At 61.4% G+C, this 135,994-nt stretch overlaps 6 protein-coding genes and 1 long non-coding RNA gene across 16 annotated transcripts in view; 4 read left to right on the top strand and 3 right to left on the bottom strand.

The window, feature by feature from the left end:
• Positions 1-807: 807 nt before the first annotated feature.
• CCDC27 (coiled-coil domain containing 27) lies at positions 808-15,591 on the bottom strand. 4 transcript variants are annotated; one of them, XM_072975549.1, is made up of 12 exons: positions 15,058-15,591; positions 14,435-14,567; positions 13,159-13,269; positions 12,437-12,594; positions 9,768-9,947; positions 8,721-8,813; positions 7,995-8,421; positions 7,676-7,806; positions 5,386-5,463; positions 5,051-5,137; positions 2,591-2,695; positions 808-1,066 (listed from the first exon to the last, which is right to left on the bottom strand). In XM_072975549.1, exons 1-12 carry the CDS (start codon positions 15,538-15,540, stop codon positions 941-943), a joined length of 2,112 nt encoding a protein of 703 aa, XP_072831650.1. In that variant the 5' UTR covers positions 15,541-15,591; the 3' UTR covers positions 808-940. The 4 variants fall into 4 exon arrangements, with proteins under 4 accessions (XP_072831650.1, XP_072831649.1, XP_072831651.1 ...); XM_072975548.1 differs by having other exon boundaries at positions 4,925-5,137; XM_072975550.1 differs by having other exon boundaries at positions 4,925-5,137; positions 15,021-15,313.
• On the top strand, positions 15,432-17,310 carry LOC140700822 (uncharacterized). Of its 2 annotated transcripts, none has more exons than XR_012079552.1 (2): positions 15,432-15,498; positions 16,974-17,310. It is a non-coding gene; the product is annotated as an uncharacterized lncRNA (long non-coding RNA). The 2 variants fall into 2 exon arrangements; XR_012079553.1 differs by lacking the exon at positions 15,432-15,498 and adding an exon at positions 16,430-16,511.
• Positions 17,311-20,099: 2,789 nt separating this feature from the next.
• LOC102525579 (putative TP73 antisense gene protein 1) lies at positions 20,100-32,068 on the top strand. Its single transcript, XM_072975890.1, is given in 6 exon segments — positions 20,100-20,181; positions 23,567-23,787; positions 24,237-24,386; positions 24,653-24,910; positions 24,912-24,983; positions 24,985-32,068. Coding segments are annotated over 6 exon segments (1,056 nt in total). The 3' UTR covers positions 25,258-32,068.
• A 1,720-nt stretch (positions 32,069-33,788) lies between these two features.
• TP73 (tumor protein p73) lies at positions 33,789-77,425 on the bottom strand. Of its 6 annotated transcripts, XM_072975552.1 has the most exons (13): positions 77,356-77,425; positions 76,859-76,979; positions 53,421-53,663; positions 41,224-41,410; positions 40,805-40,920; positions 39,064-39,173; positions 38,602-38,744; positions 38,225-38,313; positions 37,442-37,560; positions 36,825-36,973; positions 36,479-36,617; positions 36,032-36,125; positions 33,789-34,812 (listed from the first exon to the last, which is right to left on the bottom strand). In XM_072975552.1, the coding sequence occupies exons 1-13, from the start codon at positions 77,421-77,423 to the stop codon at positions 34,474-34,476; spliced, it is 1,917 nt and encodes a 638-aa protein (XP_072831653.1). In that variant the 5' UTR covers positions 77,424-77,425; the 3' UTR covers positions 33,789-34,473. The 6 variants fall into 6 exon arrangements, with proteins under 6 accessions (XP_072831653.1, XP_072831655.1, XP_072831656.1 ...); XM_072975554.1 differs by lacking the exons at positions 76,859-76,979; positions 77,356-77,425 and adding an exon at positions 65,341-65,480; XM_072975555.1 differs by lacking the exons at positions 76,859-76,979; positions 77,356-77,425 and adding an exon at positions 62,637-62,770.
• A 22,226-nt stretch (positions 77,426-99,651) lies between these two features.
• WRAP73 (WD repeat containing, antisense to TP73) lies at positions 99,652-114,087 on the top strand. The gene is made up of 12 exons (XM_072975559.1): positions 99,652-99,788; positions 101,966-102,118; positions 102,576-102,692; positions 108,065-108,137; positions 109,617-109,720; positions 110,390-110,476; positions 110,658-110,792; positions 110,867-110,944; positions 112,099-112,204; positions 112,817-112,942; positions 113,335-113,526; positions 113,764-114,087. Exons 1-12 carry the CDS (start codon positions 99,720-99,722, stop codon positions 113,904-113,906), a joined length of 1,383 nt encoding a protein of 460 aa, XP_072831660.1. The 5' UTR covers positions 99,652-99,719; the 3' UTR covers positions 113,907-114,087.
• Positions 114,088-114,670: 583 nt separating this feature from the next.
• Positions 114,671-118,386, bottom strand: TPRG1L (tumor protein p63 regulated 1 like). Its single transcript, XM_072975560.1, has 5 exons — positions 118,051-118,386; positions 117,866-117,957; positions 117,616-117,792; positions 116,607-116,760; positions 114,671-115,966 (listed from the first exon to the last, which is right to left on the bottom strand). The coding sequence occupies exons 1-5, from the start codon at positions 118,264-118,266 to the stop codon at positions 115,772-115,774; spliced, it is 834 nt and encodes a 277-aa protein (XP_072831661.1). The 5' UTR covers positions 118,267-118,386; the 3' UTR covers positions 114,671-115,771.
• Positions 118,387-127,853: 9,467 nt separating this feature from the next.
• The window catches only part of LOC116282866 (multiple epidermal growth factor-like domains protein 6), a 22,564-nt gene continuing 14,423 nt past the window's right edge, over positions 127,854-135,994 (top strand). Inside the window, exons 1-2 of the mRNA XM_072975891.1 lie at positions 127,854-128,231; positions 133,155-133,289. Of these exons, the coding sequence (XP_072831992.1) occupies positions 128,107-128,231; positions 133,155-133,289 (260 nt within the window). The 5' untranslated portion in view covers positions 127,854-128,106. The remainder of the gene's footprint in view (positions 128,232-133,154; positions 133,290-135,994) is intronic.

Genomic DNA, 135,994 nt, shown 5'->3' on the forward strand with positions numbered 1-135,994 from the left:
GCGCCCCGGTGAGGGGCAGTAAGGGCCGCAGGGGCAGCAGAGCGCTCACGTCCCCTGGGCCCGGACACAGCTAGGATCTCCGAGCCCCCTCCCCACTCATCCTCCCCCACCAGACCCCGACGAGAACAGGGGTCGAGCGTAGAAGCGGGTTCAGGCGTCCCGGCGTGCCTGGTTAGAACCGAGACACCAGGCGGCTCGCGGGGGCGCCCGGGGTTGCGTGGAGCTCGGCCCAGGTCATCGCTCTAAGCGGCCAGAAGCCGGGGCTGGACCGCCACGCACCGGGCATTACTCCGCGAGCCCGCGCTGCGCGAATGAAAGATGCGTGGACAGGTCGGGTGGCCAGCAAAGGGAAGAGGCGGAGGATGGACTCCGTTCAGCACGTGTCTGTGTGCCGGAAAGCGCACAGACAAGCGTAGCTGTCCTCGTGGAGTTCTCATCCTAGGAGCGATAGATGGGAACGGAAGTGCTGCACCCCGACCCACCTTCTTTCCTAGGGTCGCCCCAGCAAGGCAGTATCCCAGTCAGGGGAAGCCCAGCCACGGAAGCCCCCCTGCAGGGGAGCTGCCGCAGGTGTGCGCAGCTGGCGGGAGAGAAAGGCCACTGCGGGCCTGAACTGAATGCATAGGAGCCCAGACCAAGTCTCCTATACCTGGGACCCCCAGAGGGCACCCTGCTCGGTGTGGGGTCTCCCCAGGAAGAAGCGGGGTTCAGGCTGCTATGCAGACCCCCAACGAGTGAGTTTTGGAATTGGGGGGTGTTGATGTAGCCGAAGCCCAGCCGTGAGTCCTGGTGAAGGGCAAGGTGAGAGCATGGCCAACAGCAGGTGTAATTCTGAATCCCAGCTCGAGGGTGGGGCGGGGAGGGGGGTGTTGACACAGCGTGCCCCCAGGCTGGGTCCTGGCCTCCACTGGGCTGGCCGTGCCGGGGGTCCCGGCTGGGGCTACTTGGAGGTTATCTTCTTGGACTTGCTGGGCGAGGCTCTGATCTCCAGCTGCTGCAGGGGGGGCATTTTGACACCCTTCTGTTTCAGCTGGTTGTAGTAGTCATTTCTCTCTGAGATGATCCTCTGGAAAGGAAACACAGAAGCGACTGCCAGGTCCAGGCTGGACCCCACCCTTTCCTCCCCCGAAGGGCTCACTGCCCCAGTGCTGTGCTGTGACATTTACAGCTGCTTGCCAGGGGGCTGCGGGGGGGGGGAGCTCTGATTTGTAGTATTTGCCAGTTTCTTTGCTGAAAGCACTCCCACCACAGCTGACCCAGCCACGGGGGTGAGGCCTCAGAGCTGGGAGCTGGGGGGAGACGCCCACTGTCAGCGCCAGGGCAGCTCACCCCAGGAGCCCCACCAAGTCCACCTCTTCGGTCCCCTGGGAACTGCCAGGGGCCCAGACTGCTGGAGACCTCAGAGGCTGTCAGGTCTGACTCCCAAGTCCCTTGTGTCCTGCGCACAGGGAAGTCTGCCCCCCCCCCCCCCCCCCCCCGTCTCTCTGGCCCGCGGCTGTTTTGGCTGTTTTGTGTAGGGCGTTGGCAACGGAAAGGCGTTCTTCCCTGGCTGCTGGGTGATGACTCTCCTGTGCCCTCCCTCCCATCCTCCCGCCCCTCATCCTCCCTCCCTTTTCCCTCCCTCCCACCCTGTCTGTCTTCTGTCCCTGCCTCCCCTTCCCTCCCTCCCTCTCATAACCTCTCCTCCTCCCTCCTCTCGTCTCTCCCCTTCCCTTCTCCCCCTCCTCCCTCTTCCTCTCCCACAAACAACAGTAGCCAGGCCACAGAGACTTCTCCCCAGATGCCCATGCAGGGGTCCCCCTCTGCCCTGAGGGCTGTGGCCACCTTCAGGAGCACCACTAACCAGGTGGGGCAGGCCCCACCTAACAGGACAGGAACCAAGCCCCAGGGAAATGTGGGCCCGTGGCAGGTCATGGGCAGCTGCTGGGGTCAAGAGCTGTTGGAGGAGGCTTGGGGCTTGGGGACAAAGGCAGCCCTAGTGAGAAGCATGTGAGCCCCCCCCCCCAGAGCGTCTGTTATCTGGGTGCCTTCCTCCCAGAGCTCTCGGCCCCACGATGCCTGGAAGACAGGCACGCTCGCCCGTGTACAGAGCAGGGCTCTGCAGCTCAGCAAAGTCAAGTGATAGGCCCACAGCTTTGCAGCCAAAGTCCAGGGGGTGGTGACTCACTCCTGCCGGCCCCTCTGAGGCCTCTGCTTGTCAGTGAGGAGCTGCCGTGACCTGAGGCCAGGGAGGGGGCCATGCCAGTCTCCCGGCCACACCGAGGGGCAAAGAAGCATCCTCGGAGGAGGCTGAGCCGGGCAGAGCATGGGGACGGGCTCCTGCTGCGTGAGAACGTCCAGGACGCAGCAGCTTGGCCCGCTCCTTGCTGCACCTGTGGGCTTGCAGCAGCTGCTGCTGGCGGCTGAGTGCTGGGAGCAGCTCTGTGACGTTGCCACCCCTTAGGGAGCTCTAGTCCCCTCTGTCTGAGCAGAGAGGTAGGGCCGTTCTGGGATTACAGTGAAAGGGAAACGCTCTAGGACGAGAATGGGGGGCTTCTCCGTCCGCCCCCAGCTGCAGATCCAGGAGCTCTGGCCTCCGAGCCGGATGTACCTGCAGGGCCTCCAGGATGTCACTGTCAGAGATCTCTGTGGCCAAGGACTTGACCCCGACGGCGTTAAAGGCAGCCTGGATGATCTTGTTTCTCAGTCTTTCGAGCTGTGAGCACAGGGGAAGCAGCTGAGTCTCGCCTTCCACAGCGGGAGGCCGGCGTCAGCCTCGCCCACCGCCCTGTGCAGAGACAGGATCTGTCCTCGCTGTCCCCGGCTTTGAGGACAGGCAGCTGAGGGCAGGGGAGCTCAGCATGGTCTCCTGCAGAGCTGGAAGGTGCCAGTCAGAACCCAGACCCAGGTGGCCTGACACGAGAGCCCAAAGGCTTCCTCTTGAGCCCACTTCTTTTTAACTGAAGAGGTAAGACCTGCACGTGGTCCAAACGAAGCAAAACAAAACAACAAAAGCTCTGAACGAAGACAGAACACAGAGCTCTCGTCACTTTGGATATAAAAAAGGAGGTTTTCCAGCTTAAAAAAAAAAGCTCCAAACGACCCCCAGGCTGCCCTCCTTTCCCCAGAGGACCTTCGCCCACATCTGCTGACTCCCAGGAGATGCTCCCCCACGGACGTCCTGCAGACCCCGGCAGCCCCGCTCCTGGCACTGTACTCACGGCCCCGCCTCCTTTCCTATGTGACGGTGACCGAGAGGCCTGCCATGCTGTGGGCATCTGCACTAACCAGGCGTTAACCAGGCGTTAACCAGGCGTTACCCACACGTGAAGCGGGACGGACCACTGAGGCTGTCTAGTCTTCTGCTGCCATCAGCATCCTTGTGGGGGGGGGGCAGGGCCCCAGCCCACCTCCCCAGAGAGGGGTGGGCCATGCCTCCCAGTAACTTCAGAATAAACTCCTCCAATCTGTACCCCAGGGGCCTTCAGACAGGGACCCCGTGCTGTGTTGACAAGCTCCGTGCTCGCCCTCAGTGTGCAGAAGACCTGCCCAGTGCAGAAATGCCAAGAGAGCCACGCTAGACACACGCGGCGCTGCCTCACGCACTGCAAGTGTGTCCACTTTGGCTCTGGGACAGGGTTGAAGGGACAGCGGGGGTGGACCCTGAGGGGGCAGGGGACTTCCTTTCCTCCTTCCCAGTATATACTGATGCCAGCTCTGTGCCAGGCACTGTGCTAGGTGCAGGGGTCATGGGGGAAATGGGGGCTTGGCCTCCGTACCAGAGGTGGCCCTGCTGGGTAAGGGGTGCTGGTCACCCAGGGCGTCCAGCCGCAGTGCCCCACGCTGGGCCTGTCTCAGGCATCGCTTATTGGTCAGGGCACTGCTTCCTGCCGACCCTAGACTCAGCCTCAGAAGCTTTCTCGACACAGCTTTCTGGGCTCCACCAAACCCACACGAAATGGAATCGTATCTACACCACCACCCGTCCGACAGTTTAGCTGGAGCTGCTGCTGGAGGGAAACACAGGTTCATCAGAGATAACAGGCGGAGGGAGGGGCGGGTAAAACTCAGCCGCGGAGCGCGTGCTCAGCTTGCACAAGGTCCTGGGTTCAACCCCCAGGACCCCCACTAAGGAAAAAAAAAACTAACAGGCCTGGAGGCAGGGAGCCTGAGTGAGGCTGTGTGAGCCGGCCGGCAGGAGGCCGGCCCCAGCGGAGGGAGAGCACAGCTGGACTGCAGCGGCACCTGGCAGACAGCCGGGTGGGGAGAAGGTGATTTCAAAAGCCTACGTGCACAGGGCTTTGGGGCCTTTACCGCCACTGGTTTTGGGATTCTAAATCAGGTCACCTCTTCTCTGAGTGTCCTTCTCGGCCTGGGGGGAGCAGGGGGCACCGGCCCCACTCTGTGCCTGTGCTCGTGTCTGACGCCGTCGGGGTTGGGTGGGCGGTGGGGCTCAGCCCGAGGCCCTGCAGGGCGCATCCCGGCGCCGCCTCCGCGCAGCTCTGGGACCCGGCTGCGCCGTTTGCCCTCTCTGCTGCGGGTTCCCAGCTACAGGGTGAGGACGCTAGTGAAACCCACGTCGTCGCTTTGTTAATGGGGCCGAGTGACGCACAGCTGCTGAGAACAGCCCCGGCCCACAGCAAGCCCTCTACGAGCGTTAGGAGATGGCATTATTATTACTACCTCCCTCCCACCTAAGGGCCCTCCTCCTTCCCGGCTGGCCATCCAGAGCGCCTCGTCCCTCCACAGCAGACCCCAAGAAGGGCTCCTCTAGGAACCAAGCCCCCCCACCACCACCCCCCCGGCTCCCTCCTGCCCCCATGGTGGTCTCAGGCGGCCACACCCGCCGCACCCTTGCCCCCTCCTCCACCGATGTCTCTGGATGCGAGGGGGCGGGGGTGAGCCCCTGCCCAGGGCCGGACCCTCCGGAGCGCAGCCGGCGTACCCGGGCCTGGGCGCTCTCCAGGGCCACGCGGGCCTGCTGCTCCGCCTGCTGGATCTGCTCCTTCTTGTCCTGCGCCTCCTCCTGCAGCTGCTTCCGCCTCTGCAGGTGGTCGTGCTGCTGGCTCACCTGGGCCTGCAGCTGGCTGATCCTGGCCTCCGAGCCCGAGATGGCCTGCTCCCGCTTGGCGAGTTCTCGCTCCAGGTCCCACACTTGCTGGGGGGGCAGGGAGACAGAGGAGTAGGCCTCCCACCCAGACCGATCGCACCCACGTGTCCCCACCTCCTCCCCGCACCAAGGTCCGCCTGGCCCGGCAGGGGCAGGGAACCCCTGTGTGCGTTTGATTTTTTGAGATTTGCTGAATGGGGCACTGCCTGAAGTAGGGGGGCCCGTCTCAGCTGGGAGGGATTTCAGCCTCTGTCCCCTGTCACCGCGGCTGCTGGCTAAACACCCCCGGCGGGCACCTGTCGGAGAAGGAGGTTGTCTTTCTCGATGAGCCCCATCATCTCCTGGTGCTTCTTGTCCTCCCGGAGGCTGGAGAACTGCAAGGCAGACGGGGCGGGGGAGGGGCTAACAGACCGCGCCCGGGTCTGACTTGTTCCCTCCCTGACCTCAGTGAGGTGACAGTGGTGGGATTTCTGACGAGGCGGGTGGGGGAGGGCACCACACACACTCGGGAAGGCAGGAAGCAGAGCCAGGCCAGCGGCGGGAGCAGCTGGAAACAAGCCCATGTCGCACGGCAGGGCCCCTGAACGCCTCAGAAGTCGGCGGTGCTGGGGTGCTCTGGGCGGGGAGGCTAAAATGAGAAGCATCACCTCAGAAGCCAAGAGCCACAGATTTGTCCCCCACCTTGAGCTGCCAGGGCCCTGCCCCTTTTCCACCTGGCAGGAGACTGGATGTAGGGGCACAACAGAGGGTCTCTGGCCGGGGAGATGCCCGGCTCTGTTGGTGGAGACCTCCAGCTCCAGGTGTGGGATGTGGGGCTGAACGTGGAGGCTTCAGCCTCTGACCCGCTTGGTCCCGGAAGCCCGGCAGCTGGGTCTTTACATTCTGGGCAAGGAATTCTTCCAGTTTCCCAGCTTCCGGGACATCTGACCAAACCGAGAGGAGAGATCTGTTGAACTGTGCACTCTCTGTCCTGAAGCCCAAAACTGCTCCCCGTGGACCCCCAGGTCCCAGGCAGCCCTGACCTTGGAGCGCAGATCTTGCAGGAATCACAGAAACTGGAAACAGACTTACAAAAGGAGTTTCTAGGAAATAGAAATGACACAAGGAGTTTGAAGCCACTACTACCACTTACGCATTCAACGAGGCCAGAGACACCACAAGTGACAGACAAAACGAGTGTGGGCTTCGAGAAAATCTTGGGAACTGTGAATGGAGCAAAGTTAAAACCCGGTGGGAGGGCTGCTGGTGAAGTTAGGGGTATCTCCTAACGAAATGAAAAGCAGGAGGGAACCGACAGGAAGGGAGAAGGAAAGCAGAACAAGACCGTTTGGTCCGCTGGCCAGACAGTGGGAGGCCAGAAGGAGGGAGCGGGGAACCCAGAGGAGGAAATAAAAGCTGTATAAACAAAGGGAAATCCCGTAGCTGAAGGGTGCCAGTCTCCAGGTGGCCACTGAGTGCCCAGGACAATGAAAATAGACCCTTAATAAGGCCCAACTGTGGGAGCTTCAGAACACTCGGGACAAAGGTGGGATCTTGCAACTTTCCAGAGAGGAACCAACCACGACCAAGAACGGTGTTGTCAGAAAGGACAAGGGTCAGGATGAGTTTGGGCTCCCCACCAGCAACCCCAGAGGCTAGGGGACGTGCGGCAGCGCCTTCACGCTGCAGAGGAAACATGCGTGCCTAACTGGAATTCTACACCTGACTAAGCTCCATCACCGTGTGGAATAAGGATGTGTGCAGAATACGGTGACCACCCCCCATTTACCTCCACTCATCTTTCTCAGAAAGCTACTGTGCTCCAGTGTAAATACAGGAGTAGATCAAGGAAGAGAAAGTTGAGGGTGGCAGCAGTTTAAAATGCGGCTGAAGAATCTTAATACTCCTTCACAAAACTTAAGTTTCGGTCACATGCGTGCGCTCCAGCTAACTGTCCTCGTGATGTAAATATGGCGTCAACTCAAGGACATTGCAATAGAATAGTATGGGGGGGGTTCCCTGGGTGAGGGGAGGCAGAGGAGGAAAGAGGGAAGCATTGGATAGTGCCAAGATGGAGAAAAATCTGGAAGAGGCATTTTATAAATAATAAGCGTGCTATCTAGAGATACGGAGAGCCAGCCCTGAGGAATCAGCTAGAGGAGCGCAAAGCGGTTGTTCTGGGGGACGGGCGAAGGGGGAAGAGAAGGTTGGACTCCTGTTGTGCGCAACAAGCCTGCGGGACTGTGAAGTTCCTTAAGCTACATAGCTTCGTGCGTGAAAACTTTTGATAAAAGTAAAGATTAGAACTGCCCCACAAGGAGCCGGGTCTGGGCAGTGGCGTGCTCTCTCAGCTCAGTGGGGCTCTCACCCCTGGTGCTCAGAGGCTGGGAAATGCTTGAAAAGTTGCCAGGAGCCTAGAGGCCCAGGAGACAGGGACGCCCACTGGGGCCAGAGGGCAGCGTGGGCGGTGGGGTCACGGTGTGAACCCCAGCTCTGCTCCTATCAGTGACGTGATCCTGGGAATGTGGCTTCAGCCCCTGGGTCCAGCGCCTGCACCAGTGGGACGGCACAAGTGGGCCCCAGAGCGCCCTGCGGGAGGGCGGCCACCTTGTCGGACATGGCCTGCAGCTGGTGCTTCCGCGCCCGCAGCTCCTTCTGCAGCAGCTCGTTCTCCGTGCTGACCGCCTGCAGCTGGGACTCCTGGCGCTCCACTTGTTGTTGCAGGGACTTGATGGCACCTGAGTGAGCAGCAGGGCATGGACAGAGGCGAGAGCAAGAGGGGGCCGGGGCGCCTTCAGGCTGAGGGCTGCGGGTCCCACCCCAGGCGCGCAGCACCGCGCCCCATGGTCCCAGCTCCCCGGGCAGAGCCCGCGGCGCCTGGGCATCCTTACTGCTGGTCCCGCCTCGGCCTCCTCTGACATCCTACCTGTGGCCAGGGAGTATCTGGTCCGGGTGATCTCCAGCTGGAACTGGAACTCCTGTATCAACTGCTCATACTCCTCCAGCTGGGCCATCAGCTCCTCCTCAAAGGTGTCGTCCAGGGAGCCAGCTCTCTTCCTGCCGACAATCTTGTCCTCCTGGACTTCCTTCTCCTCCTCCAGTTCCACCCCCGACTCCTCTTCCTCCATCATCTTCTCCTCCTCCTCCTCCTCCTCCTCCACCTCCTCCTCCTCCACCTCCTCCTCCTCCTCGCCTCCCTTCTCCTGCAGAGTCCCCTTCTTGCTCCCACTGCCCCTCCCTCCCTTGTCCACAGCCCTCTCAGCCTCCCCTTCCAGGCCCTCTTCCTCCTCGAGGCCGCCTCCTTCTGGGACCTGGCCTCTGTCGGTCATGGTCACAGAGAACTCTTTCTGCATCTGGGAGCGGAAAGGGGATGCTAAGCAGGGCTGTGGGCATCCCAGTGGAGGGGAGTCTGAACACCCACGGGTCTGGGGGAGCCTGCTGCAGGAGAGCACTGCCAAGGGGCACCTCTGGGCACTGGGCCGCTGACCGGCCTCCCTAGGGGAGGAGCTGGGGTCGCTTCTCCAGGAGCCACCCTGCCACCTCACCCGTTCCCCTCAGGTGCAGCCAGGCTGAGGGGTTAGGGCTGCAGGAGGGACACCATGGCCTGGGCGTCGCCGGGGCAGCCTGGGAGGGAGGCCCCGGCCAGCCGCACCTGCCTCCTGGGTTCCAGCTCCCCCTCGTCCCCCGTGGTTTTCACGGTGCTCTGCCTCTTCTGCGGCTTTGACACGCACTCCGAGGGCCGCTTCTGCAAGGTGCCCGCGTGAGCCTCGGGGTCTCAACCTGCACCCTCAGGTCCCCGGGGGATGTGCCGCCCAGACCCCTCCTCCTGGCCTCTCCATCTGGGATCCACCGTCCTGCCAAGGTTGCCGTGTTGTGTCGGTGGACTGGGGAGTGGGGTGCGGGGTAGGAAGGGACCTGCAGCGGCAGCCCTGGGGAGCAGTGTGATTTTTGGCGCCCCGAGAGCAGCCTGGCGGTGCTGAGCCCTGCGGTCCCGCTCACACCTGTCTGACAGCCCTCGGGGGGCCAGGGAGCGGGGGACTTCAGTTGATGCTTTCAGGGTCCTTCAGACTCCTGCCACCCCTGCCCACCAGTGCCCCCCACCATCGGCATCTGGGTAGATTTTTCTGGAGGCATCCAGAGAATTTGGTGATGGTCTGAAGCCACCCCCCCCGCCCCATTTTGTGTGTGCACCCAGCATAAACTAAGGCCACATCCTCGGGTATGAAAGGAATCGGGTCTTAGACCAGATGCCTGCTGACTAGGGCCACGTGGAGCAGAGCCACTCCTGGGCCCCACCCCTCCTGCCTCCTCCAGCCCCTCCCCCCATCCTCACTTAAAGGCAAGGACACTGACCATCCTGCAGACGGAACAGGTCAGGTCAGTCCAAGCCCATGGAGCCCATGGCTGGGCCAGGTCTCGGGACCCCACCTTCTGGGGCCTTTCCGAGGAGCTGGCCCTCATCTTTCAGGTGAGGGAACGCCTGCCCCTGGGACACAAGCCGGCAGCCAGGAGCAGCGGCTGGGGTCCGGCTCACTTCTGTCTCCGAACCGTTCTCCCTTCTACTGTCCTCTGGAGTCTGGCCCATTGCTCAGGGCCCAGAGACCCAGACTGAGCTCCGGCAAGGACCCGACCACCTTCCGGGACGATAGGGGTTGACAGGGGCCTGAGGGCGTACCCCGGAGGCCAGCTGTCTGCTCACCCTGGTGCCCTGGCTGAGCAAGGCCTCCTGGCCCGTGCCCTTCAGGAGGGATCTCAGCTGCCTCTTCAAGGCCTCCCTCTCCTCCTGGAGAGCCAGGATCTCCTGGTCTTTCTTCTGAACCTGCATCTCCAGCTCGGAGAGGCGCCGGACTTCCTCCCCGAGCGTGAGCAGGCAGTGATCCTGGACAGGAACAGGGCTCCGTCAAGCCACACAGACCCCTCCCGCCCAGCCACCTGCAGGGCCCAAGGAGAGCAGGCCAGCTGCCTGGACCAAGTCCCCAGCCCGAGATGGGTGCTTCTTAACTCAGGACACCTCCCGCTGAAGGGCAGCCCAGGGGCTCCCGGCAGCCTCCCCTCCAGGCCTGGCTCCTTGTCAGCCCCTCCCCCGGCATGAGGGAGGATACCTACACGGGACCGCCCTCCGAGGAGCCCCTCCCCGGGGTGGGCCCCCTGCCCCTCAACCTCCCACTGTCAAACTCTCCACGCCCTTAAGTACTCGAAATTGAAGACAAAATCAAGGTGTTTTTGGACAAACGGAAGCTGAAGGAGTTTGTCACCAGCAGGTCTAAACGGACGTAGAGGAGCGCGAAAGGTGGCAGGCAGGAGGGAGAAGGTCCCAGACTGAGTTCTGGGCGGAGAAAATAGCTAGCAAGTCGTCCAGGTGTCTGGAAATTGAAGCGGGAGCTTCCCACAGAGCCCATGCGTCAAAGAAGAAGCCACAAAGGAAGTTAGAAGATGTTTCACACTGAATGGTGACAGGCCCCGGGCGTGTCAAGCCGTGGGGCAAAGCGGCAGCTGGGGTTAAGGCCTTTCACAGCCTTCAGATGCGCTGATTAGGGGAAACAGCGGAGAATCAGTGATCTAAGTACCCATCTTGAGAATTCAGAAAAAGAACTGGAAATTTGACTTGAAGAACGTAGCGGGGTGGGAGGGGAGGGGGCAGCTCAGTGGGAGAGTGTGTGCCTGGCGTGCACGAGGTCCTGGGTTCCATCCCCAGTACCTCTATTTAAAAAATTTAAATAAAGAAAGAAATAAAACCTTATTACCTCCCCCCAAAAAACAAAAATTAAAAAAAAAAGAAACAAAGAATATAGCAGGAAGGAAATATGAAGAAAATCAGGGCAAGAATGAGTGACACAGGGAGACGAGGCAGGGTGGGGACAGAAGGACAGCAAACTACCAACATTTGAACATTTGGGGCATCCGAAGGGTAGCTGGGAAATATTTGTACGATTAAGTTAAAACAGCACGGAGAAACCCCATTTCCTTGCCCTGGCCGGGGTGCTGCAGACGTGTGCACGTGCGTGTCCCAGCCAGACGTGGTTCCTGGAAGGCGGCGCCCATCTCTGCGGGGGCTGCTGACTTTGCACCATGCAAGCTTGTGGCCGCAGGCGGCTCTCTGGTCTCCAGAGGACAAGTGCTTCCCACGACAGATCAGATGAAGGCGGAGGGGAGAGAAAGAGCCCCGGAGGCAGCCAGCCTGCAGCCCGTCCCGGGCCGGGTAATTGCCTTTCCGAACAGCCCTGCCGAGACCACCCTTTTCCATGGATCTGCGTGACTCTGTCTACTTATAACCCCAGTCTGTTTCCCCAAAGTGGAATTGCCTGGTCCAAGGGCATCCACGCCTCTTAAACTGAACTCTCTCACAAGAGTTAGAGGTACCGTTTCGTGCATGAAGATAAAATGAAGACTCGTGGGCCCATACACACTCCCAGGGCTTCCGAGTCCCCGCGGTCTGTCTGGCAGCCACCCAGCATCGTGCAGGACTCACTTCCATAACTGTCCTCAAAGCTTCACCAGCTTAAAGCAGAAACCTAAAGAGACCAGACGCTGCTTCTAAAGAAAGACTTCTGACATTGATACACCTCTCGCAAGGCTGGTGGAGAGAAGAAGAGAGGAGGCAGAAGTGAGCAAGGACAGGAGCGAGAACGAGGCAGTGCTCTTCCTACAGCATCGCCTGCTGACGCTGGAAGGATGCCAGCAGACTCTTCTGCGCAGGGCTAGGCTGGCCGATTTGAAAAATCGCTTGCAATGGACACATTCCTAGAAAAACATGGTTTACCAAAGCAGAAACAAGATGGAAAAGGAAATCTGTGCATCTTAAAAGGAACTGAATTTGTTATGTTTTAAAAACCAGCCCTGTAAGAAATCCCCAGGCACAGAAGAGCTCAGTGATGGCTTCTTCAGACCTGGACCAAGAAGTAACACCAACCTCAGGCCAGCTCTTTGAGAGAAGAAGAGGAAACTTTCGTTGTGGTGGTCGTGCGGCCAGAGTGACGCTGGCACCGAAAGCAGACAGGGAGCGCCAAGGCAGGTAGGTCACCGGCCCGTGTCTGCCAGCAAGGATGACACCACAGTGAGCTGATGCGTAGGTGCGTCTTTGCCTATCAGGCGGGTTGTCACTGTCTTGAAGAACACATTCTCCCAAGCGGAGTGACTGAGTCAAAAGGGATGGATGGATGACGGTCTTGATACGTGTGGGCAGCTGTGTAAGAGTCAGGGAGCTCGAGGCCAGCTTGCACTGCCACCCCAGGGGGGAAGAGGAACATAGAAGCCACAGGAGGGCGATTGGGGGTCAGGTCACAGCCCGCCAGGCGCTAGAACCGGAGCCCCTGGGTCGGGCATCCTCTCAGGCAGGATCTGTTTCCCGGGCTCCGCGCTCGGCCGTACCTTCTCGTGGATGACAGCGACGTACCAGGGCACCCCCCTCCTCAGGTCGCTCTGCGCCAGGGCTGGGCGGCTGGAGGCCGGGCTCGGCACCCGGGGCGCACTCCTCTTCTGCAGGGAACTGAACTCGCAGGCGCTCTTACTGAAGGGATGGAGGAGGCCTGTCCAGAAGCAGGGGGATCAGACTCCGCACACTGAGCGGCCCTGGCGTCTGCCGTGATGTCTCCGTTTCCAGGCCCGCCCCCCTCCCCCGCCCAGCTGGGTCCTCTGCGTCTCCTGGTTCTTACACCGTTTCCTGTTCCCCACGCCCAGCCCAGGGTGTACAGTGAGGCAAAGCGGGGAGGCGTCAAAGCACCCTTCCAGATCCCAGAGCCTGGGGGTCAGGACAAGCAGGGCTGTCCTAACGCTGCCCCGTATGCAGGGCCCTGGCGCTTTCAAGGGGTTTCCCAAATTCAAGCAAAGTAGACATCCGGGTGAGGGTCTCACCTCTGGATTAACAAAGGAGTTCGTCTGTAGGAGCAGGTGTGGCTCCCTCTACTCAAGGGGGGAGGCACCCAGGGGCGTGGGTAAAGCACACGGCACCAGGCAGGCAGTCCTGGGAAGGGAGTTCCGTGAAGCACGATTTGGGTAGCTCTGGGGAGAGCAGGGGCCCTGGGGGCTAGGGAGCCAACGAGAAGACCCCATGGGTCATGCTCACCACAGGGCCGGGCAGGCCCTGCCCTCACCGTCCACCTGCACGTCCAAGCCCTGCTGGCCAGGGAGCAGGTCCTCGGTCATCGTCCGGGGCTCAGAGTCGAAGCACAGCTCCTCCGGCGGAGCGAGTGTGGTGGCTGGGCCTGCAGGACGGGAAGATGCCAGCTGCTGGTGGCGAACGTCAGGCCTTCCCAGTGCCTGCGGGCACGGACTAGTGTTTCGGTTTTTTGGAAACACTGGGTAGGGTTAAAAGTGACTTCCTCAGCGGACGCACAAGACGGGGCTGCGGGACGGAATCGAAACCTGATTCTGTCCTCCTATCGCCGCTGGAGCGTCCGCCCAACACTGACCGGGCCAGCGTGGTCTCTGCGTCCCCTCCTGGCGGGACGGACCCCGCCTTCCCTCCTCGCAGTCCTGCAGGCGGCCCTCCACCCAAGGGCTGGCCCCGGGGCCGCTAAGCTGGCAGGACGCAGACGTGGCAGGTGCCCAGTGACGGTGGGTAGGCTCCCTGCACGCGGGATGCTGCGTGGTCCCTCAGTCCTTCCCAGCCACCTGCCGCTCTCCTGGTCCTGGAGTGCTGGCTGCTCTCCGAGGCCCCAGCACTGAGGAAGGGGAGCTTAGACCCTGGAAAGGCGGCTGGGGCGCCCGCTTGAGCCCGACTGCGGCTTGGGACCCAGGAACAGGCCCCCAGCTGCTGTCTACAGCCCCTCGGCCGCAATTCCACCGCCGCTGAGGGTGACGCCGTGTGGGGGCAACGGGCACTGCCCAGGGCCCGGCACCGGGGGCTGGGTGACACCTGGCCTGACTGACGCTCCCCTGGGGACCGCTGCGCGCCTCGGCCGCCCTCCCAGAGCCACTCCTTCAGGGTCAGAGCGACGCGGGCGGCGCTCAGGGGCTGCTGAGGCCCCTCACAGGGCCCGGTCCCCAGCAAGCTGCCTTTGGTCCCGGGGGCCTCTTTCCTGAAGCTTCCAGGGTCTTCAAACTTCTCCCTCCCCCACCCCAACTCTTGGAATCTTTGGTGATTGAAACAACAGAAAAACAAGAAGGCCAAGAGGGAAATAACACTAATCTGCCCAGTGGAAGGAAGAGGGCTGTCCAGCCCCCCCGCCCCCCACCCTGGTCGCAGCTGCCGGTTCCGGCCCCGCTTCCGCAGAGCGAGGCTCAGAAGCAGCAGCCGCAGCCACCGCGCACGTCCCGTCCGGCCACCACCCTTGGGCTGCCCTGCACCAGGGCCCAGCGCGGGCCCCCGACTCCGACGGGGTGGGGTGGGAGGCGGTCTCCACGCGGGGCCCCGTTGGCGGCTCTTACCGTAGTGGGTCATGGACGTGGACCTGGTGCTGAACTGGGGGCAGCTGGGACGCATGAGAAACTTTCTCCAAAGCTCCTCCACTTCAGATGCAAAGCCACTGTCCTCCAGGCTGGCATCGTGGTTGTAATCGCCCTGGGGAGGTGGGAAGATGAGGCCGCCAGGGGACAAAAGACCCTGGAGGAGGCTCTCCCGTCAGCGGGCGGAGCGCCGAGGCCTGGCAGCGTGTGCTGGCCATATCGGGCTGCCCCCCCCACAAACGCGACGAGGGCCATGGGGATGCCGCCTTGGAAGACGCAGTCGGCTGAGCCCAGGCGCGTGTTCACTTGGGAAGCCCCTGGGGGGGGGGGGCTGGCCCTCCAGCCTCCCTCAGTGCGCGGTACCCGCGTGAACCTAAGGAAGGCTCCGCTCCCGGGCTCACCCTCTCCTGTCTTTGCCCTCCCGGATCTGCCGGTCGTCATCATCACTCGGACATTTTTGGACCACTCTCTTGGCCCACCTCCCTCGAGGCCTTTCATCCACAGGGGAAGCAGGTCCTGTCCACGCGAGCTGTGTGCCCGGGCCGCCCCTCCTCCCGAGACCCCGTACCGTCCTCCTGCAGCAGCAGCCGACAGCCTGGGCCGACCTGCTGATGGCGTGCTGCTTGCGGTGAAGTTTCCGTTCCGGGGTCTGGTCTTCCCGGCTGGCCACTCTCTGGAGGACCATCAGGCTCTTCTCCATCAAGTTGGGCACCATACTTTTCTTCTTTGGCATGCTGGCTCTGACAGGTAACATTGGGAGCGTGGGACCAAATGGCCAAGGTTTGCCACCTGAATGATGACTTGGACTGATCCTCTGGGCCTCCGGACCTGGGTGTCGTGGGGAACTCGGCCCCAAGCATGAACCTGCAGGCCCAAGCACGGGCCGAGAGAAGAGCAGTTCCCAAAGCTCCCTGTCCTAAGGGATCCTGGGAGCAGCGTACAGCATCACAGATGTCTCCATAGAAACGGGGCATGTCATCTGCCTTAATTTTCTGCTGGGAAGGGAGACCAGAAGCCAGTTCCACGTGAGAGATCTGCCCTGACACGTTAGCAGCCTGCCCTCCTATCTCCTTTTTCACCCCCATCATCAGTATTTCACCCTATTTCAAGTCTGACCCCGTGTCGGTGGCTCTGATGTGAAAATTTAACGTTTTTGGTTAAAAATCCACACTTTAGATGTATTTCTTAACACCTGAAAATGTGATTTAAAAAAAAATAGAATTGGATTGGAGGAGAGAGGCTGTGATCTTGCAAAAACCTCACCATCCCAGATTCTTGGACGCACAGGCCTCAGGCTTGCAAAGGACACTAGGAAAGGGTGTCTGTGCTTCTCTGCATCCAGGCTGCTACCTGCGAAAGTTTCTTTTTGGCCGCTTCACGCTTCTCAAACTGCAGTCTGACATTCTGTTCAGTGAGAGAAGCCAGACACGAAAGACCACGTGGGGTGTGATTCCGTTTATCTGAAATGTCCTGGATGGGCAAATCAGGACACAGAGACACAAGCTGGTGGCCTCCCGGGGCAGGAGGGAGCGAGGAATGGGGAGCGACGGCTCATGGGTCCGGGGGATGAAGAATGTTCTGTAACTAAATGGTGATGATGGTTGCACAAGGCTGTGGGTGGACAAAATTCCGCTGGATTGTGCACTTTGTTTATTTTAATTGAAGTATAGTTGATTTACAATGTTGTGTAAATTCCTGGTGTACAGCACAGTGACTCAGTGACTCAGAAAATATTCCTTTTATATACGCATATATATTTTTCCCTTTTCATATTCTTTTTCATTAGAGGCCGTTACAAGGTACTGGATACAGATCCCTGTGTTGTACAGCAGGACCTTGTTGTTTATTTTATATATAATAGTGTGTATATGTTAATCCCAAACTTCTAATTTCCCCATTAATTTGTTTAATCATAGAGTCTGTGAGTTTGTTTCTGTTTTGTAAATAAGTTCATTGGTGTCTTTTTTTAGTTTTTTTTTTTTTTGAAAAAAGAAAAGAATAGAAATCTTCTGGTTGTGCTGTGGAGAAAGAAATCACATACAGACTTTGGTTAAGACATGTAAGTGATGTCACATGGTATTTTTCTTTCTCTTTCCAACTTGCTTCACTTAGCGTGACGATCTCCAGGTCCATCCACGTCACAGCAGATGGTACTATTTTGTTCTTTTTTATGGCTGAGTGGTTGGATTGGTACACTTTTAATGGTGATTTTCATCTCTATTTTTTTTAAAACTGTAGTTTGAGTCCACCGTCTTTCAGCCCATCCTTCGGGGGGATGGAAAGTGCCAGGCCCCGCAGGCAGCGTGTAGAGCTGGGCTTCTAAGCAGCCTCCCTTCTTTGAAGGGAAACAAGGTGCCAGCGTCCAGCCCCGCGGGATCGCCTGTGGGTCCTCGACAGCTCAGCGCAGCCTCCTCCTGCTGCCTGCTGGTCCCTCCCACAGCCGTTAGCTGGCCTGGGCCAGCTCAGAGTTTTAAGGGAAATTGGAGTATTGTTTCAAATTGAGCTGTCTTGTCTATTTCAGTGTCATGTGCCGCAACTTGCCCTCCAGTCCACTCCAGGGACGTTTCCTGGCATGAAGCTCTCAGTTCTGCGTTTCACAGAAGGTGGAACCTGCCATCTTGGCTTCCATTCCTGACTGTGACCTTGAGTCTAAAAGGAGAGGCTCCCTCTTGGAATCAGAGGCTATGAGAGCTGGCAGGGGCCAGAGTGCCGTCCTGGAGGGACCTGCATGAACAAAAGTGTGACTGAGAGAGAGAGAGCCGGAGCACTGCAAAGATGCTGGTGCCTACCCCGTGTCACTAGAGAGAAAGTCAGTACAAGGTAATCCTGAATCGTGGAATAAATGTAAGAAAATCAGACTCCGATCGTTCCCAGATGGCTGTACTAATGCTTTCTGTGGGATCTAGCCAATTTGTTCCTGATTTCTCCTTCGTCCGTGTCAGTGTCTCTGCAGTAGTAGTGCCCTAAGTCTGTCCACTGAGTGATTCAGCCCTGGCTTAGGGGCAGCCTCCCATCCCACCCTGCTTCGTTTGTTGATGTTGGGTGTAGTGGTTTATACACAGCAGTTAGGTAGAGATGATGGATGGCCTTGTTTAGATCTTCTTTGGCTCACTGAATTTTCCCCCTGTCATTTGCCTAGAGAAGGGTATGAAAATCTTCCAGCTGCGGTGTGGAACTGTGTCCCCTTTTAGTTCTATAGATTTTGCTTTACGTATTTAGGGGCTCTGTTATTGGGTGCATACACATTTAAGATTGTAGTCTTTCCCTCATGAGTGTTCTTTTATCTTCATGAAAGTTCTCTGTTGTATTTTTGTCCTTTAAGTCTATTTTATCTGATATTAATATAGTCACTCTTACCTTCTTTTTCAAAAATTTTTTGAAGGGGGAGGTAAACTAGATATATTCATTTATTTACTCATTTTCTTTTAAAGGAGGCACTGGGGATTCAACCCAGGACCTTGTGCATGCTAGGCACGTGCTCTACCACTGAGCTATGCCCTCCTCCCGACTCTTACCTTCTTATGCTCCATTTTATGGTATTTTCCCCATGCATTCATTTTCAACCTATTTGTGTCTTATGTTTAAAGTGCATCTCTTATAAACAGCATATGGTTGGGTCTTATTATCCACTCTGATAACCTCTTTTAATTGGAGTGTTCAGTCCATTAGTATTTACTGTAATTATTGTTGTGACAACCTGACTTTGGGGTCCGTGTTTTGAACAGCTCTGCCTACATTGCCGTCATGGCATTGGTTGGCTTTTAGAAAGGGTGTCCAGTAGTTACCTGTGTGATGCACCATGTTCTGTCATTACTGGGTCCAAGGCAGTGCCACAGGGTGGTTAGAATGCGGCTTTCGAGCCAGACTGCTTGAGTTCACGTCCAAGCTCCAACATCTCAGTAGCTGTGTGCCCCTGGGCAAATTACTTCACCTTCCTGGGCCAGATTGCTTATCTCTAAAATGAGGATGAAAATGATACCTGTCTCATAATTACAAAAGTGCACTCTAATTACGAAATCTCTGTAAAGAGCTCAGACTAGCGCACGGCCCGCAGTCAGAAAAGATCAGCTACTGTTACCTGTGATCATTACTAGAGTCATACTCACCACCAACATCACCCTCGTCATCCTTTTGTCTGTCCAGGAGGCACCTGGATGGCCTGGGTAATTAAGAATGCGAACAAAAGGGGTGATTAATAAAAATAAATCATGCTGACCCACGTGACAATAGTTATTACTGCCCCAGTCACCAGTATCCATTGTTAGCAACTTGGATACCAAGGAGGCCGTAAAGCAAATTAGTTTTACCTTTGCCTCTTTCTGTATCTTTTTGACAGCTTTGGGGTTTTTCATTTATTCTCACTTATTGAGCGGCTGCCAGGTGCCAAGCACTGTCCTAGACCCCAAGGACACCGTGGAATCACTGAGATAGACCAAGTCATGCTGTGACAGTCAGCAAGCTCCCATCTCAGGGGCTGAACACACACAATTTCTTTTCTTGATTGTGCCAGCTGGCCGACATCGGTCCTTGCAGGGACACCACTGGTTGTGTTCAAGAAAAACTATTCCTACACTTGTTAAAATGATAAAGAAGACGTTATTCAAGACTATTGCCATAGGAGAGAGAGTGAGCTCACCGCCAAACACAGCAAAGGCAGCAGGGGATTCGTAGCCGATGGCTGGGTGAGGGGGTCGGCAGCTGGAAAGCCACTAGGTGGAGACACCAAGAACGGGGGAGTCTTACTGAGCTGGCCTAACAGGGTTCTTGCTCAAGGCAGGCTGGGCATTTGGACACAAGGACTTAGGTATCTAAGCTGGGGAAGGAGGAATTTGATCACATACCAGGGGTCGGGGATTCTGGCAAAACTGACTTAGCAGGATTCTTGCTAGAACCAGGTTGGACAGGGATGGACACAGGAGGCCAAGGTGAGAAAAGGGCCTGGAGGAGTCTGTCCAGGAGAGAGTCTCTGTCCATGGCAGCTGGTCAGGGACCCAGGATGCTGGAGGCTCCACCTCTGTCACCTGCATCTGGATCATGGAGGCGGGAAGAAGGAACTCAGAGGGTCTCATCTTAGCAAGCAACAATTTGGCCAGGAAGTGACACCCCCCCCCCACTTAGGCTCACATCTTAGAGGTCAAGGCCGATCACCTGGCCGTGTTGTATTGCAAAGGGGTTGGAGATGTTCAGACCTACCATTATGGGCTGAGTTGTGTCCCCTCAAAAAGCTACATTGACGTCAACCCTCAGGACCTCAGAACGGGACCTGGCTTGGAAATGGGGTCTTGACAGAGGTGACTGTGTTAAAATGAGGTCGTCAGGGTGGGCCCTCACCCCATACGATCGGTGTCCTTATAAGAAAGGGAAATTAAGACCCAGATGCATACAGAGGGAAGATGCCACATGAAGATGAAGATTTGGAATAATGTGACTACGAGCCAAGGAACGCCAAGGGTCGCTGGCAGAGGCTGGGAGGCAAGGGAAGAACCTTCCCTGCAGGCTGTGGAGGGGGCAGGGCCCTGCAGTCAGCTTGATGTTGGACTTCGGCCTCCAGAACTGAGGGAGAATGAACTCCTGCGGGTTAGGCCCCGGGCTGAGCTTGTTTATTCTGCAGCCCAGGGAACGAGCCCGCCTAGCACGTGAGGGGCGGATGGTCGGCTGTCTCCTGAGCTGCCGGCATGAGCAGCACAAACAGGCCCGGGTCCTGGAGCTGATCCCGGGGACCCAGCAGGGTGTGAACAGAGCTGTGATGGGGATGGGCCTGAGAGGCCACGCTCACCCCTGGGGACCCTCCCGCTGCAGGGCAGAGCAGCCCCGCCCTGGCTCTCCACAGCTCAGCGCACATGGGGGAGGTGTCGGGGGAGCGGCTTGTTAAAACGCTGATTCTGATTCACCAGGTCTGGGTGGTTCTCGCTTCCCAGCCCTGCTGGACTCCAGCTCCTTGCTGGGTGTCTTGTGGCTTTCCCTCCACCCAGGCCTCTACATGGAGGTGGCGTGGGCTGGGGCAGCCACGCGAGCCACGCGAGCCACGCCTTTGCACAAAGCCTTGCTTTCACCACTGGCAGCACTTCACGTCCCTGGTAACCATTCAGCCTCTCTTGAGAGGGGTGCCCCACCTCTCCAGGGGCCCCCAGAAATGTAATCCATCCTACTGCGTGGCCTGTATGTTAAGTTGATATATCCTGGACATGACCATCACATTTACTGAGATTCTATGAAGACATTTCCACATGATGCGGTAATAAACTATTTCACTTTCACAGATTCATACCCCAAATCCACTGATAAAACGTGCAAGACCAACTCTAAGTGAAGTAAGCCAGAAAGAGAAAGAAAAATACCATATGATATCACTCATTTGTGGAATCTAAAAAAAAAAGCACCAAATGCACTTATATATAAAACAGAAACAGACTCACAGACATAGAAAACAAACTTATGGTTACGAGAGGGAAAGGGGGTGGGAAGGGATAAGTTGGGAGCTCAAGATTTGCAGACACTGACTGGTGTATATAAAATAGATAAACATGTTTATTCTGTATAGCACAGGGAACTGTATTCAATGTCTCATGGTAGCTTACAGTGAGTGGGAATGTGAAAACGAATATATGTATATTCGTGTATGACTGAGGCATTGTACTGTAGACCAGAAATTGACACATTGTAAACTGACTATACCTGAATTAAAAAAGTAAAAACAAACAAACAAAAAAGTACAAGACCAGCAACATGCTGAACACACTGTATCTTCCCTGATATAAGCCCTCAACAAGCCCTCAACAAGTTTCCTGTCATCCTTCCTTCCCCAAGACAAAAAAAAAAAAAAAAAAAAAAATGAAGTATCTCCCATGTGCCCAGCTCAGCGCTCCCAGTGGCAACACAGTGAAAAATCAGATCCATGGGGTCCTTTCTCTCTGCAATCCAGAAAAGATGGACAATGGATTGGCTCTTTGATAATGCAGTTTCCACTATAATCATGATCACTTTGGGAGGGGATGAAAATGGTAGACAAGACACCTGCATACCCACGTCACAGCAGCATCACCTACTACAGTCACCAAAAGTAGAAGCAACACTCGTGTCCAGTGATGAATGAATGAATCAGCAACATGCGGTCCATCTGTACAATGCAATATTACTCAGCCTTAAAAAGGAAGGAAATTCTCAGGGGTTGGGGAAAGGGATAAATCAGGAGTTTGGGGTTAACATATATACACTACCATATATAAAATAAACAAGGTCCTACTGTAGAGCACCGGGAGCTATAGTCAGTATTTGCAATAACCTATAATGGATAAGAATCTGAAAAAGAATGTATATGTGTACGTATAACTGGGTCACCTTGCTGTACATGAGAAACTAACACGTCATAGATCAACTATCCTTCAATTTAAAAAAGGAAGGAAAGTCTGACGCCTGCTGCAATGTGGATGAACTATGAAGACATCATGCTGAGTGACATAAGCCAGTCACAAAGGGACAAACACGGCACGGTCACACTTCGGTGAAGTCCCAAGAGGAGTCAGACTCACGGGGGCAGGATGTAGAACCCTGGAGAGGAGCACTCCCGGTAGAGGGAGTGGTTAGTGTGCTGGGGGTGGAAGGGAGCTTGGCTGATTTGGGAGCAACAGAGGTCAGCTCCCTGAGGCCTGTGCTCCTGGTGATGGGGAACGGCCGTTAGGAAGGCATATGAGCTCTGGGATGCAGCCGGAATCCCCAACAGCGAACATCACTGTGTGCTTCCCTGGGGCTTCTGCAACAGAGAGCTAGTCTCCCCCAGTCCTGGAGGCCAGAAGCCCAGGTGGGCGGCTCCTTCTGAGGCTGTGAGGGAGGCTCTCCCCCAGCCTCTGGTGGTTTGCTGGCCATGCTTGGCATTCCTTGGCTTGTTAGAAGTGTCACCCGACCTCTGCTTCATCTTCACATGACATTCTCTCCGTGTGCATGTCAGTGTCCAAATTTCTCTTTTGATAAGGACTCTGGTCCTATTGGATTAGGTGCCCACCCTACTCAACCAATTTCACCAGCAGCAAACTCATTTCCTAATAAGGTCATATTCACAGGTACGTGCGGATTTTGGGGCGACAGGACACCACCCGTGACCACTGGCCTCTATTAGCAATACCAAGTGCATGTGCTCTGCAGACCTGATCCCCCAGCCTCTGGGCACTTAAGACATGCCTGGCACATAGCAGGTGCTCAGCAAGTATTTGGTAGAATGAATGAATGATCATTTCCTGGCCTATAAGACTTTCTAATGGAAAACGCAGGAAAAAGCGGAGAACATTCCAGCTTATTTTCAAACTTTATTTCGGGAAACACTGTGACCCATGAGCGCATCCCACATTCAAAATCTAGAAACAGGGCTGGATCACCAGTGGGGCAGCCGCTAACACCATATCCCTTTCTCTCTTAGAACAGAACCCCGGTTTTACGCCTGGCAGAGATTGATCCAGCTAAGAAGACATTTCCCAAATGTCTTTTTTTTTTTTTAACACATACGTCTCCAAAAGACTTATTATCTTTTCTTTAAAGAAATGGATTTTGAAGAGCAAAGACATGAGGCAGAGAGGTAAGAAACAGAAAATAAACAATCGGTTTATAACCACAACAAATTCGTATGGAGAATGCCCCGTGTGAAACAACACAACAAAGGTTCAAAGCGCGAGGTGTTCCCTGGGGCAAGGTGAAGACTTCAGCCTCCGGGATACGGAATTTAGGCCGCAGTCCTTGTCTTTGGATGGATCGCTGGGTGTCACAGGAGTCAGTGGCTCTCCGGAAAGCTCTTTAAATAGAGGGGCTGCTTCCGTTCAGGATGCGATCTTTTCACCTTGCACCTTCCCATCTTCAGGGCGCGGTCCAGAGTCCTGGCCGCGAGGTGATGAGGGTGAACGTCTGGCCGAGACAGACTGAGAAGGGAGAGGAGCCTGGCTCTCAGCCGATGCGCTGCCTATCTCGGGACTTCTTTAAGGACACAGAAACAAACCCCTAAGGATACAAGCCTTTGTGGCGGTGGCAGCGGAGGTGGGAAGTCTTTTCTCGCTGGCCGAGGGAAATTCATGGGCGGCGCCCGGGCGGCACCTGGAGGTGGGCGTGGACTTCACGCCTCGCCCCGCCCAGGCCCCGCCCACGACCGAGGCCTCGCCCGCCGGAGCCCGGAGTCCCGCCCCGCCCCGCCCCGGCAATGCCTCCGCGCCCCGCCTCCGCGCCCCGCCCGGGGCGGGGCCCCGAGTCGACTCCCGCACTTCCGGTTCCGGTTCGTGGCGGGGCCCCAGGGGTTTCACGCCGTGACGCGGCGGCGGGCGGCGGCCGTCGCGGTGCGGGACCGCCCGGGGAGCTACGTATGGGTTGGGGCCGGCGGGGGCAGGCGCTGAGGCTCCTCTCGAGCCGGGCAGGCGGCGGCCGGGCGTGGCCTCGTCGCCCCCGGAAGCCGGCGCAGACCCTCGCCCGCCGCCCGCCCCCGGAGACCCCGGCCGCTCAGCCCCGCTGGGGACACTCGTCGCTGGCGAAGTGTCTGCAGTGGGGTGACCCGGGACCGGGCCTGAGGGTTCTGCCTCGCACGCAGCCCCTCGCCGACCCCTTTCTCGGGGCTGAGTCTCCGCTCCCCGCGTGGAGCGCGGACTCTCGGGGCCCCCTCGCGCCCCCACCCCCGGGGCCGGGGACCCCACAGTGGGCCGGAAAAAGAGGACTTAGCGCGACTGTGCAGCTGAGTTCGCGGACTTGGTGGTGGAGCAGCACGTGATCGAGCACAGCGACGCGGGGGACACCCCTCTACTGCCCGGCCTGTGAGCTCCCCGTGAGGGTGCGGAGGGACCGCATCCTGGGGCACCTGTCTTCGGGCGGGCACTGCCGGAACCGCAGACTCGGCCGGCGGCTCGGCGTCCGCTCGCCGCCGGAGCTCGTGTGTCAGCCTGCGTGGGCCGACCGGCCGACACCCGCTGTGGGCGAGCGGAGGGCGCGCTGTTACTTGCGAGTGCTCTGCGCGGCAGGGGATTTCCATCTCGCGGGTGATGGTGTGTTAGCTTAGTGTAACCCGCGAGGGGTCTTAACTTGGGGAGGAAGCCCCGTGAAGTCTTGGCGTTGTGTGCTTTGTGCTCGTTCTCCGCTTTGTTCCGTCCTAGAGGGAGCAGTTCCCCGCTGTTAGCGTCTGTGGACTGATTCGGGGCCTGGGGACACTGGGTCTTGCCACGTTTTGTTGTGTGACAGGTCTGTCATCTTCTGTCTAGTTCGGCAGCCTGGGAGCTTGCTGCAGCCGGCCTTGCCTCCCACCCCAGTCACCCATCTCTGCGTCCCCAGCCTCCACTCGTGCTCCCGGCCAGCCCCGCCAGCGCCTGCACGGGGGTGAGGGGGGCGCCCTCTCCTCCCACTGGCCACACGTCTCTGGGCCCTGGCCACCCCAGTGCTCTCAGCTTGACTACCAGTGATGTGCCTACACAGGTGGACCAAACGGTGTGTACTTCCACCTGCCAACCTTGCCGCGTTTCCAGCCCTCCAGATGGAAAGGCCATCAGTCCCCTCAAAGCAGGCCAACCAAACACTTGTTTCAAGAGTCCTCCGACGCCTTGGTGTCCAGAGGTGGCATGAGGCAGCTTCCTGATACCGGAGCAGGGGCCCCTGGCCGCCTTGGCCAGGCTGTCTTTGGGGATGGGTTTGGGAGCGAAAAGCTGTTTCAGAGCTTGATGGGTGAGGACAGCTGCTGCTTGCTTTACGTCATCGAGGACCAGCTGTGTGATGTGGAGCACGCCTTCAGAGCCGAGTTTGGCCAACACACAGGTGGTTCGCAAACAGAATGCAGACGTGGTCCTCAGTGACCAGCGGTAGGATTTCAGTGAGTGTACAGATGTCACTACCCGCCGTGGGTGGGCACTGCTCTAGGGGCTGGAGGCATGGCCCCAAATGCGGCAGAGCACCACTCTGTGCTGCTGAGTTTGGTGGAGAGACAGACAAGTAGATCCCAGTGCCCGTCAGAGGCACTGAGTCCCGCGGAAGAAGTCAGGCTGCAGGAGGGGGAGGGTGGGGAGCTATTGTTTCAGATGACGTGGACATCTGAGGAGGGGCCGGTTGAGCAGGGACCCAGACGGGGGAGTGAACGGCCATGCAGTGTCCAGGGGCAAGCACTCTGAAGAGAGGACACCGAGTCCTCTTAAGGCCTTGAAGTAGGAGCCTGTGTGTCTTGTTTGAGGGTGAGCAGCACGACAGAGCCGGCAGGACTGTACTGAACCTGGGTGAGGAGTGGACAGTGAGCTCAAGAGTGGTGGCCAGAGTCCAGGCCTGGAGCCTGGACGGCCACGCAGACTTTGGATTCTGTTCGGATTGCCGTGGGAAGCCCCTGGTGGCGTGAGCAGAGGCCGGCTGATCCAACTCAGGAGTTAGAAGCATCGCTCCAGCAGGTCCTTTCACTGCCGGGGACAGCACACTCTGTGGCCAGTGGTGGAAGGAGGCAGGGAGACTAGGGTGGGCCTGGTCACACAGGTCAGGCCTGGACCAGAGTGGCAGCGTGGTCAGATTTGTGATGTTCTGAAAGTAGAGCCTTTGACAGCGGCTGAGTTCCTGGGAGCTGGCTTCCTTCCTGACCCACACGGCTGAGGAGGGCGTTACCTGCCCTGACTGGGGGCAGCAGCGTCGCTGCAGCTGAGCGGAACGCTGGGAGGCGGCACTCCAGCTTGCTGCCAGCTCAGTTTGGCATGATCGCAGCAGGGTAGCCAGTCTTGCCAGGCAGCACCCAGCCAGTGGTGTCAGGTGCCACCCAGCCAGGTCAGCCACAGCCAGGGTGGCACGACTCAGCGTTCACTGTCATGGGGCTGGCGCTGGGTGTAACTGGGGAAGAGACAGGAAGGCCATTGCCCCCGTGAGCCAGGGTCTGAGAGGGGCCGGCTCCCAGAGGCAGCAGCCAGTGCCTCTGCACGGAGACCGCAGTGTGGGGAGCATCAGGACGCAGAGAAGACAGGCTGGGGGTTGAAGTCAAGTGGCTGGCGTGCCCCCTGCTGCCCCGCTGTGCCCCGCAGACGTGGCCGTCAGCAGGCTCACAATTCACAAACTGCAGAAGGCTTCAAGGGACGCGGCCCAGAGCCCAGCTGGCCACACACGCTTCTCAGCCAATGGGCTGCAGGGTGGGGCCTGCCCGGTGTCCATCCGTGTCTTCCAGGCGCCTTGACCCGGCTGTCCAGTTCTTGCTCGGGAAGGTCCGTGACGGCCGAGCCCTGGGGAGGGTCCATCGAGTCCCCGCCGTCAGCAGTCAGTACCCTGCAGCCCCCCCGGATCTCCTGAGGAAGTCAGGCGGGGGCTCTGCGGTGGGAGCCCCGGCCGCCCTCCGGGGCTGAGCACCCACGGCCACACCTCAGCCGCCAGCACCGGCTCCCATGTGGGACTCTCCCCGCTGCTGCCGTGCACAGTGCGGACGTGGCCGGTGTGCTGCTGGGCGGACGCGCCCCCCACCGTGTGCGCCCTGGGGAGCGCCCTCTGCCCAGGGGAGAGCCCGCTTTGCCGGCTCCCCACTGCCTGGGCACTTCTCCCAGGCCGCTCCGGTGCCTGCCCTGCTCTTCCCCGCAGCTCTTCCACCATCATAGTCCACGTCCTCTCGGCCCCTCGTGTGGCCGGTGCCCCGGGGCCGTGGCAGGGACTGCTCTGTCCTCGTGCTGCCCCTTTGGTGCCCAGAGCACGACCCCACGAGTGTGGGGACAGGAGGGGCCGGCGGGTGCCTGGCCAGACTCTGCGCTGGCCGGCAGCCCCGCCTTCTGGTCACCGTCGGGGGTGGTTTGAGCTTTTCCCTCTTTTAACGACCGGTTACCGTAGTTGCTCGGCCGTGCCTTGGGCTGACAGGGCAGCGTGCTCCCTTCAGGCCCTGCTGGTGTGAGCTCCTGGTGGACAGACCCCGCCATGAGGAAACAACGCGTCCTGCCGGCGGGGGTGTGGGGGGAGACAGCCGCCAGCGGCCCGGATGGCTTCCCCCGGGAGCCGCAGCCCTTCCTGCATTCTGGCCTGGCGGCTCCAGCCCTGGGTCGTGATGCTAAGAAAGTGATCGGGGTGGCAGTGGACGTGTTTGTCCACAGTTCTCGTGATGCAGGGCCTGGGGCCGTCTGAAGGCCAGCCCCCAGGAGCAGACGAAGGCCGTGTCCCCAGAGTGGGCAGTCCATGGGACAGGACACTTAGGAGGGCTTCTCCAGACACAGGAAGGCACTTTTGAGGCAGCATTAGGCAGGGAAAGTGCAGAGAACAAAACTGAATAAACAACATAAGCCCAGCAACGCAAAAAATGCATCACCGGTGTGTATAAACGTGTCTGTACGTGCACGTGCACTCACACACGTGCACACACACTCACACACACATGCGCGCTCGCTGGGGAAGAGGCTGGAAACAGACCTCCAGGGGTCAACAGCGTCCTTCTCTGCACGGCAGGATTGTGAGGGCTTCTGGCTTCCCCTTCGTACCCGTCTGTGGGTTCGGAACCGTTCAGGTCACAGGAGGAGCCCCTCCCCGTTGCGTAAGGACGGTACACAGAACCCAAGTCCCTTGAACCCTCTGCTTCTCTGGGAGAGGAGGGATTAGTGGCGTTGGAAACACTTCAGCAAACTAGACAGAGAGGCAGCGCCGGACCCTCCTCGCTGCCGAGGCCCGCGGGGCGCTAAGGCCGCGTGCGGTGGGGCGAGTGGGAGCGCGCCCTCGGGGGCCCTGGCCCCCCACGTCAGCTGAGTTTCGGCAGCAGTTCTGTCTGGATCTGTGGGGCTGCCGCTTCTGTGAGTGCTTTAGAGGAGCTGAACGTCTTTTGTCTAAAAGGGAGCGCCCTATCAGATCGTTCGTCCCAACTGGTTTATCCCCGGAGGACGCTGCGGCCTGGATTCGTGTGCCTCCCGCGGCTCCCTGCCCTTCTGGCCCCAGGGTGCGAGTCTGGCACCGGCCGTGCTCGGCCCCAGGCAGCTTTTGAATTGCTTCTGGAGCCCCTTGGTTGATCGTGTCGGCATCTTTACCGCCCTTGGGGCTTGTGCCCCATGGTGGGAGACTGTGTGATGTCGGGCCTCACGAGCTCCCGCCCCCGGGGCAGGGGCGCGACTCAGCCCTGGGCAGCTCCGTCCAGGCTGAGCCCAGGACGGCCCCACGTTTGTGCTTAGGGCACACCTTCTGACTGACTGCTTCACCAGCCCTAACTCCCTTGTTTCTCTCAGTTTTCTGTTTGCTGAAAGGTTGTACACCATCGTTGTAAAGGAGATTACTTGCCCTTTTGGGCATCAGAAGTTTCACGGTTTGCTGGACTGACTGACTGACGGCACCTGGATGCCCTCCCGCCTAGACACGCTTCCTTACAAGACACAGGCGCTGCTGTGATCACTGCGACATCTCCCGGGGGAGGCCTTGTCACTAGACATCAGCCGGCACTGCAGGAAAAGCTGTGATCAGAGACTGGAGGCACCCCCGGCCCCCAGTCCTGGCCCCCAGTCCTGGCCCCCAGCCCCGGCCCAGCCAGTTGCGATGGTGAAAGATCTGATGCCAGTGGTCAGAGACATGTGCACGCGGTGGGAGCCGCTCGAGGGCGGCACCTCGTGCACAGTAGGTGCTCAGTAAATATTTTAACTGTTCTTTTAAGAACTTTTAAACTTACCTGGTGAGAGCAAAGTTTTCTATATTTTGATGATTGAGATTCACTCTTCGGTCCTAATAAGGTTTTATGAAATTGTCTTCCCAAAGGTGACTTTTTTCTTTCCATGTTGGTTGTTACCTCAAAGACGCCCTGGCCCTTCGGCCGTCACACACACAGCTTATGCTGCGTCACAGTGCGCCGTACGGAGCACGGGGTGCAGGCAGCCCTGGAAGGTTGGGTGCCATGCCCCCCGGTACGAGCTGTCACCCAGGGGCTGTCCACCCCAACCGCTTGCAGTTTCACGTCTCTCGTGGCTCCCCAGGTGCACGGCTCTCAGCACCTTGCGGGTGGGTAATCAGAGCCCCCGGGCATCTCCGGCCAGGGCTCGGCCCTCCCCCTGGACGCCCAGACCCCGGCCGGGCGCTGCCGGGAGGCGTACCGACAGCTCCTCAGACACTTTCTCAGGACCCTTCGAGGTGGGTGACGTCCTCAGGAGGAACTTTGGACGTGCTGACTTTTAGCAAGAATATTTGTTTTCAGTTACAGTGCAGTAGATAAGCCGTTTGCAAAGTGAAGGCTCTACAGATGTCGGGTTCAGTCTCAGAGCTGTTTTGAATAATCATTTGCATTGCGTGTATCTGACGTACCGCCCGTCGGTGTCCCTTTGGGGTTATGTGAATGCACCACGTTTAGCTCTGAGGCGTGGAATGTGACGGTTACTTCCACGTCCCTGGGATCTGGTGAATTTCACATGTCCCTGGGGAAAGTGGCCCGGTTGTGGGGGAGGCTGGCTATGTCAGACAGGCAGTGGGCCTCTGCGCTGCACCCCTCGGGACCTTTCCATGTCCCCCGTCCCCAGCCAGACCAGAGGGTGTTGTGGTCCCGGCTGGGCCTGGGCTTCTGCCCTGACTCTGTAAGCACACCCTGTGCGGGGGAAGACGCTCCCGCGGCCACTGGAGAGCAGCTGCTCGGGGCACTGCAGGTGGCCGTGGCCGCACGGCGGGCCTGGTGGAGCCGGTCAGCCGGGGCCCAGCGGCACAGAGCAGCCGAGGCCTGTGTGGTCGAGGCAGAGCACTGGGAGGCACAGTGCGCTTGAACCCTGCCTGAGACCCGCCGGCCTGTGCACGTGCCCCGGTGCTGAGAGAGCTGGCACCTGTGGTGACATTATCTTCACCAGAGACCAAGAAGAGGACCCTTGGGAGGACGAGTATGTTCCGTTAGTGGGGTAACGGATTGTAGGGCGATGTCAGAGCCGGGAGACTGAGCTCAGGGTTGCTGCTCCATTTCCTTCTGGCCAGGGTCTCCTCCGTGGGGTCCTGGGAAGAACGCAGGTCAGGAATCGGACCGTGTAAATGGGGGGAGCCTGCAGCCCCAGCTCTGAGCACCTCTTCTGTGTGGGGAGCAGAGTGAGGGCGGCCTCAGCTCCCTGGACCGCGGGCTGCCGCTTCCCGGGGGCCTCAGGGGCAGTTACAGCTGTGTTTAAAAACCAAACAACTTTCTCGAAGAATCTGAGTTGTGCAGTGTATTATGCAGCACTCTTCCTAGGAAATGATAAGTAATTGTATATGATGTTAAAGAATCTTTTTTCTTGCCTGACTGTAGACTTTCTCTGAATGTCAGTGGGCAGCCAGGGAGTGGCCTCGCAGGGGCACGTCCCCAGAGCCAGCACCTTGCAGAGTGGTAGAGCTGCTGCGAGGCGGGTCATCTTCCCAGACTTCCGTGCCAGCCCGCGGGAGGCGTTTTCATTTATTTCAAAGTGATCATGTGTGTTTCTTGTATTCTACTTTAAAAAAACGTTTTTAACGAAGGCGCTAAAGCCGCCTCGTGCTGGGAGCGCATGGCTGCCGCGCTCACCCCTCGAGGTCCCTGTCTTCGTGCTGTGCGTGGCGGCGGCGTCTTAATAAAACTCCCAGGTCCGTGTTTCCCATCCGGTTCTGCAGCGTCGGCGTGTCCGTGATTCAGACAGCCGAGTGCGGGCGGGTGGCGGGGAGGTGACAGCTCAGAGGAGGGGTGGGAGGAGGTGTGTGGGGGCGGGGACAGTGGGGACAGAGGAGGTGCACGGGGCTCCGTCTCCCTGTCCTGTCGCCTTGTCCTGCTGGATTTCAGCCCCGCGTCTAGAGAGACCGAGGCCTCCCTCGACACTGAACAAGCTTTGAGGGTCCCGCGTTTCGCTGTGGCCAGTCCGCAGTCCCGTATTCCCAGGTCTGACAAGAGGGGAGCGGAAGGAAGGCCGGGTGCCCCGGAGCCCGAGCAGGGCTGACCTGAAGCGTGAGCGCTCGTCTGGAACAGCCGGAGGGTGTTCACAGTCCAGTCGGACGCCCACGTGGCCTTTCTGAGGTCACAGCCCGGCCCTCGGCCTGCTCTCAGGAGGCCTGAGCTGGCCGGGCCCAGGCCGGTCCTGTCAGTTCAGTGGGCGGTGCTCAGAGGGCACCAGGTCGGGCCACGGTCGCGCTGGACCCGAGTCCTCGCGGATCACACGGCCCGGAGGCCCCGGGGCGGGGGCGCCGCAGGGCCCGTGCCCGCGCGGGTCTTGTCTCTGGGTCTGATTCGGTCATAGGAGAGTCACAGACCGTGTGCTTTGTTACGTGTAAAACCAAAACTCCCGCCAAACACACTTCCTCGAGTGGCGTTACCCGGAGAAGCTGGGAGCGTCGCTGGGACGCTTCCATCGGCGCTGCCGGAAGAGGCTCCGCGTTACGTTGGAGACACGGGTGGTGTTTCTTAACCTCAAAGTGTTAAAGCGCTTTAACCAACAGAACAGAAGGTGTTTGTGTCTTTACCGCTGGCGTGTTCTAGGGGCCAGCTACCCGGTGTCCCCGCTCCGTGCACGCTGGGGACCCGGGCCATTGGCGGTGCCGCCCAGAGCTGGGCGGGATGATGCCCCCAGTGGCCCTGCCCTGGCGGGGAGGAGCCCGGGGGACTGGGCAGCTGTGCTCAGCGCGCAGGCGTCCACGAGGCCCACCCCGCACCCCAGCCCGCAGCTCCCTCCCGCCTCCTCACTGCTGGGGAATCCCCACACCCTAAAATAAAGCTTTATTTTCTCTTGAGTTTTGTGGCAACGTCGTGACTCGGAAGGATTGTTGTTCTGTCACTTTGCATGTTCCTGTGACCACGACATTGTTCCCACAGCTGCTCCTCCACCACCTGCAGGTGCAAAGGCCCAGGGGCCCTGCCAGCTCATCCCACAGGGAGAGTCGGTGTGAGGAGCCCGTGGTGGCCTGGGTCCCCGGGGAGGGTGCTCCTCCCCCCCCCTCCACCCTGGGGCTCCGCCCGCCCGCCCTCACCAGGCGCCAGGCGAGGAGACCAGACTGAGAAACAGCCGTGTGAGGCCCGGGAACTCAGCTGTTCCTCAGCTGGGTGCTCGGAGCTCAGGGAGTTGGGGGAAGGGCCCCTCGGCTCCTGAGGTCGTCCTCGGGGAACGGGTTGGGGGGCCCAGTGTGGGCTGCTGGAGCAAGTGCAGAGCCCGTGACAGCTGGCTGGGGCCCTGGGCTTGGTTTTCACGTCTGAACCGGCAAGAAGGGTGCACTGACCCCGGCTTGCGGGGGTGCGATGAGGAAGCACGGGGACGCCCCGGCGCCCCGCCTCCGCCCGCCCTGCAGCCAGGTCTGCGGCCGCTGTGACGCTGCACCTGGCTGTGTGTTCCCCGTGGCACTGATGGCACCCCTTCTGCCCCAGGGTGGTCCCGGGGGGGGGCATCATCCTAGACACCAGCACCTGCGTTTACACCCATCGCTGCTTTTTTAAATCAGTGGAGCTGGCCGGTGTTGACGCTCATGACCTCCAAGGTGAAGTCCTGGTCCAGAGCTGTGCCCTGGGGTCTGGGGCACAGCTGGCGCTGCAGCTCCGTCCCCTGCTGGCTGGCCTCTGAGCCATTTGGCACAGCTGACACCCCTCCCTCCGCCCAGTGCCCAGCCTCTAAGGAGCCTGGAAACCTGACAAAGAAATTGGCACGTGAACGCTCACTCTTGGTCCTGCCCTGTGCGGAGAGGGGCGAGCTTGGCTTCTGAAAGGACCTGCGTGAGGTCTGCCTCTCTGAGCACCCGGCCTGGAGGGAGCCCTTCCTGACTTCCCTGTGGGGGGGCGGTTACCCCAACAGGGGGCGCCCCAAAGGGCGGTGAGTGCTCTGTCAGCACAGCCTCCTGGCCTGGGAGCCTTGCCGCTTCAGGGTGACCTGGAGACGCTGGGGCATGGGCAGAGCGATGGACAGACGGATGGACAGACAGCTGTTAGGAAAGTGCCAGGCAGCATCTCGGCTTCCGTGTCGGTCAGGACCCCTCCAGGCCAGCCCGGAACATCCCCTGGCGCCCTCTGTCCTGTCTCCTGTCCTCCGCTTCTCTGGCCACCAAGGCTCAGGAGGCTCTTGGCAGAAGGAAACGGCCCCTCAGCTGGGAGTTCGGACACCGTCCCCCCACCCCAAGCCCGCTGCCTCCCTGGGCTGCCCCGTAAGGGCCTGGACCCCCTCTGCCTGCCTCCTGTCCCTGCCAGGACGGGAGGGCCTCTCCCAGCACAGGGCCCGGCCTCCCAGGGAAGAGGGAAGGCCGTTCCACCAAGAGAGCAGAACTGTCCTCCCATGGCCGCCTCCCATCCCGCCCGCAGAGCAAGGGACGAGCCCTGCCCGGCGTGGGCCCCCGCCTGCTCTGCCCCTCGGCTTTCTGCCCAGCTGGCTTTATACAGACTCGGGAAGCTGGGAGCCCCCCTAGACTGACCCTGACAGGAACATTAAAGACGGAAGTTTCGTTAAAATAGGCTAACCCACCGTGTAGAAAAGGGTGTCATTTTATCAAATATTAACAGTCTGCAGTAATTTGAGGGGCATGCCATCCGTGTCTGTGCTGGAAGGGTCGCCAGAGAGAGGCGACGGGCCAGCAGCCTTGGCGTGGGTATAGGCTGGAGGCTGGTGGCCAGAAGTCTCCTCGCCTCCTGGGAGGGACCAGTCTTCTCCAATTCCAGCGAAACTGGTTTTAATTCAGGGCAGAAACAGAAGGCGGCTGCAGTGGGGTCTGCGTGAGCAGTCAGGTGTGCAAGGGACAGGCTGGCCCTCAAGTCCAGCAGAGGGACCAGCCTTGCGCAGAGATGTAGTCTGGAGCCTTGACCCAAAGAACCAGACAGGCTTAGATACAGTCACTCAGAACCAGAGACAACGAAAAATACTTTTTGGCAGTCGGTCAGTGGAGCCCCCAGCAAAGTGAGGCGGTGGGTAGGGGTGAGGCTTGGCTCGGCTCCGGGAGCCCCTCCCTGTGGGCCACCCCACAGCCCACGGGCTGCGGTGGCCAGAGGGCTGGACTTCCCTCTCCCGGCGCAGCCCAGAGGTCCTGCCTCCCAGGGCAGCTTGAGACAAGAAGGAAGCAGAGGTGGAGCGTGGCTTCCCGGGTCCTGGGCCCAGAGGCCCGCTCTCCGCTGCTCTCCGGGGCAGACCCAGCTGGGGCCCGGCCGAGCCCCTCCCCCGGCCCCCTCAGTGGGCCTCGCCCTCCGTGAACTCCTCTTTGATGGACTGTTTTCGGGACTTGCAGTCCGGGAGGTCAAAGCCGAAGTCGGCCCACTCGTCCGGCCCCGAGGCCCCCGCCGGGCCGCCACGGTTGGGGATGGTGATGGTGTGGCGGACGCGGAAGTGCACGGCCTCCATGACCCGCTGCCGCTGCAGCTCACCCGAGCTGCCGAAGGAGATGGTGGCGGCGTTGCTGCTGGAGCGGATGAGCTGCTGGGCGCCATAGTCGTGGCCCTGCTTCAGGTCCTGGAGGCCCCGCCAAATGGTCATCCGGTACTGCTCTGGGACTTTCAGGGCCCCGAGGTCCTGCAGGAGCAGGGCGGCGCCCCGTCACAGGGTGTTTGTGGCAGGCTGCCCTCGTCCCCTCCCACCAGGGATGTCAACTGTGGGACCCAGAGGGAGGTGAGGAACCCCACCCTGAGGGCCATCGGGTCTGGCCACATGGAATTCGGCCCCAGCATGGTGGCAGGAGAGCTAAGAAGTGATGTGTGTGTGCTCGGGGTTGGGGGGAGAGCTGAGGTCACTCCTGGGCCCCTGGGTCTGGGGCCCTGCCCACAGCAGAGTGACAGAAGGAGACACTGCACACTGGGCCCTGGAGGACCGCCTGCCCCCAGCCTCAGGGCGGGGCCCCTCCCAAAGTCAAAGCAGATGCTCGGGCTCCAACCTCCCTCCTCCTCCCATCCCTGCCCCTCCCCTCCCCTCCCCCCTCGCCAAGCTCGCATCAGCAGTGAGGCAGCGTTCACATGCACTGAGCCAGCCCTGCGGGGAAGCCGGGAGAGGTCGGGGAGGGCGTTAGTGGACACACGACAAGGCCATCCTCTGAGCGACTGGCCCCAGCTCCCTCTGGCCAGCCCACATTTCTGGCCCATGGCCGTGGCTGGGGATGAGCCTCTGAGCAGATGCCAGGCCCCCCGAGCTGGAGCCCCAGGATCCGACAGCTGTGTCTCCTGGGCTCTGGCTCCATCACTGCCCTCAAGGCACCGCCTGGCTACGAGTGCTCGTTGCCGGGACTCTTGTTCAACCCAGAGACAAGCCTCGACTGTGCGGTGAAGGCGCCCGGGGCGGGGCGCTCCTAGCTCTGCACACCCCTGGCGGGATGTTCAGCTGCCGTGGGTGCAAGGCAAGCAGTTCGGGGGTCCGTTCGTCCCCTTGTAAGTGGCGTTGAACTTGACCGGCTCTGTGGCCCTTCTGACCTTTGACTTCTGCAATTCTTTGTGCCTTGGAGACAGCCCGTCCCCCTACACCAAAGACAGCCTGACCACATCACAGAAGACTCACGTCCAATGAGGGGCCTGGGGGGGGGTCCCTTCCAGCCCGAGGCCCTGCAGCTGAACTGGCTGGACTGGACACTGCTTGTGGGCAGAAGGGTTTGCCAGATTCCCCAGGCTTCCCGCACACGGGCGAGGACAGGCCCGGAGGGGCTGCCCCAGAAAGGGGAGAGCGTTCCCTGCCCCGCAGACAGGGCCCTGCGCCGGGTCTGGGTGGCCCCTGAGCCTTCCTGCCCGGGCAGGGCCGGGGCGGTTACCTCCATGGTTAGGCTCTGCAGGTGGTAAACGCTCTGCAGCCCCTGGGAGGTGAAGCACTCGATGCAGTTTGGACACCCCAGTCCTGTTAGGAAACTGCAGAGGGTTTGGGAAACAAAGCAGCATTAGCCTCTAAGGACCCGGCTACGCGGCCTGTGCTGGTAGAAACTGGCCGCCCCACAGGTCGCCCCGCCCACTGCTGGCCACCGCTTCGGGGACGCGCTCGCTGCGGGCACAGCGTCCAAGGAACCCCTGGCTTATTGTGTCCCCTCAGCACGTCGGTTGGATACTCACTCCTGACCTTCCTCTGCCTCTGTTCTTCCTCGAGCCGCTAAGCAGGGCACGCGCAGGGTGGCATGCAGGGACCGTCCCCGGGCGGGGCCAGGTAACCTGGCCGCCAGGGCTGAGGTTAGTGGGTTAGTGGCGGGGCCCAGCAGCCACCCACGTACCTGACCAGGCTGGGGTCGGCGTGGTAGGGGGGTGGCGGGGTGCAGTGGGACCCCGAGACCACGGGCTGGGAGCTGGGGCCCCCGTTCATCTCGCCGTCGGCCTGCAGGGTGTGGCCGTGGTTGTTGAGGATCCCAGGGCCTGGGCAAGAGGCAGGCGGGCCTGTCAGAGTGAGCCAGGCCCAGCCACCCCAAGACCAGGAGTGGACAGAGGGGACCATCCACGACCCTGCGTCTTGCTCATAGGCCCGAGTTGCTGGAGGGAGGCAGCCGCCCAGAGCCCCTGGTGGTCCGAGCCCACCCTTTGGGCGTCCCCACCCACCCCAGCCAGGCTGCCCGAGCTACTCACCCATGGGCCCCAGGTTGGGCCCGGCCGCCGAGCCGTGGGGGGGAGGCTGGCCCACCAGCTGGTTGACGGAGGGCAGCTTGTTGACTGCCCCATGCACTTTGTTCATGGGCGAGAGGACAGGCCCATAGGATGGAGGCTGCAGGTGGCTTCTGCTCGGAAGGGACAGCTCGGGTTGGTAAGGCGCTCAGGACACTGTCACCTCCACTTAACACCTCCGTGCTGCTGGGGCCTGGAGACCTCGACCCGCGTGAGGTGTCAGAGCGCCTGCCTCCTCACCCAGACTCCCTGTCTGATGTCTGATGGTGGCCTGCTGGCAGGCAGGACCCGGCAAGGGTGGGAGGGGGTGGGTGTGGCTTACATCCCTGGAATCGGCCCTAGTCTTGGTGGGTCAGCGTTGCTCCAGCCACCCCTCCGCGCATCCACTGAGCAGAGACCCCGCCGTGGGGGAGACAGTGATGGCTGAGATGGCCGCAGTCAGGGAAGGCTTGGGGACACCAAGGCAACCGCTGCCTGGTGCTGTGACTGTTTGCCACACCAAGTCCCCCGGTAGCCCCACCTCCCCCAGGCGGCCAGGCAGGACAGGGCGGGGCCCCGGGGGCCAGAGGGGCTGCACTCACTGCCTCTGTAGGAGCTGCTGCTGCCGGTAGGAGTCCACCAGCTGCTGCGGCACCAGCTCCATCAGCTCCAGGCTCTCCTTGATCTTCATCAGGATCTCAAAGTTCTCCCGGCCCCGCACCTGAGCGCAGAGAGGTGGACCCTCTGCCCTGGTGCGTGTGGACGCCTCCCGGCCCAGGCCCCCCGGGCAGTGAAGCGCCTCTCCTTTCTTGGGGGTCCCCTGCCTCTACCCTCCTCTTCCCGGAAGCAGGTCTGATGGGCGGGTCTCCTCTGTCCACGCAAATCATGCCCATCCCTTCCCACCCCTGAGCCTCCACCACACTGTCCCCGTCCCCCTTTCCAGAGCTCAGTGCACGGTGGGTGCCAGCAGGGGACCTGCGACAAATACAGGACTTTTAGAACAAGGAATTCATTCTTGAAGAACTCAGAAAATGACCCTCTCACGTCAGAGACCAGTCCCAGCAAAGCAGGGGCTTCACCCTCCAGCTGGAGAAGCCTTGTCACACAGCAGCCTGCGAGCGCGGTTTCCGTGACGCGGCTGGGGCCAGCCAGGCTGTGCGGGTGTGGGGCTCCTCATGCGCCGCCCGGCGTGGGGGGCCTGCATCACCCCCATGGTGTTGCTGTGTCTGCAGCAAGACTTCCTGTGCTGGGGCCTGACTCAGACAGAGCCCCCGCGCGGTGGCCCTGCTCTCCCTCTGCTCTGGCCCTTCTGGTCAGGCCCCCTGGGAGCTGGCTCTCCCTTCCAGGCCCTGCGGCCTGCAGAGCTGGGGGCCCCAGTCACTCACGTGCATGTAGTACACGTCCTCGTCCCCGTGCCGCCTCTTCTTCACGCTGGTGCCCAGGGCAGGGATGGCAGGGGGGCTCTGCTTGAAGGCTGGAAGGGGACGGGGAGGCCTCGTGAGCTGGCGACGGAGGAGCCACGCCGACCACGCCGCCTGGTGTGAGCCAACATTCGCGAGGGACACCTTGTGGACGGGCCCAGGGACCAGTCACCCACTCAGATGGGCCACCCACCCTGGACAGAGCTGGACAGGGGCATGAGGGCGGGGCTGGCTCTGTTACCCGAGCCCCGGGGCAGGTCCAACTGCGTCCCGAGGGCTGCCTGGCTCTGGCGTCCGGGCCTGCCCTCCACACCCGTGCCCCGGCCCGGAGCCCCGCTCACTGCGCTTGCTGGCCGCCCCGCTCTTGGCGGCGCTCTCGTTCAGGGCCTGCTGCTCGCGGTAGTGGTCTTCGTCTGCTTTGCGGTCTCGGCCAGGACAGGCGCAGATGCGGCCCTCGAAGGACCGGCGGCCCAGCACCTGCCCACTGTCCAGGGACACAGCCAGAACCGTGAGGTTTGGAGGCCTCCTTCCTCAGCCACCTTGGACCCCACAGAACTGGCCTCGATGGGCTGAGGGGTCAGGGCCAAGCACCCAGCTGCTCTGGGACACCAGGTCCCCTGCTACTCTCCCCACCCCCCAGGCGGCTCCTGAGCCTGCAGCCCCTGAGGCCCCTCCCAGCTCATGGCCTGCAGGGCCAGCACCACTCCTTGGTCATGCCTCCCTGTCTCCACCCAAGACCTCCAGCAACGCTGGCCCAGGTCCCAGCCCTGCTCCCTCCCCAGCCCCACGTCCCGCAGACTCACTCCCGGGTCTCCAGGGTGATGATGATGAGGATGGGCCGCCGGTTCATGCCCCCCACGCAGCTGCTGTTGCACATGAAGTTGTACAGGATGGTGGTGAATTCTGTCCCCACCTGCACACAGGAGGCGGGGGGAGGCTGTGGGGTCAGCACATGGGTCCCAACCGCAAAAGTGGGGGCTCCTATCCTTTACATTTCTGGGTAGGCAAGGGGGTGCTGGGTCCTGTGGTCCTCAGTCTTCTATCCACCCATCCACCCCCTCACCTATCCATCCTCCCTTCCATCCTCCCCTCCATCCTCCCATCTATCCACCCACCCATCCACCCACCCATCCATCCATCATCCACCCACCCATCCATCCACTCTTCCAACCATCCATCCATCCATCCATCACCTCCATCCACTCAGCAATCCATCCACCCGCATCTATCCACTCATGCAGTACACTGGAGCCATGCGCTGTGCTGGCTCTGGGTACCGAGAGTGCCACACCCAGTTTCTGCTCTCGGGAGGCACAGAGGGTCGCGGTCTGGCAGCCCCAACCACCTCCCCTGACAGCCCGGAGGCTGGTGTGAGCAGGCACGTGCACAGGCCTCCGTGGGCACACGAGTGTGTTTCACATGCCGTGGGCTCTTCTGGGCAGAAAGGCATTGCTCTAGCAGAGGGGGCCCAGAGCCGTCCAAGTGGACCCCCAGCACACACACTTGTTCCAGGGAGTTTGGGGAGAGCTGAGATGTGAACTCAGGACTCTTGACCCCTGGGCATCCGAGGCCCACAAAGTGGGCAGTTGTCACGTCAGGGAGCAAAAATCGCAATATTGACTTGGGAAACCTGGCCTTTCACGAAGCTGCTGGCATGTGGCAGCCACCAGGGGGCGGGAGAGACCTGCTTTCCTGGCTGGCTCTGGCAGTGAGAGCCAGGCTCGGGAGGGAAGGCAACCCCTCCCAGGCCCTGGTCCCTCCAATGCCAGGACTGTTTCTAAGCAACCAAGAGGAGGTGCCTGGGAGGACCTGGGAGGGCCTGGGAGGGCCTGGGGGGACCAGGTACCAGGGTAGGGCCTGGTAGGGGCAGTGGGACCAGGTACAGAGATGGAGTGGGGCGTGGGTGCTGAAGGACAGGGTACAGCTCTGGGCGGTCTCAAATCCAGGCAGAGGAAAGGCAGGGGCTGGCTGCCGCATGCCTACCCTGGGAAGCATGGCCCAAGGCCCACAGCTGAGACCCGCTCTCCACCTGAGGTCTTGGCACCCCTACCCCACCATCACCCCGCCCGGCCCTCACGTCAGTTCCAGAGCCTTCTGCTGCCTTTGAGTCAAAGACCCCCAGGTCTTTCCGCCCTGCCCACCTCTTACAGCGCCCAGCCCCCAGCCTCCAGGCCCCATCACCTCATCTCCAGGCCCTGCAGCGACGACGTGCCCCTGACCGCGGGCCTCTCCTCTTCCTCGCGGGCCCCCACTCCACCCAAACTCCAGTCTTCGGCCCGTCTGTCCCCCAGAGCCCCAGGCAGAGACCAGGGCATGGGAAAAGGACGGGCAGGGCTGAGGCTCAGAGGTCGGCAGGCCCAGGCCCCACTCTAGAGCTGAGAATGCAGACGCTCTGAGAGGGCCCAAGGGGGTCCCACCCAGACTGGCAGGGAAGGGATGTGAAGTAGGGGAGAGCTGCACAGCCCAGACTTAACTCACAGACGCTCGCTAAGGGACCCCAGGGGTCTCTGCCCGGAAGCCCCGCCCCCGCCTGGCCCCGCCTACCTGCGGGGGCTCGTAGGGCACCATGACACTCTGCCTGCCGGTGACGGGGTCGTCCACGTACTGCGAGAGGTTGTTGCCCTCCACGCGGATGAGGTGGCTGGCCGGCGCAGACTGTCCTGCCAAGAGGGGCTGCCGCTTCAGAGGGGTGCCAGCCGGGGTCTGGCCGGGGTTGCGGGGAGGCGCGGGGCGGAACGCAGGCCAGCGGGCAGCCCTCCTGCCCCTGGGGCCTGGCCCAGCAGCCCTGCTCCCGCTCACCTGTAGTCACTGGCACTTCAGGCCAGGACATGGGGCTGGGGAGGGGCGTGCTGAGCCCTAGAGGTGAGCCCCCTCCCGTCGGACCTGCTGCCTCCCAGGTAGGAGGCCTCGTGCCAGCCCTCCCCTCCGGGCTGGGACACTGGATGGGGGGTCAGGGCCCTCACCTTCGTTGAAGTCCCGCCCCAGCTCGTGGTTGGGGCAGCGCTTCACGACCTCGGTCACGTGCTCCGCCTTCTTGTAGACGGGCATGGCGCGGATGGCGGTGCCCGGGGGCGGCGGAGTGGACACCTTGATCTGGACGGGGCAGGTCTTGGCGATTTGGCAGTAGAGCTTCTTCAACAGCGGAGAGTACTGGGGGCCGGGAGGGGCCAGGTTGAGGATGGCCGCCCCAATGCCACGCCCTTGCCCGCTGTGCCCGCCCCCCATCCCAGGAATCCCTGCCCCCAGCTCTCTACTGACAGCCACCAAGTGCCTGACCCTCCACTGAACACCTCGGGCCTGCTTCCCTCAAAGAGCCTCTCCCCAGCACCCGCGGCAGCGCCTGGCTGGTCTGGGCTCAGAGAGCCCCCTGCAGGCAGGCTGAAGTGCTTTCTATCTGGATCTCACTGGTTGGAGAAATGGATACCACTGGGTCCATTTTATGGATGAAAACAATAGAGGCCGGGAAAGCGAGAAGGAGCTGCTGGAGAGGGTCTGGGACAGATAGCCAGGTCCGGTGCATCAAAGCCGGTGAACCTTAAGACCCCAGACCGCGATGGTTTGAAAGGGGTGAGGCTTACAGCATCACAGCTTGGCTCGTAAAAGCCTAGAGTTAGTTTTTGGGGCATTTGTACAAAGGAAACTAGCAAGGGCTTCCTGGAACATCGAGTCTGAGGGGCCAGACCTGCAGCTTGGTTCTGGCCACTGCAGTTTTGACCACGAAGCCCTAGGACCCCCCACTCAAGACCTTGCCTCTGGGAGGACCGAATGACTCCCAGGCCACCTGCAGGGACCTCCCCGGCCAGCACTCAGGAGTCTGGGTGGCCCATCAGAGGACCCCAGCCAGCTCTCACAAATTCAAAGGTGATCCTTGATGGAAGGGTCCGTTGGAAACAGGGTTGCCCCTCATTTCCAAGCTGGCTGCCTCCAGTGACTGGCTCCTGGGGGCCCATCTGGGGGTCCTCATAGCCCCGTCCCCCAGGGACAGTAGGGAACATCACAGTCTGAGTCACAGGACACTTCCTGTCCCCATGCCACACACCCTGGGCCCCTCACAAGCCCCCCTGGAGTTACCCCAGGCACCAGGATCTGGAGAGAGCCCTATCTCACCCCACCATGGTAGCCAGGAAGAGTGTAGCTGGAAACGGGGGTGTGGGGGGGGCGCAGACCTGAGAAGGAGTAGGTCTGAGCCCACTTTGCCAAGGAAGCTGGGGCCTCACACCCTAACCCTGCAGAGGAAGACCCCCTGACCATCAAGGGACACAACAGGCCCTAAGGGCCTCACACCCTCGGTAACTCCAAGTCCAGGAAAAGCAAGGGAAGTGGAGCTCGGGCTGAGCCCGTGAGCAAGGGGTCCCCGGGCCTCAGAGCCCTTGGCCCTGAGCAGTATGAGCTGTCTTTCCTCTGATGAGCTGACACCCAGCCGGACATGCTGACCTGTCCCTGGGACGGGGGCTGAGGGGCATTGGGGGACAAGTGGGCTGGGGTCTCCTAGTGGCGTCTTGGGAGATCAGGACCCGTCCAGCTCCCTCAGCGCTGGCTTCAGGGCAGACAAGCCCTCTTGTGCCCCTATCACGGAAGGGGATTGGATGCCTTGCCCACCTGGGGTCCCTGAAGCCAGGGCAGCCTGCCATCTGTGCCCCCCACTTCTGCAGGGAAGGACATCCCTGTGGGTGTAGGTGGGCCCTCGGCTGCCAGAGAGTGGGCTCAGGGGCCACATGGGGCAGGGGGGAGCCTGCCTGTTGCTGTGGGGGTCAGTCCAGCTCCCCGGGGAGGTGACCACTGACCTCCTGTGTCCCCATCAGTATAAACGCTGTCCCTTCACTCCGCAAAGCAATGGCTTAGGGGATAAGCCCAAGAGCCGTGCCCAGGGCAGCAGCAGCCCAGCCCCAAGCAAACGCCAGGTTCCAGCTGAGTGCCGGCTCTCCTGTCCACCCACCAGCGAGGCTCCAGAGCCCGTCCCTGGCTCTGAGACAAGAGTGCAGCGAGAGCTGCCTGGCAAGCTCCAGGCGCAGCCTCGAGGAGGTGGAGACGGGCCCACAACGGGCCCGCGACCGCCAGGCTCCGGGACAGCCACGCGGCCTCAGAGCCCCGGCCCTGGCGGCGCAGCCTTTCCCTCTGGCCGGCCCCAGCCCCTCTGGCCGCCCCGCCCCGGGGAGGAGCTGCCGGGCGCTGTCCCTGGTACTGCGGCCCACTGCAGCCCGACCGCCCCTCCAGGAGCTGGGAGCCGCTCGGCGGCGGTGCGCTGCCGCCCGGAGTGCCTCAGGCGGGCAAGCAGAGAGCGTGCAGAGGAGGGCGCCCAGCCCTCCCCCCGTGTCCCTGGCAAGGCCGCCAACTCCCCATGGGGTGTCCCCAACCCAGTGCCGTCCCCCAGCTGGCTGCTCACGTGGCCTTCACCACACACACCTGTCAGGCCCCGCGCTGGTCAGTCAGGCAGCATCCGGGAGGGATGCCTGAGGGGTCCCCAGCCCGGCTGCACCCAGTGCTGACAGTGGCCGCTGGGGTGCAGGGCAGGAGGGGAGCCCGGGAGGGCGAGGGGCAGGCCTGGACGGCCAAACCCCCGGGGCCGGGTGCAGGGTGGGACCCGTAGGCAGTGAAGGAGCCCTTGCATATCCAAGTCCCTCCCAGAGCCTGAGCCCCGCTCTGCCCAGCTCCTTCCCCTCCTCCCAGAGCTCCTGGGCCTCAGGCTGCCCTGGGACGGCTGGGAGGAGCAGGGCTCCCGGTCCTAGTCTCTTCTGTTGAGAAGGTCACGTGAAGATGCTTCCTCTCCGCACCCCTCACCCCGCCTCTTCTTCCCTAGAACCGCTAGATGGATGTGTTTCAACAGATTCCCAGCCGATAAAATCTTATTTATCTTCGGCTGTTGACACAGAGCCGTCCAGACTTGCCTGCTCTGGGGTGCATGTGTTCCTTCGTGCTTGCAGGAAACAGTTTGCCCAAATGCTGGGGTATGTCCGCCCTGCCCCCCTACTCGGCTTCTCTCCTCGGACCCCCCCACCCCCCAGTCCACGAGGGGCCCAGCCTGGCTGCCAGCCGGGCCTGGCAGGGCTGGTGCGGAGGCGGGGGTGGCGGGCGTGGCGCGGTGGCTGTTAATTTCCTCGCACCCGCTCCCCAGCAGCTGGGTGCCCGGCAGGGGCAGGTTTGGACAGGAGGAGAGTGGAGAGGTGATAATAACTTGTCTGTCATTTTCCAAGGACGTGTAGCATCTTGCAAACCGCAAATACCGTTAACCAGCTGGGGTGAATCTGCTACAACAGGTCTGGAAGACGGGGCCTGCAGTGCGGCTTTATTTTTTAAATGATTTTTTTATGGCCCACTTTTATCTGCTTTCCGCGTGTGCGTGCGTGCGTGTGTGCGTGTTCACAGCCACACTTCTCCCCTCTCCTGGGCTGTGGACCCTTTGAGGACCTCCTCAAGGCCACAGACCCTCTCTCACCCTGGAAGAGCCCCCAGGGCGGGTCCGCAGAGCACTTGGCGAGAAGCCCTGTGGGCTCCCAAGTGGTCCTGAAAGCTCACAGGAGGCCCCGGTTCCAGCCCCATTTCTTCTTCCGGATGGGGGGGCCTCCCAGGGCGACACAAGCCACAGGGACATTCTGCCCACCCCTTCCTGGTGACCCCTCACCCTTCATTGGCACTGCTCTGCTACCAAACTCCCATGTCTTCGCTCAGCAGAGAGCAGCTCGGCGCACGGTGTTGGGGGGGGCTCTGACAGATGTCAGGGAGGCCGCCAGCCTGGAGGGGCGGCAGGGGTGCCCGTGACCATCACCCCAGCCTGCTTCAGAGCACCCACAATCAGAAGGCAGCCATGGTCCACGCACAAGGAAACCCACAGCCAACACCTCACTTTCGCCACAGGTCTGGTAAAGGCTGGAGGCCCCAGGGAGCCCCTGGATGCCTGGGGGGCACAGCCAGAGCCTGGCCTGGAGGACGCGCTGTGATTCCTCTAGAGTCCCCGCTGAGGGAGGGGGACAGGTGCACCTGCGGGTGCCCCCCACGCAGGTCAGGCGGCCCGGGCTCCCCTCCCCAGGAGCCCAGAAGGACTGGAGGTGGAACAGGCTCTGCGGGTGCCGAGATGCTCACCACCACCTGGGGAGTCCCCAAGGCCGTGGCCCAGAAGCTGCCCCAGAGAGAGGCAGGCCTGTGGTCAGTGCACCCCCGGTGAGTGCGCGCCCTCAGGTGCACCCCGAGACCAGCCTGCTCAGCTCCCCGTCCCTCCCCGGGCTGCAGGTCAGCAGAGGACACCCCCAGTGGCTTCCGTCCTGGGCTGAGGCTGGGCAGGGTGGGCAGCAGACATGTGCTGGGCTGACCCAGGAGAGAGGCCAGTAGCCACCAGGTCTGCACTGCAGAGGGAAGGCCCAGCGTGGCGCCCGGTCAGGAGCTGAGGGCCCCCCTCAAAGCCTGGCCAATGGGAGCCGGGCCGGACCCAGAGCGGAGGGGGGCCCGGGCGGGCACCTCTGCTGGAGTCAAGACTGGGAACCCCGTGAGTGGGTGCAGTCACCCCGCTCTCTCAGTCGCGTAGCCACCGTTTACTGACGCCTTCTCTGCGCCGGGTCCACTCACTCGTGATCTCACCCTGGGGGTCACGCACTCTCACCCTGTTTCAGCGACCCAGACCTCTGCTTCCAAAGCTGCCAGCCAGGTTCGGGGAGGGCAGCCCTGGGACCCCCAGCTTCACCTCCAGACCGCTTGTCACCACCAGGCTTGACCTGGGTCCGCAAGGATTGTGCAGCTCAGAGGCAGGTGGACAAAACAAGGAAACAGGCACCAGATTCAATGCCCTTCATCCTCCGGGCAGGGCTCCAGCCTCTGGGGGGCAGCGGGACCCACGAGCAGGCCTGACCTGCCTGGTCCTGCTGGGGGTGGGGTCTCCCTCCGTGGTCTTGCGCAGAGGGTGGCTCCCAGGTGGTGACTGCCGAGGGGAGGGGACGGCTGACCTGGATGCGCCACCTCTACCTTCCTGTCCAGACGCTGTGGGATGAGGCTCAGTCCTGGCTCCAAAGGGACCGTGCCAGTGGGTCTGGCACACAGCGGGTCCTGTTGTCACCATGCTCACTCTGACCCCACCCAGGGCGGAAGGAGCTGCCCAGAGGCAGGCCCTGCCCTTGGCCCCGGTGCACAGGGCAGGTGGGGAACTCTGGGCCTCCATCCGGTCCTCATTCAGTAGCCCAGCACAGCATCTGGCCACCCCTGAACCCGAAGGAGGGGGTGAGCAGGGCATGTTCTGAGTCCTCGGGGCAGCCCCGGAGCTCCCAGCGGCAGCTGCCCCTCCCACTCCAGGGGGGCAAATAGCGTCCCGGTCCCTGTGGTGCAAAGGCACCTCGCTCAGCCTCAGCTGAGTCCAAACACAGGTTCCTCTGCCCACAAACTTGGTTTCCGACTTTGCCAGCCAGGGAGCCCATGGCTGTCTGTCCTGGCCTCCTGTGTCCCTGCCTGCAGTGGGCATCCCCAGCTGGCCTCACGGAGAGAATGTTCTGGCAAGAATCCAGTAAGTGGGGCTGTGGGCCAGGCCACAGAGCGGCCCGGCACGGGGAGGTGTGGGGAGGCTAGCCACCAGCCCAGCTCTGCCCGCCCCACCCGCCCCCACCCCGCTTGTGGCCTTTTGAGCTGGACTGGCCTTGTTGGCACAGTGATTGCCAGGGCCAGGGGCACCTCCTGCTCACAGGACAGTCCCAGAGCCTCTGACTGTGGGCACACCACTCTGGTCACTGTCGCTGGGCTGGTGTGTGCAGGCACAGAGAGGCCGCCTTCTTCCCCCAGCGCCCTGCAGCTTCAGATGGCCGGGGGGCGGGGGGTGCCCGGAGGTGGACCAGCTGCAGGAGGCGGGGGAATGGGCGGAAGAGAGGCTGGGTGGTGGCCACAGCTCTGGCAGGTGCTCAGAGTGGCTCCTCCAGAAGCCAGAGCAGGAGCCCTGGAGGGAGACCCTGGAGTCTGAAGTCGGGGTCAGGGTGAGAGCCCTGCCCTCCTGCCAAGGCAGCCGGGAGCGAGTCCCTGGTGAGGACCGCGGGTAAAACCACACGCTGTCTGGCCGGGAGCAGCGAGTGCTGCCTCTCACTAAGTAAGCTCCGCCCCCGGCCAGCAGGAGAGGAGCCCACGGCTTCTCCCGTGAGCACGGGACCTGCACACCCCAGACACGTGGGGGTGGTCAGTCTTCAGCTTTCAGGACAGTTGGCTGCAATCGGTTTTCACTGAAACTTGTAAATATCCAGGGAAGCATCTGGGGAGGGGAGAGTGTGGGCTTCTAAACACCTGGCCCCGTGCAGCACGTGGCGACTCCCACTGCACCAGCCCACCTCCGTGCATCCTCTCCGAGGCCCTGGAGGCACCAGCTGCCCCCACTCAATACGAGGACGCTATGGAGGAAGGGAGGGGCTGCCCTGCCCCAGGCAGGTCTGCGATCCTGGGGGAGCCTGGATTCAGGCCACTGCATGGTCCCCCCACAGCCCTGACCTTCCCCTTCACTGAGGCCTGTGTGCCTTTCACGGGGGGTTCCTGCCCTAGAGCGAGCTGTAACTTGCAACCCCGAGCCGCCGAGCCCCTCCTGGGCTGCAGCCCCGACCTGCCACCCCACTCAGAGGAGACGCTTTCCTCCCAGCTCTGCCCCTCCCCTTCCCGAGGCCGCCTGGACAAACGGACAGAATGCCCGGATGTGGACAAGGGGCTTCTCTCTGGGAGACCAGGGCCTGGACCAGCAGGCCTCTGTGCTGGGGTCCCTGCAGCCGTGGCTGGTGGAATTCCGGGGCCTGGGATCCATGAACTTGAGCGTGGCTTCCAAGTTTGGGGGCTAAGAAAATCCCAAGGCAGATTTCCCCCACCACCAACCACAGGAACCCACCTGGCTTGGAAGCAGAGCGCCAACTCACTGCTCGGCTGTGACCCTCTCCCAGAGACCCCACGGCCAAGGTCCAGGGCACTGGGGACCCCCCGTGGCTGCAGCACCGGTTCTCGAAGCTGGGGCGGGACTCCCCTCTGGCCCTCGCTTTCCCACCTAGAAAGGAGGTGATGGGAACCAGGGGTGGGGCGGGGGCTGCAGGCCCGGTTGAGTTGCAGGAAGAGCAGAGGAGCGGCAGGTCCCAGGTCCAGCTCGCCTGCCTCCCGAGCCCTCCTGGCGTGTAACCACTTCAGCCTTTGAGCCTGGTCAGCCCTGATCATCCTAACCACAAAGTCTTCTTGAGGAATTTCCATTTGTCAAGAAAACCAGGTAGGAAGGCGGCTGTGCGGACTACCCTCGCTGGGCGGCAGCTGTCACTCACTCATCAACAAACAGTGATCGCAGGGTCGCTGGGGCAAGTGCTCCCCCACCAGGGGCAAGCCCTAGACCTTTGAGGGGTCAGCCTCCCAACCCCTGGTCCCTTGGTCCCCTGGGGGGGCCATCCCCCCAACCCCTGGTCCCCTGGGTCCGGGGGAGTCCCCGAGACCTGCCCCTTGAGCTGGGACAAGGCTGCTCCTTTGACATGCCCCCGAGGGTGCACAGCCTGCGCCCCACACGAGTGAGGAAAGCCGGGGTCAGGCTGCTGGGTCAGACCCCCGCTCAGCCCTCTGCTGATGGGTGTCCTTGAGCAGGGACCTGCCCTCTCGAGCCTCGGTTTCCTTATCCATAAAATGGGGGGAACACGAGAGCCTACAACACATACTCAGGGTGCTTAGGGCTTGGCCCGTTTACTCGGGGGCACTGTAATAGTTAAGTCAGCACACTCAGCAGACACCCCAAAATCCACGGAGCCACAGCCAAGTCAGAAACAAGCCCCAGAGCACAGGCAATGCTCCGCAGAACGTGTACTGCACCATGCCCCGCCTGCAGCCCCACACCTGCGGGATGGACTCGGGTCCACGGGGGTGGGCGTGGGGGCTGCCCTGGGAGCACCCCTCTGGTGCAGGGACTCGGGGCCCCAAGGCTGAGTTCTGTGACCTCCAGGGGCAGGGCTCCCCGCTGCTGGGGAGGGTGGAGAGAGAAGAGGGGACCCCGTGCTCCGGCCGGGACCAGCCCGCAGAGCTCTGCACGAGGCCAGCATTTGCTGCAGCTTCTCCCCGAGTGTGCCCACTTCCCCTTAATACCCCACGTTTCGTCTCCATGATAAACATTGTTAGATCTTCCGGCGGCTTCAAATACATATAATTGCTCCTGGTGCCAGTAAAAGGTATTAATTCCACTTACGCATTCCATAAACCTTTAGGATAACGCAATTGACACCACGATCGTGTCGGGGCACCTCCGCTGTTATTTTCCTGCTTGCAAACCTCCGAGGGGCTGGAAAGTGCTCTCCCGAATCCATTAGTGTTGACTCAGCCACATTCTGCCCAGGAATCCCGCGCAGAGCCTTTGTGTCCCAGCCCCCCTTCCTCGTGCTCCCCCAGGGCCAGGAGGGGTGGCGCTCACACCACGTGGGCCAGCTCGCCCCCAGGACAGACGGATGGACACACACCCCGCCAGGTCTAGGGCAGCTGGAGGTCACTCAGGGGGCTGTGTCCTGGCTGGCGGGCTTTCCCAAGGCCCCCCAGGGACCAGCAGTGCCCGCACACCCGTGTGCACCCTCACCATCTCGCCTCATGGCTGCCCGACCTCGGAGCCTCCTCCCCAACCTCTGGAATACCCAGGCCAGTCCCGTCCCTGGAGAGGCTCAGCCTGGGAGCAGGGAGAGGCTGGACTGGACTGCACAGCACCAAGACGCCTTCACATGGGGTTGCGCCTCCTCTCGGCTCCTTGGAACCCCTGTCACCAGCTATCCCCACAGTGCCCACGTGTGACAGTGTGACTGGGCCCTGCCTCGACCCCGACCGTGAGTGTCCCAGGGAGGGCGTGGGACAGGGATACGGGCACTTGGCCCCATCAGCCCTGGCCCCACTCCACCTGTCACCAGCCCTCGGAACATCGGCCCCACTCACAACCATGATCTCTCGCGGTGTCTCTCCCCAAAGCCCAGATGAGCCCCAAAACAGACACGCCTTAGCCCCGACACTGACAAGCAGTGAACACTGGTGGGCGTTATGCCCCCGCCAGCGGCTTATCTGCCCCGATGGCCAAACTCCCACCTCACCCGGCCCTTGCTCCTGTTCACAGTCTCAGGAAGAGCCCAGGTCCCTCCTCTGACCCGTCAGCTACCCACGACCCACCGCCTCTGGCCTTCTGAGGGAGGGGCGGGCTGTCAGAGCCCTGGGCAGCAACCAGGAGGGGCCTGCACAGCTGTGTGTCTGCGAGTGTGTTCCAACACGTGTGCAGTGTCTGCGTGTGTGTGCTTGCACGTCTGCACATGTGTTCACGTGTGTGGGTCTGCACGAGTGGGCACACACAGGCCTGTGGGCTGAGGGCTCCAGGCCCCCCTGTGCCCAAAGAGCGCAGGCGTGAGATCTGAAGTCCGAGGGATGCAGGGCAGGGCAGAGGGGCCCCCCGGGGCTGGGGCAGCCCGCAGGGAGCCTCAGCCAAGCAGAACCCAAAGACCCCATTAACAGCCGTGGTCGCTCAGGGGCTGCGGGGGCTGTTTTCCTGTGCCAGGAGAGGAGTGACGGCAGCAGTCAGTTTGGAAGTGCACTTGAGAAAAATATGAATTATCTATCAGTTACCAGCCGGCTGGTGTAAGGGGGCCGCGCCTGGCGCGGCGCAGAGGCCAGGACAGCAAGGCCGGTGGCAAGTCTGGGCAGCACCCGCACAGCCAGCCCCCTAGAGCTGCGAGCAGGCAGGGCGCCCGGTGGTCCCCGTCTTCCTGCTGCCGCCTGCCCGTCCCCTCCCCCGGGCGAGGCAGGGAGCCTGCGGGGGTGGGGTCCGCTCCCAGGGCTGAGATGCCAAAGGTCTCACTATCAACGTCTGTCCCACCCCCATCCCCACGTGGACAGGGGCCGGGGAGGGGGCTGTTAGCACCAGCAGCAGCACCGTCCTCCTCAGCTCAGCTCCACAAGACTTCGGGGGTGGGGCCGGGCAGGGAGGGGCACGGGGGTGAGGGAGGCTCAGAGCTTGGAGGGGAGCCCCTGGGCACAGTGAGCCTTCCTCTGCCTTCTGTGCGGCCAACTGAGCCACCTCCACCCCAGACAGACCACCCCACGGGGCCCCTTAGTGCCAGCACAACCGTGACCAAGCCACGAGCCCCTCCAGCCTTGAGGCCACACACCTGGCAAGGAGTGGCGGACACGACCAGGAGGGAGCAGAGGGCAGCCGGCAGAGGGCAGCTCTGTCCCTCCTGAGGACCAGCTCAGACATCCGAACGCTCCAAGCCCTCCAGATGCTACAGAGACCCCACCGGCATCCTCAAACAATGGAGAGGAAGGGAGCTGGGACCCCCCCCCCCACAAGCTGCCTACCAGGACTCCTAGGGGACCAGTCACTCAGGCCCTGATGACAGAATGTCACTGAAGGAGAAACTGGGACCCTCCCTTCCAGAAGAGAGAGAAAGGGCCTAGGGAGCAAGTGGGAACTTGGACTTAGATAGGTAGTGAGCCTCCTGTCACTAGAGGTATGCAAGTGTGGGGATGCCTCAAAGGCCAGACCTCAGAACAGGGGTGTGCGGAGCAGAACCCCACAGGCAATAAAGAACCCTGGCAGGTGCAGCTTTAGCTGAACAACCTTGTCTGGGAGGACCGGCCTCAGTGGCCCCCGACCCCCACCCCTACCCCCACGGGCCCAGGAAATAACAAAGACAACTCCCCAGCACCACTTGTGCGAAGCCCCAGGCCTCATCACCGCCACCAACCAGCAGTGAGGGAGCGAACTTCCCCAGATGAAGAGGCCTGGGCACCGACAGGACCGGGTGCCGCTCGGGGGCCCCTGAAAGTCCCGGAGTCAGCCTGCGCCCACAGCTGGAGCATGAACCAGAGACAGCTGCTGGGGGCCGTGGCCGAACCCAGACCCGGGACTGGCCCCTGCAGAGTCTGACCAGGCTGCCTGCAGCTCCGCTCCACCTCTGGCCCCCAGGAGTGTGGGGAAAGCACAGCAGGGGTCAGCAGGGCAGTGGGGCCGGTGGGAACCAGTTCTTAAAGTGGCAGAACCTTGGGGTCACCTGCTCAGCACCCCTGCGGGGCAGGAACCAGCCACCCCGCAAGGACTCCCCCGCTCCAGGGTCCTGCTTCCAGGGGCTGGCAGTGAGCACAGAGCTGCCGTTTCTGGAGGAGGAGATGTGGCCCAGCGGCCAGGACCTGCCAGGTGTCCCCTGGATGTGCGCAGGGCTGGGCTCACTCTCCCCTCCTGGGGGGGTGCAGGACACTCGGAGGGTCCCTGGGACGCCCTTTCCTGCCAGTGCCCTGTGTGCCCTATGTTCACAGGCGCACTGGCGGTGTATGGGGTTTGCTCAGTGTCCCTGGAGCCTTCACTCTGTCCCCGTGGGGATGTCAGGCAGCCCCTTCCCCCCCAGCTGCAGCACGGACAGTGCAGTTCAGCGGCTTGGAGCCCAGCCACAGGGTCCCCATGCCAGCACTCCTACTTACTACCTGCGGGGCTCCAAGCAAGCTACTTTTCCTCCCTGTGATTCGGTCTCCTGGATGGTAAAATGGGACAATAACAGATTCTACCTGATGGGTTGCTGGCAGTTTCAAGAGTTAACATAAACTCAAAGAGCCTAGCGCAATTCACAGCTCTCGGGGAGCAGCCGTGGGGCTGTGGGATGTTATCAAAATCTCGAGCGGCAGCCAGAACGTTCCCAAGCGCAGACAGGCAGGACCCGGGGTACATCCCTGAGTGCCCGTCTCACATCCGTGCTTGGAGATGACAACCTGGACACCAAACCCGCGTACGACAGATGCTCAGCGCCAGCCCGGCACTGCCTGGAGTAGGTGACCTCCCTGGACCCCGGCACCGGCCTTAGAGGACGCCAGGTGTCAGGGCCGGCAGACTCCTGCCCACACAGGATGGGATTCAAAGCAGCGCCCCAACCTGCTGGCCGGGCAGTCTTGAGACTGGTCTGCCTCTGCCCCACGGAACTCGCCAGGGGCAGGGGGGACCACGTCCATCCCCTCTGGGGCCCTGCGGGAGACTGGCCCCCTCTGGCCAAGCGTCTGAGGGGTGGGCACACCCAGACTGCCCAGCCCGGAGACCCGCCTCCTGCCCGATGCTCCTCCAGGCCAGGCAGGAACCCTGAACGGACAGAACACAGGCATGCTCGGCCCTCCCTTGGTGCCCAGGACATGGCCACCCCTCCCCACCCTACGCCCCACAGATGACGGCCGGAGCAGGGGCACCACTCACCGTCCAGGTGGCCGACTTGGCCGTGCTGGACTGCTGGAAGGTCACCTCGAAGTGGTGGGGGCCAGGGTAGTCGGCGTTGGAGGGGATGACGGGCGCCGGCGACATGGTGTCGAAGGTGGAGCTGGGCTGCGCGTAGGGTGAGTGGGTGGGCACGCTGGCGGCGTGCTCCGGGGTGTAGGGGCTGGCCGGGGCCGCGCGGCTGCTCATCTGGTCCATGGTGCTGCTCAGCAAATTGAACTGGGACTAGCGGGAAGGGGAGGAGGGAAGGGGGAGACACACAGTCAGGCTGGAGAGTGGAAGCTGGAGTCCCAGTCCGGGAGGTGTCCTGTTACAGGAGCCTTAAAGGGCCAGCGGCTCAGTCATCCCAAATATTTCCTCGGCCCCCTCCCACCCGACAGGTCACTACTTGTGTTGGGATAAACTGACATATTCACCTCGCCCTGCTCTCTCCATCACCCTCCCGGGTGCCCGGGTGTCAGGGGCTCCACAAAGCACACCTAGTGGGGGAGATGCCTGTGGGGGTGGCTCCCAGCCCCGGACACCTTCCCAGCTGGGCTGCTCTCTCCAGGGGCAGCGCCTACACCAGACATCCTCACCTCTGCCCACCGCACCCCCTCTCCCCACAGCTGCAGCTCAAAGTGGGGAGACCCCGCGCCTGGGAGCCGGGCAGTGGGGGAGACAGGGCCAGGGCAGAGGGCGGCCCCTGCATGCAGGAGGGCACACCCCAGGCTCTGAGGCAGGAAATGCCTGAGAGGCCCCCGGGGGAACAGATGTGGCCTGAGGTCCAGCTGTGCAGGTGGCCGGGCAGGGTTGGGGTCTGAAGGACACTGGCTGAGCCAATAGCCCCTTTCAAATGCCCTCTGTATGTGGGGCTGCCCCGTCCATCCCACACCTGAAGGACCTCGACCCCCACAGTCTCCACTGCTCCCCTGCTCCCCTGCTCCCCTGCCTGCAGCTTCTGCCTGGTCCACGCCCTCTGCCCATCCCGGGGCACTGGCAGCCCAGCCCCCTCCCCCGGGCCACACACGGAAGGAAGAGGAACTCCTAGCCTCGCGGTGTGGGCGTGTCCCCCGGGTCACCCTCTGTGGGATCCTGAGTGGGACGCATCAGCCGCTGCCAGGAGCTTAAGGGAGGCCCCCGTCAGGGAGAGAGGGGGCGCCGGTCCACACTCCACTGTCTGGAACCCAGCACAGATCAGACCCCACAGGAAGGCTGGCAGCGAAGACCCCCTTCCCAAACTGGAGGCTCCAAGCAGGAGGGTAACACAGTAGCTGACAGGGGCCATACCTGCTCTAACCACAAACGCTTAAATAGCTCCTCTGAGCCAGCGGGGCTCCGAGCAGCAATTAATTCATCATCATGACCTGAAGTGGGCGCTACTGTCCCCGGTTTGCAGATGAGGAGACTGAGGCATGGAGCAGGCAGGACCTGCCTGAGCTGATGCTGTGGCCCCAACAGAAGACACAGGAGACCAGCCTGAGAACCCCGGGGACGGTGAGCTGAGAGGCCTCCGTCTGCAGGCAGGGGGCCTGAAGTTCCCATAGCAGGGTAGGGGGGTGGAGGCAGACCCGACAGCGGGGCCCTTGCGCCCTGCCCTCTGTCCCTTCCTCCACGTTCCTTGGAAGAGCACCCCGCACACATCCTGGGGGCCACCCCGTGCTCAGCCCCCTCTCCGCATCCCAGTCTTTCTTCCATCAGGAGGGCTGGGCGGCCCCTCTAGCTCATAACCCACCCCTCAGAGTGTCCACATCTCCGAGCCCCAAGCCCCCTCCCGGCCTGCAGAGGGAGAGCCCCTCCTGAGGTCTGCCCAGCCTGGGGGGAGGGAGTGCAGCTCAGGTGACAGGTGACAGGCAACTTGTTCTTATCAGAGCCACTGCCCGCCCCCCTCCACGCAGTGCCTCTCAGAGGCCAGGCAGGCGCTTTCCTCGGATGATCCAGCCAACTGCCGCCCAGCGCGGATCAGCCCAGCAGACCCGTGCCCTCCCCCTCAGGGACAGCCAGCCTGGGGGAGGCTGCCGGGCACTGGCTCAAGGCGCTGGCGGAAACTGCCATCGGACAGATCTCCGGAACAGGCCTCTCGCTTTTCTATTGGCATCTCCAGGGTCATTCCCCCCACCCTGTGAACCTGGCGCCCCCACCCCGCCCTCCTAACCCCTGTGCCTCCACCTACAGAATCAGGGGGCCGGCCCACTCCCACCTCGTAGGTAGGCAGGTCAGCAAACTGCAGAGTCCGTGCGCTGGACTATCACCCCTCCGCGCTTAGAAAGAAAAGAACGTCTGCTGCTACAGCCCGGAGGGAACGCGGAGACACGTCACCGACGGCTCCGCCACGCAGCTCACACACTGCACGGCTCCCTCAGCGTGAAAGTCCCGGGAAGGCAAACCCACGGGGACAGGCGTGGACGGTGGCAGCCAGGGCTGGGCGGGGCTGCAGGGTGCTAGCTAAGGGGGTAGGATTCCCTTCTGAGGTCGTGAAAATGTTCTAAAGTGGACCATGGTGACAGGTACGCGTATCTGTGAATACACATAAAAAACACCAAATTGTCCATCCACCCATCCATCCATCCTTTTGATTGACACTAAGTCCTTGGAATCGACACCCACAGCACAGCTCAGTTCACCTGGGCCACAATTCCTGTGCCTGCGTGGGGATGCATGGATGACCCATAGGACAAGTCCCATCCTTGTAGGGTCTTTAAGGAGGTGAGTTGTGTGACATGCAAATTATAACTCAATAAAGCCATTTAAAAGAAAACAACTGAGGGACCCAGGGACCCGGTCCTCTCTCCTGGCCCAGGGCTGTTGATGCGGGTGGGGTGGGCTGGGGTGGGGAGGGACAGCCGACTGCCCCTGGAGGCCTGGGCTGGGGGCCCCAAGTGCTCTCACACCCCCAGTGAGTGTCAGCTCTCTGCTCTGGGAGTGCCCTGCTTCTGTGTCCCCCTTCTTATGTCTCCCCAACTGGACTTCAGACCCTACAGGGATGGAACTTGTCCTATGGGTCATCCATGCATCCCCACGCAGGCACAGGAATTGTGGCCCAGGTGAACTGAGCTGTGCTGTGGGTGCCGATTCCAAGGACTTAGTGTCAATCAAAAGGATGGATGGATAGATGGGTGGATGGGAGGATGGATGGGTGGGTGGAAGGATGGATGGGTGGGTGGAAGGATGGATGGATGGATGGAAGAATGGATAGATGGATGGGTGGATGGGTGGGTGGAAGGATGGGTGGATGGATGGATGGATGGATGGACGGGCGGATGGGTGGATGGATGGGTGGATTGAGCAGTAGGACAGCCCCTCCATATGGATGCCCAGGACTGAGGACAGGATGTGAGCCCACCCCCTTCTTGACAGGAGGCCGAGAGACTGGTGGGTCCTGGGGGTAGGGGATGAAGCCTGCAATACCCCCACCGCAGAGATTTCCTCTCTCCCATGTAACCCCTCTGGAGGTGGGTCTTCCCTGTTGGCTGCCAGACCAGGGCGGCCCAAGGACTGCTGGGAGCCTACCTGTCTGGCCTCAGACATGAGCTGAGCGAGGACAGCTCAGCCAGGATTTCAGGGCTGTCCCCCACCTCCATCCCCCACAGGAGGACGGCCAGGCCAGCGGGGCAAACAGCCCCTGCCTCCCTGCTCAGAAGTAGGAGGCAGTCCGACGACAGCGGTGTTCAGATTTCAACTTGTCCACATTCTTTACTGATCTGAGGCGAGTGCCGGGGAATTAGTCACTGAACCACAAGGAGCGGGGCTGATAGGATCTCCACACCCAGCAGCCACAAGGCGGGAGGGAGCCCAGGGGCTTCCCGGGGAGCCGTGCACGAACTGCAGGTGCTGAAGCCGCAGCCCTGTGGGCCCTGGCGGCCAGCGAGGTCCCGCATCCTCTCACGCCAGCCCTCCGAGGTGTCGGACTCAGTGGCCGCCTGAGGTCCGGGGTCCTGGGGAGCCCCCTCCTCCCCTCCCCAGGAGCCTGAGGACGGTGGCCCTGGGCTGGGCCCAGCTCGCTGGGGAGGATGCTGTCCGGGTGGCCCGTCGGGGCTGCTCCTTCTCCTGTCCTGCTCCCCCGGATGCCCCCCACACCCCGAGAGAGGCGGAGATGGCTGTCCCGCGGGTGTCCCTGCCGCAGTGGCAGCGGCAGCTCTGAGCACAGCTGGAAGCCCGCCGATTAGGAAGCGCTGCATCCTCGCCCCAAAAGGCCCTTTCTTCCCTGCCCGCGGGAGACTGCGCTTCCTCCCAGCTCAGTGGGCGGGAGGGCTGTGCTGGGGGCCCGCCCGCCTCAGACCCAGGCGCTAACAGCCAGGGAGCCCGGACCGAGGGGAAGCCAGACGCAAGCCCGAGGTCCAACTTGGCCGCATCAAAGCCAGCGGGGGTGGGGGGTTCTCCAGAACCAGAGGCCCCTTCGGCAGCAGGGAAGAACTCGGGCAAAACCAGGACATTTTTGGTTTGTTTTGCTTTCAATAAGAACTCCCAGGAGAGCGGGCTGATCGGGACACGCCCGGCCCGCGGCGGCCCTCATGTGCCTACATGTGCGTGCAGGGCTCCTGGGCCCGACCCAAGGAGGGCCATGAGCGAGCGAGCGGGCAGGCGGGCAGGCGGCGGGCGCCAGCGGGTGGCCTCCCCTCCAGCCTCCGCGGAAGCGCGGGGCCTGCCTCGGAGGCCCCGATGCCTTGGGGTGCGGGTGGGAGCTCGGGGAGGGGTCAGGCGAGCACATCGCTCTCAGGTCCTCAGAGCGTCCTGCAAAGCCCAGTGAAGCCCTGGGAGCCTCTCCCACCAGGACCCGGCAGCCCCTCCAAGACAGCCCCATCCATTTGCTGCACGCACATGCATTCTGATGCGCTCTGTCAACTTGGAGAAGGATGCTGGGCAGGGCAGAGGGGTCAGAGCTGCCCTCCGGGTGCAGGTGCGGATGGTCTGCACAGCGAACCGGGTCTGCGTCCCAGCCTCTGTAGGGCAGCGGGCTTGCTCCCGGGGTCAGCGTTTCTTGGGCAGGAGGCCCGGGTGGCCTATCTTTGCTCGGCGTCGGGCGAGGGCACACCCTGACAGCCACGTCCGGGCATGTGCTCGCACACAGGGCCCAGAACACACGCAGGCAAGTGGCTTACACCTCCGGCTGTGGCCACATGTCCGTGGAGAAAGGAGGCCGTGTAGGGGTTGGGGGTGAGGGGGCCCCGCCCCCTGGATGGACATCTCGCCCTGCTCCGGAAGGGAGCTGGCCTCTGCCGGATTCTGGAGTCCTAGGAAAAGGAAGACGCTCCCCGAGGAGCAGTGGGGAGAGGTCCGAAGGGGGCTGCCCTGGGGTAGGGTCTGGTTCCAGCTCCCTCCTCCCCTCCCCTTCCCGTCCTAGCCGCATCAAGTCCCCAGCCCCCGCCCCCATCTGCTGGGGGCCTTCCTGGGCACAGGTTAGCACCAGATTGGATGCTCAGAAACTCTGGGTTAAATGAATCAGACCCTGGAACTCACAAGAAGACCCCACAAGTCACACAGGCCTACTGCTCTGGGCGCACTTTGAGGCCCAAGGCAGCTCCAGCCCACGGCAACGCCTCCAGAAGACCCCGGTGAGAATGGCCACGTTGCACTGACCAGTGTCCCTGCCAGCGCCCCGGGGGCCAGGCCACCTCCCTCCAGGGTGCTCCCCACGGGGGTGTCCCCCCACGTCCTACCCTGCCCCCCACCTACCGATCGCCGTCCTAACCAGCCGGCGGAACTGCACGAGCTGGGCTCTCCCGGCTCCACGGGGTTGGTCTTTTCCTTGCGAGCTGGGTTTTGGGATTTTATAAGTATCCCATTTTGTGTATTTATTTAGAATTTGTGAACCATCTCGAATGATTTTGGGGGACGTACATGGAAAATAAACTTACAAAGTCTGTGTCCCACTCCCTCCTAATCTCGCGCCTCTTCGCGTCCGCCACCACCGTTAGCAAGGCTCCAGGCCGCTAACGTCAGACACCGGAAGCACAGGCGGACTGCGACCACAGGCACGGCAGTCGGGGGACACAGCACAGATTTACATTTGGGTACCACAACCAGTGGAAGTTTTTTTTTTAAGTGAACGTGATAACAGAAAATCTTGCCAGTAAAACTTAAAACCATTCTGGTTACGTTCCCAAAGGCTCACGGTTTCAGGCTGCCTCAGCGGTCGGTCGAGGGGACACCATGCTGAGCAGGGGCAGCTGGAGAGCCCTGGGCTCAAACATGGATTCAGGAAGCGTCTGTTTGTCCCAGCCACAGGGACACAAAGATTCAAAAGACCGGACTGCCGCTCCTTTGGGCAGTGATGACAGCTCCCAGGGAGCCCCAGTTTCCAGCCTCCTTCAGACCCTGCAGGTCGGTACCATGGGGCCTTTGCTCATGCTGTGCCTCCCACCCCCAGCGCCATGCATCTCCTCTAACTGTATGGCCTCTCAAGGCTCACCTCCTCCCTGAAGCCTCCCAGGCTCTCTCCAGCTGTCCGGCTTCTCCAGGTAGAGTAAGGACTCAATGACTCACACCCTTGTGGGTTTGCATCTGTGCCCACCGTTTACCAAGAGCTTCTGTGAGGGCCCAGGAGTTAACACCCTGAAACCTGAGAATGGTGCCCAGCACACAGCGCGCGGAGAAGTGTCTGCCGTTGTTCCTACTGGCTCCCTCTCCCCCTACCTGCCCCAGGTGGGCATAGGTCCTGTGGCCACGGTCCTGGGAGCTACACATGGATGGCCGTCGTGGAAACACACCACTTCCGATTCTGTCTTTTACAAGCCACAGGAAGGCCAGCTCGCACATCCTGCATTCTTCCACATTTCTGCCAGAAATGGAGGTTTCATGCTTTTAAGGTTTTTACTGTTCCTTCAGGGTCTGGTTGGGAGAAGACGGTCACACAGGGCACCTTCCCGAGGCCCTGAGGGCCAGTCTCTGGGAGCTTGGACCTTTTCTGGCAGCTGGGACCCACATTCCCCTCCTCCCTCCCAGAGCCACTTCAGTTCAGCAGAGAACAATCCACTGGGTCACAGCGCACCCTTCCCTCCACACCCAGAATGGGTCTGAAGGGACTCAGCAAGGACAGGAATGACCGGACAACTCAGAGAGCACAAGGGAGCCTGTCGGGCGGTGGTGGCAGGAGCTGGCAACCGGCGTAAACAGGGACCCAGGACAAGACACGCAATGATAGGCTCCCCACCGCCCAGGGAGCAGGGACGCCTCCGCTGGGTCAAGACAAGGAAACTCCTTCGCGGGGCAGAAGTGCTGAGACGGGAGGCTCCTGCTGAGCCAACCTCTCTCCACTAGAGCAGCGCGTGGCGTCCAGGAGCCTTCCTCCTATTTGAGTTCCTGCTTCTAGGTTAAGAACCCGCTGCGTGTCTAGGACCTGCAGCTCACACAGGCAGCTGTCCAGCAGGCCAGCCCATGGTGCCCAAAGCATGTGCCCCGGAAGGCATGAGTGCAGACCTTATCAGAGCCTTGAGGACAGCCACTGTGTGAGGCAAATCTGGGAGAGAGAAGTGTCACAGAGGGCTTGCTGACCGGGAGCTCCTGTCCCCACCAGGCTGGCTGGCGGGGGAGTGCGGGAGAGGACCTGACACAGCTTTGGCTCTTTAAAATGCCCCTGTTTCTGGCAGAGGGGAGGCTGGAGGGGGACAGTTCCCTTCCAGACAGGCAGGGATGAAGTCCCACCCCGTAGGACAGGAGACCTGCTCCTGTCTCCCACCCCGGGGCAGCCCAATCCCACTGGCCCATCCCAGTGGCCTGGCCGCATGGCTTGTCCATTGCCCACTCTGTTCTCAAGAGGAGGCCCAGAGATCTGATGACAGTGGCCAAATGGCAGGACACCCTGTGTCAGCTGGGCCCAGGGGCACCTCGTCTGCCTGGGGGGACTGGGCTGGGTCTGCACTGCCGGACTCTAGGGAAACCAGGAGCGTCCCTGCGAGGCCCCTCCTGGGCTGTGCCTGTGCCCTGCCCCTTCCAGGAGGGCACCCGCCTGGGGCGGGTGCGTTTTTGAAAAAGGAGGTCCTGGGAACAGCAGCATTTAAGGGCCCACCGGACTGGAAGGAACAAAGGCTCCGGTTTGTCTTTTTTCTCTATTTTTGGAGGAGTTGTCCTTTTTTAACTGAGGGGAGGGGGTGTCCCTTTTTCTCTGGCCCTAAGCCTCCAAAGCACACAGCGAAGGCTTCGCCGCGTGCCCAGCATCTCAGCACTCGACCCCCGCGCTTCCCAGAGCTGAAGCGTGCGGGGCACATGGCGCCCTGCGCAGAGACAGCACACTGGAGGCAGCTGGGCGGGGATCCCCTGCCCCAGGCTCTTCTCCCTTTGTGGTCTCAGCTGAGCTCAGGAGGGTCACGCAGGGGACCCTCAAGAACCCAGAAAGGACGTCTCGCCTCTGAACTGGCATTTTCTGTGTCTTCCATCCTCTCCCCAAGGCTCCTGACGGCGGGAAGTGAGGATGTTTTCAAAAACACCCAAGAAGCCCAAACGTGGCTGCAAGCACAGTCCGCCCGCGACCCTCCCACTTGTGGGAGGCGGTGGGAGTTCCCCAGTCCTCCCTCCCTCCCCATTTCCCTGCCCCGCTTGCTTCCTCCCTCTCCCCTCCCCCTCCCCCTCTCCAGCCTCGCTGGGTCTAGCACCGAAGTCTGCCCAGGCGCCCTCAGGGTCCCGCGGGGACAGGGACGGGCTCTGCAGATGCCCTCCAAGGTCAGCCCCAGGCCTCCCCCAGCCCTGTTCTCCCCACCCCCTGCAACCTTTGACATGCTACGCATGCCCACCAGCTCACAAGGGGCTGCCTCTCCTCCCCCAGCCCCTTCCTCACTCCTTCAGCCAGATTCTGCCCCAGGCCTCCTCCAGCAGCCCGGCCTGCAGCCAAGCCCAAGGCAGGGCCACAGAGCCCTCCTTTCCCGGGTGGGCGAGCTCACGGTGGGAGCCCGCGGGGAACCCGAGACTAGGGTCTCAGCTCCCCCTTCACCATGGCCTGGCTGTGTGATCCAGGGCGGTGACCGCTCTGCGGAAAACAGTGTCCGCTGTGGTTTCCTCATGGGACTAGAGTGTGGATCCAAATCGGAGGAGGCTGGGTGCAGGGGTCACCAGGTGGAGCCCCACCACACACTCCCCACGCTCCGCTGGGCCCTCCACTCAGAGGCCCCTCCCCACGCCTGTCCTGCTCAGATGCTGTCTCCTGCAGTGAGGCCCCCAGCCCACCTCTCCCACTCCTGGAACCCAGCACCGCCTACCCCGGCCTCTGCCCTGCATGTGCCCACTCACTCTGCTGCCCACACCGGGAGGAGTTCACAGCGGACAGACGTGTGCCTGTCACCCCGGGTTTGAGTCCCTGGGTTCTGATCTCCGAGGGCTCTGCCCGGGGAGGGTCAGCCAGGCACGCCCGTCCTCTGGTGCGCTGTCGGCCTGACCCCCAGTGCCCCTGTGCTCCCCGGGGAATACCGACACCAGACTTTGAAAAAACAGAGTATGAAACTTCAAACTCCCTGATCTTTCCTCGCAGGCATGTCTGGGCTTGGGCACAACCTCACCCAGAGGTAAGTGCCTGACATGCCGTCTGGGCTCCGGCTTGGAGATAACCCATCCCACACGGAGCAAGACCTCCATCCCGCTGGTGTTTCCCACAGTATCTCCAGGAGTCTGTGATTAAACGGATGGAAATGCCAACAAGATTCGACTTGTGCTTAGGGGGGAAGTCTCCCTCTCCTCCTGAAAGTATGCACATACAGTCTCTCCTCTCACCGGGACCTTGCCCAATCCCCGCCAGGGCCACGTGGAACTTTCCACACCTCGCACCGGAGCAACGTGCCCCGAGCCGCCCTGGCTGCCGCAGGAGGCATGTGTCTGCAGGACCCGAGGCCGGAGCAGCCCTGCCGCCAACCTCCACCTGCAGATCGCATTGCTGAGACAGGGAGGGCGAGGCCTGGACCCGAGAGCATCCACAGGGCCCCGCAGGGGTCTCGGGGCTGCGCCCTCTCAGGCTCTGCAGAGCTGCCCGAGAACAGGCAGGTGACCCAGGGATGGGAAACGAGCCCAGTCCGGACCCCACCTCCCAGGGCACTGAGAGCCCGGAAGGAAGGTGGGGCACTCTGGGACTGACCACGACCATGGACAGGGCAGGGCTCCTCAGGTGCAGTGGAGGTGCTGGCCGCCACTTCCCTGAGCACCGCTGCCTGCAGCCCCAGAGCCTGGCCACCCTGTCACCAGGACATCCCTATCCATCCATCCCTCTGTCCATCTGTCTGTCCATCCTGCAGGTGCTACGCAGGCCCTGTCTGCACAGACCTCCTGCAGGGCGTTGAGGCACTGAGGGGCCGTCAACAGGGTGGCCCCCTCCCCAGTGGGGGAGAATCACTTGTGACCAGAGCAGTGAAGGGGCAGGGAGGGTGTGGTGGGAAGGCCAAAGAGGGAAGAGAGCTGCTCAGAGCCTTGCGGGGAGCGCAGTCCAGATGGAGGGGAGGGCCCCAGGGCCCCAGAGCTGAAGAAGCACCTGCACTAAGTTAACTCAGCGAGGCCCGCAGGCCCGCCCCAGACCCCCACTCCAGCTCTGAGCCCGGGACCAGCTCCCTGGCTGGGGAGGGCAGCTCAGCCCTTCGACACATGTCCATCGGGGCTCCCTCCCATGTGCTGGGACACAGGAACTAAGAAACAACCCGTGCCCTCGGGAGCTTAACTCGCAGGAGATGTCAGCAAGCCAACCAACCAACCACGGAGCAGGGAGCGAGGGCAGGGAGCACACAGGGGCTCGGGGCTTCAAAACGGGCTGAAAACAAAGAAAAAAAACAAAAGCAGGCCGGCACCAGGAACGGAGGAGGGAGGGGCGGGGGAGGGGCAGGGGTGCCGAGACCCGGGGATTCTCAAGGCCGGAGGAGAGAGATGCCACTGGCTGCAGGTTCTGGGCGGGGCCGAGGGGAGGTCCAGACCCAAACCAGGGGCAGAGGGCCTGCGGGCAGAACACCAGGCTTCAGGGCCAAGTGCAGGACCCGGGGCAGAGGTGAAGCACCCTCTCCATGGGAGCCCGCGGGGACTGAGCGGAGAAGGGACTGGGGCGTGTGGGAGAGCGCGGGGCTGGAGCGGTGGAGTCCGAAGGTCAAGCCAAGGGAACGGGCTCCTAATAAGCGGGGTGCTGGGTGTTGTAGGAAGGGGCTGGGGTGGCTCCGGCTGAGCGAAGGAAGGGTGCGTTTTTCCACCAGCTGAGATGGGACAGGCACCGTGGCGGTGGCGTGAGAGCTGCTGCGGGGACAGACTAGAACCTGGTGGAGGGTCAGGAGCCTGAGCGGGGTGGCCTGGCTGATGGGCTGACCTCTCTGTCCCCCTGAATCAGGCTCCGCTATCTCCTTCCCGACAACCAGTCCCTCCCGCACCCCGAGAGCAGCACCGGTGGGGAGTGCGCCTTGTGGCTGCTGCCCCAGCCCCAGCCCCCACTCTCAGTCCAGCTCTGTCCTCTCCCAGCCACAGACACGCCTCCCGCGGGGTCCACAGAGGCAGGATCCTCTTCCATCCTTGCTGCCCCCCACCCTGCTCTCAGCAGCATGCCCCCCACCAGCACATCCTTTCCTGGATTCCCAGGCCCTCTGGTCTCCTTGGCGGACGCCCCAGCGGTCACCTCCACCCACATTCTGGCACGCGGGACACCTGCCCCAAAGTGCCCAAGCGGTGCTCCAGCCAACGTGGCCCAGACTCCAACCGCCCTCCCAACTGCGAGGCTCGGAACCCTGGACACTGTCCTCCACGCCTCTCCTGCCCTTATTCTGAAGGTCATCTCCGAACTTCCCCCTCATCTGACCACCTCCCACCACCTCCCAGATGCTCCCAGCCTGACCTCAGCCCCTCTGGACGTCCCCTCCTTCCCTCCCTCCCGTGGCTTCCGCAATTCCCCCTCCTCCACCCCTCCCCCTCCCCATCTGGCTGCTCCCCTCCTCACCTGAGGAGCCTCTCGCACACTAGACCGTCACAGAAGAACGCTTACCTTTCACCCCGAATCCCCCTCTGAAGTTTCCCATCGGAATAAATGCTGACTCCCTTTCCCCGGTCACTCAGGTCCAAGCCTCAGCTCAGCAGCAGATCCCAACCAGAACCCCAGTGCCCATTCCCACTGGTCCCAGGGCCTGCACCCTGCTCCACCCCAGCCTCCCGCCAGCTCCCGGCCTCGCCCTGCCCCCAGGTGGCCTGCTCGCAGCACTGCAGGACCGACTGCTCCAGGAGCTCAGGAGGGACCCCGCCCTCCTCCCTCCCTGTGCCTCGTATGCAGCAGGTGCTCAGCAAGTATTTCCTGACACATGATTGGCTGCTCCTGCCCGGAGGCCACCCCTCATGTCTGTAGGAACGGGTGCAGCCCTGCTCCAGCACACAGCACACAGGGACAGTGGCAGGGGCCAGGCCCCGTCACCCGTGATCCAACCTGCGAGGGCCTTGCAGCCCAGACGGACCTGGGCCGCCAGCGCAGGCAGGCACGGGGGCGGGGGGAGCCAGGGGCGTCCGAACATGCCCTTCTCCTGTCTTGAGACTGTAAAGTCGATACTCAGTGAAACATCGAGCCTGGGAGGAGCCTAGGTGGGGTCCCTGACACCCACCCGAAAGAGCAGAGGACAGGAAAAGTTGGAGAGTCCGGGCGGTCCCAGCGCTCGTCCCTTCTGAGAAGGGTCCCCCAGGGCAGGCCCTCGGTTCCATCCTGCTCCGTGAGCAGCTGGTGCTCGTAGGTGGGAGAAGCTGCTTGGACCCAGCACCAAGCCCGCCCCAGCACCAGCTGAAGGGGCCCAGGAGCTGGGAGCCGCAGAGTCGGCGCAGGCGATGGCCCAGCCCTGACCCGGAACCGCGGGAACCGCGGAGAGAGAGCGTCAGACCCGAGGCCGGTGCGGGAGGCGGCCTCCTGCTCACACCAGAACCGGGGCTCAGGAAGGTGGGTCTCCCAGGAAACCCAGCGGGGCCCCCGACAGCAGCCCGCAGCTCTGCGTTGCCCTCCTGGCCCAGCGGGCCCCAGACAACCGCAGAGGCGCCGCATGATCTCAGTTCATCCTGTTTGTTCAGACCACTTCCTCTCTCCTCTCGTGACATCTGCACGCTGTGGCGACGTTACAAGTACGCTCCCTCTGGAACAGAAACGGAGGCGCTTGCACAGTCAGCAAGACCCCGCCCAGCCCACCAGGCCGGGGAAGAGGCTCCGGCAGCCTCCACCGCCAGCAGGCTGCTCTAGACACCTGCTGATGGAGCCAACGGACGAACTGGCCAGGTTATCCGCGGTGCACAGGGAAACCGGGTGCTGATGGGGCTGGCCACTGCTGGTCCCAGGGCAGGGCGGCCGCAGCAGGGTGCATGCCAGCGGCTCCCTGCGCCCACGGCTCCTGCAGGCAGGTGATGCCCCATGGCCCGGAGCAGGGGGCCTGTGCCCCCAGTCACCGCTCCCTCCCCACTCACCGAAAGGCAACTCACTGTCACACCCACTTCACTGAAGAGAAGCTTGTACCAGAGTCCTCTGTGTCCCCAGGGCTTCCCCTCCAGGGCCCAGGCTTGTGGCTCTGCCTTGGGTTCCATGTGTGACAACAGACACCCAGGTGGCGGGGGACAGCCCCTCCGCCTCCACACACGGAGCCCCTGGCCTGCAGGTGAGCCTGGTGACAGGCAGTGGTGGGTAAATGGATCAGTAAAGGAGAAGTGACAGGGGGGAGAGACGGGACTCCAGCTGCAGTCCACACCCGGCTGCACGCTTTCCCAGGGCTGGGTTTCAGATAAAAAGGTCACGCCCGGGGTGTGGAGATGCCGGGAGATTCCAGAGTGCACGAAGCCAGCGCCCGGGTTGGGCCGTGAAGAAGGGTCATCACACCCCTCACCTCCCCTGGGCCACACACACACTGTCACTCTTCCTATGGCCTTGCCTGGGGACACACACCTGAGGCACAAGCACACGTACCTGTCCTGACACACAGAGCGCACAACAGCACGTGCACACACACAGCGCCACCCACACATTCAGATGCACTCACACAGACACACTCGAGTGTGCTCACGCCCAAACACACCCGTGCACGCACACTGCAGAGAGCCCGCAGGTGTGCGGCACGGCACACACGGCTCCTGTCTGCTGCCTGCAGAGCTTGGGGACATCTGAACTCTGTCCAACTGTCCATCCCCTCCCTCCGCCCGCCGCTGAGTCTTCAGCAGGGCACGAGGTACCGACAGCACCCTCTCCATCCGCCTCCCTGGCAGGGAAAAGGCCCCACGTGGAGCAGCTGCGTGCGCCCCACCTGACCTGCTCAATTAGCAGCCTGGTGCCCGCCTGGCCCTGGGGACCCAGCACGTCTGGAAATGAGTCCAGGTCCCCAGCGCTCAAGCCACAGGGCCAGGCACAAGCTGCAGCCCCTTCCTTCCCTCCGTCTGGCCGGCTGCCCACGTGAGGGGCAACAAGACGCCCCGAGGCCAGCCTGCGGCGAGCCCTGGACCTGGAGCTCAGACCCACACAGAGCCAGCACTCGGCCAGTGCGGAGCGCTCCTGCCACCGCGGCCAAACGAGCAGGCTCCCAGGTGAGGGTGCGCTTGTCCTGGGAGCAGGTGGCGGCAGCCTCCCAGCCAACCCGAACCCTGGGAGTAAATATGACTCCCCGGGCAGGCTGAGCTCCTACAGCCGGGGGCAGGGTGCGGCAGGCGGGCAGCCGGGCCGCGGAACCCCCCAGCCCCGCCTCAAGGCAGGGCCACCAGCTGACGGGACCCCACCCACCCTCCTCTCCCGGGCTGTCGCTCCTGCCCAGCCAGCAGGCGCTGGTCCCCAGAGCTCCAGGATGGGCAGACACCTGCCCGCCTCTGTGCCCAGGACCCGCCCCAGCCCCTCGGCGCCTCTCTCACCTGCCACTGCTCACCCCAGCTGGCAGCGGGTGCCCGACCCCAGGGGACAGACAAGAGAATGCCCCCTGAAACCTCGACCACAGCGAAAGCCCCAGCAAGCCCCCGAGAGGGATGGAGACAGATCCCCCACGGGCGGAAGGACACACAAGCGCACCTACCGAGGCGAAGCGCTGCACGGGGTCACTGACGTACAGCATGGTGGGCAGGCAGGGGTCCGCACACGCCGGGGAGCTGGCGTGCCGCGGGGCGAGGCATGGGTGTGGGTGGCCTGGGGGCCAGGGGCAGGGGTGCGGCTGCCCAGCAGGGTGGACCCAGGCAGAGAGTCTCCGTGGCTACAGGGGCAGGAGCGAAGGATGCTCGGGAACATGTGGGCTGGCCGCGGGCATCCTTGCTTTCCCCATCTCCCTTAGTCCTGTCAACTAGCTGCATCTAACAACAAAACCGGCGGCCCACCCCTTTATTCCTCATGACTATTCACCAAAGTCCAGGGCAGGCCTCAGCTTGCCCACTGATGTGCTGGACCGCACCAAGGAGGCTGCCTGGGGAGGGGGCGGCACGCGGGGCTGCTGGCCGGCTCTGTAATGAAGCTGCACCGGGGTCCTTCTGAGATGCTGCCCCCGGGAGGCCCTGGGGGGTCTCAGGCCTCCACCCCTGAGCACGATGGGGCCAGCCTGGACCCTCGAGACCTTGGGAGGCAAGGCCAGGCCACCCCAAAGGAAAGAGATGGTGCCACCGCCCCGGGGCACAGGGCGGAGCGAATCTCAGTCCTGCCCATAGAAGGTGGTGGTCTACCGGGGCCACCCCAAAGGGCTGAGCAGAGAAGAGAGGCCCTCGGGGAGACTGTGCCCCGTGGGACCCCACAGGGAGCCTGGCAACGGAGTGAGCAGCTGGGCGTGGCCCACAGCAGCCCAGAGCCCACGCCCCAGACTCCGCCCAGGCCGCCGCCAGACTTATCCCTGCTGCTGCCAAGCCACCAGAAAGCGGGATGTGGCCCAGAAGGAGGACCGCTGGGACCCCGTCCACCACATGCCAGGGGCACCGCGACAGGGGCCCGCCTCGCCGTGGTCACCGCCTCTCCCTCTCCAGAGGAACCGTCCATTCTCACTTAACCATCTTCGGCCCAAAGCTGTGCTGGCTAGGTGCCGAGTCCGCCCTGGAAGCAGGCACGGCGACCCACACGTGACAGTGGGTGTGAGTCCCTAAGCCCCGAAGCACGGCTGCTTCTGCGGCCAAAACTCGCGAGGTGCTGGGAAGACCCTTGTCCCCCGGCCTGTTCTCACCGCGTCCAGAGAGCTGGGAGCAGACGGTTAGGCGGGGGCGGGGGGCCTGGCCCGCGGTCCAGCCGAGGAGCCCGCCGACGCGTCCGGGCCCCCAGCGCCTCCGGCTGAGGGAAGGGAGAGCCCAGGAAGGGCTGTGTGCCCGAGGGCGGGGCCGGAGCCCCCCCTCAGGCTCTGGCGGGCCTCAGCAGAACTGGCCTGGACCCTCATGACTCCGTGTGGCACCCGTCAGCACCCACGCACAGGTGTCCCTCACTCACAGTGAGACAATCGAGGGAAAGAGAGGTTTGTGGGCAGAATGAGGTTCAGTCCAGGGGGCCGCAGCAAGGCCCAGGTGGGACATGCTGGCCGGGGGCAGCAGCCGAGAGCATTCCTTGCTCAGGGTGCCCACCGGCCGGAGGGCGGGAGCATCCCACGCTGCCCGGGGAGGGGGGCTTGTCCATCAGTGAGGTTCTGTGGACGCTGCTACAGCCGCTCCAGAGGGCTGGGTGCAGGGGAGGCTCGTGGCCTGGGCAGGCGGCTGGACGGCGGGACGAGCCAGGTCGGAGAGGAGACAGAGGGCCTGGCGTCGAGCCCCCACCCCCACCGCGGAGCACTGGGCAAAATTTGAGCTGATCAAAAGGGAAGTTACTTGAGTGGGCCTGACCTAATCAGGTGAGCCCTTCCACGCGGTCAGGGAGGACGTCCCCCTGACGGCCTCAGGAGCAAACTGCCAGGCTGGGAGGGGCCACGTGGCAGGGGGTGGCAGGCGGCCTCTGAGAGCTCAGAACAGTGGCCCTCAGTCAACAGCCTGCAAGGAACTGATTTCTGCCAACAACCAGAGCCTGGAAGAGGTCCCGGGCCTCAGAGAAGAGAGGAGTCCTGAGCAGGGGCCCCATGGGGACATGCAGGACTCCAGACCCACAGAAACTATGAGATAATAAACAGACGTTGGTTTAAGCCCCTGCAATGGTAGTGATCACACAGCACAGCTGACTCAGACACCAGGAGTGTAAGCAGTCAGGCAGAGAGCCGGGGCAGAGGAGGCCAGGGCTCCGAGGGGCTCCGGCCTGCAGGGCACAAGCCGGGGCCCAGGACCGCAGGCTGCCCAGAGGGAGGCAGGGTCAAGCTGGGAAGGCCTCCTCTCTCGAGCCCTACTGGAGGCACTGAAGGCAGAGAGTTCAGGGCAGAGGGACCCCACCCCACCCACATAGCCAAGGAGGACAGAATCGTCCCTGTCCTCAGAGCACAAGCCTGGGCCACACTGGGATTCTCAGCACGAATACGAGCCTGTTTCCCGCTCTCAAAGTGCGGAGCTCTGGCATCTCCCCCAGAGCATCACCTACTTCCTGTGCATTTACCCAAAATCCTGGCCATCTAGGGGACAGGGACCAGGGAGCTGCCAGTCCTGGCCCCCAAGCTCAGCCCACCGGGTCCTCGGAATCTGCTCTTATGAATTTAACTCACCAGGGACCCCCCACCCCGACCACTTCCGCAGGACTCAGGGCAGCGGGCAGGGTGGGACATTCTCCTGCACGGCGCACCTGCACAGGAAGGGGTGATTCACCAGAAGGGCACGGGCGACGGGCCAGTTCAGGCGCAAACTCCTCACAGCTCCTCCAGACCACGCACAGGCAGGTGGCTCTATCCTGGCCCTGAGGAGGCGCTGGGCCCTGGCGGCTGGCTGGGCCCCAGCTCTGTGCACCCAGAGGGTCTTCCCACCCAAGCCCGGCTAAGGGAGGCCCTGAGCTCCAAGTCCACCCTTCGGCAGGGCTGAAGCCTCTCTGCGGCGGGAGGGGCTGTCCTTTCCCCTCATCTGCCCCCTGCCCCCTCCCGGAGCCTGGCTCAGTTTCCTGACAAGTCCTGCTCCAGGGAGTCTAGTACCAGGCTGTGCCCTCCGCTCTCCCAGGTCAGGAAGGCCTGTCTTGGGTGACCTCTGGGGTCTGCAGCTTCTAACTCTGGTGTCTGTCCTGCTGCCCAGCTCGCCACGGGCACCTGAGGAGGGGCCGTGGGGCTCCGTGGTGAATCAGCCCCACCTGCCACCCCTGCGGCTGCAGCCCCCAACCCCTCCATACGACCCACCTGCCCACAACAGCTGTCACCAGAGACAGGCGCCAGGAGAGGCGGGAACAGGTGCAGGGAGGGAGGGGACAGTGTTGGGGAGCCAGGCCTGGCTCTCAGGCTCTTGGAGGATGGATGGGCAGGCCACACAGGCACTGCAGGGGGGAGAGGGGAGGGGCGGGCAGGGGAGGAGAGCCGGCCAGCCTCAACTGGGCACCTGCCGGCCCTTCCCTCTGTCTCCCTTTGCCACACGCACTGCACTGTCACAGCCCGGAGGTGGCCCCTCCTAGAGCCCTGCCTCCTCTCATCCCAGGAATGCTGAGAATCGGACGGCCAGGACAGCCCAAAGCCAGCCGCTGCTCCGGATCCCACGAGCGCTCGCCCTGGGGGTCTTTAGCCTGTCCGTGCTCCTCTCAGATTGAGGGGCCCTCCAGGGCCAGGGAAGACCCCACTAGCTCCCCCTTGTCACAGCACCCGGCCCGGGCCCAGGGGTCACCTTCCTCCCTATGACCTCTGGGCAGCCCTCCTCGCAAGTCCACGGGAGGCCAGGGACCGATAGGCTTTTCCCCTCTCTCCTCTCCTAGTTTGTAGGTCCTTGTGTGTGGGTGACCGCCTGGGGTCTGCAGAGACGGCTAGAAGCGAAGGCCACCAACTAGGGCAACAGCTCCACCAAAGGGAGCCCGTGGTGGGCGGGGGGCCGGGCCCCCCTTGGCACTGGGCCTGGAGGTGGCTGCTCCCAGGCCCACCTTGGCTCCACTGTTCTGGCTCCCAGAGGGAACAGCTTTCTTAAACTCAGAGCTTTGCCCCTGCCCTCAGCAGCATATCTGGCATTGGACCTGCACTCTTGTAGGCTGGGAATCACCTGTAGTCCTCAAAATGCTGGATGACTTAGATCCTCTCACTAGCCCATTTCACAGACAGGGTAACTACGGACCAGAAGGTCATATAACTCTCTAAGCGCTGCCCAGCACAGAAAGGGCAGAAGTGGGATGTGAACTCTGAGCTCCCTCACCCTCTATGCCGTCTCAACCACATGGTGCCCTGGACCCTGGTGGCAATGACCTCAGAGAGCTCACGTGCCCCCAAGAATCTGTGTTCTGGGACGCTACCAAGGCTGAGGGGCCAGCTGCTCCCATGGGGGCCCATCTCCTTTAACTGCCCAACAGTTTCCTCCACTGCCCAGCGAGGCAGGAGGCTGGCTCAACTCTGACCACTGGCCCTCCCCACGGGGCTGGCAGTGCCTCTGCTGGAGCCCCGCATAGCCTGTCACCCCAGCTTCACAAGCAAGGGCACTGAGGTTCAGAAGTGTGGGGCACCAGAACCTGGGACAGACTGGCTCTTCAGGCGGGGCCCCGCCCACTCTGGCTGTCCTCACCAGCCACTGAAGCCGTGGCTAAGGGCAGCCCATGGGTCCCCAGTGGCCTGTCTTCTGGCTCCAGCCAGGGGCGCTGCTCGGAGAACCTGCAGGTCAGGCGGGAGAGTGCCTGCTAGGTCACCAGCGCATACGAGGGGGTGGACACCCAAGGCCCTCAGACCATGGCAGGTGCCACCCTGGAGGACTGGTGTCCCCTGACGCGAGGACTGTGCTTGCCTAAGCCCCACCCTTCCACTGGATGAGCCCCGCGATCCGGCGCCGGGGTGACCCGGAGTGCCTTTCGACAGAGGACAGCGGCCAGTGCAAGCCACATGGGGCCCGTGTGTGTGCGCGCGCGTGTGTGTGTGCATGCGTGTGCAAGCCTTCACACCAGAGCCCTGGGTCACGACTACAGGGCTGGCAGGGAGTGAGAGCATTTGACTCTGCAGTCGTGGCTTTCTTGCCCGAGGCCTGGCCTACCAGGGCCCCAGCCTTTCCCTGCCCTGCTGGCATCACCAGGTCGACGCACTCAGCAGCACAGGATCCACTGGGGCTGCGTTCTGGCCAGAGGGGCAGGTCCTCCCGGCTCCTGGACTGGACTTTAAAACAATACCGCCGGGTTCAGCACTGCGGGGCTCCCTGCCTGCACCCTGGGCTCCAGCCCCTGCCCCAGGCCCCTCTGCGAGGCAGCTAGGTGGGGAGTTCTGCAGCTGCTCGCTGCATCTCTGAGCCTCGCCTTTGCCTCTGGGCTGCGTGAGGGTGAGGGCCATGCTCCCTGCCGGGCTCTGTGCGGGGCCCCAGACCAGTCGCCACTCCCACGACGGGGCCAGACAGGGGTCAGGATGAGGCAGGTGGAGGGGACTTGGCTCCCCGCCCCCTCACCCTTCACCCTCCAAGGGCCAGGGTTGATCCAGGGCATCCCAGCCTCTGCGAACTGAGTTTTCTACACGTATCTCATGCAAGACTTTTACTAAGAGGCATGGCTCTGCCTGACAGAGCTGGCCCTCTTGTCTGCAGAGGTGGGAGGCCCCATCCTCGGTACCCCAAGGCTGGTGAGAGGGGTCCTCCCCCTAGCCGGAGGACACACTCAGCACCAGGCACCCTCCCCAGGTTGTGGGGGAGGGCATCCCACCCCAAAGGAACCTGGAACTGGGCCCTCTGCTCCAGAGAGCCTGCATTCTGGGGTCGTTCGTCCCTGGAGCCCCGACAGAGGGAGGTCGGGTGAGTACCGGATACCCTGCTTTTTGATTGTTAGTAACTGCCGAACATTAAGCTTTTAATGGCCGAGGCGTCCACTTCAAAGACTCCCAACTCCATCCAGCAAACACCTTGTCAGCGGCACAGCTCAGTAAAGAGCCTGCTGCCGCACCCGTCATGGTCCCCTTCCAGAAAGCCCCGGGTGCCCTAAACAGTGGGCCGCGGGGTGACCCCACTTCTCCTTTCCATGGCTTAATTCCACACTCATGTTTTATCACGAACAAAGTGCGAACCACCAACCCTCCGTACCCCTGCGCTGGCCCTGACAAAGGCAGAGCCCCAGGTGTCCCCTGCCCACTCTCTCCTGAGACCTCCCTGTGTGGCCGGGGGCATGCCTGCCCTGTGCCCTCCAGGACCTGCGGGTGACAACCTTCTTATCAAAGCGGCTAACGCAGAGTCCCGCCGTCAGAACAAGAACCGTGAGGGCCGGGCCAACCACAGCCTCGGCTGACGGGGAAGTGCCTGTGGGGGCTGCCCGCCCCCCCAAGGTAGCAGGACCCAGGTGGGGACCCGAGGCACTCCTAGCGAAGAGCTTCCCTGCTAATTTTTTTAAACAGGTGCCAGGATGTGTACTGTGGCGCTGTCACTGTGAGACAGCGGGAACAAAAGTGACCCAAAGCCCGGTGAATAAAAGAGCAGGACGACTTTGCATTCGGCCGTTCAAAGTGACCCGACACGGCGCCAGCACAGCTACGCTTGATACGCTTGGGAAAATAGGAGCCAGACTGGAAACTCCCCCCAGAGCCCCGGAGTCTGTACCAAAAAAGGTGTGAAGAAGACATGCTAGATATTTTAGAACAACATGTAAAGTTAAGAGCTCAATGGATGGGTGCAACAGTGAATTAGGTAGACCAGAAGACAGCCTTAGCAGACAGGAAGCTAGGCCAGCTGAAATTACACCGGACCAAGCTAGAGAGGAAAACCATGATGCAACGTGTACGAAAGAGCGTAAGAGGTAACGTGACGTCGGGTGAGAAATTGTAGTCACATGCGTATCATTGAAGTGGGAGCCTCTCTGCTGTCAGGCTGAGACCCGGGTCCTGGAGGTCCCTGAGGTCCAGGAGGGGGACCCGGCAGGCGAGGGGTCAGGCCCCTGGGCCCCTGGGGAGAAGCTGGCAACCATGGATGGTCGGAAGGGAGAGGGCGGCACAACCCAGCCCCAGCCCAGATGCACCCTTTCCCAGCCTCAATTTCCTCACCTGTGAAATGGGAATCTAACAGGTGAGCTGTTTCCACTCTGACAGTCTCCTGAGCAGGAGGCCCAGGTCGGGCAGTCAGATTCCTGGGATCCAGTCTGAGGGGTTCCTCAGAGGCATGGATGTGATGGGGGCTCGCTGCCCGCCAGACCCCACCCACCCCGGCTGCCGACTGCACGAGCAGGTGTCTTCTCCTGGTCCCATGAGGGCTAGCGGGTCCTGGGTGGGCGCAGCATCTGAAATGGACGCTGGCAGAGGACGCGGGGACCCTCCCTCCTCCTCCCCCACGCCCTTCACCCTGGCTCGTTCACGCGACCACAGCCCCACAGCCCCCACGCCTCGCCAGGTGTCTCAGACGGGTCGGGGGGCAGGGGCTCCAACTCCTGGAAGGGGGGCTTTGGGGAGAGGGTGCTCCAGCCTGGGGGCAGCCCCCCAGCCTCCAGAGTTCCCGGCTTTGCTTCCCTCCTGCGCCCCTGCATCAGCCTGCAGCCGGCGCCCTGAGACAGTCATGCTGGGCGGTGGGGAGGCCAGCGGCCAGCACAGCCACCATCTGGGAGCCACGAGCCACCAAAGCCAGGTGCCCCAGCAGGACCCGCTGCTTCCCTCACACACGTAGCAAAGGTTCCTCAACAAGCCCCCACCTGAGGGAGCCCTGGGCAGCAAGCCTTGTGGGCAGGACGAAGCAGCCCGGGGGTCCTGCAGAGGCCGTCCCAAGGAGGTGACCACAGCGGGGGCTGGGGCCAGCAGGTGTCGATGGGCCTCCCTGGGGCCAGGGTCCTTACGCACCTTCCACGTGTCTCACCCTCCACCCACCTCCTGGGGCACCAGGGCCAGGAAACAGGTGGCCAGCTAGAGAGGCAGGAACACACCCCCACCCAGGTGGGCACCACGGCCCTGCCTCCTGGATTGCTCAGCGTGGCAGGACCTGAGACGCTGCAGGACCGGCGGGAGGCAGGGCCTCAGTTGCCCCCATATCCTCCATCCAGTTTCCCTTCTCTTGAAACAGCAGCTCAGTCTCCCTTCGGGGCCTCTTCCACATAAGTCAGTACCACGCCACTCATACCACCCCACTTCATCCTGACCCCGTGTCAGGAGACCCAGGCCACCAGAGGCACAGCAATGGCTCAGCAATGGGCATATGACACACGCAGACCAGTGAGAGGCAGGCATGCTGGACTATGGGCAAAGAGGGGTCCCCAAAGGGAGGGCGATGCTGGTGCAGCCTGGTACCCTGCACCGCGAGAGGAGATGCTGCCGAAGAACAAAGCCACCACGGGGAAAGCCGGGCAAGAGACAGAGAGAGGCAGCTGTTTGAACACCTGGATCCAGCCATGCCTGAAAGCCTTTCTACACCTGGACTGACAAGCTGATACATTTTCCACTTTGCAATCTGAAATGTGCTGACAAATCCACAGAGGAAGCTGTACACCTGAGAGCCTATTTCCTGGTTCTGCAGGCTCCCAAGACAGGACAGTCCACGTTGACTGCCCCAACCCCAAGTCCTCCACAGAGGGCAGCCCCACTCACCATGACAGACGAGGTCATGCCCTGCAGGTGGAAGACGTCCATGCTGGCCTCTGCACTGCCCGCCACCTCTGCATTCCCTCGGCCAGACTGGGGAAGGTCAAAGTAGGTGCTGTCCGGCTCCCTGGACAGAGAGGGAAACAGAGGGGGAGCAAAGCTGTCCGCCCGGCCCGGCCAGCCTGCAGGTCCTCCCATGGGGCCTCCCTCTCACGCCTGCAAGGGTTCCTTCAGCCTCTTGTGTCCTTTGCTGCCTCCCTGACCCTCAGCTCCTGCAGCCCCCACCTCCTCCCTCCTTCTCCAGCCTCTCCAGGGCCGGTGAGGGGGCCAGGAGGTGTGGCCACACACAGGCCCTGACCCCTCTCAGGACTGGTCAGGGGACAGAGCCCAGACTTTGGGCCCTGCATCCCCAGGAGAAGCTGCGTCCCGAGGCAGCAGCGCCCCGGCCCCCCCTCGGGCCCAGCCCTGCCCCAGCCCGGCCTGGGGGTGGCGGGAGCACTCACAGGGAGCTCCAGAGGTGCTGGAACGTGGCGCCCTCGTCGGCAGCGGCGGACTGGGTGGACTGGGACATCTTCTCACACAGCTCGCTCTGCCAGGAGGAAAGCACAGTGAGGGTTCGTACGGCGTCCTCGGGGCTCCTGGGACAGCGTTCTGGGGATGCAGGCGGCGGGCGGGGCCGACGAGGACACCCTGGGGCGCGCCCTCATACACCTTCCTTCCCCCCTGCCCCGTCCCGGGTGGGAACCCGAGGCCTGGGGGTGGCGTCAGACCCAGCTGGGGGCCTGGGCGGCAGGGGCTTCTCAGAACCACCCCCGTGAAGTGGGGGTGACAACAGCGCCCCCACATGGGGCTGCTTCAGGGCTCGCTGGGAGCACGGATTTAAAGTCTCTGCTGTGCCTGGATTATAACACTCGGACACGGGGGGTCGTTATTGTCATGATCTGGGTCTCTAGGTTTGGCCGGGGGGGGCTTGAGCCAGGTTTGGGGGCTCCCAATGCCCCCGCATCCCAGGATGCCCCCCTCCCCCGTTCTGCGGGAAGAATGTGTGTCAGGACCCGTGTGAGCCTGGCCGGGCCCGACTGCTGCGGCTTTGGGTGTCCTTCGGGATCATCGCCTGCAGCCTGAATGCAAAAGCAATGCCAAGCCCACGGGGCAGCCACCAACCCACGGGGCAGCCACCAAGCCAAGGCCGAGAACCTGCTCTGTCCCAGGAGCAGGGGTCACTCGTGTTCAGGAAGTGTCCCGATCTGCTGGCCTTTGTCCCCACTGCTGTCCCTTCTGAGAACCTCCAAGCCCAGGTCCCACCCGACGCAGCCCCCACCACCCAGGAGGAGGTGATCGTGACCATATTGGGCACAGCTGGGACCCTTGGTCCTACAGTGGGGGGAGGGGCAGGGAAACCAGAGCCCACCCTGCCCACTGCCCCCACCCAGGCCGAGGCGTCACCTCCCCTGGGCCGGCCTCCAGGTCCTTGGCAAGGGGCCTGCGGGAATCAGCTCGGCCACCGCCTGGCAGTGCCCAAGCGGGCAGGCCCGGACCTGCCCATGGCCGTCGGGGGAGGGAGGGTGTGGCTGCAATCTGTCGCTTTGTCTGTCCCCAGGCGGTGGGCACTGATAGAGGCCTGTGGCGTGCTCCCAGGGCTGCCACGTGCCAGGCCACCATCTCTGGAGCATGGCAGGGGCTGGGAGGGCTGGGCGGGGGAGGCTAAGGTGGGGCCAAGTGAGGATGGCCAAGACAAGTAGCTTAGGAAGTGCTGGCCACAGACCGACTCTCCTGCAGGCTCGGAGACTTTCCCACCTACTTTCAAGAGACCAGAGCTCAGAGAGGTTATGCGACCTGCTGAGGTCACATAGCGCAGCTGTAAATGCAGGGACGACCAAGTGGTTTTCTCAGAGTTGGGAATTAACTTTCCCATGCCTCCTCCCCTCTCCACCTCCAACCTTCAGCACACAACCCACAGGGTTTTAATAAGGGGCTAGCCAATGCTCACTTGCATGCCTCCTGTGCTGGGGAGGTCACTCCCATCCTGGGCTGAGCTGTCCAAAACCCAGTGGAGCTGAGGGTCAGGGGTGGAGCTGGCCACCTGGTAATGCAGAACAGGCTGGACTTGGTAGGAAGTGGAACATCCCACCCAAAGCTGGGCAGAAGCCCACCCTCACCCCTTCCCGAAGCTGGTCCTTGCTGGGTGAGCAGAGATTAGTCAGGCCAGCCTCTTGGGGTGGGCAGGGTGTGCCAACACGGGGTTCAACTGGCCTGGGCCAGTCCCACCTCTTTCACTTTGCCAGTGGACCACCTAAGCCCAGAGATGGACAACGACCTAACTAATGTCACACAGCAAGGGGACAGCAGGATCTTGTGAGGGCAGCACCGGTCACAAGAAAGGTGGAAGCAGCCCAAATGTACATCGACGGTCAGACACATAGACCAATCCCCGCAGGTCCACACAACGGAGTATTGCTCCGCCGTAAAAAGGCACCATCACTCACACAGGCGACACCACTGTGAGCCTCACAACATCCTGCTGCGCGGAAGAAGCCACAAGCCACACAAGTCCACTGAAGAAACGCGCAGAGCAGGGGACGCCACAGAGACGGGGGGAGGTGGGTGTAGACTGGCGCCCGAGGCACTGGGGCGGGGATGGGGTGTGACAGCTGGAACTAGCCCAAGGTGATGGTTGCACACCGCCAAGTGTGCTAAATGCCCCTGAACCGTTCACTTGCAAGGGGTGAGTTTTCTGTTGTGTGAATTTCACCTCAATAAAACATTTTTAATTTAAGAGAAGGAGCCTGGCGTAGCTCACAGGGAGAATCAGAGCTGCACAGTGCATCCTGGGTGCGTTACCCTGCCAGCTGCAAGGCAGTGAAAGACAGTTTCTCTCCCAAAGCCCTGTCCAAGTTCTCAGCAGCATCTGGGGAGGCAAGTCAGCACCGAGAATCTCCCCATCAGGATGAGGAAGAGAGGCCCCTCCCCCGGCTCCCACACCCACGTCCCTGCACCTCCCTCCCATCAGAACAGCCGGGGGAGGGGAGGGGACAGGGAGCCCCAACTCCGGGGCACAACAAGCATCTCTCCCTTTCACCCCACGCTCCTCACCCAGCTCAACCCCCTACTAGAAGGCAGAGGTGGCCCAGGGTCTCCAAAGTCCATTGCACTCAGCAGATCCTGAAGCTCCTGCCCTCAGGTACATCCCCCAAACCCAGGACTCCGTGTCCACTCTTAGCCAGCACGCTGGGGGACTCACAGTGACTCTGGGACAGGCCCCCAGGAGGAGAGCATCACACAGGCCCACCTCGCCCCTGTGGAGACCCCTTTGGCTATCCACCTGAGCACGGCCACCAGCCTCCACAGGTGACTGCCACACGGGATCTCCATCGGAAAACACGTCCAGAAACCTTCCTTGCCTTACTCAGAGAACTGGGGGAATTGACCCAGGAAGCCACGTGGCGCCCAGATGCCCAGCCTGCCTGGAAGACTCCGAAGAACTGACTGCACTGGAGTGTGCGTGGGGGCGCCGCAGACCCGGCCCCTGCAGGCATCGGGGGCCACCTGCCGCCAGGCAGGAGCGCGAGGAAGAGGCAACACTGACGCTCCCCGTCGGGAGCCCCAGGGCTCCGTGGGCCCAGCCCCGGCCAGGGGCGGACACCGTGTGCTCCCTTCACCTGACAGCAGCACTTCGGCCAAGGTGGCCCAGGTCCACCGAGGTGAGAAAACGGAAGCAACTCTAAACGACTTCCTGTTAATCAAATCCAGTTTCCCCACGACACGCCCTTCAAACGCGGGAACGTGCAAACGTTGCAAACCATTAAAAAAACACACGTGCGTGGGGGAGAGAGACCCCTCCTCTGGTGGCCGTGATGACGTCATAAAGCACAAACGCCTGGCGGGCCGCTTTGCTTCCCCACAGAGCTGGGTCGCCATGAGACAGTCCCGTCCACATGAGGGCGGGTCCCCAGGGAGGACGTGGGCGCGGGAAGACGGGGCTCGGCGTCGGTGGGGGCTGGACTCTTAAGGAATCACCGAGCACCTGGTCCCCACCCCAAGCCCCGGAACTGCCAGGTCAGAGGCAGCCCGAGGAGCGGGGCGTGCTCGGCACCTCCCACCTGCTGCAGCACCCCACGGGCTGGGGCCGCCGAAACGGCTTCGCCTCAGAGAATTTCCAGCAAATGTTTGTGACTCCGTTGGGGGGCGGCGTGGAGGGCTGTGTGGCTTGAGTGGAGACTCAGCCCCATGCCCCACTGACTACTCGGGGTGACTCAGGGCTTCTCTCGGGTCTCTGAGAGCCACCTGAGCGAGGCCATGCTACCCAGCATCCTGCAGTGCACATCAGCCCCCACGGGGAGAAGGTTCTAGAACACAGCCAGTGCCGCAGGGAGAAGGGGGCCAGCTGCTGCCAGGGCCCCCAGGCTGTCATACTGACCCGTCAAGCAGTGACAACCACCCTGGGGCAGGGATGAGCAGGCGCTCAGAGGCCCAGGAAGCTTGTCCTGAGCTACCAAGGGACCTGGCTGGGACTCGAGCCACAGCCAGGCCAGCTGAAGGCCCCACCCCGTCCTGCGCAGGCTGGTGGGGGCCGGAGGCCCCGAGGGGCTGCAGGCCTTCTTTCCCAGAGCTCGGCTAAAGCCCCTGACCTTGCCTCCCACAGGTCCCAGCAAGAGCCCCCACCTCCCCTGCACCCCCGTCCTCTTCGCACATGTCCCCTCCCTGCCACCTGCCCTGTTCCCATGCACCCCAACGGGGGCTGCCTCCAGACTCAACTTGGGTCCACCGTCCACCCCCCATCCCACCCTCATCCTGCCAAGCCAGGCCAGGCTCTGCCTCCTCCAGGAAACCGCTGTCCTCCCTGACTGCGGATCAGGCCGCCCCTCAGCACCGGGCAGGTGGCAGAGCACAGAGAGCCGGCAGCTGTGTGGCCCCTCGGACAGCCTCATCGGCCCGGAGGGTATCGATGCCGCCTGCTTCCCCGTTTCCTCCATCTACCCCTGCCCAGGGGTCTGAAATCACCTCTTGTAAACTGAGGCCCCTGTGACTCCCCCATCCACGGAGACGGCCCCAGCCCACCTGCATGAGCCCTGATGGAGAGCATGGACGTCTGGCCTGAGCGTGGGGGGGGACAGCTCCCGGCACACGCCCCTCCCCCACGGCCATCTGGACACCGACTCTGGGGAGGGGCCACGGCTCCACAGTTCAGCGAGGAGAGGCCCCAAGAGCCCCACCCCAAGAAACTCCGTCTCGATTGTCCTCTGTCCCATGCGGGTTATTCCAGTGTCTCCTCCCCTGGTTACTCCAGTAAACGAAGACAGACTGAAATCTGAGGGGCACATAAAACTTCACCATCGTAGGAGGGACCCTGACAGCCTTCCTGGACCCCTTCTGATCACCCTGTGGCCTCGTCTCGAGGGGACTGCAGAACGTCCCGGTGCCCAGAGGTCCCCCTACCTGGGTGGAGGGGTCAGGCGGCCCGGCTGTGAAATGGCGCTGTCCCCCGGCAGTGGCCCAGCCTAATTCCAGCAGGACACTCGGTGCCCAGCCTCCTAGGCCCTCAGAGCTGAGGGGCCTCTGTGGCCCCAGCCACCCACTAGAAGGGGCTGCCCTCAGCCCGGAGGAGGGGCCAGGCCAGGGCAGGGGTCAAGCCTAGAATGACAGTCAGGAGTGCATCCGCTTCAGGGAGCAAGGGCAGCGGCCATCTTTGCGGCCCCTCCTGCCTGCGCCCGGCCACGTGGCCGCAGGAGCCTGGGCAGCCTCTGTCCCCGCTGCCGAGTGGGGGGTGGGGTGGGGTCAGGATAGGACCCTCGGCCAGGGCCGGCTAGGGCTGCACCGGGACCATCTGTGGAAAGACTGGGCCTGCAGGGCCTGGAGGCAGGCATGGCTGAGGCCTCAGTCACCCTGGGGTGGGGTCCCTGCTGCCCCTCTGCCCACGCAGGGAGACTAGCACTGATGATGAGAGACAAATTTAGCCTCCCCACCCTGGGGCAGGGTGCACTTGTGAAACACGAAAACAGCTGGAGGTGCCCGATTAAGCTGCCCTCTGTCCCTCCTGGGCCGGGGCCCACGGGAAGGCGGGGGAGGCGGGCTCTGGGAGCGGCCCCAGGAATCCCCCCATCCCTGCGGCCTCGCACCCCACCAGCCTCTTACCCGGCCGCCAGCCTCGGTAACCCACAATCAGCCTCCTCCTGCAGCCCGGCCCGGGGAAGGAACGGCTCCCCTCCGGCACCTGGGCCCCGTCCGGAGCACAGCGGGGTTGCCCGGCAGTTTCTGTTTGAATCTAACGGTTGGCTTAGCACCCACGTGAGGCAGGGAGCTGGGTGGTGGCTCTCTGACCACGTGGGCTTCACGCCCTTCTGGAAGGAAATGGCTGACCAAATCCTCCAGGGCGGCCAGGCTCCTGGTTGACCCAGACCTTTGCTAGGAGTGTGGGGGACCCACCAGCGCACGCCCCACCGCCCTGCCGGAGAGGGCTGCCACCCACCAGCTCCCTGGTGGAGGAACATGTGCAGCCAGACGAAACACAGAAACACCAAAGCCTGGTGACATCACAGCGGGGCGGCGCACAGGGCCTCTGGCTGTGCCGACCACAGAAACATGCACACAGAGGTCAGGTCACATGCCCGGGGACACGGCCGTCGGAGCGGGGAGCCCGGCCCGGCCGGCGGGCACCTGTGCCCTTGCTCCTGACCCTGCCCTCTACTTGACCCCTCCTCCAGGAGGTGAGCCCCAAGGGCCACAGCCCCTCCCCAGCCTGCGTTCCCACCCACACAGCCCCACCCGCATTCTGCTGGGAAGTCCCTGGTCCACCGTCTTTCTTCACCTGCACATAGAGGCCCCACCCACATCCGGGGCCCACCCTGCCCTCTGCTGACCTGCCCATGGCGCCCCCCCAGTCCCAGCCTCCGCTCCCTACGTGTGCAGGTCCCACCAGGACACACGGCTCCTGTCCCTTGGTTTTCTGCTCTGCAGCCGGGCACTGCCTGGCACACTCCCCGCTGGGGGCAACATAATTGATTCCTGCTTGGACTTCAAAGTCTGGACCCTAGGAGCAGAGGCCAAGTGGAGGAGAAGCCTCAGCCCTCCGTCCCTGCCCAGCGTGGAGAAAGCGGGGCGTCAGGTGAGTTTGTAGGTGGGGGGAGGGGGCAGTCAGAGGCACAAGAGGTCTGATGGGGGGTAAACTTTCTCTAAGAAGGGAGCAGGGTAGGGGGTGACACTGATGGGGGGGTCCTAGGTGTAAGGAGGGGGCAGTGCAGGGACAGGTCAAGGCTGGCTGGCATGGCAGCCCTCAGCTTGGAGATGTGATGCGCCCTGAGCCCACCTGTGCCACCTGGTGGGACGGGGCTTCCACGACAGCACCCAGACAGGGGGCCAGGCTGGGGAGTGGGAGCAGACTTGAGGGAGGTTCAGGCCAGCATGGGGGTAGGATGGGGCTCCCGGAGGAGGGGCAGCTGCAGAGCTGGGAGACTCAGGAGGCTGGTGATGGAGAAGCTTGGGGGCAGAGCAGCTGTGTGAGCCTTCAGCCCTGACTCGTTCCACTTGACAGCCGAGCATGGCAGGGAGTGGACAGTTGCTGGGCGCATCCTGGACCCCTCCGTCTCACTGCCTACCTCCAACCCCGCCTCCACAGGGATCTGGAATCCGGTGCTCCCAGCCACGGGGCCACCCCAGTGCCCGAGTCCCTCGACTCCCTCCTGCACCCTGTTCCTGGTAAGTACAGCCGCCTCTCAGCGGCTCTCCCTGCTTCTGCCTCATCTGACCCTGGACCCTCCAGTGTCTGACGAACAAGCTTTCCTGGCCCGTGAAGCCCCAGGACCCACCCACCCTACCCCCACCCCCACCACACCTCCAGCTTCTCACCTGCTTGTGCACTGGCCCTTCTGCCGAGGGAGCACCAGGCTGGTTTGGCCCCTGTGCCTGAAGCCAGCGGGCTGGCTCCAGCGCTGCCCGGTTTATAGCCGCACCCTCTTCCCTGATTCCCCAGCAGTGCACTGCCTTGTCACCTGCAGCATGTGTGGGATCAGCTCCCATCACCAGAGAAACCCGTGGAAGCCCTCATCAGCCCTGGATGCTTCCTGTCGTCTCACTCCACGAGTCAGGGTCCCCAAGGCTGGGGTCACTGCTGTATCCCCCGGGCCAAGAGTCCCTGGCACAGTGCAGGTGGCAGTTGATACCCGTATGAGCAGGTGACTGGCACAGGTACAGGTATCCCTTAGGGGCAAACAGCCATCTTCGCTGGAGGAGCCTCTGCCGTGGGGAACCACCTGGCAGGGGACCACTGTGGAACCTCACTGGGCACCGGGGCTGCTAGCCTCACCCCAACAGGATGCCACCCTCTTGCCCACCAGGCTGCCAGGCACCCCCATCCTTTCCATCTGTCTCCTCCAACCCCTCCCTCCTGGGGTCACACCTCTACATGCCAGGGCGCCCTGCTCTGTCCTCCAGAACCTCTTCCCCCGACAAGAATCTGCTCCTGCAACCCTGCCACGCACGGCTGTTCCCAAAGCTTCATTCCCACCTGGCCGCCCCGCTCCAGACTCCTCCACCTTCCTTGAAGGGCACCCACTCAGCTGAGTGCCCCTCCTTTGCAGCCTCCTGACTTCTCCCCTCTGGGCTCTGCACTGTGAGCCCAGGATATGCTAATTTCCTGACTCTCTACCCATCCCCACTCAGCTCCCCACCCTCGCCCCCCCGCCGCCATCCGCACTCGGCTCCCTGACCTCGTCCCCCGCGGTGGAGGCAGCAGTGCCCCCCGCCCCCGAGCGCTCTGTCTGACTCATGAGTTACGTTCCAGTCCGGCTCTGAAGTCAGCTGACATCGGATGTGACTTCATCCATGTTGTCCTGACATTGGTCCATCCACCCCTTACTCATTCCAGAAACATCCTTCAGTGTTCCTCAGAGCTGCCTTTCAAGAGCTGCCTCTGCCCCACCTGCCTCTTCCTGCCCCCACCTTCCCTCCCCAGCCCTGGGGTTCTCCTTCTGATAATGATGGCCGACACCTACCCTGTGCTCACTCGGAGTCAACCCAGCCTGGAACCCTCGGAGTCAACCCAGCCTGGAACCCTCTCTTGATCCAGTCTTCAGAGTAGCCCAGGAGGGAGGCACGGCTGTGCCCCTACCTTCCCGGGGTTCTTACAGAAGCACAGAGGGAGCGGGCCGCTTGCCCAGGCCACACAGCCCAGAAGGGCCAAGGCTGGGTTTGAGCCTAAATCTGGTTAGCATCCAGCTAATCCCTTCCCATCAGGCACCCCGCCCTCCAGGGGGACTCCCTCTTGGGGGACAGACAAGAGAGCCAGGCTTTTCCCCTGCCCAGTGTGAAGGGTGCCCTGAAGGGGTGTGGACAGGACCAGGGTCAGCCCAAGGGTAAATGAAGGCCCACAGTGAGTTGCCATTTTCGGGTCTTGCAAGCTAATGGAGAGGGTCCCATCCTCCTCCCTCCCAGAGGGGCACCGATGGCACGGAGCTCGGCCAAGGAGGATCCTGCTGGCCCTTCGGGTCTGGGGAGGTGGGAAGAGCAAGGAGGGCTGCAGAGTGGACAGGGTGCCCAGAGGTCTCGGCCACAGGAAGGGCTCTGGACCTGCCTCCATGGGCCTTGGGGGTTGAGGACAGGGTTCAGCTCCCAGAGGGATGCAGTGGGATTCTGGTGGGGAAGGTCATCCTGGGGGGCACATTGTGGGGTGGGCGAACCCAGAGGCTGGTGGTCAGTGGGGCAGTCTTGGCTGGGTCCAGGCGAGGTGGGGGCATAAACCAAGGGGACACAGGAAGGGACAGGAAGGGATGAGGACACCTGTCCTGCTCCAGAACCCCTTCTAAGCTGACCCACATCCAGTTAATGTGCTTTTGAGTCCTTCAACCAGCTGCAGATTCAGGGGCCTCCCACCACGTACCAGCTGTGCGCACATTCAGGGCCTCTGTTTTCTCATCTGTAGAATTGGGGAAGTCACACCCACCATGCAGGGTTGACTTACGCAAAAGCATCTAGCAGGATTCCCTGGGCCGCTCAGGGGTGAAAATCAGCTCCTGTCTGACCACTGGGGCGGCTTGTAATCTGCCAGTGGTTGTGTCTCTGTCAAACACTCACCCCTCCTTCGACTCAAACTCCAGAGGTGCTGCTTCCCGGCAGGAGTGTGCGGGGAGGAGAGCCAGCCCCTGCTCACCCCACTCCCGTCAGCACCATCAAAGTGCACGCACACATGCACACGCATGCACACATGCACACACGTCTGCATGCACACACACCTGCACGGTGAATACACACATATACTCACATGCATACGCACCTGCATACGCACACACTCCCTCATCACAGTGCATACCCCACACTGGCCCCTCCGTTCGAGTCCGAGGCCCTGGAGGCTCCCCGGCCCCGGGAGACCAGCGTGTGGGCAGCACAGGGAACCGACCCAGCAGAGTGAGGGCGGGGGTGGCCAGGGCAGACTCTGGGAACTTAGATGTGTGAGGGAGCCGGGAAAGCCCCTTCAGGGCTGGCCCCATGGGGCTGGGGCACGGTGATCCTCTGTGGGCAAGGGTCTCCTTGGCAGGAAGTGAAGAGAATTCCTGCGGGTCCAAGGGCTGGAGGTGGCGGCACCAGAGTGACTTCTGTCCCCCACCCATCTACCCCTGGCCCTGGGTTATAAAGTTGCCCCGCCACCCCTGGGGGCAGATGGCCATGCACAGCTCAAGTCCCAGTAAGGGAACTTCGAGCACGGCCCCACAACGCTGGCCTGTCTGCCACCCGTGTCCCCCGGGCAGCCTGTTTCCAAGTGCCTGGGGGAAGCCAGTGGGGAGAAGCTGCTGAACCCCAGGGTGGCCCCGAGGAGCCCCCAGTGGCTCCTGGAAGAGGAGGGCCAGCCAGACTCTAAGCCTACCTTGGTGGAGCCTGGACGCCGGAGGGTCTGTGTGTGGAGAGGCAGCCGGGAAGCCCTCAGCTCGTGGCTGGGCAAGCAGGCAGTGGAAGCAGCGTCCCGGTCACCTAGGTGATGACATTGGAGCTGTGGAAGCCACGTGGCCGGCCTGGAGCCTTGGGGCAGATGGGGCGGAGCGTGGCCAGGAGCCCTGGGGCTGGCGGGCCGGCCGTGCCCCCTGCTCCGGGTGGATGCCATGCCCTCTGCACAGTGACCTGGCGACGGCCCTGCCCAGCGGGAACCAGAGCGGGAGGCGGGGGAGCCACCATCTCTACCCGGGTCTGCATGTTTCCCTTCTAGTCCTCTCTGTCAAAATTTCCAGACACACTCAGAAGTAGAGAAGATGGCGCAGTGAACCCATGGGTCCGTCCCCAGCCCGGTCTCAGCGTGTCTGTCCTCCAGCCAGAGCCAATTCTACAAATTATACACAGTTTCACCTGCCATGGGTCAGCAGACACTTCTAACAGATAAGGATTCATCTCTTTTAGTATCAAGTCCAACCCCGAGATTGCTGATACTCAGCTGTTTTTTATTCTACCAACATACTCCTGCCCCCACACGGCAAACGCAGATGACTCAACGTAAGACGCAGCACCATGCCACGTCCTGAATTTCCAGGCCCGGTTTTCAACTGCTGGTCAGAAGGGCTTTGAAGAGGACCCAGACTTGGGAGACAACCTGTGTCGGCACGGCTGTCCGTCCTGCCCCACGGTGGGCAGCAGCACAGAAAGCTCAGCCCAGCCCCGAGTGGACACAGCAAGAGGGATGCTGCAGAGGTAGCCCCCCAGGTTTTCCCGTTGCTAAGCAACGTGGGTCCTTACGGGGGAGGCAGGAGGTCGGGAGAGGAGAGCAGGGCTGGGCTGCTTGGCTCGTGGCCTCCTCCGTCTTCACAAAAGCACCCCTCCAGCATCTCCTTCTCTCCGGCTCTGCCCCTCCCCCTCCCCTCACAGGGACCCCTATGATGACACGGGGCCAGCCAGGTCCCCCAGGGTCACCACCCGTCTCGAGGTCCCTGACTGAATCGCTTCCCTCCTCCTGTGAAATCAGTCACCGGTTCAGGGGATTAGGATGTGGAAGCCTTTGAGGAAGCTTTCTCCTGCTTTCCAGAAGCGTCCGTGTGAGCCCTCTGTTGTGGTGCTCAGCTGCAACCACGCTGCAGCCACGGTGAACCACTACTTCCGGCTGGAGTGAAGACTGCGCAGTGGGGGGGGAGCTCAGGGGCGGGTGTTTAAGGCCACTCTCCTGCCCACCCCACCTTGCACCATCGGGTGACCCTCCTCCTGCCCCCAGTATCTCTCAGGAGCCCCTCCTCATACAACGACGAGGCCCTGAAAGTGTGTTTGAACGTCAGGAGTAGACAACTGTATTCAATATCTTGCAGTAACTATAATGAAAGAGAGAATGAAAATGAAATGTACGTATGTATGCAGATGATGGAAACATGAGCTGTGCACCAGAAATGGATGCAACATTGTACATTGACTAGACTTCAGTAGAAAGGAAGGAGGGAAGAAAGTCAACAGTGGACAAATCTCTGTGACTACTCTGTGCCCCCCCCAGCCCCCAACACGAGGCTGACTGTGCACCGGGTGCCAGGAAAAGCACTTTACACACACGAGCCCTGAGCATCCCGTCAACCCTGGGGAGAACTACTGTCCCCATTTCACAGGGGAGGAAACCGGGGCACAGAGACGAAGGGATGAGTTCGATGTCATACAGCTGCACACAGCACACCTGAGCCTAAAAGCCATGAGGAAACAAGCGCTGAAGAACCCACCCCATCCAGACACATCCCGGGCAAGCACCTCCTGCGCTTCCTGGGACGGGCTTCCTCGTCCGGATGGAACCACCCTGGGAGACTCCAGGAGCGTCTGTACCTGCTGTGCGTCCGACAGCCCCCTGCCCCAGCCCCCCACTCTGCGGTGTTAGTTTCCGAGTGCTGCCCAGATGAACCCGGAGGGGCCGGCCGGGGCTCCAAAGCTGCAGGAGGTCCTGTCAGCTCAGCTCAGGGCACAGCCCATCCTGCCTGAGGCTCAAGACCCGTCCCACTCTTGGCCGTGAACAAAGGCTGCTCTGGGCCACCGTGCGCTCCCGGGGCCCTCAGCGCGCCCCAGGCGTCGGCTGCGTCCGCACCCTGCTTCCCAAGCTCCTGGTCTCTGAGGAGCAGTCTGGGCATCCAGCTGACTGTACTGAGGGGCAAGGCTGTAGCCTCCAAGCCCCACGAACTGCAGGTTACCAAGTGATCAACGAATAAACGCAAGAGTCAAGTGCCCAGAAACACTGCTTCGTTCTGCCCCACGTCCCTTTCCTGTGTTTAGAAATCCAAAAAGCTCGGAAAACCGAAAGCCTTTCTGTACCTCTGGGGCCGACGCCTCTGGGCAGACGCGAGGTGCCTCCTGGTCCCTGTTGCCTTTTAGGGTAAATACTTCTGTGTCATTGCAGAGACTGGGTGAGCTTGATTGTGGGGGACTCCCATACGACCCCTCGGGGGTGTTGTAACAGAGACTCCAACTCCTATGTTATTTTTCTAAAATAAAATAAAAATTCATCTGAATTCTGAAATATCAGCGGCGCAGGGCTAGTTTGGACCACAAGGTAGGGCGGCCACACCAACTTTTTACAACCCCCAAGGCCCAGCTCCGAGGGGAAGGTATCTCCCCCTCACCTCAGGGCCAGCCTCTGAAAGGTCACATGGCAGACCTGCACCGGCTGATTCCAAAGTCGGCCGCCTAGCCGTGACTTTTGTCTCCTTCCGTGGATTTTGGGGTCAATGCAATGCCGTCGGATGGCACAGATTTCAAAAGGCCCAGAAAGGTCCAGGCCAGGCAAAGCCGTCTCTCCCACCCCGTCCATCCCAGACGCGGCGTCCCTGCCCAGACGCACAGCCGCCGTCCCTTCTACCTGGCGACAGTGGATTTGCCAGGAGGAGAGAAACAGGACAAAGCTTAACGACAGGAAAGAGCAAGTGTGCCACGTGAGGTTCTGTGGGCCACTCAGAATGACTGGTCAGGCAGTCCCGAAACTCTGAAAACACAGCCCGCCAGGACTGCTCGCGGTTCACACACACTCTGCCCACGCTGGGGCTTTCTCGGTTCAAAGCGCGTTCTGGCACGTGACTTAACCCGCACGTTCCGCAGTCAGGAGTAGACGCTTCCGGTTATTCTGCGACTTTCAAAACTCACATCGACCAGATGACGATCAGGCAGCGTTCTCGGAACGACGTTGACCTCCGTCTTCCAACTGCCTATTTCGCTATTTTTATCAGCATTCATTATTTCCACATTAATCCAATTAGCGTCCTGTTTACCAATACCTCATTTTTAATTTGCAGCTTCGTTCTAAAAGCTCGGAGAGGCTTTCACAACCCGAGTTCTCCTCCCTGGTTACTGCCAAGTAATTAGTCGAGGAGCGTCCCTGATCAAAGCGAAGAGCCAGAAGCAAGTTGGAGCTTGCCTTACGCCGAAAGGGAAAAAAAAAACCCACGGTGAGTCTCTCCTAATTGCGGGGGCTTTGTGGGTTATCACTGAGCGGGGCAGGGGGCCGAGGGTGTCAGTCAAAGGGCCTTTAACTGCAGGGCTTTGCACATCACAGCGCGTTAAATGCCTGGGGATTCCTCCTCTGATGTGCATGCTAATGCCCAGCGGCCCTTCCTGTCTTTGAGGGGAATTGTGCTAAGTTTGCATTGCGCATAGTGAGAATGGCCGGCTGAGGGGCCCAAGCGCTGGGCAGCCCGGTGACATCAGGGAGATCCTGTCCTGCCTGGGAAGGCACTGCTTCCAGCACGGCTTTCCCCCCCATAGCCCCGACGGCTCTGCGGAAGAGGGACCCCTCCCCATGGTCAGCACTCTTCAAGCCGTCCGCCCCCACATCACTTCACAGGAGGGCAGGAGCCACACTGGGCCCCGGGCTGGTCCCCACGCTGGCCTGTCCCCGACACAGCCCCAGCCAGAGCATGCAGGACGCGGGGGCAGCCTCCGTCTGGCAGGTAGGGCACCACCCAGGCGAGCCAGGAGGCCGGGAGGCTGCGAAACCCTCCTGGAGGTCTTTCTCACACAACTCGATGGAGAGACCAGCCTGGGAAGCCGCCTCTAACATCCCAGGAAATCGGGCAGGAGGGGTGAGAGGCATCTCTCCTGCCCATTCGGAAGGACCTTGTGCAGCCCAGGCGTCCTTGCCCCCAGGAGAAGCCACCTGTCCAGTTAAGGAGAGGCTTCCCCAGATGCCCGCCCCCCAGGGCCTGGAGCCTCGAAGCAGCAGGTGGGCAATTAGAGCCCCCGCCCCCTCCCCACAGTCACCCAGGGCCTCAAGGAGCAGCTTGCGGGCTGGCACTGGGTGAGGACACACCAGGGACAGGTCCTTCCCACGTGCAGCCACCCTGAGCAGCTCCACAAAGCAGGGCCACCGGGGCACCCGGCCCAGCCCCGCTGCCCAGGCCCCTGCGCCCTGGCTGGCAGGAGGTTGGGGGGGGCCCAAGCGCTCTGGGCCTGCCTGATGGGGGAGGGAGGGCGCTGGGCCAGCTTCCCTGGGCTCCCTGTGTCTGCCCTCCGAGGTTCTCAGGTGCGTTCCTGCGGGCCACTCAGAGGGAGTCTGCAGGGGTCCCGGCTTGGGTTCCCACCGTAAGAGTGCAGGCGGGTGCCCCCTCCCTCCATGGATGAAGGCCTGGGGACTTGTCAAGGCCGTGGAGGAGCCAGGCCTGCTCTGGACGACTGTCCGGACTGCCAGCCCAGGGCCCTGCCCGCTGTGCCCTCTGCCCACCGTGTGCCAGGCATGGCGGCCAGATCAACACCTGCAATCTGATTTAGTCGCTCGGTTTGAGGTTTCTCGCTTCAGTGCCCAACTGTCAGTGGGGGTGAACACCCAGGAGCAGGTGCATGAGAGGGGGCGCATATGAAGTTCTACTGCCAAAGTTTTAACTCGTCCTTAGACCCAAAACACGGATGGGAGAACAGAAGAGGGGGCAGGCCTGAAGCCTGGTTCTCGCTCCCAGGTCCTTCCCGGGGCTCACTCTTTGGGGGACCTGATTCCAACTCCAAGGTCCACAGAATGTCCCAGCCATGGACCCTATAGTGCTGCCTGAAATGTCCACCCCACACTCTGAGACCTGCCTTCGGTGCCCCCATCTCCCCTCTCTGAACCCAGCAGAGCCCACCCTGCTGCCTGGCCCCTCTCCCGGGTCTACTCCCTCTGAGGCACCTCCCTGACCCCTCCCACCCACCCACCTCCCAGCTAGTCTCTACAGCACCGATGGCCATGCCGATGGCTGATGGCCGCAGCCACTCCATGTGTGTCCTCTCTCTCCCAACTCTGGGGGCCGTGCTGGCCCAAGCCGTCCTTGACGAGAGAGGATGCGGGGGTGTGAAGGGGTGGCCTGTTTCCCAGGACGCAGAGGCTGTGGACATGGGGGCAGGGGGACGGGCTGGGGAGAGCCAGTAAGCTGGGCGAGGGACCCCCTCCACCCCTGGCCGTGCTTGGAATGGAGCGGGTGGTCTCCTGCTCCTACTTCGCCAAGGAGGGACGTGGCTTAGAACAAATTTCTTCACCTTTTGTGCCATGGCCCCTGGCGGCCCGAAGGCTGAGGACCGATTCTCAGAAGAGTATTTCAAATGCAGAAAGTAGGGGGGAGGGTATAGCTCAGTGGTAGATCGCATGCTTAGTCTGCACAAGGTCCTGGGTTCAATCCCCAGTCCCTCCACTAAACAAACAAATAGATAAGTAAGTCTAATGACCCCCCCCAAAATGCATGAAGCAAAATACACAAGATTACAAGGGAGACCAATGACACTGAATTCTGGTTATTCTGGTGGGCTGAACAGCAACCCCCCACCCCCCAAAAAGACTGGTCTACCCAGAACCTTAGAACATGACCTTGTCTGGAATGAGGGACTTTGCAGACGTAAAAGGGAAAGCTCTCCAGACGAGGTCACCCTGAGTTACAGGGGGACCTCAGTCCAGTGACGAGTGTCCATACAAGAGACAGAAAAGGAGAGACACAGACACAGAGAGGGGGCCAAGTGTGCACGGAGGCAGGGTTCGGGGTGACGTGTCTACAAGCCCAGCAGGCTGGGACGGAGACACGACCGATTCTCCCTCAGAGCCTTCAAAAGGGGCCGGCCCTGCCCACCTGGATCTGGGACTTCTCGCCTCCGGGCCACGAGAGAATGTTTCTGCTGTTTCAAGCCCTAGTTGGTGGTAATCTGTCACGGCAGCCCCAGGAAGCTAACACGGTCATGGATGATATTAAAAAGCAAACTTGCGTTCTGGGGATGATGAGGCCTCAGGGAGCAGGTCTGAGGATCCACCGTTTCAACCCAGTGACGAGCACAAACGAAATTTGGAGACTCTCATGCACTGGGAAGGATTTTTGCTCTCTTTGGGTCTCTGATCTGGAGGAGCATCTCCAGAAAAAGAAATCACTTTTGAGGGGTGAACGTCTGGTTTGCAAACCCGACCAGCTGGACGTAGGTAGAAAGTTTATGTTCACTTGCGCAGACTCTCACAGCCAGCTTCGGCTTGAACCCCAATGAGCAGAGGGAGATCTTCTTGTAAAGAGCCAGGCTTCCTCTGCATAGCACACACAGAAAAGATTTTTCCAGGCATCCCATGTAACCTACTTAAGAAGGCAAACTATTAAAAAAAACAGACATTGCATGTTTTGATTACAGAAATGGATGCGTTAGTTCCAGATGTGTTTTCTATGTTGTACAAATCTGGGCAGGCAGGACATGGGAGCACCTGGCGGGGGTGAATTGCCACACAGTGCCCTGGGGATGAAAATCCCCCAGAGTAAGAAGGCTTTTGCCCTCCAGACAGAAGCATCATCAGGGTGACAGGGAGCAAGGAGCTACTGAACGACTCCTCTCAGTTTCTTTTTTCCTTTTCTCTGTATGAATGGAAATCAGTAACAGGTTTCAAAAACATTGACTCAGCCCTCCCACAGAAATCCCCAAATTAGAAAACAAAAATGAGCCCTTCCCTCTTACGGGGGCTGGGTAGGAGAAACATGCATTTGAAGCATATTTCTGCGTTTTTGCAAACGCAGTTCACCGTGTGTGCAAGGACTTCTACACAAGCACGGAGAGGATAAATTTCCCCTTGAATCTGGTGACCTGAAATCGTCTGCCAGACGAATGCGCACTTTCCTTCTGGGTGTCGGGATCTCAGGGTGAATGCCGTCCTTGGCTACAGGCAGGACCTCCGCCAGGTCCTCTCCCTAAGTCCTCAGTCTCTCCTTTTCAGGCCCATCTTAGCTGCGCTGTCTGCAACCCATTCGTGGAGGGGGGTGGGGCGTCCCCTATAAATAACTGCTAAAGCACGCATCCTTGCTATGGTACCCCTGACAGAGGCCACCAGCCTCCGCCCAGGCCACGGGCAGATTCCTGCCTCACTGCCAGCCATTCCGTCCCCTGCCGGGGAGAGCTGCAGGCTACCAGGGAACTGTGTCCCCTACCCAACACCACCAAGGGCTTCAGGTTCTCGGGACCCTGGAGGAGCAACAACAGCCAACACTTTGGGGCCCACTTGTGGGCGCCAGGCACCATTCTGAGCACTTTAGATACGGCGTCTTGGTTACTGTTCCCACAACCCTCTAGGGCAGGGGCTATCACCGCCCTTCTTTACAGATGGGTAAACTGAGGCTCAGAGTGGTTAGGAAACTTTCAGAAGGTCCAGGATGAGTAAGTGTCGAAGAGGGGATTTGAACCCTAATATTCTGAATTCTCCGCCTACCCGATGAACCGTGGCACCAGACTGGCCCTCCCATGGGGCCGCCCTGCAGAATCTGGAGACAGTGACCCTATTCCCCAGGGCCTGCACCAGGCCTGAGGGCCGGGGCCGACCTTCCTGGGGCTGCCCCTCCAGCATCCCCTTGCCGACACCCTGCCAGCTTCTGATGCTGGACTTTTGATCCTATTTTTAGAATCACACGCTTAAAGCATACCATTGTATGTTGCAAAATTCCAAATACTTTGTATTTTTGTCCTCGATGCAATTCTTTTTTAACTTTTATTGAGTAAATCAAAACACGGGTGCTGGACTTTTGGCAAACATGAAAGGGGGGCAATGCATTTTCTCCAAAGCTAGCTGTTCAGGCGAAACAAATAAACAGCAGCAGTGACAGCAAACAAAACAAAACAAAAGCATTCAGCTAATGGCTCCCCAAAGTCCATCATTTAATAAACAGACCACAGTACACTTGGACCACATGACCTCTGGTCAGAAATGAGCCGTGCACTGTCTCCCGGCCCCATGCTGGTTGACAATGGTCTACCTGACACCCCCTTTTATTTATGTAGACACGTGCATACTGTGTGCAAATCCACTTAGGAACCAGACAAAAATACAAGCTGAGTAAGAAGGTAATAATAGCTCCCCCTCCCAGTCCAAGGTCTAAAAGACGGTGGCAGCAGGGCACGGAGGGCTAGGAGAGAAGGGACGCAGGAAAAAGGAGGTGTCTCTGGCCGGGCGGCCCAGGGGCCAAATTCTGACCCCTCCTTCCCCCAACTGTTACAGACTGAGGAGCTAGGGTACCCGGACCAACTCAGCGCCACTGAGAGATGCCCCTGTGGAATCCAGTTTAGTGGCCTACCCTCCGGGTCCAGCTTAGGGGTCATGCCCAGTTTTCCTGGTCCAGGGGAAGGCCTCATTCATCCTTGAGGGTGGGGCGGCTGGCGCCGCCGGATTGGTACAGCCCTCGTGGGTTCAGAGGGAGTCCGGCGCCCAGCGGGGAGGAGCCTGTCAGAGACAGGCAGTCTCCCAACCTCCACCCGCGTCTGCAGCCCCGACCGAGCCTCTTCCCGGGGTCACATTCTCAGCCTCCCCTCGAAGCTGGGGTGGAGCGAGGTTTGCCCGAGGAAGACCCTCCGGGAATACCAGTGAGGCTGCTTCTGGCCCCAAAGGCCGCCGCATGGCCGGCAGGAGCCCGCAGCTCCTCGCGGGCTGGACTCTGGCCGGCTGGCTCCCTCCCCCCCGCAACCCCGCCCGTGCCCCATCCCAGGAGCTGGTCGGACTCGAGGGAGCCCCCACGTCACCCTCTCTCGAGTCCGTGCACCATCTCCCCCTCACCGACTCCCAGCTTCGGAGCCGCGAGCCTGTGTGCTGGCCGCCCCGGGCTCGGGCCCCGCAGGTGGAGCCCAGCCGCGCCCCGGCGCCCTCGCGCCGGGCTCCGGTGCTGCCTACCTGGTGCCGTCGGAGCCCCAGGAATCGATGCCCGAGCCGGCCCGGCGCTGGCCCGGGCTGCGCCGCGTAACCCCTTCGTGAGCGCAAGGCGGCCGCGGGCCGAAAGGCGGGCGCGGCTGGGCGGCCGCGGGCAGGGAGGCAGGGCGGGCGCCGGCCGCCGAGGCGGGTTATATGGGCGCGGGGAGGGGAGGCGCCGCGGGGAGGGGGTGGCCGCGGGCGTTAGCGCCTTCCGCAGCCGGCGGGCGGGAAGGCAGCGCGCGGGCCGCTCAGCCGTGGCGGGAGGAGCGCGCGGCGGCGGGGCCAGGCTGGGGCCAAGGTTGCCGCCTGGCGCTCCGCCCCCGCAGCTGGCCGCGGCCGAGTCGGGGTCCCGGGGCGCGCTCCGCCCCGCCTCCTTCCCGCCGCCTTTTGGCGCGCGTCTCCCCTGCCGGCCCCGGCGGGGCCGCCTGCCTTGGCTGGACGCGCCCCGGGCGCTGGGGCCCTGCTGCTGTGGAGACGGGACGGCGACCCTCGGCCGGCTTGGGGGCGCGGAGAAGGGCGCGCGGGAGCCGGAGCGGCGGGGCAGAGATGCAGACCCCGCGTCCCGATGCCTTCCTTCCCCAGACGTTGCATCTTCCGGGTCTCGCCCCTCCGCCCCCATGGGCACTGGACCCCTCCGCGCCAGGCGCTGGGAATCCAACGGGCCAGGAGAAGCGCCGCGCATCACAGGGGTGTCGCCACCCGGGTCCGCACTGCCAGTGGCCGAGAGGGACGGGGAAGGTCTCGGCCTCGGGACCGGGGCTTAAGTCGAGCTACCTGCTTCCGGGTGGCATTAGCCCGGCTCCTCCGCCCAGGAGAGCCCGCCACCCACGCCGCTCACGCAGTGGAGGTCACGACCTCGCCGGGGCCCCGCCCCTCATTGCGGATCAGCTGCGACCCTCTGGACGCGTGACTCTCTCGGCCCCAGCCTGCTGTCTTCCTGGGTGGAAGACGTGTCCCACGGTCCCTAGGGAGTAGTAACAAGGAAAGCAAACACTCCCAGGTCCCGCGGCCCGCACCTTGCCCCCTCCCCCGGCCACTGCCTCCTGGCCCCGGGGGTAGGATTCCGTTCCTCGTTGCGCAGACAGGCGCGGGTGTCCACGACGACACGTGGGTCGTGCACGAGGCATTGCTTTCTGCGCGCAGAGACCCGCCTCAGGTCGAGGCTTCTCTCGGGCCCGCGACACCTGTGGCTCCAAGGTCCGGGCCTCCCCCCAGGGTAGACCTGGGCTTCCAGGGCTCCCACCTAGCACGTCGGGGCCTCCGCTGAAGAACCTGACATGCAGGATGAGTTTTGAAAGGCTCTCGGCGGCGGCACCTGTTGTGCGCTGCCTACTGGTGCTCAAAGGACCGGTTATCTGCCTCCGAACCAGTGCCCCCAGGCCAAAGGGAGCCCCGCGTCGGTGTCGCCCGTGGAACTGTGCGCACCCCCGGCTGGTGCAGACCCGCTTCTCTGGCTGCACGAGGTCCGCACCTCACCTGGCGCGTCTGGCAGACTTCCACGCACTTTTATTGCTCACCTATTGTTTGCAAGGTGCGGGAGCAGGGGGCGGGACCCAAAGATGAATCACAATCGGGGGTTGAACTGGCCGGGGACAGAAAATGCCGGCACTGCGAAGCAGGACGCCTGCTTGCATCCTCAACCTTTTCGTTCAGGGAAGTTGGGGGTGGGGCGGGGGGCTTCTGCAGGGCGCAGGCCCGGGCTGGGCGCGCGGAGGTGCGAGGAAGACCCAGGTCGGGTCTTGGTTCTCAGAATGCAGGGTCGGGGCTGGGTGTCAGAGTCCGCGCGAACCCGTGAGCAGCGGACGCGCCCGCGGGTCCTGGACCAGGTGCGGGGAGGCTGCTGTTGGGAGAAAAGGACCGGGGTCCCCACTGGGCGAGAGGACAGGCACGCGCCGGGCAGCGAGCAAGGTCGGCAGAGGCAGCGCCGACGAGGGTGCTCGCTGCGGTCCGTACCGAGGGCGGGTGCGGCTGGCCCCGGGTCCGGGCCTGGGTGTCCTTCTCTGCGCAGGTCCGAGCGCAGGTGCGAGCGTGCGACGGACAGGCGGGTGCACAGGACCCGGGTGCTCTCCCTGCGGAGCAAGCATCAAATTCGTTCTCTTCCTGATCCGATGCCCTCCTGAGCGCGAAGTGACGGCCTCCCTGCAGGCGTGGTTGCCAGATTTAGCCAAAAGACAAACGAGGAAAAACGAGTTTTTATTTATATTCTATGTATAAAATACAGTACACGTGTTATGTATGTATTATGCACTATAGCATCTATTATATCTATACGAGCGCCTATTTATGTGTGGATATATTTGCGTGTAAATAAAATTGTAATAAAATAAAATGTAAATAAAAGTATTTACATTAAACAAATACATAGAAATACACACAGGACGCCAGTTAAATTTGGATTTCAGATAAGGGGATAATTTTGTTATAAATATGTGCTATGTAGATAGTTGGGAACATATTTACCCTAGAAAATGACTCGTTGCTTATCTGAAATTCAGTTTAAGTGTACGTCCTGCATTTTATCTGGCAACCCTAGCCGGAGGGGACCTCGAGGCCTCTCCCGCTCGGTGACTGGCGGAAATCCCGGGTGGGACGAAAAGCGGCGCCAGCCTCACAGCGCTGTGGCGTGCGGGGCGGGGAGAACTACGAGCCCCACAATGCCGCGCGCGCGCCCTGGGCCCTGATTGGCTGCGGCGTGCTTCCCGCCTCAGCGTCACTTCCGGCCGCGGAGGGGTGGTTGCGGCGGGCTGTGCCGGCCCGGCTTCGCGGGCGAGGGGTTCGGCGGCCGCCATGAACTTCTCCGAGGTGTTCAAGCTGTCCAGCCTGCTGTGCAAGTTCTCCCCGGACGGCAAGTACCTGGTGAGCGGCCGCGGGGCCTGGCCGACGGCGGGCCCTCCGCGGGAGGCGCGTGTCCACAGCGGGTGGCGCGGACCCGGGAGCCGGGAGCCGGGCGGCCGCGGGGCCCGGATGGGGGGAGCTCGGGGTCCGCAGCGGTGGGCCCTGCCCGGGCAGCGGCCCCCGGCGGGCGCCCCGGGCAGGGGGCCTGGGCTGCTGTTGCAGACAGGAGGCCTGGGCGGGTGCTGCAGACCAGTTTTCAAAGCGACAATGTGAAAAACAGTAAGCACAGGACACATATTTGTTCTGATCTGCAGTCTCTCTCCCACGCTCCTTTTTCCGTGCAAAATTCATGCGGCTCGTTTTTTGATAGAAGTTCATGAAACAAAACCCCAGGAATCTAATTTGACCTTGATAAGTACAAAATGAAGCAGTTAACATTTAAGAATCCATTCTTGTTTTTTTTTTTTTTAATTTACTGAAGTATAGTCAGTTTACAACGTTGTGTCACTTTCTGGTGCACAGCATCATGTTTCAGTCCTACGTATACACACATGTATTCGTTTTCATGTTCTTTTTCATTATAGATGACTACAAGATGCTGAATATAGTTTCCTGTGCTCTACAGAAGAAACTTGTTGTTTATCTGTTTTATATACAGTAGTATCTGCAAATCTTGAACTCCCAGTTTATTCATCCCCACCCCCTCTTGATTTTTAAACTGTGATTACTCTACTGTTGCAGGAAAGCACACTCAGGCACGTCAGCTGTTTACTTGAACGTGGGTATTATTAACAAATATGGACATGAGGTAGCTGTACCTTTAGGAAAGCTGTACTAACACTTGAACATTTTCAGAGTCAGGGTTAGGACGAAGGTGATGCAGGTGTCCTCCCTCCTGAGTCTCCTTCACTCCCACCCTGCTGCCTGCCACGCGCAACACTTCTGCCACATCTGATCAGCAGTGTGTGGGCCTCCCCCCAACACCAAGCCGTTCTCCACACCAGCTCTGTGTCCTGCAGTTTGACTCAGTTCTGGCACTGTCTACCTGGAGAGAGCATTACATTCCCCAGGTTAAGGGCTCAGTCCGACAAGGCTGCCCCCCTCTTCAGACGCCACTTGGAAGTCCAGGTTGTCACCTGTGCTTCTGACCAACTGGCTGTGGATTGGAGGTTTCCATGATCTGCTCTTTGGGTTCCACTAATTTGCTAGAGCAGCTCACAGGACTCAGAGAACACGGAGGGTTAGCAGTTTATTGAAGGATGTGATACAGCCAGACGAGGAGGCGCACAGGGAGAGGCCTGGCGGGTCTTGATGCAGGAGCTTTTGTCCCCTGGAGTCCAGTGTGTCCCCCTCATATGTAGATGTGTTCATCCATCTGCAAGCTCTCTGAGTCCCGTATTGGGATTTTATTCAGGTTTCATCACATATGCATGGGTGGTCATTAACTTCATCTTCAGGCTTTTCCCCTGAAGAGAAAAGGGCTGGGCTGAAAATTCCAGGTTTCTAGTCCTGCTGGGTCTTTCTGGGGAGCAGCCCCCACCCAGGTGCCACCCAGGGTTGCTCCACAAGAACAGAGCATGCTCCTGTGACCCAGGAGGTTCCAAGGGTTTCAGGAGCCCTGTGTCAGGACCTGGCGGCAGAGACTAACATGTGTTTTCTGTTCTCTCACAGTAGGTAAATGAGCATTTATGAAATGCCCTTACTCTTGCAGAAGTTCAAACCTGAGCATTCTCTTTCTGTTGGTTCGCCCCAAGGTGGGCCTTTAACAGAGGGGAGAGCCCCTTCTCTGAGCGCCAGCCTCCATCCTTACACCACGCAGTGTCTGCAGGTGGCCAGGCCAGAGGGCTTGGCTGTTCACAGGGGCCTTTTTCCCAGCGGCTTCCCTCTTTAGTTTTTGTCGTGCAGTGAAGAAGGGAGCAGAAAAAGACCCGAATCGAGAGTTTTAAAATCCTGCTTCTTCCTGGAGTGGAACGGGTTTAACTCCTGGTTTGTGTGTTTCAGTTTTCATCTTTTTATTGACTCATCTTTTGTTTAGAATGTGCTCTCCAGGCGATAAACCCGAGGCTATCTAGACAGAAAGCATGTCTGAAAGGAGAGGAGGAGACCCTTCCTGAGCAGAGGGCGGCGCTGATGCCCGAGAGCCCCCCACCCCGTCTGGTGGAGTGCACGCCAGCAAGGCCTCTCCTCTCCCCTCCCAGGCTTCCTGTGTCCAGTACCGGCTAGTGGTCCGGGATGCGAACACTCTTCAGATCGTCCAGCTGTACACATGCCTGGACCAGATCCAGCACATCGAGTGGTCGGCCGACTCGCTCTTCATCTTGTGTGCCCTGTACAAGAGGGGGCTGGTCCAGGTGCGCTGCCCGTGGCTCGGCCCGCCGCCTCCCCGGGACCCCCTTCCCCATGCAGGGTCCTGCCCTGGGCCCTCCTGGGCAGGAAGGGAGGCAGCGCAGCTCAAAGCCCGCTTCCTTCTAAGGTCATCATAGTTCTCTCGTAGTTGAAGTACTTTTAAAACAAGAAGACACTTAAATATTCATGATCTGTGACCACATTAACTCAGGAACGGGAAGTGTTTGGACGGCAGCCCAGCAGCCTACACACCGTGTGTTCAGGGAGCGTTGGGTGGGGTGTTTTGTTTGAGACCCCAGAGTTAATTAACTGAATAGGGTCTTGGGAACGGCAGAGTGGAGAAACCCTCCAAACTACAGAAAGTGGCGTCACGGAGAAGCGTGGCCGCCTCTGGTGTCTTCCAGGACCAGCCCTTCAGGCTGAGAGCCTAATTAGTGCCCTGATCACTCTCTCACGACCCAGGTGTGGTCTCTGGAGCAGCCAGAGTGGCACTGCAAGATAGACGAGGGCTCGGCTGGGCTGGTGGCTTCCTGCTGGAGCCCGGACGGGCGCCACATCCTCAACACGACGGAATTTCACGTGAGTAGGCGCCCGGATGCCTGCCCCACCTTCCTCCGAAGATGACGTGGGAGCATTCCGGTGGGCGATTGGGAGGAAGAAACACGACTTTGGTCGTCAGAGCGTTATAAGTCCATGAGTGTTGTTATATAATCTTTTCGCCCAGTTTTAATGAAAAGGAAAGATTTTTTAAAAACATTTTAAATTATACGTATATTTTTGGTTTGGTTGGTTTTTTGGAGGGGAAGTAATTAGGTTTATTTATTTATATATTTATTTGTTTGTTTATTAATGGAGGTATTGAGGATTGAACCCAGGACCTTGTGAATGCTAAGCACGTGCTCCACCGCTGAGCTACACCCTCCCCCAAATTATATTTGTAAGGGTTGAAACAGTTCTTTTGATTCAACAATAGAAAGTGAACTTTAGTATGAACGAATTTACATCCTTCCTCTGAGGCGTCTGATCTGTGGCACTAACCCCTTTGTTCATTTGCTCCTCAAGCCTGGGGCTTCCTCTGGGCGCGAGGCGCTGGGCAGGAGCTCCGAGTGGAAGAAGAACATTTGAAATCTGGTAGTAAATTGGAGATAGCTCGGGCACTGTGACTACGTCTCATAAACACATCACATTAGGGCAGTTGGCGTCTCGAAGGTGTTTGCTGAAAGGTCTTTGATGTTAGCGGTGTGTTTTTTGGACATAGAAAAATGTATGGGTCCCTTTAACGAGGTGGCTTCTGGCCTTTGGGTGTGATTCCGCTGAGGTCGTCGGGTCTGGGTGCTGGCTCATCGCACCGGCCCAGCCCCCAGCTCTGCAGGCGCAGACCCTGCGCGGTGACAGCGTGTTTGGCGAGATGAGTGTTTATCCCCAGCCACGGGAGTGCGGAGTGACCTGCAGGAGTTCATTCTGCTTTTCTGAGTCGCATCGCTGGGAACAACCTCTCCAGCCGCGAGGGGACGGCCATATAGCTGCGTTAGAGCGCCATGGCTGTGCGTGACCTCCGTCTCGGTTTTCAGACATACTTTACAGGTGACGTCTGCCGGTAAGGCCGCCGGGAGCGCAGCCGGACGCGAAGGGGCCCGGAGCCTCCGCGTTGTGCACCTGAACGTTTTCCAGGGTCTCGGGAATGCTTCGAGCTTTTCACACTTCCTTGTCTAACATTCTTCATTCTTATAGTTTTTTGGGCCAAAATCCACCCTCCAATGGTCACCTGGCAGGGGGCCCTCATCTCCCAAACTTCAACATGAAAGACAAATCGTGGGCCCCTTGGACAAGGGGTCGTGAGTGAAAACCGAGGCGGCCGGTTCTTGGGGTAGACACCTCGGGGTGACCGCTGGGAGGTGTGTGCCATTTTAAGAGCCTGCAGCCACCACCCCACGTGGCTCTGCCCCTGGCAGTCCCACCAGCAGCTCAGAAGAGGTTCAGGCGCCCAGCCTCAGTGACGCTGGTCATCACAGCCTCTTCTGCGGTCAGTCTGATGTGTGGTGGCGTCTCATCATGGCGTAATTTGCGTTTTCCTTACGACGGACACAGTCCCTGTGTGCTGGTCACCATGTGACTTTGTCTGTATTTCTCTGCACTTCTGTATTAGGCCGTTTGTCGTGTTACTGAGTGAAGGCGTATTCTGGCCACAAGTCCTTTGTCCGACGTCTGTGTAGCAGGTATCCTCTCCTGGCCTGTGGCTTGCTTTTTCACTTTCCTTTGACAGGGCAGTTTTTCATTTTGATGGAGTCTCTAATCAATTTTTCCTTTTTTGATTTGTGCATCTTGTGCCTAAAGAAGTCCCTGCCCAACCCAAGATCATGGAGTGTCTTTTGTTTTCTCCTAGGAGTTTCAGGGCGTGAGTGCCTCAGTTGGGGTGTCTCATCTGTCTTGAATCTCTGTCCTTCCCCACATTGCCCCTTTGACAGAAACCAGTTGTCTGTCTGTGTGTGGCCCTGTTCCTGGACCGGTCTTGTTCTGTTGATCTGCTGATCTGTCTGTGTGTCAGCACCAGACTCTCCTGATCGCTAAAACTTAATTGTAAATCTGGAAACCAAAATCAGTGTGTTTTCCAGTCTTCTCCTTTTTTTGAAGTTGTTTTGGCCATTCTAGGTCTTTTGCATTTCCATGCCAATTTTAAAATAAATTGTCAATTGCTTAAAAAAAAACTGTGCTAGGATCGTTAACGTTGAGGTTGCATCACATCTGTGGACCAGTTTGGGGATAATTGCTTCTTAGCAATACTGATGCTTTGGACCCGCGGGCCTGGGGCACTTGTTTTCTTAAGTCTTTAAAATTTTTTTCTAAGCGGTGTTTTCTTTGTACAGATCTTGCATATACTTTATAAAACTTGCTCCTGTGTGTTAAATTCTGTTTGTGAGCTCTGGACCTTTAGCTTCAGTGCAGGGGTATTTACCCCGCGGATACGCAGGTGTGCGTACGTAAACGCGGAGCACTTGACCTCTAAATGCATGCACTTCTAACGAGAGAGGGAAACCACACACATTTCCACACCGATAAAGAACTCGATAATCTGTTGTTGTCAATTTGCTATATAGTTCACAAGTTAATTTTCCAGACAATCTCTAAGTTGGAAAAGGTTATTTTAAGTATTTTTGCTTCAGTACTGGAATTTCTTGGTCACCAGCGGCATTGAGAATGTAATAAAAGTGTATTTATGTTTTATGTCAAGGAAAGTTGGAAGTATTGTGGAAAAGGAGGTGAGAAAAGTTAACTCTTTCTCAAAAGCAAGTTTCTCTTGCAATCAGCATTTGAGTTCACACTGAAGAAGTACTTGAAAGTGTACCATGGCCTAGGGGGGACTGTGGGGTCCTGCCAAGGACAGACGCCTTTAATGGGCAGGTAGGCCGTGACGGTGATGCCGTGGGGACAGACCTGAGGTCCCAGGTCAGGGCCATGATGGCCCCTTCGTCCTCCCAGGGGCCGAGGGGCCCAGAGCGGCCCGTCCCCCACCCCTCCCCGAGGTGCTGCCATGTTGTGGGGTTGATGGGTTTCACTGCCTCTTCTTTTCTTACTGGATTTATTAAAGGTATAGACAGTTTGGTTTTCAAAACTTTTTCTTGACAGGATAGTGGGTGAAAATCAGGCCTCAGTGCTCTGTGCCTTCCGTGGCCAGGGCAGGGCGCGCAGCGGGCAGGGCACCGGCGGTCCCCGGGCCTGGACACCCCACCTTTCCCTCTTCTCCTCACTTCTCAGCTCCTTTTTTAAACCCAGCAGTCACTTTAGTCTTAAGTTTGCACTTTACAGAACCACAAGGGAGAAGGCCTTGAGGGCGAGGGGTTGGGGGCCGGGGGTGGTGACAAGGGGGAGGAGGAAGGCCCAGAAGTGAAGCCCCCCATCTGGGGACAAGCAGATGCTGTCCCCAGGCCCCCTGCAGGGCCTCCCGTGTCCGGCTGCCAGGCCAGGAGACCTCCAGACACTCTGCCATTTGACGCGACACTGGCGGGCAGGTGTTCAGAACAGACACTGCCAGGCCAGGGGCTCTGAGCATCCCGCCCGCCGGGCCGGGAAGTGTGCGCCTTCCTCGGCTGGCTCACACCGCACGCCCGCCTCGGCCTCTAGGAGCCGGGGGTGGGGGGCGGTTAGAGGAAACCCGCCTGCCTCTGGGTGCGCCTTGCTGCCGGGGCGCTGGCGCCAGCGGTCTGCAGGTGTCGGTGGCGCTGCCTTTCCCGAGAAAGGCAGGCACTTCCCGTTGCATCTGAGTCGCTGGCCCCGCAGCGCGTGTGCTCCCGCGTCTCCCCGGTGCAGGTGAGCTTTGCAGAGGGGTGGTTTCAGGCATCGGGTTTGGTTCTTTCCTCTTTTCTAAGAGGCGAAGTGGAGAACACGAAGTTCAACTTCTAAGCTAAAAACAACAGCGTAGTTTGCAGGGGTCACATGGGTACAGAAATGCACTGCCTGCCTCACAGGTCGCTTCCCGGGAAGGCCTGCAGTCTTTGTAAAGCTACAATGTGACCGAGAGCAGTTTTCAGCCCGTGTTCCTGATCTCACCGCCATGCCCAGCGAGCACAGCTTTGGTGGTGTCCACTGGCCTTGGGGCTGCCAGTGGCCGGAGGTGGCAGGTGCCCTTTTTTCTGTGCACCTGTCCCTCGGTTAACCTCCCGACAGCCGATGAGAAGGGTATGGGATGGTTTTGGAAACAGAAGTCTAGAAACTCTGCTCAGGGGTGACTATTCACTTTTAGGGAGTCTCGGGGAGGTGACAGGCAGGCCCTCCCCCATGGCTGCAGGCGGGGGGCCTCCTGTGCTCACAGAGTTGGGGTTACAATGCAAGACTCTGCGTCCCCTCACTGGTCCCTCGTTAACGTGTCTTCTCTTCTGCACCAGCCTGGTCAGCTCTGGGCTGCCTGTGTGCGGAGTGACTGCAGTGGTTCCTGCAGAAATCCTCTGGGAGATGGGGCACAGTGGGGCGTCCACTCAGGGAGTCGGTCCCATTCCTGTCTCTGCCAGCCTGGGGGCCAGGCCGCCCTCCCACCTGGCCGGAGAGGCAGAGCCATTTCCCCATTACCTGCTTCAGGAGACCGAGGGTCCCAGATGGCTTTCCCACCTAAACATGTTTCTGTGGCTAAGTGACAATTTTAGGTTTACTGTTATGTGAGAACTGATCACAGCACACCGTCCCCTGGCCCTCATCTGCAGGGGGTGCCTGAGGTCCCTGAGCGTCCCGAATCCTACAGACAGGTCTGTGGTCAAGCTGAGTTTATAAGTTAGGCCCAGTAAGAGATGAACAGTAACTAACAGTGAAATAGAAGACGTAACAGTACACCACAATAAAAGTTAAGTGACTGAGTCCTCGCTCAGAAATCTCACTGGTCCGCACTCAGCTTCTTGTGATGATGTGGGATGACAGGGCAGGACAGGGGCACTGGCCTGGCCTTTGGCTTCTGACCGCACGTCAGGGGGACGGGTCCTCTGCCTCAGGTGGTCCTGGTCCCTTGGCCTTGGTGATGTCGATGGTGGGGATCCGGGCGGGACGGCGCTCAGCGGCGCGCCTTCATCCTGCTGCTCAGAACGGCCCGCGGTTTTGTACTCAGGAATTATTTCTGGAATTTTCCATTTAATATTTTCAGACCACAGTTGACTATGAGTGACTAAAACTGGGGATAAAGGGGGACCATGGCACTTTGGAACTAAAAGCACTTGTGTTTAACTTTGTGTCACTCAGATATATTGTTACAAAGTGCAAACAAAACCAAGTGGGGTGGGGAGCCTTAAATTTAGCAATAGTAAAGTGTGAGTCTGACGCATTTCTTCAGACGGAGACCCAGGACCAGCGATACTGTTGCTTCCGAAGTAGACCCGTCCCTGGGTGCTGGCAGCCTGGTTTACGAGCTGCAACAGTCTTTCCAAAAATGCTGAACATACACTGTTTCTTTCCTCCTCCCCCTCTCCGGACAGCTGCGGATAACCGTCTGGTCCTTGTGCACGAAGTCTGTGTCCTACATCAAGTACCCCAAAGCTTGTCAGCAGGGTGAGTTGGCCAAAGGTGCTCAGAAATAAGCAAGTAGAGACGGTGTGTCAAGACAACACGCTGTTTGAACTTAAAGCTGTTTAAATGCAGTTGCCGGCGGGGGGGGTGGGGTGGGTGGACCTTTTTATCGTGGGAAATTCCAAACAGGCAAAAGGTAGCTTCAGTTGTATATCAGCTCATAGCCAGTCTTTTTTCTCTACACCCACCCCGCCCCCGATTATTTTAAAGTATGTTCCCAACCTCCTGGTCCTCACTCTGTAAACGCTTCCACCTGGGTCTGTACAAGACAAGGACTCCCTTTTATGTGACCTCAGCAGCTAAGGAGGAGGTTGTTTTAAGGAAGTCAAGGAAGAAGGGTTTACACGAAATCCTGAACCTCTGTTACCGAACTGGGTGTTCAGTCCCCTTCCAGTTGGTGTCCCGTCACGGGACCCTAGCCCACACATGGAATTCTGAACCAGATCCTCCACTGACTTAACTCTGTGTGTTCTGTGAGGGACGGGGTCCTGTCCCATTGGGACGTCCCGGGGCAGGAGGACTGGCCAGTGTCCTCTGTGCCAGCTGGGAGCAACCCCCCGCGACATTTAACTGGGCTGAGAGCTAGCTGGATGCCCCACTGTGGAGTCATGAAATTACATGATCGTCTTTCAATGAACAGAAGGAAGCAGTACGTAATTTGAATGATCTTTCCATTTTTTCTCTTGCCATCGACAGTTTGAAACTCACATTTGAATGAAATGCAGTTGAAACAGCAGGTCCTACTGCAGAACACAGGGAGCTGTATCCAGCTCCTTGCAGCATAGCCTGTCATGGGAAAGACAGGATGAGGCACGCGCGTGGGCACACCCACGCGTGCACACACACACGCGCACATGTAGCTGAGTGCTGTTCCATCCACCGGAAACAACACAGCACTGCAAACCGATGTACGCCCGCTAAAAAAGGTGCATGAGATGCAGCTGTACATTTATTTCTCACGTTTATAGCTTGATGTGAGTGCCCCTCACATCAAGAGGACACACACAGCTCTCAGTGGAACGGCGGCGTGTCATTTAGGTGTTTTTTTGACTCATGAGGTGCGAGCTGCGGCCGGGCTCGGTGCGCTAATGGACCCGGAAAGTACAGCCTGACATTTCAACCAGAAATTCTCATCTTAAATTTACTTCTTGGAAATAATTCAATTCAAAAGTAAAAGGAGGGGGAGTGGCGGCGAGCCGGCTTTGAACCCCCAAGTTTCCTGCAGTTACTTTCCCGGGAGCGCGTGCTCCACGGGGCACGCACTTTCAGCACCCTCTGGTTCACCGGCCTGGGGGTGACCCCCTGCCCATCTGAAGTCTGGGGGGCAGGTGCTGGAGACAGAGCTGCAGAGCCCGCTGCAGGCGCCGCGTCCCCACTTCAGACCGCCGCTCGCGCTTCCCCATCCTCCCTTGAAAACTGACCGCTGTGGCCTCCTCCGTGGGCCTTTCCGTCTCCCGGCAGGCCTGGCCTTCACCAGGGACGGCCGCTACCTGGCGCTGGCGGAGAGGCGGGACTGCCGGGACTACGTGAGCATCTTCGTCTGCAGCGACTGGCAGCTTCTGCGGGTGAGCGGCGCTCTCCCCGCCCCGAGCAGGCTCCCGGGGGAGGGTAGGGAGGGAGGGGAGCAGTGTGCTCCCTGAGGTTCTGGGGGGGTCACCCGTGCAGCATGGGGAAACGTGATCCCGCATCTCCAAAGGCAGGTGTGCTGCACGGAACACGCATCAGTGAGTGTTTCTAGGACTTAGCGAGCTGGCCCGTGCTTGGGCTGTGACCAGTTCGTGTGCCACCAAATCTGAGCCACCTCCCTTCTTGTTAGTTAAACGGTATTTGCGTACGTGTGGCCCTCCCAGGAGGAGTGACCTGGAGTTTACACTGACCCAGTGCCCGCCCCCTGGAGGCCATGGATCCAGACACACCAGCTGAGTGGCCATCTCAGCGCGGGGCAGGGCTGTCCTGGGAGGTGAGGCTCAGCTGGGCAGGAAGAGGGGCAGCGTGTGCAGCCTGGGGGCCAGAGGCAGAGCCACGTGGCAGCCAGACGCCCTGCCTGGGGACCTCCCTGGCACTCAGGCAGGATTTCACAGCTGCAGGGCAGAGCTGTAGAGATGTTTGTCCTGCTTGAGAAGGAAGTTAAGTATGAAATGTGTTAACATATCAGCTATAAAGTGAACGTATGTGTATCTGTTTAAGAAAATTTTTTCAATTTCTTGGGTCTCTCCCTGCGCCGCCGTGGGCAGCACTTTGACACGGACACGCAGGACCTGGCGGGCATCGAGTGGGCCCCCAACGGCTGCGTGCTGGCAGCCTGGGACAGCTGCCTGGAGGTAGGGAAGCCGCCTTTTTATTTGCACGCTCTCCCCGTGCTCATGTTGCCGTAACTGTGCGTCTTCAGACATCGAGCTGGAGAGCTCCCATGCCACCTCAGAGGAGGGCAGTGTCCTCAGGCACGTTCCTGCCCTGGGTTCCTGTCTCTCCGAGCCTCACGTGACATCCCTGTCCCCACAGTACAAGGTCCTGCTCTACTCCTTGGATGGCCGGCTCCTGTCCACCTACTGCGCTTACGAGTGGTCCCTGGGCATCAAGTCCGTGGCCTGGAGCCCCAGCAGTCAGTTCCTGGCGGTCGGGAGCTACGACGGGAAGGTGGGAGACGGCCCACGAAGTGAAGCCCGTCGCCAGCTGCTGGGCGGCTCTGACCCTCCAGTTTCCCTCCCCAGGTGCGCATCCTCAACCACGTGACTTGGAAAATGATCACAGAGTTTGGGCATCCTGCAACCATTAATAATCCCAAAATAGTAAGTCTGGAAGGCATGTTTCTATTCGTACAGTACTTGGGGAAGGAAGTAGAAAACTGCTTTTTCGCTTTACATTATTTATGGTGATACGGGTACTTACATCTCCGTAAACTTGATCCTGTCACGTTTCACTGTGGGTCTGCACCAGTGGCCTTCGTTTCTCCTGCCACACTCCCAGCGGGTTCGATGTGGCGCCTGCCCTCCCTCTCACGCTCCCACCCCCAGGGCTCATTCTGGACCTGCTCCTGCTCCCTGCTCTGTGACCACTGAGCATCTGCTGGGCCGCGGGCTGTGCCCTGGGCCAGCTGGAAAAGAGCAGGCAGACCTCCGGCCCGTGGAGGCTGGGCTGGGCCGGGAGGGCCAGATATCTTTCCGGGGTGGGTAGGGTGGCTGCCTGCCGAGGGGTCCTGGGGCCAACACCAGGAGGAGGTGAGGTGGGATCTAGGGAGGAGTTATTCAGGCAGCAGGAACAGGGGAGCAGAGGTCCTGAGGTGGGTAGGTGTGTCTGTTCACTCAGCAGGCGCTGGCCTGGGTGCTGGGAGACAGAGACACAGACAGAAACCCTGGCCGAGGGGGATGAGGGGGATGAGGACAGACCCCCCAGCATCAGGGGGAAAGTGGGGGCAAGGACAGAAATCGCAGCCTTATGGGGACAGTAGGGATGAGGGCAGACACGCCGGCACTGGGGACAGCGGGGACATGGACAGACCCCCTGGTGAGTTGCCCGCAGGTGAGAGACCTGAGTAAGAGGCGGGGGTTGTCGTGAGGAGGAAGGCGGCGGGCGAGGGCTGCAGTATGGTCCCGGGTCAGCTGGGCATTGCGGGTGCGGGGAGTCTGTGAGTCGGTGGAGGTCCGGACTCAGGCGGTGACTGGACGGCCAGCTGAAGGTGCAGGGGAGGGACTCACAGGCGGCCGTCGGGGTGCGGCCGACCCCAGGCTTCTCAGGGTTCCCCGTGGCCCCCCACACCCTGCCCGCCTGTCCTTCCTGTCTGCTCTGGTCACTCCCTGTCCCACCTGTCAGCCATCTTCACACTTGTGCTGGACCACGGGCTGGCCTGCGGGAGGGACCAGAGGATGCTCGGGGCGTGGTGAGTGGGGTGGCATCCCGCCCCCCCCAGGAGCAGCCACACGTCCTGCCCACGTCTGTGTTGCAGGTGGTGTACAAGGAGGCGGAGAAGAGCCCCCCTCTGGGGCTGGGCCGCCTCGCCTTCCCGCCACCCAGAGCCGTGACTGGTCCCCTGTCATCCCCAGAGAGCAAATGTAAGAAGCGCAGCCCAGCGGGCGCCACCCTGCCCCCTTACCGCCCGGTTCCCGCAGGAGTCCTCTCCGTCCAGGTGGACTTTAGACAGTCTTTGTTTTTTTAAATGCTTTTCCTTCCCTGTGATGCCTGGTCAGCGTCCCCTCAGCCCTGAGCCAGCAGGCCACCCGAGCACTGTCTTGTTGACTGAACACAAGCTCTGGAAACCGGAACTGGACAGCTGGGACGCTGAGGGCGACTTTGTTTTAACGACGATGACATTTTGTCGGGTGAGCTGGGGCTCGGTGCAGCCGCACAGCTGTGCTGGGACCCCGCAGATTGCTCACGGTTCAGTTTCCTCGCCTGTAAGAGGGGCGTAATTAGGGTGTCAGAGGGGCTGCTGGAACGGCCGCCGGGTGTCTCCTGCCCGCCTGATGCAGCTCTGTCTCCCGGGCCTCATCTGTCCCGGCCAGGTTCCCACAGAGCCCTGCTTTCCCTGAAGTCCTGCCCCGAGCTCTTCCTGCCACATGTCTTGGTCACGCCCACGGGCGGTCAGGGCCCGCGGCTCCTCTCCCGCGCCGCCGGGCAGACCGCAGACCAAGGGGGCTCAGGGCACGCTCTCCTTTGACGCCTAGATGAGATCGCCGAGGTGCCCGTGTCCCTGCAGACGCTGAAGCCTGCTGCCGACAGAGCCAACCCCCGGATTGGCGTCGGGGCGCTGGCCTTCAGTCCCGACAACTACTTCCTGGCGACGAGGAACGGTCAGTGGTGCGCCCCACATGAGTGCTGTGTCCTCTGCCCGCTGCTCGGGGGCCAAGGGTACAGCCAGCTTGGAAGGACAATCAGGCCTTGGGCCTCCCGCACACGTCCTGCTGCTGACGTGGTGGATGTCCCAGCGGCGGAAGCTTCCTGGGTCAGCTGGTCCTGTCAGAGCAGCAGCTCGGCTGCTCCGCCTCCCGGCCCTTGTCTCTCCCTTCTGCGGTCAAGAGCAGGGCTCTGGGTGCACTGAGAGGCCGAGGGGCATGACCCCCGCCTGCTGAGACCCTGGGTGGGGGTGGAGATGTCACTTGTCTGCTCAGTGTCCATCCTCAGGAGGGGATGGTGAGGGGCCGCGACGGGGCTGAACCGCGGCCTGTGCGGTCTCCCTCCTCAGACAACCTCCCGAATGCCGTCTGGGTCTGGGATGTGCAGAAGCTGCGGCTGTTTGCGGTGCTGGAGCAGCTGTCTGCCGTGCGCGCCTTCCAGTGGGACCCACGGCAGCCCCGGCTGGCCATCTGCACAGGGGGCAGCAAGGTGTACCTGTGGTCGCCGGCGGGCTGCGTGTCAGTGCAGGTGCCCGGGGAAGGTGAGCGCAGGTGGACCCCTGGCAGATGGCTTGTCCCCGCAGACCCAGCCTCCAGCTGGAGGTGGAGGCAGGGGGACACCTTCCGTAAACCTCAGGGTGGCCAGTGTGCACTTGAAACGGGCTGGCTGCGCTGAGCTCTGCAGGCTGGGAGGAGCCCATCTGTGGAACTTGGGGCTCCCACTGGCCTGACGCCCTGGCCCCTCTTGCTCTAACCTCTGGCTACCTGTCTTTCTTCAGGTGACTTCCAGGTGCTCTCCCTGTGCTGGCACTTAAGCGGGGACTCTCTGGCCCTCCTCGGTAAGGACCATTTCTGCCTGTGCTTCCTGGAGACAGAGGAGGGGGTCAGCACCGCCTTCGGGCAGCGGGGCGACCACACGTAGGGCCCTGCGTGGACAGGCCCGTGTGGGTGGCGGTGGGAACCATGAGAAAGGACCGTGGCTTCTCGTGGTTTCTCATGGCTCCTCAGGTCCAGAGGAAGTGATTTGCTCTTATTGTTTATAGCAAGGCATTTTTGTACATATGTATGGTATTATTTAAATACGTATTTGCTATTTCATAAAACGGCTAATGCTTTTCCTGAAAGCTTTAGGTCACAGGAAAGTTTTCTAGGTCAGTTTTGAGTGTATGTCAGGAGAGGTGAGCAAGCCCCAGGCAGCTGTCACCCCACGGGATGCTGTTCAGCTCGGAGCCTCCGTCCTGTCACTGCACGTTTTGGGAGGATGGCCTGGGCGTCCTGTGGGGCCTGTTCTGGGGTCGGGGGCGGGCAGGGAGGTGTGCCACCAAGGGTAGGGGGTGCAGGTGCCGGGGCATCCCGGTCAGGGACAGTCCCCGGCCTGCTCAGTCAGCTCTGCAGGGAGTGTCCACCCAGAAAGACTGCAGGTGCTGCCCGCAAGCAGCCAGGGCCGAGGGCCGAGCCACACTTGTAGGCGAATGAGGATTTGTCCCTCCCCCTCAGGACTGCTTTGTACCGCCCTCTGGTGTCTGTGAAGGGAGCTGCACCAGGCAAGTGCAGAACCCTCATTGTGCAGGCACACGCACGCACACGCACCCCTGCAAGTTGACAGGGTTCAAAACTAGAGCAGGACAGCTCCCACTCTGAGATGCTGCACCTGCTGTAATAACTTTAGAAAGGAACGACACCCACTCAATTCTAAGTATCTTTACCACAAGACCAAAAGCAAGGCTCAGGACCCAGGCTGGGTGTGGAGGCTGCTTTTTGACAGGCCCCTGCGTCCAGGTCACGTCGTGCTGACTACAGCTACGCCAGGGTCATAAATCAGGAGCAGGGACCCGTGAGCCAGCACTAAAATCAGCAAAAGCTCCCAGGCACAGGGCTGGGCCGCGGACGGGGTGGGGGCGGCGAGCTGCGACCGCCCACAAGCTCGGGTCTGCGGGGAGTGGCGGGAACCAGGACAGGTCAGCTGCTGCATGAGGCCCTAATACGGTTCCTTTTTAAAAGTGCATCCTTTAAAAGCAAACTAAGCAATTCCCTTTTTAAATACGAATATGACGATACAAACTTAAAAGTTGTCAAAATTGAGTGCAAAAGAACTTATCCATCTGACTTTCAAACTAATGACTGGTTTTAAAATGATTTTCTGCAAACCTTTTTGGGCCTGGGGAAGATACCGTGGGTATTATTAACACAATGTAGATTAACTTTAGAAAAAGTGTGACTTTAGGTCAAACACTTGTTTACACAAAAGCAACTGCCTGTTCAGGAGCTGACAGGCAGACTCTCTTGCTGAGCTCACGTCTGCTGGCTTCTTTCGTATTCGCTTGAAGAAGATGGATTAAATCTCAAGATACAAAATTTGACACCAACTGTAAACATTTGCAACTACAGGCACTGGGGTACTCGGTACCTCCCTGGGTGTGGTCGTCTACGCAGCTGAGGTGCCGACGGGGGGGTCCTAGTGGGATCACCAATGTTTATCACTAACATGCTCAGGGGCTGGGGTGGGAGGACGGCAGGAAGCTGGATGGAGACACCAGGAGAAACAGGAAAAGTGAGGTTCTAGGAAATTGACGCTGGCCAGGACGGGGACAGCCCGATTCACCTTGTTTTGCCTGTAGCTCCCGTTCGCAGACATCCAATATCCGGCTGAAGTATACAGTTCATTTGACTCCGCCAATCACACCCAGACCCCTAGGTCAGGGCCCCGAGCCTGCCAGCAGCAGGGGAGCTGCCCCGAGGCCCCGGGTCCCGCCTGCCCGGCTCCCCAGGACGGCCCGAGCAGGGCACCTAGAAGCCGACCTTGCCGCGGGCCATGGAGTAGCCCAGCTTGGCCTCGTTGTTGACAAAGGACATCAGCCCCACGTAGGTCTCGATGAGCAGGGGGCGTTCCAGGACCAGCACGCCGCCCGCCTGTCCTGGCAGAGGACTCTCCTTCTGGGCCTTTTTGACAGCTTGGATTAACAGCGCTTTAAAGCTCTCCAACTGAGAGAGAAAAGGTGGAGTCTGGTCAGGGGATCCACAGGAGCGGACCCCACGCCTCTATGTCAGCCCTGCTGTCCCCACCCAGCTGAGCACCTGCCCGGCCCTGCAGCCCTGCCCTCAGGCAGCTCTCTGGAAACCTTGGCTCTTCCCGTGGTCCCGTGACGGCCGGCGGCCGGCAGCACTCACGGACCTTGCTCTGCCAGTCTCCGGGGTTTCGCCACCGTGAACCACCTTCCTCCCACCGCCCACCAGGCAGCAAGGAGGCCAAGGCGCACAGCTGGCACGTGGGGGGACTACTCGCCCCCACCCCCGGGCTCCTCTCCTGCTCAGCACCTAGATTGCCCAGCTGGAGCAGGGCCGGGACACCTGCCATGCCCTGAAGCCCTTCTGGGACCTTCCCCAAGACAGCCACAGCCACAAAGGGCCACATCATAGAGCCACACTGGCCAGCAGCCACTAACCACACAGGGCTGCTTACACGTAAGGTAACTAACATTTGTAAAAATTTTAAGTTTCTTTTCTCAGTGTAGCCACAGGGTGAGTGTTCCACAGCCACATGTGGCTACCACCCTGGGCAGTGCAGGCTGAGGACATTCCAGTCACCGCTGGGCGGCCCTGCTCCTGCCATCTGTCCTCTTACTTGGCACAGAGAGGCTGTCTTCTCATCCACGCCGGCCATCGGGTGCTCTGTGAATGTGGTGTAGGGCACGTTGGTGGACCAGGGGTTCCACCTGTTTATGAAGGACGGGCGGCTCTGCTTGTCCCACTGAATGCGGATCCCAAAACCTTCTCGCCTGCCAAGTTAGAAGGAAGGGACCAGACTTCACAGACGGCCACTGTGCACCCACATCCACTCGGCTCCACTGCTAAACACGAGACTGATGACATTTCAGGACAGAGAAGGATCCACGGGCTTGGACGGGAATGGTGTGGCCAGCATTGACAGCTTTCAGCACTTGCAAACAGGACAGCTGAGCACGCTGTCCTAGCTACACTACAGCCAGTCTCTGCACAATCAGCAAAGCTTAACAGGTAGCGGGATGACTAGATGAGTGATATTTTTGTAACTTAAAGTCTTTTTTTCTGAGTGTCTTATTGTTAATTAAAAATTTTAGCTCATCTTAGTTTCCTGAATTCCCTATCCAAATCTCTACACCACAAGTCTAAAATTTACTGTTTAACTCAATGGAGTATACTAATGTCTAGGTTTCCATTTCAGAAAACTCCCCTAACATACGAAGGTCAGCTCTTGAACGTTGTCCATTAAATGTTTAATTTAACCTTCAGGAACGTCTGCAAGTTAAAGTGATGTGCTACCACTTCCATTTATAAAAGAATGTAATCCTTTCCTGGCCAGAGATAAAATGCTGAGTTTGGTTCTTATCTGAAGAATATCCGCATCAGGTCTACTTTAACACCTCGAATCATCTCACTACAAGCCTAATAGCTGTCTTTTGTGCCAGAATTCCTTTTAATGCACCTGCTAGGCAGAAGTCACCTGCTTCTATTCTAAGGAGCTCCACCGATTTTATAGCTGAGGCTCTTATGTTTCCAAGTAATGACAAACACAGACATCTGCTGGGGGCTGGTTTCAGAAGGGCTGGCTGACTAGGAGGCGCCGGGGGGGGCTCTCTGCTGAACAGACTTACTTGTTGAGCGATTTCGGGGGGAACTGGAATTCCCCGTAGGAGATGGTGTCCACCGCGCTCAAGGCCACCCTGACCACCTGCTGGCACTGCAGGCTGATGAAGTCGTACTTGCAGACGAGCAGCGCCTGGTCGGTGATAAGCACCAGCCGCTCCTTCTCGTTGTTCCAGTGATCGACCCTGCGGGAGGCAGCAATCACCGCGGCGCCGCGTCCGCGCGCCGGTGCCCCCCGCCCCAGCCCGCGCCCCTTACTCGGTCAGCAGCCACACCCCCTGGATGTCGCCGTCCTCCACCGGCCGGACCACCACGCGGATCTCCTCCACTGCCTGCTCGATGGTCCCGGGCTGCGGGGGCGGGCAGGCGGAGGTCACAGGTCACGCCGCGCGCGCCCGCCGCGCCCCTCCCGCCCCGTCCCGGCCCGGCCGGCCCCGCCTCACCCGGAACACGAAGTACTCCTTGACGCGGGCGCGGCGCGTGGGGTCGTGGACGCTGAGCGGCCACAGCGTCTGTCGCAGCGGCGTGCCCGCACCCGGCCGGCCCCCGCCGCCGCCGCCGCCGCCGCCGCCGCCGCCCGGAGCGATCTCCTCGCCGGCCGCCAGCACCGCCGTGGGGCTTGTGCCCGCCGAGTCCACCGAGTCCCGCAGCTGCAGCATCGCCGCGCCCGCCGCCGAGAGACCCCGGACCGGACCCGACGCAGCCGCCGTCGCCGCCGCAGCCGCTGCCACCGCCTCAGTCCAGCCCTCAGCCCCGCCCCTGGCCCCGCCCCGCGCCGCGGCCCGCCGCGATTTGCTCCGCCTCGCCAGCCCCGCCCCTGACACCGCCCCTTCCCGCACCCTCAGGCCCTCACGATTGGCTCTTACCCAGTTGTCTTCTGCGATTGGTCTTTCCCGTCATCGTTCACAATCGCTTCCGCCCCTCGCAGCACCGGAAGAGCACGCCGCGCGCTCGCCCACTTCCTGTTTACGGGACTGGGCGGGGCGGGGCCGAGGCCAGTTGCCAAGGCGACGCGGAGGCCCCCGCGGGGAGGGCAGTGCCCGGAGTCGAGCGCCCCTCCCCCAGTAGGCCCGGGGCTCGCCCCTCCAGGGCACGGCGGGAGGTCGGGGGCGTCCTGGAACCCCAACCTGCGGCACGGCGTCCACCCCCTTCTGTTCAGCTTCGGCTGAAGTGCAGCGGGCACCCGGGAAGGGACCCCGGCCCCTGCCCAGAGTGCCCGCCCCTAGATCCGCCCCGCACCAGGACCGGCAACCTCCCTGGACACGCCCCCTGCCCAGAGTGACCGCCCCCTGGAGCCGCCCTGCGTGACCACCCCCTGGATGCGGACCCCTGCGCGGGAGACCACTCCCTGGATGCACCTCCTGCCCAGGGTCCCGCCCGCTGGACGCGCTCCCTCAGCCGGGATGACCACCCCCGGACCAGCTCTCTGTTCCCGGGTGTCCGCATTGCGCCGCAGGGGCGACGCGGGCTTCCGGGACTGGAGGAGCGGCGGCGCGCGGGGCCGAGCACTGTCCTGTGCGCCTCCGCCTTTCCTGACCGGGGGGTTCATGGATGGAGCGACAGGGACGTGGGCCCAGCGCTGTGCTGAATGCAGACGTACTCGCCGCGCCTAGAAACCGGCGCGCCCGACCCCCTGCTCCACGGAAGGGGCGGGACACTGAGGCACAGGGCCTGGTCACTTGCCCAAGTCACTCCATCAAGGGCGGAGCCAGGAGGCATTGTCGCAGCCCCTGCTCTTCTCCCGGCACTTAGAACCGCATTTGTTCTTGCGCTGAGGGATCTCCCGTGCAGCTGGCGCCCCCCGGCGCATCTGCCTCCCCTGCCAGGGATCTCAGCTCCCTGGTCTTGGCACCCACAGGCCCCAGGGCCACCTCATCACCATCCTCCTCGCCCGTCCTCAGGGAAACCCAGAGGCTGTGCATCCATGACGGTTCACAGCCCCTCCCAAATATGAGCGCCATGATCCTCGCCCCGCAGCCTCTTTGCCCCCCATTACTCCTCCAACCCCCAAAGGCTTCTTGCCTCACCTCTACTGTGTCCATCCTCCAACACTCGGTTGGGACCCCGCGGCCCAGGAGACACTGCCATTAACTACCACTGAGTGCTAGTTCTCTGCCGTTTCCTGTAATCGTCTGCTCCGCGTGTCTGGTCAGCCTGCTGTGTGTGTGTGTGTGTGTGTGTGTGTGTGTGTGTCCCTGCACCCCGTTAGTCAGGGAAGTCCCAGGAATGAGCATATAACTGCTCTGGGTGTATCACCCCTTCCACTGTTCTTTGAATTTTACAAGAACCCGGGAATGTAAACACACTCTTGTGCAGGTGCTGCAGGTGGAGAAACAGGTCTGGAGAGCTCTGGTGGGGTGCCTGGGCCACGCAGCCTCACGGCGCTGCCGATTAACCGAGACCTCCGGGCTTACGCAGGCCTAGGTGCTCTCCCGGGCGGTGAGCAAGTCCAGGGTGGCCAGCGTTCTGTCCTGGGGCATCCCTCTCAGGGGGGCTCTGAGCTCTGCGCACAGCAGGTCCTCAACAGCCCCGCACACTCTCCCTGTGCGTCAGCATCTACAGAAACAGGAGGCACGAACACACCACAGACATTCACGTGGCTTCGGTGCTTTGCTTCCCGGAAAACACTAAGCTCTTACAGAGGGCTGAGTGTGCAAACAGAAGCAGCAAGCTGCTTCTAGACCCGCTGGCCTGCTGGGGTGGGGTGGGCACAGCTGCTGCCGCCCCTGGACTAGAGGCCGTATCACACTGCCTTGGGCCCTGCCCTTTGGGGGACGGACCCCCCTACACCCCTGCTCTGGCAACCAGAGTCCATGGCTGAGTCTGCTCAGCCCAGTCCCCGCAGGGTGGGCCTGGATCAGGCCCCAGAGGGGCAGCCTGAGCCACTTGGGCCTGAGGTGCCCTCTGCCCCCTCTCCTGAGCCCCTTCATGATGGGCGGGGTGGTCAGAGCAGAGCTGCAGGCATGTTGATGCCTCCAGGCGTGTGGACTCGGGATGAGGGCTTGACTCCGGCTCGCTACTTCTGTCCACTGGACCTGGACACTCACACTCCGTCTGCCTCAGTTTCCCTTTTTTACCGAGTAGGGGTAACAGTTCCTACTTCCCATGGCGGTTGAGAGGAGTCAGTGAGTTAACACCTGTGCTGGCTAGCACCTGCCCTGCACACGGGAAGAGCCACCTCAGCGTCAGCGTCAGCGTCAGCCCTGTTCCTGCTGCTGCTCCTTGAGCCTCTGCTAAGGGCCAGGGATGTTGCAAACAGCCTTTGCTCCAGACACACATGCCTGCGGGGCCTTATTACCCCCTTCGACCGAGAAGAAAGTCCCAGAGAGGTTTTACATATCACATGATGTGAGGGTCACACATCAACAGAGAGAGAGGACCTGGAGACCAGATCCTGGGCTCTATCTCCCACCCCACCCCTGTGCCAGTGCGGGAAGGGCCGACAGAGGAGGCTGCCCTCTGCAGGCCACGGACTTCCACGCTCTCAGACTCGGTAATGAGGGAGATGTGGTCATGCGCTTCGATGGCAGGACATCACAGCGACCTTGATCAGGGTCATCTCAGCAGACGGACTGGGATGGGAAGGGGGCCACGGCTTGGGGGATGAGGCTGAAAGAGGAGAGGGTGAAAAGCGAACAGCAATGACCCAGGCGGGTAGCAGCTGAAGGCGGCAGCTATGTGGGGGTGGAGGAGGCCTGGGCATTTTCACAGGCTGGCCGGGTCTGGCCGGCTGAGGCTCAGAGCTCCAGCTCCTCCGATAGAGCTGTGCTGCCCCTGATCCTGGTACTTACCCCTCCTGCTTCCCTCTCCTGGTCTGGACAGCAGGAGTGCTGGAACCTGGCTCCCGGGTTGTCACGAGGCTCAAAGGAGCTCACAGGTGGAGAGAGGGCCACCTGAACTGGCTCCAGGCCACCTTGGGCCCCGCACAGCCAGAGTGAGGATGCAGAAACGGGACAGGGGTCCAGTGAATGCACGCAGCTCCTGGCGGAGGCTGAGGGGCCAGACACTGGAGCCAGCAGATAGCTTAGGGCATGAGGACACCATCCGCTCGGGGACAGATGGAGAGGGCCGAGGCCAGGTGTGGATGGGCTGGGTCGGGGGATGCAGCGGGAGGAGGCATTGAGGAACCCTGGGACACCTGCTGTCTCCAGTAGGGTTGAGCGGGAGATGTAGCTGGGAGTTTTGGTGAAGACGGAGCAAGGGAGCTGATCAGCGTGACCGTGGAGACCACGGAGCACCCAAGACAAGCCTTGGCAGTAAGTCCCCCGATCACTAACCTGCCACCTGCCAACCTTGAGCCTCCGCCTCTTCCTTTGGCCTCTCCCTGCCCTCCGTGTCCGGGGCTGGCTTTTGGACCAATAGTATGGATGGATGGGGGGCAAAGGCCGGGATGGCATGAATGGATCCAGAGAGAGGATGGCCTGGAGGTCTGGACGCCGGGGCCCTGGGTGATGCTGGAGCCTTTCTGTGTCGAAGTGAGGGCCGAGTCTCAGTCTTGGGACTGGGTGCCCAGGGATGGGATGAGGACATCAGGTGAGCAGGGAGGGGCCAGGACCAGGTAGATGGATGGGCCCTGAGGACCCCAGATGCTGGCAGGAGTAGGCGTGACAATGTGGCTGCTGACCTGGCACCTGAGCCATCAGTGGATGGCGGGGGGTGGGGTGTAACCTGAAGGTCTACAAATTCCAGAGGTAGCACAGGGGAGGCTGGGCATGGCTCAGTGACAAACAGCACTGGGCGTTGTACCAGATTCCTGGGGCTGCCGTTCAAAGTGTCACAGCCTGGGAGGCTCAACAACAGAGATTTGTTGTCTCACAATCTGGAGGCCACAAGTCCAAGGTCAAGGGGTCTGCAGGGCCTCAGTCTCTCTGAAGCCTGCAGGGGAGACGCGTTCCGGCATCCGGTGGCGGCCAGCAGTCTTGGGTGTTCCTGGGCTGGCGGCTGCGTCACCCCCACCCCTGACCCCATCTCCACGTGGCTGTCTTCTCCCTGGGGCTCTCCCCGCTTCTCATAGGGCACAAATCATGTGGGGTCAGGGCCTCCCTGACGCCCTCATCTTAGCCCTGGCACCTGCCAAGACCCCATCTCCAAACAAGGCCACGTTCACAGCTACTGAGCCGCTGTGGTTAGGACTGGGGCGTGACTGCCTGGGGGCAGGGGACACAGTTCTCCCTGTAAGAGGTGGGTACATTCGTGCAAACAGCGAGGGGGCTCAGATGGTCCCCGGTGCCCACCCCCCAAGCTTGCTGTGCACGGCAGGCTAGGGGGAAGGGAGGCTGGCTCCTGCCAGTCGGACTGGCGTTCCCCTGAGGTCGTGATGCTTCTCTCCCTCCCACTCCTTCCTCCCTCTTCCCCTCCTCCCTCCCTCTCCCCACCTCTCTCTTTCTCCCCCTCTCCGCTTTTGAAAGGCTGTTCCCACTCTCACCGGCAGGTGGCAGGGTCATCCACAAGGGCCTTCAAACCAGAGCACAGAGCACCGCGCGTCTCAGCGGGAAGTGCAGATTCTTACCTTGACTTCCAGATGTTGTGGTTTAGCGTTTTACCAAATCCACGGATTCCACCTTTGACATCTGTCTGTGATGGAAGTGGGAGTCAGGGGAGCCACGGGGCCAGCACGTGCCCACAGGAGCCCCAAGGGTGGGACCTCAGAGCTGCTGAGGGCTCGAGGTGCACCGGGTTACAGCTAAAGGCAGAGCCGGAAACCTACTCTCCCCAGGCTGGAGGCCAGAAGTCTGAGGCTGAGGTGTGGGCGGGGCTGGTTCCCTCTGGAGGCTCCGAGGGAGAGTCTGTTCCAGGCCCGCCCAGCATCCAGTGGGTGCCGGCAACCCTGGGTGTCCCTTGGCTTGTGGGTACATCCCTCCCACCCCTGCCTCCGTGTGGCCACGTGGCCTCTCCTGTTTCTCCATGTGTCTCAAACGTCTTCCTCTCATAAGGACACCTGTCCTTGTGTGCAGGGCCCCCCTAAGTCTGGGGCAAGACTATCCTGACATTCTTAACTTAATTACATCTGCAAAGACTCTTCTTCTTCCAAATCTGGTCGCCTTTGCAGGTCCTGGGGGTTAAGACTTAGATGTCTTTTGCGAGGGGCGGGTGGGATACAGCTCAACCCCGCCCCGCACATTGCTGCACCCCTCACCTGGCACCTGTGCGTGAGTGGGTGCGTCTCTGCTCTCAGGGTTGGTGGGTGGTCTGTGGCACCCTTCTTGATGCTGCCCCTGCCCCCATAAAGGGAGGTGGAGGGGGTGGGAGGGAGCCAGGCCTGGCTGTTCACAGAACAGCAGTCGCACCTGCTGCCCCAGCCCAGCTGGCCTGTCGGATCAGCGGCTGAGAGGGAACCGGCTCCAGGGTGCTGCCCAGCTGCTCCCGCTGCACCACAAGGGTGGAGGCGCCGAGAGGCACCACGGGTCCGGAATCCCCGTCCACCCTCCACGCTGTGGCCCATCCACAGCCTGCTTAGATGGCTTCTTGGATTTCAGTTTCTCTTCCTGAGCAAATGAAGAGGTTTAGACACAGGCTTTGAACCGGAGCCCGAAAGCTTCCCATCCAGCTGGGAAAATGTTTGGTGCAGGGTTTCAAATGCCAGGCTTTGCTTACAGGGACCCCTGTAGACACTCTGTGAGCACAAGGCCCTCTCCCCTGGGACCTGGAAATGCCTTTGGTGGCAATTAATTTGCTTGTCTTCCGGTCAGGACAAGTGTCTGAAAATTCATACAGCAGCCTGGATTCTCCTCCTGGCGTAGCTCAGGGAGCGCTCGGGGGCTATGCTGGGCCGTCTGTGCGCGCCCCTCTCTTCCCCTTCCCTGGGACTCAGGCAGGACCGTGGGGCGGAGGGGCTGCAGCAGCTCCGGGAAAGCAGGCCGGACAGAGCCCTCTGCTGTGGGAGTGACCAGCCAAGCTGGTGAGACGAGCTTCCCCCGCCCCACGTTAGGGTGTTTTATTATTTCCAGCAGAGAGCGAGACAAAAACGTTGACAGGCAGTGTCTTTTACAAATGCTTCATGTAAAAAGCTCACTGTCAAGGCTCTCTTCCTGGCCGAAGTGTCCCCACGAATGCTCAGGATCGTGGTGACCACACTGCGTCTGGAGCTTGTCGGGGGTGCCAGGGTGGGGCCAGGAGGTCTTGTGCAGTTTGGCTGAAGGCCTTGAGGATGGGGGTTTGGGCTGAGAAACACCCCTGCAGAGCTCAGCTCGAAGGGAGTCTGAAGCCTTCGCACACGGAGGCCCTGTGGGTGCACCAAGGGGACCTGAGTGCTTCAGTCCACGCCCTACCCTCGGACAGTGCCCCGTGGTGCGGGATGCACGCCTTTCCTCCACCGTCAGAGTAAATCCCCCTCCACACTTCTTGCCCTTCTCAGACTTGCATCGCGGTGAAGATGCAGGTTCTTCTGGAATTAATGCACACATCTAATGCAATTCCAATAAAAAGCCCAACATGACACGGAAGGAAGTGGATAAAGGGACACCAAAGTCCATCTGGAAGAAGCATGGGGGAGAATCACCAGCATGACTTGTGGGGAAATAAAAGTGATGGCGAGGTCACCAGCCTGTCACCAGCAAACCTCGCGGGAATACCCTTGGGGCACGTGTCTCACCCCGGCGTGCAGGGCCGACAGCGGGACCCTGGGAGCTGGAGCGAGAATCAGTGGAAATACCCACAGACACATTCTCCTTGCAGCTCGTCCGGGCTGACAGTTCTCTGTTGCGTCGGAAGAAGGAAGCTGGCCCGCTAACGGCACGGGGACAATTGGACAACCAAACCAAGCAGAGCTGCCCTTTCCAGCGCTCAGCCGGGTAATTTCAAGTGAAATGACATTTGCACGCCAAGATGTCACAAAGAAAGAAGCCCACGTCTGTGATCTTTCCCAGCTGAGGGCCTGTTTCTAAGCAGCAGGGGAAACAACAGAGCGACAGCCTTTAAGTTTGAGGACACAAAACGAGAAACTTATATCGTCTGCAGGCGCCATCAACCAGCCACCTTAGGACTGAAACTATAGACCACGAAAATGTTTGCTGTGTCCCACAAGCGGTCACTTTATGATGAAAATGGACAAACGTAGATAATTCTTAGGGAATATCCACTGCCTTCTGCTTAGCTGGATTGCGATAAAAGTTGTTTGAGTTAAATCTACTTAGAGAAGTGTATTGAGCACAGAAATACAGTTTGATTACTTGTTTCAAATATAAAATTGAAGCCCTCCCCCGCTGGTGGCATGTTGGTTGCTTGTGCAGGAACATACGCTAGAAGTTCAAGTCTGATGCTTGACTGTTCCCACGCCCTCAGGGTCCCAGATGAGGATGAGATGGGTGGGGGTCTGGGGGGAGCACCAGGTGCTGGGCAGTCTGTGTGGGTGGGGCTTTGCTTGGAGAGATGATCTTTGTGTTGTGGAGGTCCACACCGAAGCCCGAGGACTCCCGAGGGTGCGGGGCTGTGGCAGGTGTCCTAGACGCAGGGACTTCCATCCCACCATCTTCCCACCTGGCACCTGCCTTGGGACTGTTCACCTGGTGGCTGGACTTGGTGCCAGGGACAGTGGGGTGGGGAGAGGTGGGCTACCGTGATGCCATGACGTCAATGCTTCAGGGGACCTTCCAAGTGGGTGGAGGTGGGAGGGGGGCTGGAATGTGTACACAGTTCATGTCTTTTTGTCAAATTAGCAAAATAACATTTTTATATCACTTTTCTTAAAGAGGGCCCCAATTTTATATGTTTTAGGCCCCACCAAACCTGGACGCCCCTGCCCAGTGTCCTCCGTTTTATCCAGCAGGAACCACCCAGACTGTCTCCTTCTTCCTCTGAGAGGAAGAGGGCAAGGTGCATGGAAGTCCTGGGAGAAGCTGGGGGACAGTTGAAGGTGATCACTCATTCCTCCAGCACACACTGATCCAGCACCGTTTTGCACCCGGCTCAGCTCTGGTGGAGAAGGGGTCATGTGTAAAGATGGTTGAGCAGGCGGGTGCCAGGAAGCTCTTGGGCGGGAGCGCCCAGGGAAGGGCCACGCACTCACAGGACCCCTTAGGGCAGGTTCTGGGAAGCTGAGGCATCAGGAGAAGTGTGGGTTGGAACCCCGGTGTGGGCCAGCTCTGCCGCAGGACCCCAGCCAGGACCTCAGTCGCAAGACTGAGTGGGTGGGCACACAGGGTCGTGTCCGGGGCATCACGGAGCAGGGTGCTCCATGTGTTGGGGGTTTCAGAAGACATGAAATCACCCTGCCGTGGACTGAACTGCGTTATCACCAAATTCGTATGTTGAAGCCCTAACCCCCAATGTGCCTGTGTTTGGAGGTAGACCTTTGAGGAGGTGATTAAGGGTAAATGAAGTCACAAGGGTGGGGCTCTGATCCCAGTGGTCTGGTGCCTTAGGGGAAGAAGAGACACCAGGACTCACAGTCTCTCTCCACTTGCCACAGCCCATGCCCCCCATACCCCCCCAGGCGAGCACACAGGGAGAAGGCAGCCTCTGCAGGCCAGGAAGAGGGCCTCCCTGGGAACCCAGTCAGGCAGCATCTTGACCTTGGACGTCCAGCCTCCTGAACATGAGAAACCACCTGGGACACCCCCAGAGGCTGTCAGACTTGGGGGGACCTCTGTCTGCTCTCCGTGATCCAGTGGTGCTCTTAGAGTTACAGGCAGCGTGCAGCGGGTTTAGTAAGGGTGAGGGTTCCCAGAGCCAGACCGCCGTGTTCCATTCCCAGATCTGCTGTTTACAAGAGGCGACTCAGAGTGCAGCTCTCTCTCCGACCTCTGCTTCCCCATCTGTACAGTGGGGTGGGAGTCGGGCTGGCCTGAAAGGAACCCCCCCCTTAGATGATGGGCCTCTGGGTCTGGCATCTGCAAAGGGACAGCCTTTGCAGGGAGTGAGGGGCGGGATCTCTGATACCCGCCCCTTGGTTACTTGGGTTGCACAGGATCTGGGACTTGCAGCCTGAGAGAAGTGGGCAGCGGGGTGCTGGGGGTGAGGACCCGAGTGGGGGTTGTGGGCGGGGCTGGGAGCCGGGGCGGGGCGGGGCGGGGCTGAGAGTAGGTGGGCGGGGCTGGGGTTGAGCGTCTGGGCGGGGACGCGCCGTGGGCTGGGGTCCGGGCGCAGGAGGGGAGCGTGCCGCGGGCGGGGCGAGGTCCAGGTGGGCGGGGTCGGGGCGGGACCCGGTTCTGGGCTGTGGGCGGAGTCGGGGCTGGGGTCCGGGCAGGGGGCGTGGCGAGGGCTGGCCCGCCTCTCCCGCGCGGGGCTCGGCGCACGCTGGGCTCACCGCTCTGGGGCGGGTGCCTGGCGGAGCGAACCCAGGCGCGCAAGACTCCGCGCTGCCCCTCGGGCGCGGGTGGGAAACCGGCCCTTCCACACCTGCGGCGACCTCGTGCTCGGCGGGACCCGGCGCGGCACCTGTGGCTGCGCCCTGTGCGCTCCCCGGGTCATGGCGCACGTGGAGGTGGCGGCTCCGAGGGCCGGCCTCGGCCGCCTGTGAGCTGGGGGCCGGAGGAGGGACCCGTCGCGGCGCCGCGGGCACGATGCCTTTCCTTCCGGAGGCGGCGGCGGCGGCGGCGGCGGGGCGCGCAGTGGCTCTGACCCTGGTGCTGCTGCTCCCCTCCGTGCCAGCGGGCGCCAGCGCCCTGCTCCGCCTGCAACCCAGCATGTGAGTAGCGGGAGCGGGAGGGCTGGCGGGACGTCCGGAGGCCTGGTTCCTTGGGCGGCTTTGTTCCTGGGGCCCTGAGGAGCAGTGAGCTCCTTGCCTTAACCGGGGAGGGGGAGGTTAAGAGACGAGGGTCAGGGGTTGGGGGCGCTTCTGTGGCAGGGCCACCGCGCCTCTCCCTTTCCCCTTCCTCCTCTGCCTTAGCTCTGCATCGTGGGTTTGCACGTGGAGGCAGAATCTGCACTCCCGCGGAGGTGAGGGGATCTGGGCAAGTTCTGGCCAGGGAGCTTGGCGAAGGCAGAAAGGAAGCAGCCTGTGCCCACTTCCTTCCAAAGCCCGTCTCCTGGGGCCTGGGGGCCTGGGGGCCTGGGCCGCCTGCGCAGGGGCGGGCTGTGCCCAGACTGGGGGCCGCTTGGGGTTGGTTTCTGTGTTCAGTACGACGGCTCTGGGAGAAGAAATTCAGTGCCAGAATGGGCAGGAAGAGAGGGTCAGGGAGCCAGCCGAGATGAATTTAATTTTGAAAGCTGATTCCCCAACGGGCCGTTTAGCAGTCTCTCTTAAACAGCAAATTGATCCTTGTGGTGGCCTCAGAGGAAAACTGGTGAGAAGTGAGCGGGTCTGAAGGAGGAGGGGTTGGGGGAAGAGGCTGCTGGCGGCCCCCACCCCCGCACTCCCCCAGGGTGCTGGGCCCGGAACCTGCAGTGCTTGGAGAGGCAGCAGAGGGGCAGTGAGGGGCCCAGGCCGCGGCTGGGGCTTCCTGTGCAGGGCTCCCTAGCGGGCCTGGTGCACCTGGCTGTACAGCGGGAAAGGACAGACTTCCAGGCAGAGCTGGGGAGGGGGCGAGCCCATGCCCCCAGACCCCTCAGCCTGGGTCTTGCATTCCTCCAAGAAGGAAGATTTCCCGTGGCCTTTTCAAAGGAGCGTGGTATGGGGGCCCGTGTCCCGACCTGGCGTGACTTCTGCCCAACGCTGCTCTGTGCTGGGATCCCAGTGAGTTTAGTTTGTTCAGGGCAAGCTGGGGCCTCAGGAGGGGTGATTACAGTGGCACTCAGCACTCAGCCCGCCTGCCCTTCACATGGTTGGCTGGGGACATCCAGGGGCCCAGGCTCCTGGGAACCCCAGGGTGCTGGCCAGGGCGGACAGCTGCTCTGCCGGTGAGGGTGGAGGGCTCTGCTCCTAGGAGGGGCTTCTGCGCCGGTGCCCTTGTGGAGAGGAGAGCACGGGTCGCCCCTCCCTGGCGCAGGGAGTGAGCCTGTGCTGTGAGGTCAGCCTGCTCACCGAGGGCTCTGGCAGTCCTCGAGCCAGTCTGGGAAGGGCTTTCCAACCAGCTGCTGGTGGGTTGCCCCGGAGGCCAGTCTTCCTGCTGCACAAAGCCTCCTTTCCACCCCCACCCCTTCAAATCCTCCGCCCACCGCCCCTCCTTTGTGGGGAGCCTCCCGCTCGCAGGGGCATAGCCCCTCCACTCTCAGCTTGCCCACTTGTGTTGAGTTCCGTGCTGCTGGTGCACACACCCGCCAGTCCTGTCTGTAAGCCCCTGGCGCCTGCCCGCCTGGGCCTGCAGGGGGGCATGGTGGGCGCTGCTGGCTGGCTGACCCAGTAGGGGCGCTCTTCTGCTTCACCACAGGGAGGTCTGTTGGGCTGTGGAGCATCCTGTAGCTTGTTCTGAACAGAAAGGAGGCAGGAGCCGGTGGGCTCCTGGAGGTGCCGCAACTGTCTCCTTGCTCCCTGAAGCCCAGAGGGGCAGGGGACGGGGCCCAGAGAGCCGCGAGCGTCCCAGAAAGTGCTTTGTCCTCGAAGGTCCTGTCCCTGTGCCGCTCTTCCCTTCCCAGGCATCCCCCGACTCCTTGGCCGATTGGAGACGTCCATGGGGCCTCTGGGAGGCAAAGAGAGAGGGTGCTCTAAGGGAGGCGCTGCTGCCTGGCAGCCCCAGGTGCTCCGGGGGCCTTTGTGGACCTGAGTGATCTGGCTGGTCCTTTGGCTCCCGCTGGCTAACATGTCCAGGTTCAAAACCAACACTTCTTTATTTAATTATTTGTCTCTGAAGTGAATTTCTGTGGCCCTGGAAAAATGGCCAGTCCTTCTCCCTGGGGCCTGGACTGACTGCTGACCACAGGCAATGCTGGCCCAAGGCTTCCGGCTGGGCTGTGGGGACAGCGTCTGGGAACAGGGAGGACTGACCAGCCTCTGTCCGAGGCTGCCTGGCTTGGAGGAGACGTCTGCTCACGGGCTCTGCTTTTCCCGGGGCCGGAGTCCCTGCTGGGCAGCTGTGCTTCGGGGTCAGCTCATTATATCGAGCCCTCTCATCCAGGCCCTCCAAGCTCAAGTCGCCTCTTGCAAGTAACTGTTGGACCCACTGGCCCTGAGGGCTAGACTGGGCTCCATTCGCTGAGGCTAAGTCTTCCTCTGGCTGTCTGGGGGAACTGTCCTCACCAGTCAAGGAGTCTGAAGGCTGAACTGTACCTTCAGTGGCCTGTGGGCAGCTATCAGGAGGCTCTCTGGGGCCGAGGCTGTGGTGGATGAGGGCAGGGCAGGGGTGGGGGCATGCCTGTGGCCAACCGCCTTGTGCCAGGCCCTGCGTTTGGGGCTGCTCCATGTCGCGATCCACTGTCCATTTGTCAGGCAGGGGAACCCGGGGATCTGGGAGTGACCTGCCCAGTGCACGGCATCCTCGGGGCCCCAGGGCTGGACCTGGGCTCCCCAGCTGCAGAGCCCCGAGCTTCCCCCAACACCTGCTGTGCCCAGGCCAGGGGATCTGCGTTCAGAGGCTGACCATGGGTGTAAACACAGAGCCTGTAAAAGCAGATGTGACGGAGATGCTTCTCAGTAACCCAGCCCCTCTTCCGGACGAGGGCACGTGCAGCCAGGCCTCCCCCTCTGTGCCAGGCCGGCTGCCCCTGCCTCCCTGCCTGGTTTTCCTACCCTCACCTCCTCGTCCTCGTGCCTTGTTCTTGGGGCCCAGGGCCCACCCTGGAGAGACACAACTCACGCCCACCCTCACCTCCAGCTCCAGGTGAAGGCCCTCAGCCTCCAGGAGCCTCGCTCTGCCTGGGGAGCAGGTGGCCTGACAGCTGGGATCAGCACCCCTCTGACCAAGCTGCGCTCCCTTGGTGGTTGGGCAGCTGCCTGCTGCTGACGGGAGGAGGATCCAGCTTCAGGAACAGAGGGGCCTGAGGACTCACTCCTGCCATGGTCGGAGTCTTCACTGCGCTCTCCTTCCTCCTGCGTGGGGTGCCGGTCAGGCCGCTTGGTCCCCTCCGTGGCCCTCCCTCCCCCCATCCCACTTCCTCCATCCTTCCAGATGGAAAAGCCAGCTGAGCTTGTGCTTCTGAGGGGCCGGAAACTTCCCAGAGGAGAAAATCATTCCAGCGCTCGCCCCTCCTCCCTTTAATCGCCCAGGTCTGGGGCTCACAGCGTTTCAGGGACGTGGAGAGAGCGGTCCAGTCAGCGGGAAAACCTGCCGTCCGGGGAGCCGGGCAGCCCTGCAGGCCTTGGGGAGGAGTCCTCGGGGACCAGAGTCACACAGGTGTCTTGTGGGGTGGGGACAGGCAGGCGGCGGACGGGGGAGTGAGCAGGGCAGATGTTCCGGAAGGGCATCTGTGTGGCCTTGCCGTTGTCATCTCGTGGGTCAGCGGCAGCCCCCATGGCCGAGGTTTGAGGAGGGCCAGGAAGGAAAAGCGGGCCCTTCACAAGAGCGTCCTCAGGCCGCCTGGGGTTTTCTGCCACGCGCCATGTGGGGTGTTGCTCCTCCTGCAGCCCCCTGAGATGAAGGACCTCTGGGATCTGTGGCATCCCCTCCCCGAGGCCCTGAGGCTGGCATCCTGCGCACTGAGCTGGGTCAGCTTACGGGAGTGGTGGGGACATCCCAGGGCTGTGGGGCCCCAGGACCCAGAAACACAGGGATTTTCTTTGAGCCAAAGGGGAGCCAGGGTCCTGACACAGGTGGTCTCATGTCAGGATCCCTAGAGGTGCCTGCTGCCCCATTTACGGGTGCTGAAGCCAGGGCTCAGAGAGGGTCAGTGACTTTGTCCAGGCTGCACAGCGGGCCGCAGGCCTGGGCGGCTGGTTCTAGAGCCCGGGTTTGTCATCTCCACCTTCAGACAGGGATAGAGGGCTCACAGGCCGTCCATGGCTCGGGGGAGTTTCAGGGTCAGGCTGGGCCTGCAGCCAAGATGCTCCATCGGGCCTGGACCCTCCCCGCCCCTCCCCCACCGCCTGCGGGCAGAGAGCCTGGATGCTGGCACGACTGGGCACAGGTGGGGGCCAGAGAAATGGAGCAGAAATGGTGTGGCACCTGCAGCAGCTCACTTGGGCCTGATTTCAGTTCGCAAGTGATGGCGGTTTCCCACTGTGGCCGCTGCTGGGGGCCCTCGGAGCTCACCCACCCCGGCCGACGGGAGCCTCTTCCATTCAGGCTCGTTGAACCCTCAGGACGACCTGCGAGGCCCATGCTGAGTCCTTGCCCTCTGGGCGGGCACACGAGGCTCAGAGAGGTTCGCTGGCTGGTGTCTCATGCTTGCGCCCCAGCTCGGGGCACCTCTGGAGCAGGGCGGGCTGTGGCGAGAGGACGCGGGGAGCAGAGTCAGATGGATTCAGGCCGAGTTGTCACTGTCCCTGCAGATCCCAGTCCCCCGTCTGAGGGGCAGCGGGCTCCGTGTTGTGGGGAGTTGGGAGGTTGGAGGATCGCCCCGGCCGCGCGGCCCTCGCCATGGGGAGGCTGGGACGCGGGCCTATGAGTCCTTTTCCCCTGGGCGCCTGCACCCTCCAGCCCAGGCCTGCTGCCGGCCTGCGCTGCGCACCGGGCTGGGTGCCCCGCTGTGGGGCCCGCCTTGGGTCTGGACCCCACCCAGATGACTGGACGCCCCAGGGCATGCGTGCAGAAGCAGCTGGTGTTGGCGACAGGGCCTGACCGTCTGTCCTCTGTCCCAGGCCCCACGTGTGTGCCGAGCGGGAGCTGACCCTGGTGGGCCACCGCCAGCCCTGCGTGCGGGCCTTCAGCAGGACAGTGCCTGTGTGGAAGCCGGGCTGTGGGCTGCAGGCCTGGTGCGTCGGCCTGGAACGAAGGTATGTGCTGGAGTCCCCAGGTCCCGTGTGGGAGGGGCTTTGCTCACAGCCGGAGCGGCACTGATGACTGGCCAGTTGTGGCGGAGGGGATGGTGTGGCCGGGCAAGGGCTGTCCCGGTCTCAGGGCCACCGGCAACCGCCCCCTGCTGGAGCTCCCCATCTGGGGGCAAGGCCTCTGGCACCGCCCTAGGGGCGTGGCCACCAGGGGGCTATGGCCAGGCCGAACACTCCTGCTCAGTGGGCACCTGGGTCTCTGTGGGTGGAGGAGGACCCCGTAGGAAGGGGGGCTCTGAGGAAAGGAGGGGACGCCGTGGCAGGGACGGGACCTGCAGGGAGGGAGAAAATGGGATGAGGTCCCACTGGAGGCCACTGCTGCCTGACTCAAGCCTGTGTGAGACCTCTGTTGCTCAAGTTTTATTTCAAAATCAGACGTAGGGAGTGCCTCTGCATACCTATCTCTTTTTATAGACACAGGTTCTGGAATCTGCCTGATTGCAAAGGGGTAGGGGCCTCCCCGATGAGGAGGGCTTCCGTAGCTGTGGGAGGGGGTGGGGCAGAGTCCCCGAGCGGGCTGTGGTGTCCACGCTCTTGGCCAGGTCTTGGGGCGTGACCTGCTGGGCCTGCCCCCCGGGGGCCGGGGGGCGGCCTGCATTTTCAGCGTTCGTCCTCTGTAGGATCCCTACGTGTTCAGGACAGAGAGAGGAGGGGCAGTTAGGTCTCACAGTGGTTCTCAACCGGGGGTGATTTGTCACCGTCCCTAGGGACCTCGCAGTGTCCGAAGAGTCTGGGCTGTGAAACATGAGCTGGGAGGAGGGGGCTCTCGCTAGCTAGCAGGTTGCAGCAAGGACGGCCCCTCGACCACAAAGGTCCCACCCCAGCGTCAGAGGGAGGCTGGGCCGTGCTGGCAGCGAGAAGTCTCCCCCATCCTTTCCCCAGAGATGGGCATCTTGCGGTCTGCCCTTCCCGGCTCCGCACCTGCGTGGTTGTCTGTGCACCTACAAAACGGGAAGCGGGTTGTGTCGGCTGCGCCCCCTCCCCCAACAACTTGTGGTGACAGGGCACTATTTTGGAAGCAGCCGGAGCCCTTGGTCCCTGGGCTGGAGAGCAGGGTGGGCGGCCGTGCTGGGGGAGGGGGCCCTTGGACTGGACGTCAGACTGGTTCTCTGGTGCTGGCCTCCAGGCTGTCCTGGCCAGGGCGGGGGCTGGTTCCCAAGGTGGCTGGCGCCTCAGCTTCCTGGCAAGGTGTCCGGGCCCTGGCGGGGACGGTCTGACTGCTGGTCTGCCCGGCTCTGGGCTGGAGCCGGGGTCTCCCGGCCTCCGTTGCTGGCCTGCCCCTGCTCATCCTTTAAGACCCCACGGAGGCTTCCGCTTCCCCACGAAGCCCGCCCTGAGCCCCCGCCCGCCCTCCCTCTTGGCCAGACCAGCATCCAGCCCTCCTCGGTCCACGTCCCTTCTCTCAGCCTCTTGGGAGCCTGTAGACCCTCCCAGCCCAAAGCCCTCGGGGCCCAGTCTGTTTGCCTGAGTGCTCAGTGCCTGTGAGCAGGTGGAGGTGGCGAGGCCCCAGCATCCCACGTGCTCCAGAAACACAGGAGCCACGCCACCTTCCTGCCCCCACGGGCGCCTGCCCTCGGCCCTCGGGCACTGGCCCTCGGCCCAGCTGCTGGGCGGGGGAGGCTGGCCCACCCACTTGCCCACGGCAGCTGAGGCCCTGCGGGCTGAGGAGCTGCAGGCGAGAGGTAGCAAGCTTGTCCCACCACAGTCCCACCACAGCCCAGCCTCGCCAGTGCGGGGTCCCGCTCCGTCCGCTGCGCAGATGGGAGACCCCTTCTCTCGCAAGCTCCCATGGGCGGCCAGCAGGCTTGGGCTGAGCCTCACTCTGGGGTCAGAACTTGTCCAAACCTCAGTCTCCCCCCGTGCGGAGCAGGGTGCCAGGCCTGAACTGCGGCTGGGGGAGGACTCTTGAGCAGTCGTGGCTGGGCCACACACGTGGCTGCCACGTGGCAGCTGCCATGTCTCCTGCAGCCGTGGTGACTCCTGTGTCTGCTTTCGGGCTGGTGGGCCTGTGGTGTGGCCCTGGTGGGGGCATGTGGGGTGACACGGGGCTCGTCCCTGGCCCAGAACAGGCGAGGCTGTGATGCCACCTGAGAGGCCGGATGAGGAGGGTGTCCAGGGGCATTTCCTCGAGGGGCCCACCAGCACAGGCTGCCCTCAAAGACCATGGGCCCTGGGAGGCTGGGGAGGAAGGAAGGAGGGAGCAGGGGGGAGGGAGAGGATGCTCAGATCCCAGAGCCCATGCCTCCCACCAGGCCCCTCCCCCGGCTCCCGCTGCCCTGGGGCCTGGGCTCCGGGGGGCTGCACAAGGTGGAGGAGTGAGCACCAGCCTGGTACCCGTGCCCCCCTGTCCACCCCGGCCCTGTGGTCAGGACTTGTGTGAGCTGTCCTACGTGATCTGTCCCCTGTGAGCTGTGTCCTGTGTGAGCCATGTCCCATGTGACTGTCCCACGTGCGGTGTCCTGGGACTACCCCTGTGGGCTGTGTCCCGTGTGACTGTCCCCTGTGAGCTGTGTCCTGTGTGAGCCATGTCCCGTGTGATGTCCCACAAGAGGGGTCCCATATGAATTGCAGGGGGCGAGGGCTGGCTTGTGGGGGCAGTGGGGACAAGGGCTGACTGGCTGTCTCCCAGGGTCGCTCACACTGGGGAGGCT

This window comes from Vicugna pacos, chromosome 13, assembly GCF_048564905.1.
Source record: "Vicugna pacos chromosome 13, VicPac4, whole genome shotgun sequence".
Lineage (NCBI taxonomy): Eukaryota > Metazoa > Chordata > Mammalia > Artiodactyla > Camelidae > Vicugna > Vicugna pacos.

Excerpts from the sequence above, each read along its gene's own strand:
- TP73 (XM_072975552.1), bottom strand. The coding sequence starts at position 77,423 with ATGTCCCAGTCCACCCAGTCCGCCGCTGCCGACGAGGGCGCCACGTTC. Across the intron at positions 76,980-77,355 it reads CAGCACCTCTGGAGCTCCCT|GGAGCCGGACAGCACCTACT; the intron begins GTGAGTGCTCCC and ends CTCTCTGTCCAG. Across the intron at positions 36,974-37,441 it reads CAGCAGCTCCTACAGAGGCA|AAGCCACCTGCAGCCTCCAT; the intron begins GTGAGTGCAGCC and ends CCTTCCGAGCAG.
- CCDC27 (XM_072975548.1), bottom strand. The coding sequence starts at position 15,540 with ATGATGGGGGTGAAAAAGGAGATAGGAGGGCAGGCTGCTAACGTGTCA. Across the intron at positions 14,568-15,057 it reads AAGCAGCACGCCATCAGCAG|GGCGATTACAACCACGATGC; the intron begins GTCGGCCCAGGC and ends CCACCTCCCCAG. Across the intron at positions 5,464-7,675 it reads TGCAGGCCATGTCCGACAAG|TTCTCCAGCCTCCGGGAGGA; the intron begins GTGGCCGCCCTC and ends TCTGCCTTGCAG.
- WRAP73 (XM_072975559.1), top strand. The coding sequence starts at position 99,720 with ATGAACTTCTCCGAGGTGTTCAAGCTGTCCAGCCTGCTGTGCAAGTTC. Across the intron at positions 109,721-110,389 it reads GCGACTGGCAGCTTCTGCGG|CACTTTGACACGGACACGCA; the intron begins GTGAGCGGCGCT and ends CGCCGTGGGCAG. Across the intron at positions 113,527-113,763 it reads AGTGCAGGTGCCCGGGGAAG|GTGACTTCCAGGTGCTCTCC; the intron begins GTGAGCGCAGGT and ends GTCTTTCTTCAG.
- TPRG1L (XM_072975560.1), bottom strand. The coding sequence starts at position 118,266 with ATGCTGCAGCTGCGGGACTCGGTGGACTCGGCGGGCACAAGCCCCACG. Across the intron at positions 116,761-117,615 it reads CCCCCGAAATCGCTCAACAA|GCGAGAAGGTTTTGGGATCC; the intron begins GTAAGTCTGTTC and ends CTAACTTGGCAG. Across the intron at positions 115,967-116,606 it reads AGACAGCCTCTCTGTGCCAA|TTGGAGAGCTTTAAAGCGCT; the intron begins GTAAGAGGACAG and ends TTTCTCTCTCAG.